The sequence below is a fragment of the Ornithorhynchus anatinus genome, chromosome 19, assembly GCF_004115215.2.
Source record: "Ornithorhynchus anatinus isolate Pmale09 chromosome 19, mOrnAna1.pri.v4, whole genome shotgun sequence".
Classification (NCBI taxonomy): domain Eukaryota; kingdom Metazoa; phylum Chordata; class Mammalia; order Monotremata; family Ornithorhynchidae; genus Ornithorhynchus; species Ornithorhynchus anatinus.
The window spans coordinates 6917862-7047914 of NC_041746.1; the positions used below are offsets into that span (position 1 = coordinate 6917862).

The 130053-nt window shown below is 42.8% G+C and overlaps 4 protein-coding genes across 12 annotated transcripts; 1 reads left to right on the forward strand and 3 right to left on the reverse strand.

Moving 5' to 3' along the window:
- Positions 1-15824: 15824 nt before the first annotated feature.
- On the reverse strand, positions 15825-19001 carry FAM177B (family with sequence similarity 177 member B). The gene is made up of 4 exons (XM_029047646.1): positions 18975-19001; positions 17972-18139; positions 17692-17758; positions 15825-15998 (listed from the first exon to the last, which is right to left on the reverse strand). The coding sequence occupies exons 1-4, from the start codon at positions 18999-19001 to the stop codon at positions 15850-15852; spliced, it is 411 nt and encodes a 136-aa protein (XP_028903479.1). The 3' UTR covers positions 15825-15849.
- Positions 19002-23876: 4875 nt separating this feature from the next.
- Positions 23877-45935, reverse strand: BROX (BRO1 domain and CAAX motif containing). Its single transcript, XM_029047337.2, has 13 exons — positions 45826-45935; positions 38602-38739; positions 37483-37589; positions 36957-37053; positions 35488-35583; positions 35229-35301; positions 33799-33904; positions 33227-33316; positions 32494-32579; positions 31109-31190; positions 28927-29077; positions 27206-27365; positions 23877-26101 (listed from the first exon to the last, which is right to left on the reverse strand). The coding sequence occupies exons 2-13, from the start codon at positions 38700-38702 to the stop codon at positions 26015-26017; spliced, it is 1236 nt and encodes a 411-aa protein (XP_028903170.1). The 5' UTR covers positions 38703-38739; positions 45826-45935; the 3' UTR covers positions 23877-26014.
- Positions 45936-46036: 101 nt separating this feature from the next.
- AIDA (axin interactor, dorsalization associated) lies at positions 46037-77201 on the forward strand. 7 transcript variants are annotated; one of them, XM_016228429.3, is made up of 12 exons: positions 46039-46279; positions 53928-53997; positions 59864-59917; positions 60252-60306; positions 62801-62864; positions 63056-63162; positions 65911-65922; positions 69694-69816; positions 71816-71938; positions 73803-73877; positions 74791-74908; positions 75155-77201. In XM_016228429.3, exons 1-12 carry the CDS (start codon positions 46170-46172, stop codon positions 75249-75251), a joined length of 1008 nt encoding a protein of 335 aa, XP_016083915.1. In that variant the 5' UTR covers positions 46039-46169; the 3' UTR covers positions 75252-77201. The 7 variants fall into 7 exon arrangements, 5 of the variants coding, with proteins under 5 accessions (XP_016083915.1, XP_007670574.1, XP_039770723.1 ...); XM_039914788.1 differs by lacking the exon at positions 46039-46279 and adding an exon at positions 51174-51289; XR_005661093.1 differs by lacking the exon at positions 75155-77201 and having other exon boundaries at positions 46037-46279; positions 73803-73970.
- Positions 77202-80238: 3037 nt separating this feature from the next.
- MIA3 (MIA SH3 domain ER export factor 3) lies at positions 80239-123038 on the reverse strand. 3 transcript variants are annotated; one of them, XM_007672383.3, is made up of 29 exons: positions 122715-123038; positions 118905-119038; positions 114090-114176; positions 109543-112555; positions 107587-107871; positions 105165-105301; positions 95845-95976; positions 95074-95095; positions 93397-93485; positions 93026-93103; positions 92835-92945; positions 91532-91603; positions 91271-91375; positions 89252-89374; positions 89036-89159; positions 87818-87873; positions 87633-87723; positions 87333-87471; positions 85839-85940; positions 85697-85757; positions 85537-85572; positions 85321-85388; positions 85081-85166; positions 84821-84958; positions 83099-83170; positions 82931-82983; positions 82718-82789; positions 81652-81817; positions 80239-81188 (listed from the first exon to the last, which is right to left on the reverse strand). In XM_007672383.3, the coding sequence occupies exons 1-29, from the start codon at positions 122881-122883 to the stop codon at positions 80875-80877; spliced, it is 6135 nt and encodes a 2044-aa protein (XP_007670573.2). In that variant the 5' UTR covers positions 122884-123038; the 3' UTR covers positions 80239-80874. The 3 variants fall into 3 exon arrangements, with proteins under 3 accessions (XP_007670573.2, XP_007670570.2, XP_007670571.2); XM_007672380.3 differs by having other exon boundaries at positions 84830-84958; positions 122715-123037; XM_007672381.3 differs by lacking the exon at positions 82718-82789 and having other exon boundaries at positions 122715-123037.
- Positions 123039-130053: the final 7015 nt, after the last annotated feature.

Consider the following 130053-nt stretch of genomic DNA (forward strand, 5'->3'; position numbering starts at 1 on the left):
GACCTGAGAAGAAGAAAAATGAAGAAGGCCTCCAGGAGGAGGTGGGATTTCGGAAGAACTTAAAAACTTTGAAGATGTCAGGAGGTGAGATGATGGATTTAAAGATGGAAGAGAGTTCCAAGCAGAAGGAAGGACGTGAGCCCGGGATTCAGATGGCGAAGAGTGAAGAACAAGGTACCATGATGTGAACTTGAAATGATGAGTGTGAGGTGGGGTGTAGTATGAGAAGGGAATGGATAGATAAGAGAGACAGATGGAATGCCTTAAAGCCGATGGCTAGAACTTCTGTCTGATGCAAAAAGGAAGGGATAACCATTGAAACTTTTCAAGAAGAGGCGAGACGTGCAGGGTAATGCTTAAGAATTTGATCCAACCAACAGGGTGAAATATAGACAGGATGGGGAGAGGTTGGAGGCTGGGAGACCAATGAGGAAGCTGTAAAAATACCAAAATATGATGAATGCTGAGAGTGGTGGCTGTTTAGGTGGGGAGGAAGGAGTGAATTCTGGTTAAGCAATTTTTTATTTTGAATGGTGACCCTCAGCCATATTATGATTTTGATTTGTGGTTCTTTGGTTCATAACACTTAGCCACCGGTCTAGTAGTGAATTGATATATAAAAAAGTATTACAGGGATTGTGCTTGCTGAGGTGAAGGTTAAGAGGGAATGACTTGGGGAGAAGAAAAATTAATCAGGGAATGTCTTCTAGAGGAGGTGGGATTTTCAGGAGGGCTTTGCATGTGGGGAGTTCTGTGGACTGGAAGATTTGAAGAGAGAAGAGTTTCAGGCAGGAGGAAAGGTGGGTAAAAGGGGAGGAGAGTTGAGAATGAGGCAGAGTGAGAACATGAACTTGGGAGGAAAATAGAGTGTGAGCTGGGTGTAGCAGAAGAAGAGAGTAGATAAGAGAGAGGGAACTGATGAAATGCCTCAAAACCAGTGGTAAGGAATTTCTGCTTAATGCTAGATTCACTCTCTACTCTAGGATATGTCACCATTTGAGATTTTCAGTCACTGGCTAGGATTCAGAAAATTAATGTTCCTGGACCATTTCATTTAATTTTCCACTGGAATTAGGGCTTTAAATCCTAGTCAAGCCAAAAGCAGTTGACAGTTCTGGGCCATTTGTGAGTCACATGAATGCATCTCATCTATAAAATGGGAGAGTTCCTAGACTCACCCTCCCTTGTGAGTTAAGACAGTTTTTCCTTTTGGAAAAGAGTTATTAGTATTCTCTTCCTCCAGAGAGTGTGTCTCCATGAAGTTGTAAAACATCCAAATTCTGATTTTTTTTTTTACCCTGAGTCATTCTAACCTATTTTAATTTTTAAAAATTCCAAAGTGAGAAGCAACGTGGTCTAGTGGATAGAGCACGGGCCTGGGAGTCAGGAGGTCTTGGATTCTAATTCTGGATCTGCCACTTGTCTGCTGTGTGACCTTGGGTGAATCACTTAACCCCCACTTTTACAGATGAAGTGGCTGAGGCACGGAGAAGTTAAGATTTTGAGCCCCATGTGGGACAGAGACTGTGTCCAACCTGATTAGCTTGTATCTGTCTTAGCGCTTAATACAGTGCCTGGCACTTAGTAAGCACTTAACCACCAAAAAAAAAAAGTGTTTTGTGGAGGAGTAGTGGACAAGAAAACTAAATAACTAAAAGGACTCCCTAATACTGAAATGGGCATCAATCTTTCAAGGTAAGAACAGTGATTAACGGTGACATTAGAGTCTTAATCTTAGTAAATCTGACCCAACATTGGGATGGAGGGAATGGGAGAAAGAGGAAAGGATTGTGAGAAGGAACAGATTAAATTTGTTTTGTTCTCTCCATTGATTTTACTGGTTCAGAGCAATTACTTATTTGCTCCACCTTATTGAAAAGCAGAGAACACTCTTCAACTAGGTCTTCTGGCTCCCAGAGCCGTGGTCTTTCCAAAAAAAGACAGGCCTGCTGTCTCTCAGTCGAAAAGGTTGTTCTTTTTTAGGCCAAAAATTGTCAGCCTTTTGGGGTTGACTATGACTTAAGGCCCTCTTGAATATCTATAATTTCTGATCCCTAATAGCTTGGTAGTGAATGCCAAGGAGAAATTGCCTGATTCCTGAGGATTTACAATAAGGCCCAGATATTCTAGGTCTCTGGGTGAAGCCAAGTGAAGACTTGAGAAAGTGATCCTAATACTTATTCACAAGAACCTGTTTTTTTGCCTTTCACCTGCCCAGATAATCCCTTCAATTCTCCACTTTGCTTCACCAGAAAATGCATGCTGGTCAGAAGTTTCTTAGGTCTGTTGGAGTAAAGAAAGGAACCGGGGAGAAAATTAGAGACCAGGCCCCTGGATTAGCCTTCAGCCAGTCCACCGAAGTTTGCAAGACAAAGATAGAGTGTTCTGATTGAAAGGATTCTCTGAAATGATTCATTTTTGGCCCTTCACCCACCAGAAACTCAGTGCTGAAGCACTGCCCAGTTTCTCTCAGATCTGTAGCAAGCACTGGGGTAGCTTATTTTATTTGGTAATAAATTGTAAATGAACATGTCTCTTTGGGAATAACTGTGAAATGAGGAAATAATAGTCCAGACTCTAAATATTACAAGACATTCTGGCAAAACAGGGCTTTTTATGGTGATTGCAGCCTCCATAATCAGAGTGCTTCAGATTATATCTTAAAGGAGACCCAAGGTCGGAGGGAAGAATAAATGAAAAACAAATGGGGATAAAAAAGTGAAGCTCAGAAAAAAGACACTATTTATATCCATATGTTACTGCTGATCCTAATGAGTCTTCTGTCTGCATGATAGTTTCTTATCACATTTGACATCTCCATTTTCAGACTGTGAAGATATCCGTCCTGTTTGTTTTTTTAATCCCACAAGAATGAGAAGCAGTATGTCCTAATGGAAAGAGTACAAGTCTGAGAGTCAGAGGACCTGGGTTCTAAACCCATCTCCACCACTTGTCTGCTGTGTGACCTTGGACAAGACACTTAACATCTCTATGCCTTGGTTAGCTCATCTGTAATATAACAATAAGTACTATTATTATTATTATTTAAGTGCTATTATGTGTCAAACACTGTTTTAGCTGTGGGGAAGATACAAGATAGTTTAGATACAGTCCCTGTCTGACACAGGGATTGCATTCTAAGTAGGAGGGAAAACAGCTATTGAATTCCCATTTTACCGAGGAGGGAACTGAGGCTACAGAGAAGATAAGTGACTTGTCCAAGGTCTCACAGCAGACGCACAAGAATTAGAACCTAGGTCCTTCTGACTCCCAGGCCCGTGCTCTATCCATTTTTGATCCACTGCTTCTCTGTGCAGAAAGGGGAGATGTGGATCTGAAGCTTCAGAACATGAAAATCTCAACACAGCGAAATTCAACCTGCAGAGGTTACCGAAAAGAGTTAAGAAACGGATAGAAATAAAGAGGACTATGGTACAAGACAGGGAGGGGTGCGGCTATGGATACAAAAGGAGTTGCCACAATCAGAGGCCCAGCTCAGCCTCTGAGACCTGTGAATGAGTGGGGGTGGAGTCCAGCAGCGAGATTGACTGCTGTACCCCAAGGCTGGGATTGAGCCCAAAGGAAAAGGGAAGTGCTTGGCCATACTATTCTCCTACTGGGAATAGCAAGTCCTTTCTAAGAAAAATGCCACTTGCCTCCCTTATTCATGATGCCTTGCCTGGAAAGTGCTTGCTCTCTCCATCCCAGTGCCAGCCCTGACTCTCATATGGGACCAGGCTAAATCCTGAGGGAAGAGAGGGTTGGTCAAAGGCTCTTCCTCTCTTGTCCACTCATTAGGAAGCTATTAGAATTCCCTATCTCACATTCAAACATGCACACGTGCACAAGCACACACACACACACACAGACACACTGAGGATGATGGCATCTCCCATCGAGAACCATGGATGAACCTCAGTTCTGATACTCTGAACTGAGATCCTGTCTGAACTTGTGCACTGGAAGGTTCTCTGTCAGATCCCTCCTGCCTGGTAATGTGAAATGAGAGGACAAGGGAGGAAGGAAAGTGTGAATCTGGCATTGTCTTTATATGTCAAACATTTCTCTCTGCCAAATTACATGGATTTAATTAACATCATTAAATAAAACAAACTGTAAATGATGTTCCTTGGCTTTTTTTTCTTCACAAATAGGCAGCAGACGACTACTGTGCGTATTCTTTTCTAAGCACTAGCTTGCTTTCATATAGCACCTCTCATCCTCACATTTCCAAGTTCTTGACCACCGTTACTATTAATCTTTCAAATGAAAACATCAAGTTAAAAGAGTTGTCCAAAGTCACTTCAGATTCTCTCTTCCTAGAGATTTGCACGCAGTTCCTGTTGCTAGCAGGGACTCACATTCTAAGTAATGCAAACAGTAAAGATCGATTCTTTTAGCCTTTCCGTCCTCCCCTTTTTACCTTGTTTTCTCTTGCTGTTGACCTCTGGATTTTTATCACTGAAAATTAATTTGCCCCTTTCTTCATGGTGCATCTGGGGCACATTAAATCTCCAAACCAAAGGCCTTCCTTCCTCCTAATGGTCCCAAATCCTTATTGCAGAGAAAATGAGAAAAGGCTAGACTTTTCTTCATAACCTGTGAAATAGCGGCATCTAGTGTCGCGCGTTACAAAGGATCCACGGAGTTTAAAACTTCTGGATAAGGAATTTGAGATGTGCCAGGGCAAACCGCAGCTGTGTCCATATACCCCCAAACCCCAGGGAGGACTAGATTGTTGAGGCCTTTCCTCTGCCTCCTCAGATTCCATCTTTGACTTTGACGCAGTGCTGCCCTCTATTTCTTCAGCCCCACCGCATAGCCAAGTGGGATGAAATCAATAGTATTTATTGAGTTCCTGTCGTTCTAAATGCTTCGGAGTGTACAGTCGGATTAGTAGATGTGGAGCTCAAAATCCGGGAAGTTATACCCCCAAATAAATTACGGATAAGTAGAGAAAGGAAAGGGAGATGTGTTCATGGGTTACTGCTTACTCCTAGGCAGGTAAAGTATATACAAGAGGACTACAAGGAGGTTGTCAGTACTTACGTGCTTTTATGGCACAGAAGTGCTGGAGAGGCAGTATGGGATTAAAAACAGGGGAGATTAAAATTAAGTGGAGAAGGCTTTCCGATGATGTGATTTCAAAAGGGCTTTGAAAATGAGGAAAACTGTGTCTGCGGTCTGTGGTCTGTGGTCTGTCTACTTTGAAGAAGGAAAGAGTTCCAGGCTGGAGGAGTGTGTGAGCAAGAGATCTGTGGCCAGAGAAACGAGAATGCGGCACAGTGAGTAGGTTAGCATGAGAGGAACGAAGTGGGAGAAGATATTGGTTGAGTAGGATAGACAGAGCTTATTGAGTGACGTAAAGCCAATCAAGGGTCCGGAATTTCTACTTTGATACAGAGATGAATGGGCACCTGTTGGAGATTTTTGAGTGAAGAAACACATAGAAAATATGCTGAGGAGATTAAGACAAGGATTCCCTCTTTGTTTTGTGATGGAATTATCTTCACTCTCCAAAGAAACTGTGGTGGCAGAGGCAAGACCATAGAATGTCTTTAGTGATGTATAGAAGATCTCGGTTTCATGGCAGTCTTGCCTAGCTAAGGATTTCTTCTGTCTTGGCAACCCAACTGACATGCATGTTCCTTAATTTGATTTACACGTTTCAACGCAGACTTCTGGAAGCCTCTTTCCTATTAACCTCATTTTATGGCTACAGAAACTGAGACACAAAGAGGATTGGCGACGCCCAAGATCACCCAACAAGCCAGTGATAGAGCTGGCATTAGAACCCAGGTCTCTTAACTCCTAGTCCGTGCTCTTCCCACCAGATCACACTGCCTCTCCAGTACCCTCTGTTCAGGTCCAGTTCTGCCATATTGACACACTATGTTACTCTTCAGCCAAGGGTGCCTCTTTTCTCTTTCTGACATCCACCACTGCCCCTGCAGATCAACTGCATCCCTTCCTTTTGCCTACGCCCCACATACTTTGTCCCAGCCTCTGACTCCTGGAAGCCTAGAAAAAACTAACACCAATGTTGGCGATTTCTTCAAGTGAAGCAACTCCATGAGTCTAGAATTTCCTCTTCTGGGTGGATGGGTGGTCAAAGCCTAAGTTTGGTTGTTTTTGAGGGAATAATGTAAGGCTAATCACCCAGTTTGCTTTCTGGGTTATTGCGTGGGTTTGATATTCTGCTATCAACCCCAAGTGGAAACCGTTCTAACATGATATTCTAAAATGCTGGAATGGCAGGTGTGACTCTCCTCATCGTGGACCATTTGCTAAATCTGCTACTTGTTAAATCCTAAATCTCAAATGGTGGGTACTGCTGGTTGTATGCTGCTTATAAGGGATGTAGCAATAATCAGTTCTTGGGAATAATCCTCTGTCAAACATGGTCATGCTTTTTAAAATCATTATTATTGTGTTGTTGCATTTGTAATGTGCTTACTGTATCCCAAGCACCAGGTTAGGTATCTCTGTGCCTCAGTTTTCTCATCTGTAAAATGGGGTTTCAATATCTGTTCTCCCCATCCCCTAAGCTGTGAGCCCCATGTGGGACAGGCTCACAGTTTAGGGGAGAAGGAGAACAGATATTGAGAGCCTATTTTACAATAAGGAAACTGAAACACAGAGAAGTTAGGTGACTTGCCCAAGGTCACATAGCAGGCAAGTGGTAGAGCCAGGATTAGAATCCAGATCCTCTGACTCCTGTGATCTTTCCACTAGGCCATGCTGCTTCTCACACTTGTGTAGTTTTAGTTACTTTTTTCTTGAAAGAATCCCAAAGGCTTTGAAAAACTTGTTTGGTGAGGTTTGTTTTGGCTTTCCCCCAGTTTCCACAAGAAAGAGGAGCAGCCTCCCCACCTCCCCCATTACTAAGTCACTAGTAATGGCCAATGACTCAAGTGATGAACATAACTACTGCTTTTGATATAGCAGAGATATTCTGTTCTGTGACCACTGACTGCACCTCATCTCCCTGTCATCTCACAGAGGGAGTGGGTGAGAGAGAGAGAGAGATGGCTCAGCCCAAAGCATCACCACTATTGCAGCATCCCTCTGCCCCCACCTTCAAAGCCTTATTAAAAGCACATCTTCTCCAAAAGGCCTTCCCCGACAAAGCTTTCATTTTTTCTGCTCCCTCTCCCTTCTCTGTTGCCCTTGTGCTAGGGTTTGCACCCTTTATTCACCCTTCCCTCAGATTTATGTTGGAAATGTATTTATTGATAGTCATGTCTGTCTCCCCCTCTAGGCTGTAAGTTTGTTGTGGGTAGGGGACAAGTCTACCAACTCTGTTATATTTATACTCTTCCAAGCGCTCAGTGTAGTGGTCTGAACAAAATAAATGATCAATAAATATTATTTATTGATTGACCTGTAGGTGGTAGGGCATATCTTTCCCCTGTTAATTGGGGTCTGAGTAGTGTTCACCCCAAGTGGCAAAGGGTCAGAAAAGGCACATTGCTGTATTTTCATGGGCATGGGGTGCTAGAGTCTCACCATGGTGCAGCAGCACCATCTTTGAGCCACAAGTCAATCCTTCTATTACAGTAAGTTTCATTTAGGGAAAGTTCCAGAGAGAAAGAAAGTGCTGGGAGAACTGACAGCAAGCAGCAAATTAAGTCTTCCAAATAAACTAGTTGTTTTGTAATAGAACATATGGTAATTGGACTGAATCCCCATAAAGACACATGACACGGGACTACGAGTTAATTAAAAACAGAATGCAAGCAGCGGAATGAAGAAAAATATTTAGACATGGAACCAGAGGGGCCAACTTTTCATTTTGAGTGAGGGGGGCCAAGAGTGGGATGGGGATTTTAGGAGGGGCTGAGGATTGGAATGGGATAGGAGTCATAGGACTAATAGGTCTGAAAGCCACCATTTTGGATCTTTTCAGTCCTGAGTAAAAGCTCTGAGAACTTGTCAGAGATTTGCGATGAGCTAGTCTGTGAGTCTAACCCAGAAGATCTTGGGGGTCAATGTCCCTGTCACCCCCATGGGATGGGCATCTGGATATGGAACACCTGAGAGCATCCAGTTAATTTCATTCTTTCATTCAATTGTATTTATTGAGCACTTACTGTGTGCAAAGCACTGTACTAAGCACTTAATTTAACATTGTGCGTATTCCTCATGTCTAGAAATCTTTCACTGAGGAGTTTGACATAATAATAACTTATTTTTATATTTGTTAAGTACTATATGTCAAGCACTGTTTTAAACACTGGTGTAGATACAAGTTAATCAGGTCAGACACCATCCCTGTTCCATATAGGGTTCACAGTCTAAGTAGAAGGGAGAACAGGCATTGAACCCCCATTTTACAGGTGAGGAAACTGAAGCACAGAAAAGTTAAGTGACTTACCCAAGGTCACAAAGCAGATTCTCTGAATCCCATGCTCTTTCCACTAGGCCATGCTACTCCTCATTCTTGAGAACAAGTGGACTAAATCTAAAACATGAGTATCAGGAGCTTGCAATAACCCTAACTAGAGAAGAAGAATATGCTTTAATTAGAGTCTAAATGGAGTGACCTTAATCTGGAAACCCAGAGACTGGGGGAAGATTGCTTATCAAAGGAAGAGACAGTTGCACTTTGTGATGTGAGATAGCAGATAGACATTAAACTTTTGCAACCGCTTATCGGTGTTAAACAATTTAAATCAAGTTGCAGTTTTGGAATTTGACAGATTCATTCATTAGCAGGGAAAAGGGACTGGAATAGAAAATATGGAAAAAAAATACTGGAACTGAAGGAACAGGATTTAAACAAAAGCATTAAAATGTGACAAGCAGCTGAAGCTAATTGGTAACGTGTCTAATTCTTGGGAAATAACTGACAAAGTTATATGACAGAATTTGGTCAAGATGGATCAAATAAGAAAACATGACAATACAGTGAGGATGGAAGTGACATTAAACTGCCAAAAAATGTGGTAGAAATCATCTACCATGAAGCTGTCCTGTATTTGGAAAAATCTGTCACTTACTGTAATGGATAGAATTATTTTGAATTTACAAGGTCTCTTAATTGGTTCCATAAAAATAGAGCACTAAGTGAAACAGCGCTAAGCAAAGGGGCTTTCTCCCCCCTACCCATACAGAGCCTTCTTTATACCTGCACTGAGTTGCCTAATAATAATAACTGTGGTATTTAAGTGCTTACTATGTGCCAAGCAATCAACCAATCAATCAATGGTATTTATTGAGTGTTTACTATGTGCAGAGAACCGTACTAAGCACTTGGAAGAGTACAATATAACTGAGTTGGTAGACCCATTCCTTCCCCACAATGAGCTTACACTACGCTAAGCACTGGGTTAGCAACACAGGCGGCCTGACATGTGGCTTATAATCTAAGGGGGAAGAAGAATAGGTATTTAATTCCAATTTTAAAAATGAGGAAACTGAGGCCTGGAGAAATTAAGTGACTTGCCCAAGCTCACACAGCAGGCAAGACGTGGGAGCCGGGATTAGAACCTAGGTCCCAACTCCCAGTCCGGTGCCCTTTCCATGAGGCCACGCTGCCAACTCCCTCAAGTCCTTGAGTAACTCACCAGCTCCCACTGTTGTCATGGCTACAACTGCTGCTTACATCTTCTGTCACTTTGGTCCCACCTACCAACTCACACCATTGCCATGGCTACAACCGCTGCTTACATCACTTTGATCCCACCCACCATTCCCCCCAAGATTGGCCCTCTCTCCAATCTGCACATTGGTGCTGGAAGCCAGATCACTGTATGAAGCACTGCCATTAAAATGTAAGAACGCTGCTGTGAAAGAACCTTACAAAAGGAAGCTATAGCAGGGGAGCTCTTTAGTTAGGAAAAGTGAAAGGAATACAGGACCAAAAAGAAACAGCATGTCCAATTAAAAATGTGAGTAGTATATTTGTCCAACTCACAATTAATAAGAAGGAAAATAGTAATTCATTTATGGTAGTAATAGTATAGAATAGTAATGCATTTCTATCACAGAAATGATAGAAAATAGAAAATGAATAGAAATGGTATAAACTGGAAATTGTAGCACATGTTATGTTTCTTCCCTTTCCAGATATTTTGGTTTTTTTGAAGTTGCCATAATGTGGGAAGCAGTGGGCCTAGTAAATATAGCTGAGGACTCGGGGCCAAGAGACTTGGGTTCTAGTCCCAACTCCACCACTTGCTTCCTGTGTGATCACAGGTAGTCACTTAACCAATCTGTGCTGCCATTTCATCACCTATAAAATGGGGATAAACTACCCTGTCCTCCCTTCCTCTTAGACTGTGGTATCCATGCTTAGAGAAGCAGCGTGGCTTAGTGGAAAGAGCCCGGGCTTGGGAGTCAGAGGTCATGGGTTCAAATCCCAGCTCTGCCACTTGTCAGCTGTGTGACTGTGGGCAAGTCACTTCTCTGTGCCTCAGTGGCCTCATCTGTAAAATGGGGATTAACTGTGAGCCTCACGAGGGACAACCTGATTACCTTGTATCTACTCCAGCGCTTAGAATAGTGCTCTGCACATAGTAAGCGCTTAACAAATACCAATATTATTATGTGGGACAAGGATTGTCTCTAATTTGGTTACCATATATGCATTATTCATTCATTCATTCAATCATATTTATTGAGCACTTACTGTATGCAGAGCACTGTACTAAGCTTATGGTTATTTTATATGTATGCTTATATGAAGCAGCGTGGCTTAATGGAAAGAGCACGGCCTTGGGAGTCAGAGGTTGTGGGTTCTAAACCCAGCTCTGCCACTTGTCAGCTGTGTGACTTTGGGCAAGTCACTTGACTTCTCTGTGCCTCAGTTCCCTCATCTGTAAAATGGGGGTTAAGACTGTACCCCAGTGCTTAGAACAGGGCTTGGCACATAGCGCTTAAGAAATACCATTATAATTATTATTATTATTTCAGTGCTAAGCATAGTGCTCGGTACATAGTAAGAATTTAAGGAAGGCAATACAATGCTCCCTTCACCTCCCCTGGCTATGCCATGGTGTGGGTACTTGAAGGAAAATTATGCATAGCAGGATGGTGATGCTAATGAAACACAGTTGGACCCACTTGATTCTGATATAACTCTGTAAGAGAGGAGGAGAAAGGGCAAGAAGAAAGAGAGGGAATAGAAAAAGAAAAAAGAGGTAGAGAGAAAGAACAGGAGATTTTGGCATAGGTTTAGAAAGGGAAATTTACCATCTTTATAAAGTAACAATTGAATTCCCATTAAAGGTCTTCATGTCATATGTTAAAAAATCTGCTCAAATGAGGCTCCACAGGTTAAAATATTGAAAAAAAATTCAAAGTCTGCTAGCTTTGGGCATTGTTACAAAGTTCTTGAATAGAATATACATAAGTGGTTTAGCCTGGTATTTGGGAAACCTAGAAAGACTCCCATTCAGCCAACTAATCAGTGAGATAAGAAAAGCTCTTTTTCATTTACACTTGCTTTACTGGGTGGATTCTTGGTTCACTTTACACATATTCATAATAATTTGTGACCAAAGGATTAAAATGTCAGAAGATTTTTAAAGTTGGCATGCCATTCTCTACCTCCCTTTGTCTAATGCCTGGATGAGTCAGATCACTCCACCCTGTGGCCCAGGGCTTTTCATATTTTCACCAGGTGAAGGAGAGTTTATTTTTCTCCTTCCTTGGACTTTTAGTTGTCACTTGCTGCAGATTTGCAAAATATAAATGGAGAGGAAGGGCCACTCCCATTCCCCAAGCTCCTCGGGGGCTCAGCCCTGGGAAAATAGCCTAGGCCTGCAATCCTTGGCATCCTTCCTTTAGTGTTTAGAGTTCAGAGCAGGGTCCATTCTACAAGCACTCCATTTAGAACTTGGAACTTCCCCAGGATTCTACTTCCTTCCTTCTTTTCTCATTCCATATCCTGTCTCTTATTCCACGGTTTGCTGCCACCCTCCGGGGCAACATGCAGCCCTTGGTCTTGACCCCTGAATTTTATTTGCCCTCAATTGAGAGGTGTTTTGAAACAACAGATCATTTTCCATGTCTCTCAAGACCCCGACATGGGGCATTAACTTTCTCCCTGCATTTTTTAGACACTTGGCCATGCTGTTAAACATCTGGCTGAAGGTGAAACAAAGTGGCATCGTGTGTACGGCCGTTGTTCAGAGTCACTCCTTAGCCCAAGAATATTTGTCATGTCTGTGGGGAATGGGACTAGGGGCACAATGGCCACATTTTATGGGAGGATTTGTGCTTTTTGTCAGCTGGCCCTCAATAAGTGGCTGTCAAGAACTGGCCAAAGGGCCCAGGGTGACCTTGTGACCTCACGAGGTTAAGGGGTCCTACTGCAGGGGGTGGGTCTGACTCCCAGGTGATGCACTATCACCATTACCAACCAGGATCCTCTATCTAGCCAATCAATCCTATTTATTGAGCACTTACTCTGTGCAGAGCACTATACTAGGCACTCGAGAGACTACGAGACAACAATAAACAGACATTCCCTGCCGCAAGGAACTTACAGTCTAGATGGGGAGATGGTCTAGAAGGGGGTGCCCAACCAGCCTGGAGGCCCTGCTGGAAGACTATGCTGGCCCAGGACAGCCTGCCCTATCCTGCCGTGCCCTTCCTGCTGCCATTTTACCCCCGCCCAGGGGAAACTCTCTCTTCCTATGGAAAGCCTTGCCCAAGCTGGGGTGGCACAAATCTGGGCTAAACCTGTGGAGGAGGCAGGAGCAGGGTGGGAGCAAAAGAGTTTATAAGGAAAAGCATTGTTCACCAGAATATAGAAACAATTGGTATATGTTTAAAACACCTCTACCTCATGCATTCCCGCAAAGCAATCTGAGGGAGAATTGAGCTCAATATCTGAAGTGTGTTTTGGCTCCAGGGAAGAAAGTTTACTATACTGTAATTAACTTTTTTTTTCTCCATTACTGGTGGTTTATTTACAAGAAGCATTTCTCCAAGTACCTGAAATACCAGTGCTTCAACTATTTTGATTGAGGGGCTTGTTTTGATAGGAAACAAGACAAAATGTTAAGTTGCTTTACTTCCAGTGGGAGTTTAATTTAATTAGAGCCTGATTTACAGCCTGCACTGTTGGCAGCTGTGTTTGTGGAGTATCTCTGGAAGCCAGAAATGATCATTCATTTAAATCGTCATCAAAACTTATTTATCACCCTGCTACATCTTTTCAGCTTACAGCAGTTGGGGCTTCTCCATGTTCACTGAGCATGGCGTAGTGAATAGAGCACGGGCCTGGGAGTCAGAAGGTCATGGGAACCCAATCCCGGCTCTATCACTTGTCTGCTGTGTGACCCTGGGCAAGTCACTTCACTTTTCTGTGCCTCAGTTACCTCTTCTGTAAAATGGGGATTGAGACTGTGAGCCCCATGGGGGACAGGAACTGTGTCCAACCTGATTTGCTTGTATCTACCTCAGTACTTAGTACAGTGCCTGGCACATGGTAAGTGCCTAACAAATGCCATTATTATATTATTATTATTATTATCATTATTTCACCTAGGTTAGAGCAAGTAACACTCTAGTGTGGATACCAAGGCACTCAGTGTTTTACGTGGGCATGTTACAGGGCCCGGTGAGACAAAGACCTCACCCCATCTTGGCAGGTTTGATCCAGAGTTAGGTGGCAGCCGGATTGACCTTTAAGAATGCGCCTCAAGGAAGGATGGAGGAAAAGATGCAGTAGAAAAGTGTTTTGCTCCATCTTATCTCACTGTGGACTGGGAATATATCTGCTAACTCTGTTGTCGTGTCCTTTTCTGAGCACTTAGTATAGTGCTCTGCATATTGTAAGCACTCAATCAATACCACTGATTGACTGTTATCACCGCCCTGCTAACAGATGCAGCTGTGGCTACTGCATCTGGTCCAGCACCTGAATGCTCCTATCCTGAAATTGTGCTGGTGATGGGTCACTGAGGCTACCTCCAGAGCGGGTCCAGGGTGACTCTAGAAGACCAGTGAAGGGCTTGAGTTTGCTTTAAAGTGTTCTTCCAGCATGAAGGGCTACGGATGTCTCAGCAAAGGCTAGGCAGTAGGCCCTCAGTAAATCCTACTGATTGATCGAAAACCCAAGAGCCAATTGGCATCCAAGAAAACTGGTTTTCACCTGCTCTTCGACTTAATCTCATCAGTGGAGAAAGGCACAAGCCTTTAGTATCAGGGGAAGGCATAATAATATATTATAATAATTGTGGTATTTTAAGGGCCTACTATGTTCCAAACACTTTATTAAACGCTAGGGTAGGTACAAGATAATCAGGTCAGATACAGCTTCTGTCCCATATGGGCTCCCACCTAAGTAAGAGGAAAAACAGGCATTTAATCTCCATTTTATAGGTTAAGAAAATGAAGTGACACCACCAGAGTCATAACAGCAGACAAGTGACAGAGCTAGGATTAGAACCCAGGTCCACTGCCTCTCAGACTCATGCACTTTCCACTAGGCCACACTACCTCCAGGTGACATGAAGGGTCCTAGTTCAACTCCCAGGGCTGCTCTTTTATCTTTCTCCCCTCGGTGAAGAGGGTAAGCTCAGATCCTCCTGTCATTTTCCGGCTATTCAGTAAAAGCCCTGAATGAGAGCTCAGTCACTCCCCCCCCCGCCCACCCTCTTTTGCTTAGTTAGGACAGTTCTTCAAGAGCAAGGATAAAGAGTTCTTCCAGTCTCTCCTCCTTCTTGGGGGTTAGAGGGACTCCTTCTGCTCAGGTTATTGCCAATAACCATTTGTGTGTTTGCAGATGGGATCGTTGGGTTGAAATGTTCTCAGAGGGTCGTCTTATGTTCCTGAGGCCTTGGCAACTGAACATAGAGCAAAATAGATGAGATGAAACTACAGCCACTATTTCCCGTTATAGAATGGAGACATTTGGCCCAGGTCTTGCCAAATCCTTCATCAACACTTAATGAAGGGCTACGATGAGAAGACTCTAGTGAGGCCTTCTATTCAATGGTGCCATATTCTTTGCCTTCCACTCCTAGGTACCATTTTTCATTTGAGGCATCAGGCTGCTGCACCTTTGGGTCATCTCCTTCACTCTCGCTATCTCTATCCTGGAGGAGAAGAAAGTGAAGAAAGTATTTCTTGTACAGATCACATGTCCCTCCATCGATGCTCTTGGGGCAGACCATATTGGGGATGATGACCAGTCAGGCACTCCCTTGGACAGAAAAGTGGAGCTCAGGGAGAGTAGGGTCTGTGGCGTACAAGAACACAGAACACAGTGGGTCTAGCACAGGACCCAAGGCAGAGACTGTCTCCCAGACTTCGAACTCTCTACTTATCTCAGCCAGGTAAAAACCCCAAAGGAATAGATTGGTCATATTTTGTTTCCTCCAGTCTGCCTCTAAATCAATACTTCCTGTAACTTGCCCACCATAAATCATAATTTGCCATGAGCAAGTGACTATTTACAAGGGGCACTAGCCCAGAAGTGAGGCATAGTGGACAGAGCTTAGGACTGGGAGACAGAAATCCAAGTTTGAGTCCCTGGTCTGCCACTGGACTACTCTTGTAACCTTGGGCTTAATCTCTTAACCTCTCTGAGCCTTTGAGTCCCATGTGGGGGACAGCCTGTGTTCAACCTCATAACTTTACAGTTACCCCAGTGCCTAGCACATAAGTATTTTTTTTAATGGTACTTGTTAAGCACTTATTATGTGCCAACCACTGTACTAAGCACTGGGGTAGATTCAAGACAGTCAGGTTGGACACAGTCCAAGTCCCACATGGGGCTCACAGTCTAAGTACCTAATGCATGATATCATTATTCATTACTATTTTACTATTTATCAGAGAATGAATGAGATTGAAATCATAACAACTGCAAGATGAAGAAGTTGAGTGACCTCAAACTGAAATTAACAGACAACCGAAAGAAATGTAAGAAATCTTCTGTACCTGATTTTGGGTCCTGTAGTATTCGTCTAATGCATACTGATATTTGGGTTCACTGAGTCCAAAGAAAGTGGCTAACCTCCCACCAAGAAATTCACAAGCTAGAAGGAAATGGAGAAGCAACACTTTGGTCACTGAAATTCTAATGTGAGCGTTTGGCCTTGAGAATTTTAAATTACCTGGAGGACTAATTCCTCAGGAACCGAAGCTTAATTTATGCTTCTTAAGGGAAAACTTTAACTAATTTTGTTGCCACTGGAGGGATCTCAAGAGATCATATAGCCCATCCTCTTCCTCTAGGCTAATTACATCTACTCTAGACAGATGGGTTCTATCCTACTTTTAAAGATTTCCAAGGAGGAGATGACACAACCTGCCTTGCAAATTTAACAGTTCTCACTGTTTCCCCTACATCCCTGCCTCACTGCCTTCCCTACAGCCTATGTTCTTCCCTATTTTCACAATTAAGCTCTGGCAGGTACTGAGAGATTAAGTAACTCTATTTTCTAGAGCTCACAGTGGGTCATGGTGGAGTCAGTGGTATAGGACAAGGAGAGAGAATCAATCAATAATTCAAGTAATGGCATTTATTGCCTAGTTTGTGAGCCTTGGGTGGGACAGGGACTTTGAGCTGATTGCATTGTAATAAATACCAATGATAAATTGATTATCTACCCAGTATTCATCCCAGTCCTTGGCACATTCAGCACTTCAGTAAGCAGCATAACTAACACATATTGAGCACCTACATATGTGCAGAGCACTATTTAAGAGCTAGAAAGAAAAAGTCAGGAAAGGGAGACAGAATGGAAACTGACACAGGCAGGCAGGGGTGGAAGGCAGATACACATACGATGAGCAAACAAACTCTAAAACCCAGAGACACACCTAGATGACATCTTCTGCTAAGAACAGCCTGTGTGGCCATAGCAGGTAAGAGCAGAGAGAGAGAGAAACAAAGGCAGTGAGAGAGAGAGCTCATAAAAGGGAGAGGCGGAAACACAGAGAGAAAGAGAGAGAGGAGCAGAGAGAGAGACATAGTCAGGACATTGGGATAGGTCTGGCCTCTCCTGCATGGAGGTTTTAAAAAATAGGATTCACATATGTATTCACACCTAAAAAGCCTTCATCCTGAATCACGCTCAGAAACATAGACTCACACAAAAAATGATACATACTGGGGGACACTCACAAACAATTGATGTTCATCTAGAACATAAAATCAAGAACATAAACTCTGAAGGAGCACAAATTCAAGGAGACAACCCAGCCTCCATTGTTAGAATAAGCCCATATTTCACTTTGTCTAATTACTGCTGACTACTGGCTAAACCAGCCCCTCTTGTGTGGTCGTTCAAATGGGGATGCTGTGGGTGGGGAGAGAGGGATGCAGAATTTTTTACATATGGGATTTACAGTCAAAAGACTAAATCAATTAATCAACGGTATTTATTGAGTGCTTACCATATGCACAGTACAATACAATAGAGTTGGTAGACATGTTCCCTGCCCACGAGGAACTCACAGTCTACTAGGTTAACTATCACCTTAGAAGAGAACATTTATTTTTTAAAGTTGCATTTTTTAATTTATTTTTCTACATTTTCCTAGGTTTTCTCTCTATGTACACACACACCGAGCTCTGCAGAAAATGACCAATTATATTTAGCAAATTGTTTCTGGGAGAGAATTCTAGGGAAAACTCAAGGATGGAGTGAGGCCTCAGAATACTGAATGGCAACTCAATTCACTCGAGAAGGGAAAAAACCTCTAAGAATAGGCTATGGTACTTACTGGAAAATGAGGTACTTGCAATTCGGATTGCCCAAAGCCAAAGGAAAGGTCCCCAGGAAAGTTGAGACTGAAGAGGCAAAGTCCAAATTATAGCAGAGTTTAACCACAGCACTTACATGCACGTAAAGGTTTCAAACTGCAGTACAGGGTATTCACTGTCCCAGTTTTTCCCCCCAGCAAAGCCGTGTCCCAAAAACAAGCCTCAGGACCCTGAAATCCCAGACTGTTTTACTGCTAACATCTTTCCATAGCTGAATCCCTCCTCCCCACAACCAAACACTGATCTTACAGTATCAAAGCTCTGATTCTTTTTCCATTCCTCTTCCTCCTCGTCCTCTGTGCTGTATTCTTCCATGGTGTCTCCATTTGCAAAGTGGATTATTCTTTTGGGGGGCTTTGTGTTGGTGAGTCCTTTATCTCCTGGCTCTGGCTGCTGGAAACTGTCCTCCTTTTTCCCAAGAATGCAAAACAACTGGTAAAGGGAATCTTTAACTCTGGGAGGAGTCTCTGTCCCAGGTTTTTCTAGTCCTTCAAACCCCCAGGAAGCTCAGAGGACCCTGAGAGTCACCAGTGGGAGATACAGAATGGGCACTGGGGTGGTGTATCACCCTCCATCTCCCCTGCAGCTCCTCAGCCCCCACGGGAGGGACTGAAGAACTGCAGACACTAAAGAGATTATTTAAATTCCTAGTTACCATAAATTCCCAGGTACTAATTTTATCCAGTTAACAATTAACAACTGCTAAACACCCAACCAAAAACATTCAGATTTGGCAAATATTTATTGAGAGTGTGCACAAGCCTCTCTCGAGAAAAATATGTAGAGTAAAAAGCTGGCTTTCCAAAGGGATTGAGATAGAGGCTAGTTCAAATCCAAAATTCAGCTACTTGAACCAAATTGAGTTTGGCGCTCTGGAGCAGAGGCAAGTCCAATTTTGTATGTTTGGCCGATCTTTTGTTCTGATTCTCCAAACAAGCTATAGTTCAGAAAACTTAGATCTCCAATTTAGTAGCGAAACTACATCAGGATGACTTTTTTTTTTTTTAAAAAAAAGGTATTTGTTAAACGCTTACTACGTGCCAAGCACTATACTGAACACTGGGGTAGATTCTATATAATCAGTTTGGACACTGTCCCTGTTTTACAAAGGGCTCACAGTCTTAATCCCCATTTCACAGATAAAGTAACGGAGGCACAGAGAAGTTAAGTATCTTGCCCAAGGCTTGTCTAACATACAGATGTGCAAGACACCCTGGGGGAAAAGTTGTCAGAAACAACTCACCTGCTGGATTGCCTTGGTATCCTCCATTGTTGCAGTGAGTTTGACAACCAAGGAGTTAGTAGGTTGCTGCCATGAAAACTAGACCCAGGAACTGCTCCCTTTTCTTCTAACTCGAGTCTAATCTTGAATCAGCACAGGTACACTGTACTTGTTAATCTTACGGGGGTTGGATCTGTTTGACTTGTGGGTAGGTCCATTCCATTTACCCATACAGCAGCTCGCAGATGGAATATGAGGAAAAACACTAAGGGAAAACTAGAGTGGAAAGACACATATAAAGCTATAGCTGTTGTGTAGTGTTCCAATCAATCAATCGATGGTATTTATTGAACACATACTATGTGCAGAGCACTGTACTAAGCACTTGGAAAAGTACAACACGACAGAATTAGACAGGATGCTTTTTCCAGTCACTATTTTACTTAAGGGTTCTCCACTTTCACCCTTCATTTTCCAGTTTCACTTTTTTGTCTAGTTGAAAGATAACTAATTGAAAGATAGGGAAAGCAGCGTGGCTCACTGGAAAAGAGCCTGGGCTTCGGAGTCAGAGGTCATGGGTTCGACTCCCAGCTCTGCCACTTGTCAGCTGTGTGACTGTGGGCAAGTCACTTCACTTCTCTGTACCTCAGTTACCTCATCTGTAAAATGGGGTTAACTGTGAGCCTCACATGGGACGACCTGATTACCCTGTATCTCCCCCAGCACTTAGAACAGTGCTCGGCACATAGTAAGTGCTTAACAAATATCAACATTATTATTATTATTATAAAGATGTTCATCTGAGGGTCAAGTCAAAGATTTAACACCACCTCAATCTGAGAATTTGCATGTGTTAAGCCTGCTTTGATTTTGCAAGCCTTTGTCACACATCCACCATTGATAATCAGTGCTTAGAAGAGTGCTTGGCACATAATAAGCGCTTAACAAATGGCATCATTATTGTTAAAAACAAGCAGTGGCTGGGACAATACACATCTGGCACATCCCGCTGTGCTGTGCAATAAAAATAGCTGATCCACCCACCACTCTGCTCTAAACCCCAAGGAGGGTGAATGTAAATTTAAGAAACCTTTTTGTTTATTGAACAGTGCTTGGCCCATAGTAAGCGCTTAACAAATACCATTATTATTATTATTATTATTATTGTTCTTAAGCACTAAAGTCAGACCTGACCCGTACTGAATCTGTGAAGGTTCTGCACCAACTAATGACTTCTTCGATTTGAATGGCCAAAGGAGGTGGTAAGTTAGAGGATAACAAAATATATTGGTTACATGCGAGATTCTCAGTAGGGCAAATGAATGTGCGTTTTCCGGAATTACTTCCTTGCCCTCTTTACTTATTTCCCGGTTACTCATTTGCAAAACCATTGAGTGTAGGAAATCGTTTTTCATTATTATTGTTTGCAGAGAGCCCTAGGGAGCATTTCATTGAAAAAGCCTATTCCAGGTTACAGCCACCCCACAATACAATCATCCTGGGGATACGAATCTGAATGGTTTCTTACCTTATTGCCTACATCCGCCCAACTTGTCTTGAGCTTCCGGCCTGTGCTAAAGATAAACAAATCCTCCTGGTCCCTCCCAATCTGGGCTGTGATTAAGAAATGAACAATGAATGGACCTTGGAGGAAGCTCTACCTACAATGTGTCAGATTTTGAAGGCGTTGGAGAGCCTCTCTGAGAACAAGGTCAGCTTTAGGCAGTTATGCCAGTGAAGCGACTGCCTCAGGTGCACTGGGGCAGGAGGGGGAAGGTGGGGTGCCAGAGGGGGGATGGCATGGGACATTGAAGTCGGAGGGGGCAGCAGCCTTGGCATGCCGCTGTGAAATATTAGAAAGCTCCTAGCTCAAGTTGGAAGTGGCATCTGGGTAAACAGGGACGAGGAGGGAGAGGGTGCTCTCGAGTAAGGGGGCAGGTCATGTGGCATTACTACTTTGTTCTTCTGCCTGTGTGTGCCGAGAAATGTAATTATGAGGGATGGAATTTATAGAATCAAATCACAGATATTTATGATAATAATAATAATGTTGGTATTTGTTAAGTGCTTACTATGTGCCGAGCACTGTCCTAAGCGCTGGGGTAGATACAGGGTAATCAGGTTGTCCCACGTGAGGCTCACAGTTAATCCCCATTTTACAGATGAGGTAACTGAGGCACAGAGAAGTGAAGTGGCTTGCCCACAGTCACACAGCTGACAAGTGGCAGAGCCAGGAATCGAACCCATGACCTCTGACCCCCAAGCCCGGGCTCTTTCCACTGAGCCATGCTGCTTCTCTTATGGAAAGCTTATTGCATGCAGAGCACTGTACTGAGCACTTGGGAGATTACAAGTTGGTTGAAAAGATCCCTGACCCCAAAGAGCTTATTTAGTCTAGAGGAGGAGACAAACATTAAAAGTGCAGTGGGGCTGGAGGTGGGGAGAGAAACCAAGGTTTTAAGGAGTACACATCCATGTGCATAGGTGACGCAGACTAGAGGACGCACAGAGGGGGAAAATGAGGGAAGGCTTCTTGGAGGAAATGGGATTTTAATAGAGCTTTGAAGATGGGAAAAGTGGTGGTCTGGATATGGAGAGGGAGGGAGTTCCAGGCCAGAGGGAGGATCTGGGCAAAGATTTGGCAGCAAAAAAGAGCAGCTTGAGTGGTCATATTTGTTAAGCACTTACTATGTGCCAGACACTGTACTAAGTGCAGGGGTGGATACAAGCAGATCCCTATCCAACATGGGGCTCACAGTCTCCATCCCCATTTTACAGATGAGGTAACTGAGGCACAGAGAAGTAAAGTGACTCACCTAAGGTCAGACAGGAGACAGTCGGCAGAGCTGGGATTAGAACCCATGACCTTCTCCCAGGCTCATGCACTACTCACTATACTATGCTGCTTCTATGAGTGAGTAGGTTGGTGTTAGAGGGGCTGTTTTAGCTGGGTGGTAGTAGGAGATGAGCGAAATAAAGTAAGGGGACAGCTGATTGAGTGCTTTCAAAGCAATGATAAGGGGTTTTGGTTTGATGCAGGGGTGGATGGGCGACCACTAGAAGCTTCTGATGAGTAGGGAGACATGGACTGAACGACTTTTTAGAAAAATGATCTGGACAGCAGCAGTGTTTAGTACGGACTGGAGGGAAGAAATGGGAGGCAGGGAAGTCAGTAAAGAGGCTAATGTAGTAGTCAAGGTGGGCTATAAGAGCTTGGATCAACATGGAGAGGAAGGGGGCAGATTCTAGAGATGCGAAGGGTGAACCAACATGATTTGGCGACTGCATATGTGGGTTGTATGAGAGAAATGAGTCAAGGCCAAATCAATTGCTTTTGGGAGAGTAGAGGATAACGGAGATGACAGACACATTCTCTGCTCACAAGGCGCTTACAGTCTACAGGGGTGATGGCTATGACCTGGTTGTCTTATATATGTCACTTTCTACTTCTTTCAGTGTCACTATCACGTCTCGCTAACTCTCCTCTGTTTGCGCCTGCTGCCCTTTTCATCATCTCTAGGACCCTTGGTCACTTTGTTATCTCTGATTGGGTTGTCTTTTTCTCTATGTACTTGTTGCCTTTATATCCACACAGGTGTTTTGTGTACTGACCTTTTCCAAGGTCCAAGTTCCAGTTTAACAGAGAGACCAGACTCACTGTGGCTTGTTGCCTTCTTTGAAGTCTACTCTCAATACTTCTATGTAACGGGGAGAGTTTATTTGCTTTTCTTGTTGCTCTGCTGGCAGGGCTTAGTTTTTTTTTAAAATACCTTGAAAATGCTCAATGAATACAAATATTTCCAGTCATCCTAAGGCGGTGGTTTAGAGGTTGGCTTTCAGGTTCCCCGTCTCTTGCTATTTTAGTAAAGCTGTCTCCAGAGGGAACCCAGCTGACAAGGGCAAGAGAGTGCAAGTAGCAATACCTAAATTACTATCATTATTAATTTTCAATCTCCAACTTCACTAGGTAATGCAGGGGAGAAAGATCAAAGAGGGGTATAGCACACTGACCTGGAGATGAGGAAAGTGCATAATTTTACTTTTCTACATATTTTTTTAAACCCCTTAATTTAGCAGGAAGACGACGTCAGTATCCGCTCCCCAAATTTACCAACATACTTTGTCACATTTATGTCTGATGGTTGGGAGCATCAGTAGATCGACGAGATCCAGTAATAGTACAGTGGGACACAGTTCAATTTTTTTTTACCTTCCGTAGACTGAATTGCAGCCATAATCAAATTTCTTATACACACTGGGTTTTTGGATGCATGCTAGTTCTATGGCTAGGTTATGGAAAACACATTCTTCCTAAACCTGAATAACTGCTCTAGGGAGAATAGATCCTTTGTTTAACAAGTTTTGTCTAGAATTACAGGACAAACAAGAGAGTTAAGAGGAACACAGAGATGTCTTAACTCTCCCCTTTATATTTTCTGGTCAGAGCTTTTTGGTTTTGGACAATTTCACTATACACCTGGTTCTGAAGTTTTCACTGCTGTAAAATTATAGAAACCAACAATTTTGTTCTGGTAAAGTAATGAGTTACAGCATATAAGCAGTGTAGTCTGTGGCAAGAGAACAATTTAATATATATAATTTTCATGCATTCTAAGCTCTCATTTGCCTAAATTTCCCCAACCTAAAGCCATTTATCATTATGAACTCATGATCTAGAATAAATATGCATCTTCAAGGATATTTTCACCTCATATCCATTTTGAAACCTGGCAAGCAACTATCTTCTATCTCCAAGAAAAGAGTTTTATCCAGAATTATTGTCAGGGTGTGTGTGGTGGGGAGATCAGGAAATGGCACATTCTGTTGCACTGCAAAATAGTTTTTTGTCTCTTTCGAAGAGTTCAGTAGACTCGGAGTGAGAAACCAAATCCTCTTCATACAAAGAAGAAATGAAAAAGCTTATCCAAAGTGACATTATCAGTTTATTTTATGCATAAACAGTGAAAAATAAATGAAGTATTTCCTATTAAAACTTACTAGTATCCTACTGCAATCAGAACAAAAAAGAAGGAATATTTACAGTCACTTTTACATAGCAATGGAAAACACAATATTAAGTTTGTAAAGTGCAAAGTTTTCTGCACACTGTTGTACAGTGATTTTTTTTGCTTATCATATGCACAGGCTATTGCATCATAACAGATAAGCTAAATAGTAACTTTAGATCCAGTCCAGGCCAAATGCTACCTGCATAGGAAGCCGGAAGCTAACTAAACAGTATTCAAAGGCAGAAATGGGCATTAAATATGTTAGAGTATTAAATAGGAGTTAAATGTATTTCATGAAATCTACAGCACTGAACATAATAAAATTAAAATGTGGACTTTTGAACAATTTTCTAGAAAGAATAAGGAGTTAAATAACTACACTGATTTCATAAGATTTACAGCATGGAACAAGTGACAAAATTAAAATGTATATGACTTTTAAATAATTTTCTAGGAGGAATCATGATTTTGTTTATTACTAGCTTATTAATATGAATAGTCATTATGAAATAGAAATCAAAGCTCTGGTAAGCATGACATTATCTGTGCTGTCTAATAAAAGATAATTACAGAAATGACAAAGCATAAATAATGTGACATTATAAATATTCTGACATTTTTAAAACTATATGTTCGATGCAGCGAACACTAAAAACAACCTATGTTGCTATCCTTTAAGAATATCTTCATGCAATCTCTTCACTTTTGTCAAAATTATGTCGAGACTACTTTCTATACGGGAATATTCTAGCTATAGTCGTCCATCACTTCTGAAGTTTGCCCAGATTACTAGTTCCATAATCTCAACAAAGATGGGCTACATAAAACAATGGATATATTCAAACCTATAATTCAGATAGGAGATGACAAAACATATTTAATAGTTGGGCTGAATTTTGTTCAGCACAGCAAAGAAAGGTATGTATGCAGAGAGTAGTCAATTTTAGAGTCGTGCTTGATTGTTAATGTCAATGGTACATGTGTGATTAATATTTAATAAATGACTTTACTACATTTCAGTCAAGCAAATGATTTTTTCAAGACTGGGAAATACATAAGATAGTCAAATTTGGATTTCAGCAAAAAAGCCCATTAAATTTGACAAAATATTTGCAAGATGGTCAGTCCAAAAAACAAAAGTCCTAAAGCTGAAGAGTTTCACTTAACAACTGCAACACGAAAGGTGATGATATAGCAATTTACAAAGAAAATTAGACAGCTGACTCTTAGCGGCTGTCCAAAGTAGGAATGCATTAGGGAGGTAATACTATGGTTCATCTGATGATTACAATTTAAGAGGACTTGAAAATCCTGGCATGAAAACACAACTCTGAAGCAAGCATAGCTTAATCTGATGGAGTTTCCACTCAGCAATATACTGGATGAGCCTCATTCCTGAAACTTCAATATTGAGACCCTGCCCAGAGGAATATCATACTAGTGGTTTGTGAAGTGCCACCTACACTCTCTTGTCCTTGTCAGTACTGTTCCCACTGGGGCATGGAGTGCAACAAACCTAAATCATAAAATAGAAGAATAGGACAGCTCCCTGGTTTTTTGTCAATAGTTGATACAGATTCTGAGTTAAATGTTGTTCAATTCTCAAATTTCGGTGCCAACAATGACCAAATTAAGAGTTTACACATGAATTCAGAGGAGGGCTTTTGATAGAGCCCTGGAAAATGGTGGCAATGAGAAACCCAACTATAAAATCTGTGAATTACTATTTAACAACAACAACAAAAAGATATTAACCTGAAACCTAGAACAATGACTTGGATTTGAAACAAACAAAAAACCCTAGAGGCACAATAAAGGCATTAAATCCTCCTCTGTTATTCTGATTAAACTCAAGAAAAGAGTAAGACAAGTTTTTTTTTCCCTTTCTAAAGAAATCCTAAATTTTCCCACTCGTTATCAACAGTCTGCAAAAGACTCCTGTTATTAGTGAAGGATTCTTTCGTCTCCAGAGGAATCTGAAAAAGAGCTAGGAATTAAAGCCCCAGAGTTTCCAAATCACACTTTGAAAGAATTAAAAGTATTTCAAGTGACTTAGGAGATGTGGCACCCACTGTCCTTTTGATGTTTGATATCTGGTTCTTTCACAGGTTTCACTTCTTCTTCTGGTTTGGGCTTGGCCTAAAGGCAAAGAACAAGGGCAGTTAAAACTGACTGAGGGTTCAGAGACTACAGTTTCTCAGAGCATAATCAGCCTACATCTTTCTAATGTTTAACTGGTGTTTTAGATTATTTTCCTTATTTATGTTCTCCAAAGATGGAGCAGTTAATTCCACAATAACCCATTAAAAACAAGATGACACCAAATGATCATGGTCTAGAGTCAGAATATTAAATATCTATTCTACTTAGGAGGTATTAAAAAAGCAAAACTGTTAAATGTTGCTGCTGCCTGATCTCGCCTTGACTGCCATTCCCACTCTTCCTGGGGGGATGAATCAGTGGGAGCAATGCCAAATAGCATTTTAGGCAAACCTCTTGGAAGAAGTTTAAGGCTGCACTTCCCAATTTTAAGCCTCAGATCAAGAAAATGGCAGGTGCATTCAACCTCTTCGATTCCCCTGTGGACCGTAGGATAGAGTCCCTCTTCGAGGCGGGTGAATACAGTAGCAGAAGAGGCTCACAGAAGCTGCAGGCCCCAGGTATATTGCAGCCTGAATACTGGAAGCTCCAAAAGTAAAGTGCAAACACCACGCCTGGGGAACGAGGCCTGCGGGGCTGGATGTTTTGTAGAACAGTAACAGCGGTTTCTAGGAAAAATGAGGTTAAAGTGGGGTGCGCTCCTGGTTGACCCCGTGAGAATCCCATTTCTAGGTCAATGGGAAGGGGCATTTTGCACCACGACGGAGAGGTTGAACATGGCTAGGGAGCAGCAAACACACTGTATTTTTTACATCCTAGCTTTGACTTTAAAAATTGGGAGGCCACTGACCATTGGAAGCAAAGACTTAGTACAGAGTTTGCTTAAGGGTGAAGAATAATAAGGCACAGAAGCAGTTTTTTACTTTATATGGGAGAGGGAAGGGGGGTACCAGTAACTGCATTACTCATCTAATCTGCAAAATATTGAAAAAACTACTTTAACATTTGCTACCCTCATGGATGCATTTTCCTGGAAAATGAGAGAAGAGAGTGATTTAAATATTAACCCCAAACTGCTAATCCTACATTTGAAAAAGTCAAATTAAAGAAGAAATAAAATATAAGAAAAATTCAATTTCATACACTATCATCCTTTGGTCTTTTGGTGAGATCGAAAGCAGCTAGTGTTTCTGGGGTCCAGTGTGCATTTACAGGAGGAAATTCGAAAGGTACAGGTTCTACAAGTCCATAGTTAGCTTTGAGTTCCAGCTGAGGAGCCTCTGCTGGGACCTTCTGAAAGTAACTGCAAAAGAAAATTTAATCATCAATTTTTATACCACACTTCTCTTTTCTAATGGGCACAAGTTTCTCCTCTTCATTTTTGCATATCAACTTAAAAATTCCATTGTTTTAAAGAGAAGAGTCAACTGCATCAGAAATAATAAAGGGATGAAGGTTGCTGAGATTTCACCTTCAGGTGCCACAGCAAATGGGTTGGACATTTAAGCAAAATAAACCGTTCACTGTTTTTGAATACATTTCTCCTCTCCCTGGGTATTCTACTCCTTTTAAGTGAATTCTTAGCACTTCCTGTGCCTGCTGAATTGGAACACTGGTGTAACTTTTTAAAATAAGACTGCAAGTGAAAAAAATAGAATAAAACAATCAAGGCCAGATGATTCCTAGATGAGGATTAGACTGTAAGCCCGTCAATGGGCAGGGACTGTTTCTGTTGCCGAATTGTACATTCCAAGCGCTTAGTACAGTGCTCTGCACATAGTAAGTGCTCAATAAATACTATTGAATGAATGAATGAATGAGGAGCAGTTGCACTTTAAAAGTCTGTAATTAAGCCTCACACAACTCCAGGGATGGAGTGGGTAAAATGGTCCTCACTTTTCAGTGAGGAAATCAGAGGGAAGCCAGTTAAAGACTCAAACTGGGAGTCAGTGACAGGGATCCATGGGTTTTATTAAAATCTTAAATCGAAACTGAACCCACTAGTCAACCTAAAATCTTGGGATAACTTTTGGGTTTTTCTTTGGGACATGAAGGGGGTTTTCCTTGGGATGTGAAAGAGAAAGTAGGTGAGTAGATGAAAGAGAGCAAGTACTCAAAATGAAGAGCCATGTAGGTAAGGGACAAAAAGTTGTTAGCTATCAAGAGTAGGATAAAATGGGTGGTTTTCAAAAGACTGACAAATTAAAACTTGGCTCCATTTTAGAGGGAAAAATGGGAGAGACAATAAAGGTATATTAAAACTACAAAGCACAACCAGAAGGATAAACTGGCTTTGGCAGAGACTTAGGAAGATGGGGTCAAAGGGCATCTCCCAAACCACCGCTCCAGTCAATGACATAAACGTACACATTTCCCTCCTTGCCATACCCACCATACACACTCCTCGGGGCAAGTCCTCCCAAACACCTACTTGGGGGCATTCACTGCCCCCGACATGATGATACTACTTGGCTAATTTCTATTCCTACTCGCTCCTGCTGCTCTTCCTTTACTTTTTGGGTTCCCCAGGTTTCTTGCCTTCCTGAGAAGCAGCTCAACAATAACTACCAGATGAGAAGAGGATTCCCAGACCCTGCTGTACTGTATGCCTTAGTTGGGATTTTCGAGGCTTGCACAATGTATGCTGGAGCGTTCATTCATTCGATCGTATTTACTCAGTGCTTAATGTGTGCAGAGCACTGTTCTAAGTGCTTGGGAGAGTACAGTATAACAATAAATACAAATATTCCCTGCACACAATGAGCAGAATGAGGAAAATGCCAGTCCCCTTCACTTTCGGATATACTGAAAAAATGAGAGTTGAGAAAGAAACTCTAAACAAGTTAATGTGTCTGGACACTCACATAAATCCATTTTCTCTCTGACATTTTTCAAGGGTGTTCTTCACCAGGCTTCCAAGTTTCCTAAAGAACAGGTGACCTGAAGGTTTGGCTGTGGTTCCAGGCCCTTTGGTTTCTCCGTACTCTTTACAAAGTGCTTCGGCCTTGGTGTAAACTGGCCAGGAAAGGAACAAGTGAGTTTTTAGAATAACAGTTACTCCAAACGTAACCCTTCCTCTTAAACTTCAGAATTTTAAATCTCAACAAAAATGCTCTCTAAAAGAGTATTCATAATAACTTAGCAAAATCAGAAGCTCTGGAATTTCCTTCCTTCCTACGACTGCCTGAGCTCAAGTTTAAGGACCTTCAGGGCGTGATGCGAATCCTCTCTCTTTTGCCTCATCTACCCAAATAAGAAAAATACATTTATCTCCTCAACAGTCATTTGTTTTCTTCCATCTGTATTCTTTGCAGTAAGAACACAAGAAGTACCAAACTGAATCAGACTTAGGATCCCAGGCCTACACTTCTGGATTTAGGGAACAACAATTCTGTGTTCACCCTCTCCACAGCCTTCCTGATTTTGTAAACTTCATAACACATCCCTACTCAGTCTTCATCCCTGTCCCTGAACAGCTCAAAGAATGCTAAGAGGATTAATGAGGTAACGTAGAGTAAATGGCTTACAGCAATTCCAAGGACAAGTGTTATTTAGCCTGCTACTCCTTTCACAAAAACTGCTTGAAGGCAAAGGTAAAATAAACCAATCCTTTCATGGCTTTCAGGTGATGTAATGGTCAGCTAAATGAGTCAACACCAGTATCAACAGATGTTTTTCAAGTGCTCAAAGAAGTCCCAGCACTCTACCAGGTGCCAGGTTAGTTTTTCCGCTGAGCCTCAGAGCAAAGCGTTACCACCATCAGTGGGGGTAGCAGAAGAGAACTGCTTCTCACTGCTATTTCCATTTGCTGCTGTCCACCCTAACGGTGGGCGGGAGAGGAAGGGAAGCCTTTCTGCTGTCCCCCATGTCCTGCAGGTCTCTACTGCCACCCCGACTGTGCAAGATGGTCTCTGCCTTACTGGCTATTTGAGGGGTGGACTACATAGAATCAGCTGGTGAAAATCCTGGGCCGCTAAGATCTTTCTCGATCACTAAATTTCAAACTGATTTCCAAATGTGAACGTGACTTCAAAAGTGCATTAAGCAATTTAAAATCCTCTCCCTAAGCATCCCGAGTGAATTTCGGGCACAGCTCTATTTCCTTTTCAAAAGGCCAGATGCTCTATATGAAGCACAGTTATTTTACTGATATTTATTATTAGAAACCCAGTGCTTTATATTTATTTTTAAAATTTAAAACTGCTGTAATATGGGTGACAAAATTGCAAGATGCAGGAAAAATCAAACAGAGATCCAATCACTGATGAATTTGTTGATTAAATATTATATATTATAATCAAATATTATAATGATAAAAGACTGAAAAGCACTGTTAGTAAAACAAAGTCTTACTGGCACTGTGCTAATAGAAATAGCACTACTAATAGTAATAGCATTTACTAAGTGCCATTTGGAGCAGAGCACTGTACTGGATGCTTAGGAAGCATAGAATAACTAACATGTTCCCTGGACTCAAGCAGTTTGCATCCTTGTTTGGGGCAGACAAATGTACAGGTATTTATCATTTGAGCAGTCAAAAACTAATACTGAGCAGACATATATACATGAGAATACACAGAGAAGTAGCATAGCCTGGTGGAAAGAGCATGGGCCTAGGAATCAGAGGAGTGGAGTTCTAATCCCAACTCTGCCTTTTGTCTGCTGTATGACCCTGGGCAAGTCACTTCACTTCTCTATGCCTCAGTTCCCTCATCTGCGAAATGGGGATTCAATACCTATTCTCCCTCCTACTTACACTCAGAGCCCCATGTGGGACCTGATTATCTTGTCTCTAACCCAGTGCTTGATATACGTTAAGACCTTAAATACCACAATTATCTTCATTATTATTATGAGTGCTAGGAAGAGTAATAATTAGTTCATAATAGAAACTGAAACAAGAATTCAGATTCTGTGACTGAAACTCACTGTTTCAGGGTTGCATTAGCTTTTTTCAACAATCACACATGATAGAATATACTTGTTCATCTTTCTTTTGAAGCCTAAAGTTGTCTCAGCTGGTAATGTTTGGGCAACCATACTTACATTTTTCTGATTCCTGAAGAGACCTGATCGCTTCACCACATTTATCACTTGCCAATAAAGTCTGACCGTGATAGCAGTATGCCTAGTAGAGAAAGAAACACTATTTTATACTTTGTCCAGAGGATGTTCAATAAATGGCATTTCTACTTTATCTTCATAATCACTTCACATGTGAGAGATGAATAAACGCTTTTGTCCATTATGTGGAATTCTGATATCGTCCTCTCAATGCTCTTTACAGAAGGCTTTTTTCCCCCACTGATTTAACTCCCAAAATGAAAATATCCCATGACCAGGCCCTTGAGTTCAAACAGCCAAAATCTCTAAAAGCAAGCATTCAATGTGAGAAGAGATCCAAGAGGTGCAGACACTGCTAGGAATGGGCTGGAAGACTCCCAGGCTGCTCTGCTGCAGCTTGTGGTACAATGACCTAGAGTCACTCTCCCGCAGTGACCGCGAGTGCTTCTATTGAAAGCTTCAGCCCTTGCGGCTCTGTATCTGTGAACAACCGGGGCTGTACCTTCCGACAGAAAAGTGCAGGATTCTGGGGCAGGAGGGCCCTGGCTGCCCCGCCATCAGCCACAATGGGACAGCCAAAGGGCCACACTACCGACTCCTGACTACTGACCTGGAGATTTAGTGAGTCATCATGTTTTAAATACTTTCCACACAGCACCGATCACAAGGACTGCCCCTCTCAAGGCTGTTTATAGTTTTCCATTTATCTTTCTATTCCCTTTGCTTTTGATTCTTGTTTTCTAAGTCCTCTTACTGTCTACCCCTTACCTATGATTTATTTCTCTTGCCTAACCGTCTGTCCTTCCACATTGACACTGGAAGCCTCTGTGGGATAAGGACCATGTCTGAATTAATTTATTTTGTATTCAGCCCACTGCTTAGTACAGTGCTCGGCACATAAGTACTCAAATCGACACTGTTACTTTCACTTGTCAGATGAAGACCTGATGGAGGCAAAGGGCTGTGCCTAATAATAACGTATTAAGAGTTCCTTCTAGCGCTGCTCTCCATCCCTTTCCAGAAGAGAATCAGCATGGTCTAGTGGACAGAGCATGGGCCTGGGAGTCAGAGGACCTGGGTTCTAATCCTAGCTCTGACCACTGTGTGCTGTGTGGCCTTGGGCATGTCAATTCATTTCTCTGTGCCTCCGTTCCCTCATCTGAAAAATGGGGGCCCATGCTGCCTCCTACTTAGATTGTGAGCCCCACAGAGGTATTTATCTTGTAACTTCCCCAGCACTTAGTACAGTGCTTGACATACAGTAAGAGCTTAACAAATACCACAGTTATTTCTGTACTTCTTTACTTTACGTTGACCAGTATGGAGAGACAGTTTAAGAGTGTACAATTGTAAAATTTAATACTCACATAAGCAGTGTAGAAACACATCTTCAAGTGAAGGTATTTCCTCCATTTAGCAGTGTACATAGGCTCCAAACTAGATAAAGTGTGATCTAAAATTACACCAGAAAGCCAAAAATAACTTTTTTCATCGATCCAAAATATTAGCTGGGATATGAAATTTTATGAGTTCAAAATGGAGCATCGTCTATTAGGTCTATCAATTTAGTGCCAAGATGAACTTTGACTTGAGTCCCTTGTTGCCATGACTTAGAAGGTGAAACAGCCAGGAGGCATGTCCAATCTGTTTTGTTTAGTAACGCTAGTGCTCATTCACTTAACAGGCTAATAACAGAATCTATTTTAAAACATAAAACAAATTATGGGTCAATCTTGATCATATCAACCCAGTCCTCTGGGCTGGATTTTTCTATTATAAATTCACTCTGGGATAAGAATTTAGTGCCTTCTTTTTGATCCCTATCATTAATAACAACACTAAATGCAAACAGCTATCACATATAAAAAGTTATCCTCTTTGAGGAAAATCAATTTCTGTACTAAGACTTTAATTTTCATCAGGTTAATGAAAAGAAGTAAATTTGGGGTGGGCACGATTACTACCATTTTACAGATGAGCACATTAAGTTACTGAGAGTAACTTGCCCAAAGCTTCTAATCGACCAAGGGAAGATGGAGGAAAAGGCTGAAGAAATCTAGGGGTGAAGGGATATATAAAACAAAGGAATCATTAACTTACCAGCTCTTTGATAGAAATTTGAGGTTTCGTAGGCTAACGCAGCAATTAGGCCAGAATTGTGCTTCAGTTCTATTGCTCGAGCAATTGTTACTATGGTTAAAAAAAAAGGAATAAGGTCAATTTTCTTAACTACAGACTTTCCCTGAATCCCTTTTGGCCACAATTACTATGGTAAAAGGAGAAATGCTCTTTAATCGATCACTGTTGGTTTTAAAAATTTGCCAAAGAATAGCTGAAATTTCAAATGTTTAAATCATGGAAAATGCACACATTGATGAGGAATGCTAAGCAGGTGCACTTTCCTTAAAATTGTGAATTTACACAAAAATTATCTAGCTAATTTTCTTAGAAAAGAAAAGAAATCCCCTGCTATGTACTTAGAATTCCTGTAAAACAACACACCAGAAAATGTTCAGTTCTTTGGAATCTTAATGAGGACAAACCAGTGCTAAGAAATCAATCAGATTAATTATGTCTATCCTTGAACTAGCCCTTTGCCCCTAGCTATCTTTAGACTATTAAGGAAATGAAGTCCATAACCTTGTACTGTGAAACTTTTGCAATAGTGATACCTTCTTGAGCTTCAGCTTGGCACTGGATGATGTAGGCATCAATCAGTCGAGCCTCTAAATCTCTTCCCTTTTCTGCAGGTGTAATGAGTTTGGGGATCTGGTTTTCCTAAGAGAGACCAAAAGAATCAGGTGTTAGGTGTGAAAAGCAGTGTGGCTTAGAGGATAGAGCCTGGGCTTAGGAGTCAGAAGGACCTGGGTTCTAATCCCAGATATACCACGTCTGCTGTGTGACCTTAGACAAGTCACTTTACTTCTCTGGGCCTCAGTTACCCCATCTGTAAAATGGGGGTTAAGAGTGTGAGCCCCATGTGTACTTGTTAGGTGCTTACTATTATCTTTATCTACACTCCAATTACTTATGGTTATTTTTTGAGGTTATATTAAGGAGATATAAGAAGTCAAGATTCCTGGGGAAAAGGCTGGGCCACTCATAATACAGCCTTGCAAGAAATAGCTTGTGCACAGTATATGTGGAACTGAAAGTCATACTATGGCTAGGGTAGCCAGTCTAGTTTTATTTTGGAAAGTCTGCTTTTCAGTTCATCTATTATGTGTATGATACTGGACGCTTTCCTGCCAGGTTTATTTTCAGCCCCTAGCATCCCTTTTCCCTGGCACTTTCACTAAGTCCCACAGCTTGAATGCAATACCTGAGTTCATACATGCCTGGGAGGGGACTGCAAAGGCTCTGGAGCAATGAGAAGATCAGGAGTCCCCCTGGGCAAAAGCTCTAAGATAGTACAAAAATCAGTGTACTTCCACAAAATGGCAGGTTATGTCGCCAAGTTACACTGTGTGTCCAATGTGACAAGTGAAGTCACCTGTAGCTCCTTATCTGGTATTGCAAAGTCCATCAGTGGCCACCTTCGCTACAGCGTAAATTTTCCTTAAAATGGGATTATATGAGAGGCAACCCTTGCCTTTTAGAAGTAACAAGCAATCAATGGTATTTATTAAGCACTTACTGCATGCAGACTAATATACTAATCGCTTGGGAGAGTAAAATTTGTTAGAGTTGGTAGACATGTTCCCTGGCCACAGTCTAGAGGGACTGGGTATTTCATCATTTTTATGTATACCCCATTCTGCTATAATGCAGGAGACGTGTTCTTGCAGAAACCCACAATAAGGAAAACTCCTGTTGGAGTACTCACTGCTACATGCAAGCGCACAAATTCACACTGTGCGGTATTCAAAAGGACACACATTGTCAAAAGAAAGTGTCCGTATTTTGACACTCTACCCAAAAATGGAGAGTGAAAGCACATACCTTCTGGCAGAATATGTATATAATTATATAACATCTGCAACTAGAGCATCTCAAAACAGCCCAATATAAACATTTCACTTTTTGCCAATTGTAAAGATTATTTCCAAATTGCTCATCCATTTGAAATCTAATGTGTATGGAAACCAATATATTTTCATACCTTTAAATGTTTAAAAATTCCAGCTGCAGTTTTCAGGCTTCTATGAACTTCTTTTGCTTCATCTTCTGTTATGCTACAAGACAATAACTAAATTAGGAAACATTCTTTATACTGACACAGTTAACTGCATGCTCAATAACCATAATGATCTATAATTACAGGTTATCTGCTGTATACCCAAGTGCTTAGGAAACTTGAAAGTGCATGACTGGCACTGGCATTTTACTTTAAACACACAACTTCACCACAATATACTTACTTTTCTTTTCCAGCCAATCGTGATGCATATTTGGTATACCATAATGCTACATTAAAACCCATGGAAATCAATTCAAAAACAGCATCTTGCTGGGCACTAAAAATAAGAACATGTTAATTAGCAAAATTCCTGAAGATTTATTTTGAACAGATAATCTAATCCAAGCCTGGTCCTCATCCCAATCGTAGTTTAAGGCACTGGATTCTACCTTCAGTGTCACTGTTCATCATAACAAACAAGTTTACCAACACGGTACACCACAGAACCTGAATTCACAATTCTTCAGGTGTACTTAGATAACAAAATCCACGGTTACAATTTGATGGTGCAAATAATATCAGTGTCTCTGAAATAAAGTAATCTCATTCTCTGTGACATTAAACTTTTTTCACTATGAAAAATGCTGCTGATTGATATGAAGTAATCCATTGCAATATTATATATTTATCACTCCCCTGAAACCTTAATAAATAACTCTAACATTATCACATTGGTGTCAATCAATACTATTTACTGAGTCCTTCAGTGTGCAGAACAAGTGATTGGAAGAGGACAACACCTTAGTAGAGACAATTCCTGCCCTCAAAGAGCTTAAAATTTAGTCGGGGAGCCAGACATTGCCTTCTAGAATTCCCGTCACTATCAACCATTTCCCACCAGTCTCACAATCATTGTATATGCATCATTGTACATGCATGGCTCATTTACAATTATGAAAGTAGAGGACTGGAAAAACAGTGGCAAAAAACAAAAGTGAGCGAAGAAACACAAGGTAAGAGAAAATTTTAAAAGAAAGAGAGAGGAAAAAAAAGAAACAAGGACAGAGGGAGAGAGAGGGTGCCGGAGATAACGTAGCAAATCCTGAGGAGCAAGACCATAAAAGAAGTATAATTCCCAACCTAGGGAAATGAAGGCCACCTAAAAACAAATCAATAAAAGAAACAAACAGAAAACAAAGACATCTACACTAGGTGACCTTTATAGGGAAGACCTCGATTACACAAGAGAAATCCACCCAGCAAGGCTGGAATGTTAAAAAACAAACCACAAAGCAAAACAGAAAAACAAAAGTGCTGTAGCAAAGTGTTAGACGTATAATCAAGTTCAAGATAAACAAAACATTCTCATCTGCAATCATGAGAAAATGCAACAGGATAAATCAGAAAAACTTCCAATACAAAGGGAAAGCAAAAAAGGAGTTGAGAGAAACAAAAAAATAATTCTTGAGTGATGCCTGAAAGTAAAACTTTAACGTGTGGGGGTTAAGTTCTTGAAGAACCCTTCAGTGAGGAAAACTCATGCTATAGCCTGCCTACCTTATCTGGCCCCAGCAACAACTACTTCGTTCAGGAGCATATCATGTTCTACCTCGATGGGAAACTTTCATTTGGCAACCTCCATCTAATTCACTAATAGAACCAGAGTAAAGTATATGTGCAAAGTAAAAGCACACATATAAGACCTCATACCTTGGAACATGTCCTTGTAATGTATCAGTCCACTTAAAGTTTTGAATATATCTTAACTTGCTTTCTTGAGTAGACTCATCCAATGAATTTATGAAGCCTGGAAAGGAAGCAATCCTTATTTATGTGCAAATATTTATCCATATTCTGTACCAATTTAGAGTTAAACAAATACAAGCTAAATTTTAGAGTACACACAAGGGGATAAGCAGTATCCTCAGCTGCTAAATTCCACAAAATCTGAGGCACAATTTCACAGCTATCTGCAATTTACATCAAGCGCATATTAAGTGTCAAGGTAATGTCTGAGATAGTAAGCGCTTAACAAATACCATCATCATCATCACTCTACGCCCCACCAAATTTTCAAAGTGAACTGCAAAACTGATTTTAAAAGAGTACAAGACTTGGATTGCTGGAATTGTAGGAATTCTTATTCTTGCATTTCAGCAAAAAGGCTATTGAAATATTAGCCTTTACCAGATGGAAAAACGATTCTTCACAGATCAGAATAGTAGAAGAGGCTCACCTTGTAAAAGTGAAAAATACGAATCTGTTGCATTCTTCATCATTTCTGAATTACAGGTTGAATCAACAAAAAGTTCAAGCAGCCGTGTCCTAGATGATCTGAGATCACTTAAAAAGGAATAGAAATAAAAATGAGAAGTGCTGAATAACTGTTGAAAAATGAAATCTATGGTAAAAGGGTCACTTAGCATGTTTTCAAATTTCAGTACACTGGCATATTCAGTGGAAAGGGGAGAGCTGCTCTATTTGTCCCAAACAAACATGATCCAAACATGCTATCGCCCCATCTCTTACACCGGGATCCTCATGTGGCTCATAGACTGTGTTTGAACTGATTATCTGAATCTAACCCAGCTCTTAGCCCAGTGCTTTAATTCAGCACTGAATTAAAAGCATAATTATAAACATTTTCTGTAACAGAACAAAAGAATCTGCTTCATTAAATCTAATAATAATTGTGGTATTTGTTAAGCGCTTACTACATGCCAGGCACTGTACTAAGCGTTAGGGTGGATACAAGCAAATCAGGTTGGACACAGTCCCTGCCCCACATGGGGCTCACAGTCTCAATCCCCATTTTACAGATGAAGTAACTGAAGCCCAGAGAAGTGAAGTAACTCGCCAAAGCAGGTGAGTGGCGGAGTTGGGATTAGAACCCATGACCTTCTGACTCCCAGGCCGGGGCACTATCCACTGTGCCAAGCTGCTTCCCAGAAAAAGAAATTAAATTCCTTAAGATATAATTGCAAGTATTAAATTTGCACTAAATATTCACTTTCCATTTAAATAACTTTATCTGACAAAGAAGCTTTGCATTCTAAAGTTGGGATTTTAGAAATTTACAGCAGATTTTGATTTTTTTAGCTGGCTACTAAATTTAAAGTATTCATGGAATTTGTTTCTGTATAACATCCTCCAGAAAGGGGAATATAGCACATCTACAAAGGGGACATTAAAAAAAATACCATTTGTGTCCATGACAGCATTTTTAATAGCACTGCTAAACTGAAAACTGGGATATAGCCACAATAGTGATTTTCCAAGAGAAGAACTCAAAATAATACAATTCTATTAAATGCTTATAAAACACCTGCCAACGTGTATCCCTATGGAAACTTACTTGCAAATCTTTGCAGCAGCAGGGCTTGAAGCTACTCCATAGTAGTTAAATGAGACCGGTGCAGTGGCCTTCAGTGGGTTCCGATGAAACCAGTGGGTCATTTTCCCCCACTCGTTTTCTTCAAACCTATTTTGGGAACTTCAAACAAGAGGGGAAAAAATGAGAGCTATGAAGAGTTCAAATGTTTTCTAAAAAAAATGGTGAATCTTGAAATATATTTTGTTTATCCAAATGAAAATGATCCAGAAAAATCTACATTATTGTTTTCTCCATTTCTACGATCTCTCGGTTTCGTCAATTTAGAGTAAAGAGCCCACAGAGCACCGAGCACCTGGCTGAAGCAGTTGCTGGTAGTTTCCCCTACCCCCTGGAGTCTCCAGGGAAGTATGAATGAAGGGTTGGCCAGACCTGATTGTAGAGGCAAGGGAACGAAGCCTGGAGTTTTCGGGGGTTTTGAATGGTATTTGTTAAGTGCTTACTATGTGCCAGGCACTGTACTAAACACTAGGGTAGGTACAAGTTAATCAGGTGAGACAAAGTCCCTGTCCCACATGGGGCTCACAGTCTTAATCCCCCTTTTACAGATGAAGTAACGGAGGCCCACAGAAGTTAAATGAATTGGCCAAGGTTACACTGCAGACAAGTGGCAGAGCCGGTATTAAAACCCAGGGCTTTCTGACTCTCAGGCCCATGCTCTATTCCCCTAGACCACACTGTCTCTGAGTTGCCAATTTTAAGAGGCTGGGCTTTTGGGGACTCTGACCCTTGCTACATGAGCAGGACCACTTATTTATTGACAAATTGGCCACTTGGTACTTGCAAGCCTCTGGAACCAAAGCCTCACGAGCACAATCTAAATCAGGGAAGGTTGGAGGTAGTTTTTTTTTTTAACTAGTCCCACTCCTTAACCCACTCACTGAGTCCAAAAGCCGTAGTCCCACTCTTTAACCCAAGCTTTGAATCAAAAGCTTGTCCTGGTTCCCTATAGCCCGGAGAGTTGATTGGGGAGACAAATGTCTCCAACAGACTCTGCATGCAAGGAAGTACGTAAGGCTGCAAGGAGCAGTTACACTGAAGCAGTTGCAGCAAAGCAGGGAGAGCAGCGAGGTGACGTAGGAGGGAGCAAGGTGACTGACGGTAAATCGATGGTAGGAGTTTCTGTTTGATGTGGAGGTGGATGGGCAACCACTAGAGGTTCCTGAGGAGTAGGAAAACATGGCCTGAACATTTTTGTAGAAAAATGATCTGGGCAGCAGAATGAAGAGAGGAGAGACAGGAGGCAGTGAAGGAGGCTGTTAATCAAGAGGCCGTAGGATAAATGATTGGATTAATGTGATTGCAGCTTGGATGGGGAGGAAAGAGCAGATTTTAGCCATGTTGTGAAGGTTAAACGGGACAGGATTTGTGTGTTCAATGTACGTGTTGAATGAGAGAGAGAGTCAAGGATAACGCCAAGGTTCCGGATCTGTGAGACAGGAAAGATGATGGTGCTGTCTACAGTGCTGGAAAGTCACGGGGAGGACAGGGTTTGAGTGGGAAGATAAGTTCTGTTTTGGACACGTTAAATTTGAGGTGACAGCAGGGCATCCAAGGAGAGATGTCTTGAAGGCAGGAGGAAATGCCTGATTCCAGGAAGTAGTGAACAGAAAAAATTCCAATGTCCATGACTCATTCACATGTTTACTTCAATTTAACTTACAATAAAATGTTTTGCCAACGTAGTTTTTTTCTAGTTTTTACTAATACCATTAATAGTATGAGTAGCACTCTTTAAGCCATGCATAGAAAGACAACGATTAACAGGAATGATTGAAAGATTTAAGCCAGATTTCAGAAACCAAAGTAAAGGAAAACTAATGAAGATCAATATAAACTATGTTTTCATTTTAGTTTGTTTCTAGCCGCTTAGCTTTGATTTTCGGGCATCACGAATGTGACCGATAATTTTATCTACTTGCATCCTTGGTCTACTCATTGTACCTCAGTCTCGCCTATCTCGTCCATAACAAATGGAATAACATTACTCTCACATCTTCTTTTCTTCTGTGTTTAACTAAGAAGATTCTCTCTCTGGAGTTAACCTAGTATCTTTCAAAAAAATGTATCACTGCTCATGAAAAAATGTAATGCACATTCCTTCAAAACATTTTTCCTCTTAGATACTTAATAGGGTAGTACATAAAGAAAAAATGTTTGGAAGTGGTGGGCAAATCCTACAGTGTATTTGACTTGTTGAAGACAAGACCAGTTTCAAGAAATTTGAAACACTTAATGAATTGGGATTTACTTCCTAGAACAAATTCAAGGAATTGATGTCAACCAACAAAACAATTTTGCCTTTGAACAGAAGCATTATTAACGTAATCATTGGTCCAATCAATACTTTGAAAAATATCCCCTGAAAACAGGGTGGAAGTGCCACTCTGCCAACATTAACCATTTTGGGAAATCTTATTTTGCAATTTGTGAATCGTATGCTTTTCTCCTCATGCCATATTTAACCAACATGCAGACAATAAAATCATTCTAGTGATTCTCTAAATGCATTTGCCTGACAATGCCTAAAGGGCAATTCTGGGAAATAAGTTGTGAGGACTACTTCCTATTTGGATGGAGTTCCACTTTTCACAAATAACTATCCATCTAAAAGGATAAATACCGCAGGCTCTCCCACCTGAGGTGGCAGGGAAGGAAGAAAAAAAGATCTGCAAGTTCCCTACCAATGCCAACTGGTGGGACAGATGGGCAGCCTCCCAGAGTGGCCCAAAGCCTTCCAAGGAACCCCAGAGACTTTTCAGATGGGGATAAGGGAGTGGAGATGGTCAGAGTCTCCCGATGGGGAGGGAGGGAGACGCTTTTCAAACAGGAGCCTAGGCCCTCATTTCTTCTTCTCCCACTCCCTTCTGCGCTGCCCTTGAACTTGGATGTGCACCCTTTATTAATTCATTCACTCAATCGCATTTATTAAGCACTTACTGTGTGCACAGCACTGTCTTAAGCGCTTGGGAAAGTACGCTACAGCAATAAGAGTGACAATCCCTGCTCAAAATGAGCTCACAGTCCAACCTCACCCCCACAGCACTTATGAATTTACTATAGTACTTATTTATATTAATGTCCATCTCCCTCTCTAGACTATAAGCTACTTTTGGGCAGGGCATGTGCCTCCCAACTCTATTATACCATACTCTCCCCAGCACTTATTACTGTTACTTTTATTAGTAGTACAGTTCTCTGCAAACAATAAGCGCTCAATAAATACATTTGATTAATTTGTAGGTGCTCATCTCCGTGTGTCATAATAATGGTGGTATTGGTTAAACACTTCCTATGTGCAAAGCACTGTTCTAAGCGCTGGGGAGATACAAGCTGATCAGATTGCCCCCTCGAGGGGCTCACAGTTTTAATTCGCATTTTACAGATGAGGTAACTGAGGCACAGAGAAGTTAAGTGACTTGCCCACAGTCACACAGCTGGCAAGCGGCGGAGTCAGGATTCAAACCCATGACCTCTGACTCTCAAGCCCGGGTTCTTTCCACTGAGCCACACTGCTTCTCTACATTCGATCTGATTTATTGAGTGCTGTGTGCAGAACATTGGTGAGTACAATTCAGCAACAAATAGAGACAATCCCGTTCTAATCCCCATTCCGCCACTTGTCACCTGTGTGACTTCGGGCAAGTCACTTCACTTGTCTGGGCCTCAGTGACCTCATCTGTCAAATGGGGATTAACTGTGAGCCCCACGTGGAACAACCTGATGACCCCGGATAATAATAATAATGTTGGTATTTGTTAAGTGCTTACTAGGTGCAGAGCACTGTTCTAAGCGCTGGGGTAGATACACGGTAATAATAATGTTGGTATTTAAGCACTTACCAGGTGCAGAGCACTGTTCTAAGCACTGGGGTAGATATAGGGTAATCAGGTGGTCCCACGTGAGGCTCACAGTTATCTAGCCCAACGCTTACAACAGTGCTCTGCACCTAGTAAGCGCTTAAATACCAACATTACTATTCATTCATTCATATTAAGCGCTTACTAGGTGCAGAGCACTGTTCTAAGCGCTGGGGTAGATACAGGGTAGTAATAATATTGGTATTTGTTAAGCGCTTACTAAGTGCAGAGGACTGTTCTAAGCACTGGGGTAGATACAGGGTAATCAGGTGGTCCCAGGTGAGGCTCACAGTTATCTACCCCAGCGCTTACAACAGTGTTCTGCACCTAGTAAGCGTTTAACAAATACCAACATTACTATTGATTTATATTAAGCGCTGTACTAAGCGCTTGGAATGAACATTTCGGCAACAGATAGGAAGCAGCGTGGCTCAGTGGAAAGTGCCTGGGCTTTGGAGTCAGAGGTCATGGGTTCGAATCCCGGCTCGGCCACTTGTCAGCTGTGTGACTTTGGGCAAGTCACTTCACTTCTCGGTGCCTCAGTTCCCTCATCTGGAAAATGGGGATTAAGACTGTGAGCCCCACGTGGGACAACCTGATTCCCCTGTGTCTACCCCAGCGCTTAGAACAGTGCTCGGCACATAGTAAGCGCTTAACAAATAGCAACATTATTAGATAGGGACCATCCCCGCCCAGACCCTCCACGACCCCCAGTGGCCTTTCCCCCTCCCCCTTAAAGCACCTACCTGAGCAGCCACTTCCGGTTGGCCACACGACCGACTTCCGGTTGGCTACATGACCTACTTCCGGCCCCGCCCTGTTGGCGCCTGCGTGATGAGGGCGGAGTCGCACGCGCCCCCTCTCCCCCTCCGGACCCAGGAAGGAGTGGGGAGGGAAAGTCATTCTCATCGAAAGCCGATAACATCGACCGCTCCCAGAGCCAGGCTGGGATGGGCCGAGAGCATCGCTCGCTGCTAGGCGGGGACCGGCCGAGTTTGGGGAGGGGGGAAGTTCTAGACGCCCCCCCCCATCTTCTAAATAATAATGTTGGTATTTCTTAAACGCTTACTACGTGCAGAGCAGTGTTCTAAGCGCAGGAGTGATACAGGGTAATCAGGTGGTCCCATGTGAGGCTCACAATCTTAATACCCATTTTACAGATGAGGGAATTGAGGCCCAGAGAAGTGAAGTGACTTGCCCACAGTCACACAGCTGACAAGAGGCAGAGCCGGGATTCGAACCCATGACCTATGACTCCCAAACCCGGGCTCTTTCCACTGAGCCACGCTGCTTCTCTAACCATAAACTTCTAATCCCGGCCCCGCCACTTGTCTGCTTGTGTCACCTTGGGCAAGTCACTTAGAGAGGCAGCGTGGCTCAGTGGAAAGAGCCCGGGCTGGGGAGGCAGAGGTCATGGGTTCGAATCCAGACTCTGCCACTTGGCAGCTGTGTGACTGTGGGCAAGTCACTTCACTGGGCCTCAGTTCCCTCATCTGTCAAATGGGGATTAAGACTGTGAGCCTCAAGTGGGACAACCTGATTACCCTGTATCTCCCCCAGCGCTTAGAACAGTGCTCTGCACATAGTAAGCGCTGAACAAATACCAACGTTATTATTATTACTTCATCTGTCAAAGGGGGATTAACTGTGAACCTCACGTGGGACAACCTGATTACTCTGTATCAACCCCAGCGCTTAGAACAGTGCTCTGCACATAGTAATCACTTAACAAATACCAACATTATTATTATTACTTCATCTGTCAAATGGGGATTAACTGTGAGCCTCACGTGGGACAACCTGATTACTCTGTATCAACCCCAGCACTTAGAACAGTGCTCTGCACATAGTAAGTGCTTAACAAATACCAACATTATCATTATTATTATTACTTCACTTCTCTGAGAAGCAGCGTGGCTCAGTGGAAAAGAGCCCGGGCTGGGGAGTCAGAGGTCGTGGGTTCTAATCCCCGCTCCGCCGCTTGTCAGCTGTGTGACTCTGGGCAAGTCACGACTTCTCGGTGCCTCAGTGTACTCATCTGTAAAATGGGGATGAAACCTGTGAGCCCCACGTGGGACAACCTGATCACCTTGTATCCCCCCAGCGCTTAGAACAGTGCTTGGCATGGAGTGCGCTTAACAAATACCATCATTATTCTCTGCGCGTCAGTGACCCTCATCTGTAAAATGGGGATGAAGACTGTGAGCCCACGGGAGACAACCTGATTACGCTGGATCTCCCCCCAGGGCTTAGAACTGGGCTTGGCACGTAGTAAGCGCTTAAAAAATACCAAAATTATAAGCCCAGTGTGGGCAGGGATTTTTCTCCATCTGTAGTTCCCAAGCGCTTAGAACAGTGCTTGGCACGTAGTAAGCGCTTAAGAAATACCAACATTTAAAGCCCAGTGTGGGCAGGGATTTTTTTCCATCTATACTTCCCAAGAGCTTAGAACAGTGCTTGGCATGTAGTAAGCGTTTAAGAAATAACATTATAAGCCCATGTGGGCAGGAATTTTTCTCCATCTGTACTTCCCAAGCTCTTAGAACAGTGCTTGGCACATAGTAAGAGCTTAAGAAATACCAACATTATAAGCCCAATGTGGGCAGGGATTTTTCTCCATCTGTAGTTTCCAAACGCTTAGAACAGTGCTTGGCACGTAGTAAGCGCTTAAGAAATACCAACATTATAAACCCAGTGTGGGCAGGGATTTTTCCTCCATCTGTACTTCCCAAGCGCTTACAACAGTGCTTGGCACGTAGTAAGCGCTTAAGAAATACCAACATTATAAGCCCAGTGTGGCCAGGGATTTTTCCTCCATCTGTAGTTCCAAGCGCTTAGTACAGTGCTCTGCACACACTAAGCGCTCCATAAAGACGAGTGAATGACTGAGTAGGGAGAAGGGTGGGATGACAGAGCCCCAAGTGCGACGGGGACCGCGTCCGACCCGACTTCCCTGTTTCCACCCCAGCGCTTAGCACGGTGCTTCGCGCGTAGTAAACACATCATTATTAGGATGAGTTCGGTCCGGGTCCCGCGCAGCGAGGGACGAGGGGGAGAAGGGCCGAGAACAAAAGACACTCGGCCTGCTCGGGGAGCTGGGCGGCAACCCGGGAAGGGAGAGGCGGGATGCAGATCTCTGGGGGAAAAGGGAGATTAGGAAAGGAGGGTCGGGGGGGGGGGGAAGGGGGGTTGAGAAGGGGGAAGAAAGGGAGTCGGGGGGTGGACGGTCCTTGCGGCCCTCGGGCCTGACGGTTTGGAGGCGGAAGTGGCTCTGAACCTGTAGCAGCACAACGCTCCGCTCCCTCCTCCTCCTCCTCCCCTTCCTCACCCTGTCCACCGGGCCGGGGCCGGGGCTGGGGCAGGGACTCCGATCCCCGGGTCGTCCGCTGTCCGGGCCGCCGGGTCCGCAGGAGACAGCGGCCCACAATGGCCGCGGCGGGCCCGGGGAGGGGCCGGGCCGGGCTGGGCCGGGCCGGGCCGGTCCTGACGCAACGGAGGTCGGGGCGGGGCGGGGCGGTTGCCGCAGCCATGCTTGGCCGTGGCGGCAAATGAGGCTGGGCGGCGGCCCCTGAGGCGGGCTCCGTCCCGGTGGCGCCGCCGGTCCCGTCGCCGTCCCCGTCCGGGGAGCATGGTGCCCTAGGGGCCGGGGGCGGCGGGAGGAGGGGCCGGGCCATGTCGAAGGTGACCCGGACCCTGCTGCAGCGCTGGGGCGCCAGCTTCAGGAGGGGCGCCGACTTCGACTCGTGGGGGCAGCTGGTGGAGGCCATAGACGAGTATCAGATGTGAGTGACGGGCCGGGGGCGCCGGGCTCCCGCTCCCCCTTCGGCCTTTCCTCTCCCTCAGCCTCGTCTCTCAGTCTCTCTTCTCCCTCGGCCTCTCCTTTATTCTTTCCTCTCCTTCAGTCTCTCCTTAAGCGCTTAGAACAGTGCTTTGCGCTTAAGAAATGCCATCATCATTATCATTATTATTATTAAGCCTCTCCCTCAGTCTTTCCTTCAGTCTCTCCTTAAGGGCTTAGAACAGTGCTTTGCACATAGTAAGCGCTTAAGAAATGCCATCATTATTATTATTATTAAGCCTCTCCCTCAGTCTTTCCTCTCCTTCAGTCTCTCCTTAAGGGCTTCGAACAATGTTTTGCACATAGTAAGTGCTTAACAAATGCCATCATCATCATTATTATTATTAAGCCTCTCCCTTGGCCTCGCCTTCAGTCTCGTCTCTCCCTCGGCCTCTCCCTCAGTCTTTCCTCTCCTTTAGTCTCTCCTTAAGCGCTTAGAACAGTGCTTTACACATAGTAAGGGCTTAACAAATGCCACCATCATTATTATTATTATTAAGCCTCTCCCTTGGCCTCTCCTTCAGTCTTGCCTCTCCCTCGGCCTCTCTCACAGTCTTTCCTCTCCCTCAGTCTGTCCTTAAGCGCTTAGAACAGTGCTTTGAACATAGTAAGTGCTTAACAAATGCCATTATTATAAGTAAGCCTCTCCCTTGGCCTCTCCCTCAGCCTTCCCCTCAGTCTTTCCTCTCCCTCAGTCTCTCCTTAAGCGCTTTGAACAGTGTTTTACACATAGTAAGCGTTTAACAAATGCCATCATCATCATTACTATTATTAAGCCTCTCCCTTAGTCTTTCCTCTCCCTCAACCTCGTCTTTCCCTCAGTCTCTCCTTAGGTCTCTCCCTTGGCGTTTCCCTCAGTCTTTCCTCTCCCTCAGTCCTTCCTTAAGTGCTTAGAATAGTGTTTTGCACATAGTAAGCGCTTAATAAATGCCATCATCATTATTATTAAGCCTCTCCCTCGGCCTCTCCCTCAGTCTTTCCTCTCCCTCAGTCTCTCCTTAAGCGCTTAGAACAGTGTTTTGCACATAGTAAGCGCTTAACAAATGCCATCATCATTATTATTATTAAGCCTCTCCCTCAGTCTTTCCTTTCCCTTAGTCTCTCTTTAAGTGCTTAGAACAGTGTTTTACATATAGTAAGCGCTTAATAAATGCCATCATCATCATTAGTAAGCCTCTCCCTCGGCCTCTCCCTCAGTCTCTCCTTAAGCGCTTAGAACATTGTTTTGCACATAGTAAGCGCTTAACAAATGCCTTCATCATTATTATTAAGTCTCTCCCTCAGCCTGCCCCTCAGTCTTTCCCTCAGTCTCTCCTTAAGCGCTTAGAACAGTGTTTTGCACATAGTAAGCGCTTAAATACCATCATTATCATTATTATTATTATTATTATTATTAAGCCTCTCCCTTGGCCTCTCCTTCATCCTCGTCTCTCCTTCGCCCTCCCCCTTAGTGTCCCCCCAGTGTGGAGTGCCCGGGCCGGGGCAAGGAGAGCCTGCCTTTCCCTCCTCTTCCTCCTCTCCCTTCTCTCCCCGCCGCGGCCTCCCCTGAGCCCGACAGGCCCAGCTAAGACCCTTTGTCCCCCGCGGGCTGCTGCTCCCCAGGTAGCCACACCGGTCACCCCCGGGAGCCCCGCCGCCCCCGCCCCACAAAGGCCCAGGCCGCCTTCGCACAACCGCGCCCTCCCTTTCCCTCCCCGATCTTGTTTTTCCTCCGCCGCCGCCTCCTCTCTCGGGTTCCCGCCCCTCCGTTTCTTTTTAAATCTCCGAAAGAGTCGCGGGCTCCTCTCCCACCTCCCGGGAGACCACCGACTCCCCCCAGACCCCGTCCCCAACTCGGGGCGGCTGGAAGGGGAGAGGAGAGGAGGAAGGAAAAGTTGGGGTGGTGGAGGTCGTCCCCTAATCGCCTCCCCCCACTTCGCAGCCCTTCCCCACCCCCGGGACCGGGTTTTCACAATCCACCCATCGCGCAGTTTCAGTTTCAGAGCATTATTTTGCAAGGCAAAGGATACACCCTCCCCCCCAAACCCATCCACCCCACCCTATTCCCCCCACCCACCCACACACCCCGTTTCAATTGCTTTGGGTGGAGCCGCGGCGCAGGATGTGAGCCGAAGAGAGCAAAATGAGAAAACGAACCCAGCAGAGGACCGGCCGCGGTCCTCCCCCACCCCGAAAAAACCCTTCTTCCTTTTCCTCTTTCTCATCGCTGGCCTCAGGGCACATGTGGGTACCAGTCCCTTCCCACCCTGCTACTACCATGTGCCCTGCCCTTCAGAAAAGTTGTAGGATTACTTTTCAATCAAAGCCTAGTTAGATTTTTTCTGTTTAAAAGCTGTAAGAGTTTTACGATCAGAGTAATAATAATAATGTTGGTATTTGTTAAGCGCTTACTAGGTGCAGAGCACTGTTCTAAGCGCTGGGGTAGATACAGGGTAATCAAGTTGTCCCACATGAGGCTCATAGTTAACCCCCATTTGACAGATGAGGTCACTGAGGCTCAGAGAAGTGAAGTGACTTGCCCACAGTCACACAGCTGACAAGTGGCAGATTCGGGATTCAAACCCATGACCTCTGACTCCCAAGTCTGGGCTCTTTCCACTGAGCCACTCTAGATGGTATTGTTTGGAAGCATTTGTGCTCAGCGACGGTTAGTAGAAGTGCAGTGTTCAGTCGATCGGTCTTATTTTTTGGACACTTACTGTTGCAGAGAACTGTACTGAGCATTTGGGAGAATTCAGTATTTCATGGTGTTGGTAGTCACCTTCCCTACCCGCAGTGAGTTTACAGTCTGGGTGTCTTGTGGATGAGCGGTGGTTTGCCCTCAATAAGCGGAGCATGGTCTACTACGAAGAGCACTGGATTAGGAGCAAGGAAGAACTGGATTTTCATCTCAAGCCCTGCCACTGCAATGATTATTTGTGCCTTTAGGCAATTTCATTCGTAAAGGGGGGGAAATAAACATGAAGATCGGTAAGGATTGTTAAGTGCTTGGAGTTTTGGTTTGGGTTTTTTTTTTTTGCATAATATAATGGAAATAGAAGTTCTCAAACTGGAACCGATGTGTGGCCTTGGGGAAAAACAGATCAAAAGAGCATAACTGTAGAATCTACTACCCCAAATCAAAATGACTCCAGATTTCAGATGAGCTCCCTGGTTCACATGCTTATGATGGGATGCTTACTTATGCTTATACATTATGTATTATACATTACTTATGCTTAAAATTCTTACTTATTCTGAAAGCCCCATGGGGGACCTGATTACTCTGTACGTGGCCCAGCACTTAGTACAGTGCTTGGCATATAGTAAAAGCTTAACAAATACCACAATGACAGAAAAATTATTAGAGGTAGCAGGTCATAGGCATCATTTTCAAATTACATATTTAACACACATTCAATCCCAATACTGGTTTCCTAATGAACACTACTAGAAGTGGTGTTCATTTTACAATACCCTTCCACACTCCCACTGGCACACCCACTCAAATTTATGAAGCTGGGTTTCTCTGCTTTCCCCTTCTGCCAAAGAGCAGCACCCTTCATTTGCACTTCAAAAGGACTCTGAGAGCAGCTGGAAGGAAGCCACCCCCCCACTTTGTCATTCAGAAATACACTCCCGGACAGACCTCTGATTCCTCTGTTCTGCTCCTTTTGCCGCACCAGCTCATATAGTTGCTTATACTTCAGGTGCCTTTGGAGGGGATAATGGCACCGAGGTCATTTCTAGAGGTTTCTGGCCATCCAAAGGGCTGAGATTATGACAAGAGGAAAGGGACTAGATTTTCTTAAGTCCCAGTGGACTTTGAGGACAGAACCAGGGTGTTAAGCCTTTAAGGAGAGATAATGGGGGGAGGATGGGGAGGAAGAGAGTGGGTGAGTGGCAGATAGGGGAGAACCCACTTGCGTACACATTCACTTCCTGCTGTGCAAAAGTTAATAGAAAGAAAGAGTGGGATAAGGCAGCTGTGCTGGCTCATTGAAATTCTCACCATGGTTGCTCAGAGTGGAGCCAGTGGCTCTTCAGGGACCAATTGGAAAGTGGTGGGAGAACCAAGGAGCTGGCTGCCACAGCAACTTTATAATTGACTACTTTGTGATAATCCTGCTCTGTGACTGTTATTGACAAAAACAAGTCTGTTGGGCCCAGAGGATCACGGGATCTCATGTGACACCATCCCACCCAATTGATGAATGGTTGGAAGAAACAATGGTCCATCTCAACATCCGAAAACTGTAACAGGATGCTTGGAGGATGAGAACCACTTAATATTCCAGACTTTCTGTCTACATGATTATCTTTCCCTCCTCATGTGAACATGTCTACCAACTCTGTTGTGTTGTCCCCTCCCAAGCATTTAGTACAGGGCACCGCACACAGTAAGTGCTCAGTAAATACACTGGTTATGGATTTTTCTCATGTGAATTTGTCCAAGCTCCTCCTGAGTGTGCTTCGTGACATTCATTATCATTTAGATTGCATTTCTTTTGCACAGAGATAGTAAGAAGTGGTCACGTTAAGTAAGGTAGTTTTGTGGGAGGTTGAAGTGGAGGACCATTGTGCCTTTGCAATTCTGGTCACCTCCCCTTGGAAAGGTCTTAGCTGGAGAAGAGACAGTGGAGGGGAACCTCGATGCTCGGAGTGGGTGCTTAGATTATGACTTGCATCTGGAAGGAAATATCCTGCGGTGGAGTTGATTGAAGTTTTTAAAATCATAAAAATCATGAAGGCTGCGGATATGATGGTCAGTTGAAAACAAGGAACACATCACAAAGCAGGTAGAAATATGGAATTCTTTATTCTGAGAAATTCTAAAGGGATTTGGGCAATGAATCGGGGAAATTTCATGGACAAGAGGTCCCTAATGTTTTACTAAAAGCAAAACTAAGGAAGGTTTAGGATTGATGACTTGGAGGGTAACAGGAATAATGACATCGCTGTTCATTAACCAAAGGTAGTGTACTGGATGGGCTTATTGGTCTGACATTATTAATAATGGTGGTATTCGATAAGCGCTTACTATGTGCAAAGCACTGTTCTAAGCGCTGGGGGGGGATACAGGGTGATCAGATTGTCCCACATGGGGCTTAGAGTTTTAATCCCCATTTTACAGATGAGGGATCTCAGGCTCAGAGAAGTTAAGTGACTTGCCCAAAGTCACACAGCTGACAAGTGGCAGAGCCGGGAGTCGAACCCATGACCTCTGACTCCGAAGCCCAGGCTCTTTCCACTGAGCTTTCTTATGTAATTCCTTAATTCTAAGGTGGACCATTAAGTACTAAAAATAGTGTAAAAATTTCATCATACTTTTGGAGTAATATAGTATGCCTCTTGTAGTTGGTATTGTAATGATTTAGAGGAATTTAACAATGTTCATGAACTATAATTTAACTTCAGAATTTAAAAAATTAAACCAAAATCATGAATGACATAATTCAGTCTGGTCTCGGGGGTGAACTAAAAGTGGTTTTCCAATCATTCAGCACAAGCGTACAAGGTCGTGAGTTCAAAGACAAAAATTCTCATCCTTGGAACGGATCCTGGGGGCGTTTAACACATGCAGAGAAATCTACCTGATGGAAGTTAGTGCTCAATGAGTTTGCAGATAATATCAAGCTGGAGGTTTGTGAGGATGAAGGTGAAAATTAGCCCCGGAATTCAGAATGATGCTAGTAAATTCGAGAAATGATCGGAAACGTTAGTGCAACAGAGACACCCCCTAAGGTCCTGGCTGCTGGAAAGAAAGGTGTCAGATGGTTCATAAGCCTCCATGAACTCAAAAGTAAACTGACACTGAATTGTGGGCCTTCCCAAGACAGCACTGAGGCCTATGTTGCCTCAATGTTTTCCAGGAAGTTCTATTTAAAGGCTGGATCACCTCTTGCTCTAGAGGAGTCCTCCATGGGACAGCTTGCATTTGATTGCCCCAATGAGTTGGTTCTAACTCTGTCCTTGAAGAGATTTTACTAAGTCCCCAGAGACAAGGGACTTTAACTTCTGATGTACTCTCTCAGGTGCTTAATAAAGTGTTTTGCACATAGGAAGCGCTCAAGTGCCATTGATGATGATGAGATGGAGGGGGGTAGGATCAATCTTCCCATTCGGGATAACCAAGATACCAGGGTTGAAATGGCCCTGGGGCAGACCACCTGGGGTGGCTTGGGAGCAGAATGGATGCCCTGGAACTACCTCAGGGCAGATTTCCTCCCTGCCATAGGGTGTAGATGGTGGCATTGACTGAATCCTTGAATCCTCCCTTTCCCTCTGCTCCTCCTCCCCTCCCCATTGCTCCTACTCCTTCCCTCTGCTCTACTCTCTTCCCCTCCCCACAGCACTTGTGTATATTTGTACATAGTTATTACTCTTTTATTAATGATGTGTATATATCTATGATTCTATTTATCTATTTTGATGGTATTGATGCCTGTCTACTTGTTTTGTTGTCTCTTTCTCCTTTCTAGACTGTGAGCCTATTGTTGGGTAGGGATTGTCTCTATCTGTTGCCAAATTGTACTTTCCAAGTGCTTAGTACAGTGCTCTGCACACAGTAAGCGCTCAATAAATCTGATTGAATGAATGAATGTCACTTTTGAAACTATTTTTGAAGCCAAACCCCTGATCGTACTTTCTCGAGACACTCATGATTAAAATTGTGGTATTTAAATGCTTACTAAATACCAAGCATTAAGTACTGGGATAAAAGATCATCCCCTTTCCTAGCTAAGCCCTCATTTCCTCTTCTCCCACTCCCTTCTGCATCACCCTTGCACTTGGATTTCAGTCTTTATTCTCCCTTCCCTCAGCCCCTCATCACTTATGTATGAATCCATAATTTATTTATGTTGATGTCTGGTTCCCTTTCTAGACTGTAAACTCACTGTGGGCAGGGAATGTGTCAACCTAATCTGTTGTGTTGCACACAGTAAGTGCTCAAATACAGTTGATTGATTGATTTATGGGGCCCACAGTCTAAGAAAGAGAGAGAATGGGAGAAGTTAAATAACTTGCCCAAGATCCCAGTGCCGGCAAGTGGTAGATTCTGGGTTAGAACCCAGATCCTCTGACTTTCAGACCTGAGATCTTCAAAGCTTTTTCCTTATAGATCAGCAGGCCAATTACTGAACCAATGAAGAAGTGTGAAGTGGCATGGTGGATTGAGCATGGGCCTAGGAGTCAGAAGGTCGTGCGTTTTAAACCTGGCTCCGCCACTTGTCTGCTGTGTCACCTTGGGCAAATCACTTCACTTCCCTGTGCCTCAGTTACCTCATCTGTAAAATGGGGATTGTGCGCCCCACATGGGACAAGGGACTGTATCCACCCCAATGCTTGTACAGTGCCTGTCACATAGTAAGGGCTTAAATAACAGCATAATTATTATTATTATTGTTATTATTTAGCCCTTAAGCTATTCATTTAGCGTGATTTTGATTAAAGCTGCTGTGATTTTGAAAGCATTATGAAACAGCTTATTGATGTGTGACTTCCCCTTCAAGTCTTTGAAAAGGCTAAAGCTATATTAAGTTATTGCACCTGGAACAATATATTCTCTCACCCTACAAAATAAAACATTCATGAATTTTTTTCTCTCACAGATTAGCAAGACATCTTCAGAAAGAGGCCCAGTCTCAGCATAATGATTCTGAATTTACTGAAGAACAAAAGGTACCTTTTAGAACTTGCTTAATGATATCTATTTTTCCATGAAGAAATCTGTATTCAGGGAGAATCTGTTGCAGAGCATTGAACTAAGCGCTTGAGAGAGTACAGTTGAACCTGAAGAAAATGGTTAATGCCTTTAGATTCTCTTTGTTTTATTTTCATAATATTGTTGACCTTTTAAATAAGGAGGACCTACTGATTTTGTAATTTCCTGCTATGTGCTTTCCACTATCACAAAAATATTCAGTGATTAAGAAGTCATGACTTATACTTTATCCTCCTGGGCCATGGATTCACCTTATTTTAATTATCTAAACCATGAAACAAAGCAAAACAAAACAAAAAACAGGCCATGCTGCTGCTTTGGGTGAGTAGTCTTTCACAGGAGATCATCCACAGCTTGAAGACAGTTGCCTGGCTCTGAAGACAGATCAAGCACTCTGCTTTTCTAGTTTCTAAAGCAGCCTAGGGAGTAGGGCACATTGGGGGCAATTGCTCATTACCCATAGCACACAGCTGGATCAAACCCAGTAATGTGAGATTAAAGTGGAAAACAAAAGAAGTACTCTGCATAGCAAATTTTATTTGGCCAATACTTGTGGTCCCCCATTTGTCCCCCTGCTTCATAGCACAAGGAGGCAAAAATGGGGGAGATACCAAAGACCAATGATCTCAAGGCAAGGAGACTTTCTCTTGTATCTTTTTCCCTGCACTCCTGAGTCATCTGCTGCCCCAACTCGGCCTTGCAGGTTGTGGTCCCAAAATTTCTCTCTCCCAAGCCGACTTAGCGATAATGTGAGAGCTGTGGACATCAAAAGATCATATTTAGCACTAGTTTAATTTTAAACTTTCAATCCCAACTGTAGTTTTTAATGGGAGGGTGGCATTTTTTTCCCCTCATTGTTTGGCTGATGGTTTGGTTTTTGTGGAGCCATCTGTGGAGTTGTAGAAATAGATTAAGCTTTGAGACTCTGCCCCTTTTACATGAGTGCTCTAATTGTCACGTGCTGTGATGTGCACCATTGGCTCGCACACCACAGCATATTTCATTTTGAATTACATTTGGAAAACAAGTTATTTAGCCTTAATGACTGAGCTACAGATTTTTGAAAGCTGTAGTCATACAGTGTCTACACCAATGTACTGTCAGGCTTAGTAACATGTTTAAAAATATTGAACTTAATAAGATACTTTGCCTTTTTCCTATTCAGCATTTCTGTGATATCAGCTCGGCTCTGAAAGCAAAATTTGTTGAAACCTCTTTATAAAGATTCTCTTTTCTCTTGTCAGGCAAAGTGCATAAATTAAAGTTGGTTAAAGTTCTATAATGTAAAAAATATGGAATTCTTAGAGTGCACATGGTGAGGTTGTATAATTCTCATATGTATTAAGTGGGATTTAGTTTATAAATGGTTTAAGAGCTTGCAGCATTCATTTAATGGATAAATAAACCCTGTAATATTTTTCCAATAAATACTTAGTAATCTTCTGCTGTACATTAATTTTTCCAGGAGACTGTGTATTTGCTTCCGGATTTTTGCTTTAAAAAATGTAAAAACAAATTGAAATATTGGCGGCTCACTAAATAATCGGCATGAGTAGAGAGGTTTTCATTGGTAGATTTTGTTGTATCTTCAGGAAGGAAGGGCGGCATTACTTCATTGGTTGTATGTGATTAGGTTTCGTCTTGTCCGAGGATCCTACTTTTTTTCCTTCTTAAATGAATTCCTTCACTCCACACCCTTCTCAGATCAGTTCATTGAAGAGCCTTTTCTTCTACCTCAACCAGATGACAAGATTACTGAGTGGCAGATTTGCCATCCTTACCCCCATGACCCAATCAGGAATAACAGGATTGCTGTGCTGGTAGGCAGCTCCCTCCCATTCAGATGAAATCATCTGGCCTGGGCTCTGAGCCCATTGTTGGGCAGGGATTGTCTCTATCTGTTGCCAAATTGTACATTCCAAGTGCTTAGTACAGTGCTCTGCACCCAGTAAATGCTCAATAAATATGATTGAATGAATGAACTGGATCAGGGTTGAGTAATAGGTCACTGGGTTCAGCGGTGGTCCCACACTTACCCAAACCCAGGAATATTTTGGAATGTATGACTGTCTGAATGTGAATCGCTTGACTACCGGGATATAAAGTTGGAAAACCATGAGGACAGTGACTCACTAGATTAGTTCTCTGCCTTCTTGGGTCAGAATCCCTTACTAAATTGTAAGATCTTTTAGGTCAGGGATTGTGTATACCAAATTTATTGTACTCTTCCAAGCACTTAGCACAGAACACTGAACGGATACCACTGATCGAGGCGTGCAACTTGGTGTACATTGTCCCCTAATATCTCTGCTCCCATGGGCTACTATCCCCAACATTTCAAATGAGAATTGGAAAAATATAGTCATGGCTGAAAAAAAAAGACCTATTTTCTAGCCCAATTTATTTTCACAACGGTGAGAGCATTAAAAAATGGCACAGTACCTGGCCCCGACTGAATGCCTGTTGAGATGTGTGGAAGGGGCACACATGGCTTAGTTACGTAACATTTTTCCTCAAAATATGGAATCCTGAGGTGACATCATTACATTCACCATCTTCAAGAAGAAAGGTGAGGCTGTGGCAACCATTGACTACCCTCCGTCACTAGAAGGTCTTAGCCAAAGTCCTTTAGGACTAGCTTTTGACAATTACCATTGCCCATACAAATTCATTTTCAGACCAGGGAGCACACCGGCATAGGGCCTTTCCAGCTCATCAGACACAAGCGAAACACAAAAAGCAGCACCAAGCCTTTTACACAATTTTCACAATTTTTGATTTAAGCTTTCCTGAGATGTTTAAGATTTTGAGACTACTTCACAAAGACATGGCTGGTCGGGCCAAACCCGGAATGTCTGTCAGATCCATTCCCCACTGCTAAGGGGGTAAGATAAGGATGCATAATAAACCTAGTCTTATTCAGTTCATTTTAATTAGCCATGCTGGAGGATGTAACAGGAGACTTGGATGCCAGTGTTAGAATACACTTCTAAATCCAACCCTGGCTATGAAAAAAATCTGTGAAGGTAGGGGTGACTCCAGTGTCGTCATATGCAACTTAACAAAATGCTGTCATATACTGCAAAGGGTTGGGGCGGTGGAGGGGAAGAATCCGCAAAATCCATTAGTCCGAGACCCAAATAGGGGTTAACACCCTTCTCCGTATTGCATGAGGGTTATGTTCTTCGGAGAACTCCGCATTAAGAAAAATATACCTTGTAATACTCAGCATGTCCGACTTATGCCCGTGCATAACTATTTCTTCTGACACGTCTGGTATCTGGGTAGGCTCACATTGAAGAGCACTCTCGAATCTTGCCATTGTGTTCGAGACAAAACATATAGTTGAAACATGCATAATAGCTGAATTGAGTTTAGGTAGCCGAGGTAGCCTTCACCTCAGGATATGATAGTGTTATCATTATGAGACATTCTGTTTAGTTACAGAAAAATGCTTAGTTGATTAGTTTCTCTGCTTTGACATAGTAGATTTTTTTTATATTGTAACTTTCTGGGCAAAATAATACTTTCTGCCCCATGATCCATAAAAACCTTTCCTTATTTTTTATCAGTTCACTGGTAATGAGATTTCCAGCACTGCGTGTTTATTCTGTAGTCATTTAAACCAGACAGTATTCTGGTTTAATAGGTCACTGTCTGCATGTATTTAAATCTAGCAGTTAAAGGAATATGTCTGACTTTTTATGATGATATCTGGCCGTCTGGGTTTTCAAATCCATTTTCCTTCTCATTAAACAAGAACATTTTAAATATTATTAGTTGATGCCTTTAGTCATTTTTGCATCCTTGGATGTAGATTTTGGTTTAAGCCTAATTAAGGCTCTAACTGCTTTAATCACTATTCTAGTTGGCAAATAAAAAATAATTATTTCAGAAAAAAATGACTTTTTTAGTTGTTAAATTTAATCTGAGTGAACTGTTTAAAACTTAAATCTCTCCAAACTTCACTTATGCTTTGTGTTTAGTACTTAATGTGCATTAGTTAGCAGTCATTACTCAGACTATGGCACAAATATCTTGCTTGGATTCATTTAGTCATTGTTGGAAGCATTTATTTACATGAAAAATAGTTTTAACTGCTGTAGTAAGCAGAATTTACAGTATTAATAGGTGAATTCAAAGTGTTTTGGTTATTTAAAAAAGCTGTAGCTGCAGCTGAAAATTACAGCAGTTGTTTAGCTGCATTTTTTTTACATTAGGATTGGGTGTGGTCCCTTAAAGTAGTTATGAATAATGCCTGCTGGTATTCTGCCATAATTCAGTAGATTCCATATAAAATGCTATTCCTGCCTTTTGTAGAAATTGGAGGGTTATAATAATCTATTAATACACTCAGAATTATTGAACTTCAATTAACTGCCATAGTTTTACCCTAAAAGTGGAAGAATTTCATCTGGCTTTGTCCCAGTTAGAGAGCAAATGAGTTAGGTAAAACTGTATTCCTAAAAACCTCACTGATATTTGTGTGGGAGAGGAGGAGTGAAGCGATGTTTATAATCCCTCTGCTTCTATAGTACTGGAAATTCTGAGTACCAAGTTCTCTGGCCAACTAGCTGTCTCCTAACTCATATATATGGAATCATATATAGGATTTTGTTCACCCCTTCTACTTTCAGGATATCCTCCTTCACACCAGCGTGTATATATATGATCCAAAGGAATTCTAATAAAAATTTAGTATCAGAAATTCTTGGGAGTTTATAGATTCTAGGTGACAGCACCATATATTCATTTTTCACTAACATTTTGTTGTCTACCATGAGGCCAAATGTTCATCCTTTTTAAACATGTTCATCCTTGCAGATAGAGCTGGGTGATTCTCTGTTAAAGAACTAGATACCTACAGGGCATTGGAAGTTTGGGGACCAAAAAAAAAGGTCTTTATTACTATTAAATTTTTGTTAAATGCTTACTTTGTGCCCAAGCACTGTTCTAAGCACTGGAGTAGATGCAAGATAATCTGGTTGGATCCACTCCCTGTCCCACATAAGGCTCACAGTCTAAGGGGAAGGAAAACAAGTATTTAATCTCCCTTGCCTTAGAGCCTTCCTCTCCTAAGAGTTAGGGGTAGACTCAAGATATTTTGCTCACACGCAGTTCCTGTCCCACTTGGGGCTCACAGTCTAAGAGCGAGGGAGAAGAGTGATTTGAATCCCCATTTTACAGATGAGGAGACAGAGGCAGAGATGTGTAAAATGAATTGCTCATGGTCACATAGCAGGCCAGTGATGGAGCTGGGACTAAAACTGAGTTCTAATTTTCGGTCCCATATTCTTTCCAGTAGGGGATGCTGCCTGTATTGTCCGGATAGAGGTCAAGATAAAAGTACTTCATGTATGGGCCAATTCGGATTGGGCCATGAAATGGTGGAGCCCAATCCAAGCTTGGAAATTGGACCAGGCATGGAAATTCCTGTACACTTTCTGGCAGTGTGAGCCCTAGCAGGCCCTGAGAATAGCTGAATATGCATGTATTACTCTACCTTGACCTGGAAGGGAAGCTACTTCTATCAGAATTGACTGGGATTTGGTGGCCAGCTCCAGAACCACAATTCTAGGGCTTGGCTTGGGCTGGTGGTGAGCTCCAAACTGTCTAACCTTGTAAAATAGCGATTTGGAGATCTAGGGAAAAAAGCTAGATTCATCTAGCCCTAATTGGACAGAAGAGACTTTTGTCCCTAGAAAATGAATTTAGAAGAATTGACACCATCTAGTTATTGCAGATTAACTTTCAGATTTTGAAGGCAAACAACTGTCAAATTACATTATTAGTCCTGTTCATATCTCTTTCCGTTTCTTACAGAAAACCTTAGGAAAAATTGCCACCTGCTTGGAATTGCGAAGTGCAGCTTTACAGGTTGGTAATCTTCTCCCTCCTTCTTTCCAAAGGAACAGAAGCAACACTCCTAGAAATCAACTAAGATTGCAGAAATAAAATTCTTTTTGAAAATGGTTTTTCTAGCAGAAGGATTGTAAATTTCTAAGCTTGATTAAAAATGAGCTAACATCCAAAAGCAGAAGTGAAAGATGTGAATTAATCTAGTTATCTTCTTTCTCCCTTCTCTTCTTTGTGCCCTCCCAACTGCTAGAAAAGTAAAAGTAACAAGTAATTATAATCTGTCTTGGAACAGAAAAATTGCTAGGAGTACAGAGAAGAAAAAGATGAGTAATATGTGATTATTTTAATCTAGTCCACACAGTCTCAAGAAGAATTTAAGCTGGAGGATCTGAAAAAACTAGAACCAAGTAAGTTGTATTCTACAGTTGTATTGTTTTCTTTTTCTGTGTTTTACAAAACATTCTCAGTTGCCCACAGCAATGAAAGGGGTGTTTTGGCACAGTTGTCCTGGAAGCTTTCTTGAACATTGGTACATGTAGTGAAGGCCAGGAAATTCAGAGTAGCCCAGCTGGTAACTGAAGATGAAGAGACAGGAGTGTGGGGCAGCATGAACATGATGGACAGTTGATGTGGCCCCAGACCCAGTTGGTTAATGGGGAAACTGTCCACAGGTAGTGAGTGAGAGGATGGCCAACAGGTTTTCCAAAACCCATGTGGGCGACTGACAATCATAGATATGTAATTGTGACTGCTGTGTAATGATAGTATCAGTATTTTAGCCTCATAGACTGGGATAAATTAATACCCTTCTGTTTAAAAGTACAAGTGCAAATGATCTCTACCTTCTCTTACAATACAGTTAGAGTAGATTTTGTACCTGGCATCTCTCTGGACTTCAATTTAGTCACCCTTAGTGGGATAATTTGCAGTTTGTCACAGATTGTATGTTGTCTAATTATTAGACTTTACATTAGGCTCGACTGGGATAAGTTATTTTGGTTTCTAATGCAAATTTTAGATACTTCTCCACCCTGAAACCATTCTTGGTTAGGCCAGACCTGATTTCATTCCTGAATCATACCCACTGAGGCCTTATGCTGGTGAATAGTTAGAATAATTGTGTTTGCACCTCCACTCATTCCTTACCTAGCCTTGGGAGGCAGTGCAGCCTAGTGGATAAAGTACAAGTCTGGGAGCCCGAGCACCTATGTTCTAATCCTGGCTCTGCTACTTGCCTGCTGTGTGACCATGGTCAAGTCACTTAACTTCTCTATGCCTCAGTTTCCTTGACTGTGAAATGGGGATTCAGTACCTGTTCTCCCTCCAATTTAGACTGTGAGTCCCTTCTGCGACAAGGATTGTGTCTAACCTGATCAACTAATGTCTACCCCAGCATTTAGAACAGTAAATGGCACATAGTAAGTGCTTAACAAATACCGTAAAAAAAAGCAAACCCTTATTTAGGGTAATTGTGGGTTAAAGGTAAAATCAGAATTGAATTTGCCTAAAGCAAATGATTTATGCTATGGCTCAATACAAACCTTCCCAACACTGATTTTGAATTCAACTTATCTTGTGAGAGTTCTAAATGATTATTTTATAAAAATATCAAATTTATTCCCATGGTTCTGTCAGGTGTACTTAGCAAAATACTCCACGTGGTACAGGGACTATATCCCACTTGATTAAGTTGTATCTACCCAGTGCTTAGAACAGTACTTGACACATAGTAAGTGCTTAACAGTACCATATAAAGTAAAAAATAATAATAATAAGTGTCTTCCTGTCTTCTTTTGCACAATTTTGACATTTCTGGGTGGTTATAATTTGTCAGTAATAGAAAAATGTCCCCCAGCATGACATATTATATACTAGGCACAGCTAATGTAAAATAAATATATTTTTAGCTGTACTGGTGCCTAGCTAATTGGATTTTGGGTTTTTTTATGGTATTTGTAAAGTGTTTACTATGTGCCCCAGTGTTTACTCTGTACTGGGAATTAGGAGAAGTAGATTCTAGTACCAGCCTGACAGGTATGGGAGTGGTTGTCAGCGACATGCCATTAATGCTTACCTAAGAGCCCCCTCGAGACTTATCCATTCTTTGTGACGGGAGAAACTTCCGGTTATTCTGTGAAGTCGGAACTACATTAAGATCTTTTTTCATGAAAACATAGAATGGGGTTCAAAACTGACCTGTTGAAACTCTAGCTACTTAACCATGCAATTCAGATTCCTCATGCCGAATAAGCCCATCTCAACACTCGCTGCATGATCGGAAAAGAGAAAGCATCATTTGCAGCTTTCCCTTTGGAAGTCAACTGGGTGTTTAGGTCTGCCCAGATTCAATTTGCATATAGGTATATTCATACACTTGCACCTTTATGATTTTTTTAAATTTGAAAGTTACGAAATTGTGTTTTGGGAAGTATGAGATTTCTCCTTAAATATTGGTGTAAGAAAGGGAAAGTTGTGAGATGGTAGTTTATAAAATATGTTCCTCAAGTCAGAGTGCTGAGACCAGCTGTCTCAATGCATCACCTGACTTGCCGTTATCAAAATTAGAAGCCAGCTTTCTGCAAAACCTACAAGGACTTGGAGTTCTGCATATGGTTTGGTATTTCTGGAACTTGCTTTTCTTGGAGGTCTGGCAGAATCTTGGGTTTGTTGGAGTTTGTTATGCAACTATGAGACATATCTCTTGCTAGTTTTTAACCGAAGCGTATAAAATAGTATGTAGGTTGTGGTTGAGATGGTTGATTTAGGGTTTTTTTCTTGTTTAAAGAAAGCATTGTAAAATATTTGTGACCATGTATTGCAGATCAGAAAGATTAAACATGAGTTGTAATGTACACTTTTCTGGTTCTGGTAAAACTCAAATTTCTTTTTTTTCTTTTACAGTCCTAAAGAATATTCTTACTTATAATAAAGAATTCCCCTTTGATGTTCAGCCTGTCCCACTAAGGTAAAAAAAAAAAACAAAAAAAAACCCCAAACTGCTACAAATATTTCTTTTCTAATTCAACAGTGAAAATTATCTGTGACTATTTTCATTCTACTCTGGCCTTTGTAGACTGAGAAATGAATGATTTAAAAACCAGATTGATGAGGTTTTCATCTGTATAACTGTGAACTTTGTGTCCTTTTTTTTTGCAGAAAAATTTTAGCACCTGGTGAAGAGGAGAATTTGGAATTTGAGGAAGATGAAGAAGAAGGTGGAGCTGGAGCAGGGTCTCCAGACTCCTTCCCTGCCAGAGTTCCAGGTAGGGGAGCCCCAGTTAAAAAAAATATTCATCTGAAGCTGTATCAAGAGGTACAAAGCTTGTTTTAGTAGGAGGGAGGTAAAAATCTTTTTCTGGAGACCTTGCCAATCTTGGCAAATTCTCATGGCCATGTTCTAAGTGGCAGCTGTCACATGGCTCTGAAAAGAATCTTGCTGGGATAAACATTTCTGGAATTAATCAGACCAGAGCCTAGTGAGACTCTTCCCCATTACTTCTACCTTTTTGGCTGGAAGAAAGACATTGACTGAACATCATATGACCATTGGTTTAGAAGGAGTAGTAATACCAAAAACCTCTTCATTCCTTCTAACCAGCCACATCCCTTTACTTTCCCAGAATATTTAGAGTGGCCCTGTATGATTTTTTTCCATCTCCTTTTGTATTTCTGATTAGCTGTGTAAATTCAGAGAAAGAAGTGTGGTGTGTTTGGTCAGAACCCAGGACAAATTGCCATTGGCCTGCTGTGTGACCTTGGGCAAGTCATTCAAATTCTCCATGCCTCAGTTTCCTCAACACTAAAATGGGGATTCAGTACCTTTTCTCTCTCTCATTTAGACTGTAAGCCTCAGTCTAAGACTGTAGCTGACCTGATTTTTTTGTATCTGCCCCACTGCTTAGAACAGTGGTTGACACATAATAAGCATTTAACAGAAACCGTAAAAAAATTGGTCAGTGCATACCCCCTGCAACTAATGCCATGCTCATTGGCTGTTCTGGTGACTTGTAGATGAACTTCTTATCGGGAAGAGCCCCAGGCCTACCCTGCTGCTTCCATTCTGAGCAATGCTGGTGATGATGTGTGTAAGCTCTGGTGCCAGTCTTTATAAAGCATTGCCTTTATTCACAATACCATAGGGTTGGCCCATGTTGGGACATATAAACTCATCCTGTGAAAAATAGACATCTTAGATTGTAATTTAATACAATTTTGGTAATGTCATTCACCCAAATGACCTCCTGTGTACGTTATAGATTCTTCTACTTCAAGATTTCTCTGATCCATCCCTTCTTCTCCACACCCAACTACCATCCTGTTTCAGTCTCATGTCATAGCACAATTAGATTACTATGTCAGCCTCTTTCCTAGCCTCCCAAACTCCAGCCTCTCCTTTAAGTCTAAACCACATTCTGCTACTCGGTGTGTCTTCCGGAACGTGTGTGTGCTTGACACGTTTCCCTACCCCTTAAAGACCTGCACTGGTTTCTTTCGGGATCGAGTGGAAACTCCTCTTTATTGGCCTCAGGACTTTCCACAAGCTCTCCTCTTACATTGTCATCCTTCATCTTGCGCACCACCTTGCACTCTTTGCTTTCCTAAAACTCAACTTTTAACTGAATCTCACTCTTGACTCTCCTGCCTCCTCTTTGTTGATGCTGTTGACACTCAGAAGCAGTATGGCCTAGAGGATAGAGCATAGTCCTATTTTTGTGGGATGAGGCAATTTTTTCATAGTTTTGTTGGCTAGATCATTTTCAGTCTCTTCTTAAATTGTTATAATTGTTATAATAAGTTCTAGAATTTCCATCCTGATTTTATTTTTTTTGCTTGTCTGCTGCAAAAAAAAAATGAGCAGCAATGAAATTTAGAGCATATGATATCATCCTGAATTCAGGGAATAAAATCTCTCTCTTCTGCACTTCACAATTCTGCATTAGTGACATACCACAGAACATTCAGACTCAGTGGACATTTGAGACTAAAGAGAGGTTATGCAGATTTCTGTATTTTGCTGTGATACTCCAATCTTTATTTTATTAAGCTCTTCTTTGCCTGTGGTCTTGTTCACTAGAAACAGGCCTCTAGTTACGAATGGGTACTCTAAATTAAGAACAAGTGTACAAATATAGGTCACCTGTAATTGATTTGGTTTGTCATCTCACCTGTTCCAGGTATATTATTTTTAAATTAGTTCATGAAGTCACATTCAGTGATAACATTAAGCTTTAACCTGTATATCAAGCTTATAGGCTGGGACCATGTCTACCAACTCTGTGATATTGTACTCTCCCAAGCACAGTGCTCTGCACACAGTAAGCACTGAATAAATATGATTTATGTTAAATTGCATTTCACTGTGAAATTGCCTGTGGCCAGTATCAGGGAAAGCTGGAGTAGAGAAACTCCTGACTATTAGCTTTAAATCGCTCCCTCATCTTTCTCCATGAACTTTTATCTCCATTATTGTGAAAACATTTATTTTTACATTGACTAAAAACTCTAAAATAAATTGGAGAAAAATCAAGTAAGAATAGCATTTTAGTACTGGTGCTTGCCACATTTAAAAACAGTACTATTCAATGCTTTAGGGACTTGAGATTCATGTTTAAAAAATCATGTGGAGACATTTGACAGTTATTCTGTTCCTATGTTTATAACATTTTTATATAATTCCATCTATTTACCTTGGAAAGAGTGTCTCTGTGTCCCTTTTCCTTTGATCTACTCATTGGATCAGTGGGGCAGATTTCTTTTTTCTAGATCCTTTTTGTAACTTTCAGTTAAAAGCAATTATGGCTGTTCCACTTTGTAAAATTAGTTATTCAAATAGTCAAGTATCCTTGAAGGTTTTTTTATATTGAGAAGTGCATTAAAATCCACTATTTAGAAACCTTGCTTTAGTGTCCATTGCCTTGCCCTGTTTCCCAATTGTCATATGGTCTTTATCTTCTTCTTGCATGGCTTCATTGCGTCGCTTTATCATATACTACCCTTCTCATCTAACCCAGGAGTCACTGAAGGTATGAAATTATCATTCTAGTATTTTCCCCTTCATTTTACATCTTTAGGTGGAGGTGGCATATTGTATCTTAGTTCCAAATATATGAACAGACTTATTTGTAGCTAGTTTAAAACCTTCTTCAAGCTAAATTTTGGATCTTCTCTTGGTCTGTGATCTTAATCACATTGTCAGCTATATTTATCTTCAATTAGTGGATTTACAGAGATTGGACTTTCACTTCCAATTGTAGCCCTATTTGGATTAAAGAGAAGCCTAGTCAATTTAATTATCTTCTTGCTGTTAACTGCCTCTTTGGAAATAGAAGCAGTGCTTTTGGTGAATCGCCTGAGAAAATAAATGACTCTTTAATACGGTCCTAGAATTCATGAACTCCAGATGTAAATCTGAATGTGAATTTAGAAAGGGAGAATCTTCCATAATGTTGAGTCCCAAAATTGGCAGGAAATGGACTCTGAACAAGACATGTACGTGGCCAAGTGGAGAGAGCATGGACCTGGGAATCAGAGGTCCTGGCTTCTAATCCTCACTCTGCCACTTGTCTGCTGTGCAACTTTGGGTAAATCACTGTTCTTCTCTGTGCCTCAGATACCTCATCTGTAAGATGGGGATTAAGGCTGTGAGCCCTATGTGGGACAAGGACTGTGTCCAACCCAATTACCTTGTATCTATCTCAGCACTTAGTACAGTGCCTGGCATATTGTAAGCACTTAACAAATTCCATTTAAAAGAAAAAAGATTTTCTTGGCAAGGAGGCTCTTTAAAAACTACAAAATCAAAATCACCCTCCATCCAATTTCTTTTTCTTGCCCACATCTTTGCTCTCCTGGGGCCCCTCCCCATTGTTGAGTAGTATTGATTACTTGCTGTGCTTATGCTTATCACCTTTTCCATTAATGGAATTACCAAAATAATGTTGGTATTTGTTAAGCGCTTACTATGTGCCAAGCACTGTTCTAAGCGCTGGGGTAGACACAGGGGAATCAGGTTGTCCCACGTGGGGCTCACAGTCTTAATCCCCATTTTACAGATGAGGTAACTGAGGCACCGAGAAGTTAAGTGACTTGCCCAAAGTCACACAGCTGACAAGTGGTAGAGCCGGGGTTCGAACCCATGACCTCTGACTCCAAAGCCCGTGCTCTTTCCAGTGAGCCACGCTGCTTCATAGCAATTGTGTCCTTTCCTAAAGGGAAATTGTCTTGGTATTTGCAGAGAAAGCTTGCTGCCTCATTGGAGAGTGTGGAGATAATGAATTGTGCTGACATGGGGAAAGATTTTCAGTGTATTTGTTTCCATAAACAGATCTGGGAGAGTGGCAGGCAAGAAAGTTGAACACTCCTAAACTACCCCTTTTTGATTTTCAAGTTTGTCCCACTTCCAGATGGGAAAGTCAAGCACCTCCCAAAACGGTAGTGAGGAGGACCACTGGCTTTCCTGTCCAGTGGTGCAGCTCTGTGGAGCTAACGTACACAAACAGTGATCCAGTGCTTTAAACAGTGCTTGGCCCATAGTAAGCACTTAGCAAATACCATCATCATCATACACACCTGCTTGTGAACTGCCTTCACTTCTGCCAGGACTCTGTATGCCTCTGAAATCAATTAAAGAACGGATAGGCGGGCTCCTTCAGGAAAGGGTGGAGGGATAGCCTAGCCCTTTGTTTACTGAAGATGAGTTTAAACACAGCAGTGTAGTCATGGGAAAAATCAAAGCAGCTTGGGGGATGGATGTGAGGTAGTAAAGCTCTTCCCAGGATGAAAAGTTACTCAACTTGTAATCAAGTAATTTTCTTTAGACCCTTATTTGGGTTCTCAACTTTCATTTCTCTAGTCTTCATTTGGTTTCAGTATGTCCTGGCAGCCTCATGCTGATATTATCAAATGCAGCTGATTCTTGGTTAGCTGCAGGAACAGGGGCTGGATAATTTAAACCCAAAGATAATACAAAAACACGGTTTCCTACTATTATTCACTAAACTACTGAGGGAGCTATTGTGAGTCAGAATTATTTTGAACAGTTTGCCCCTTTGTGGCAGCACTGAATATTAGAGCTTCTCCATGCCACCACCCAGCATCTGCATCTGTAGTGAAACAGCCAATAAGCAGGCAGCAGGAAGGAGAAGAAACAGAAGTCCTGGATCATTCCCAAACTGGATAACCGCCTCTAAATATCCAGGACAGGGTTGTACGTTTTTACAAATGATGGCGCCAGCCGTCTCGAGAACATCCCTGTGTTTTCTGCATTTTGAGAGAGGTTTTTTTTGTAAGTTTGTTTGGACAGGAGGGAACATTGTTCTAATAACTGTAATCTCTCTTCCCCCTCTCCACTCCTCCCTCACTCCCCAAATGTATACTGTTATCATTAAAGTGTGAAGGCATCTTTTAAAAAAAAGTCCTTGGTTATAGTCCAAAGTATGAGTGTTGGAATCTTAGCAAGACCTGGCATTTTGGATTATTTTGAGCAAGTGGATTAACTCATCCACCTTAAATTGGTGAAGCAGCATGGTCTAGTGGCTAGAGCATGGGCCTGGGAGTCAGAAGGACCTGGCCTCTAATTCTGGCTCCACCACTTGCCTGCTGTGTGACCTTGGGCAAGTCATTTCATTTCTCTATGCCTCAGTTACCTCATCTGTAAAATGGAGATTAAGACAGTGAGCCCCATGTGGAACATGGACTGTGTCCAGTGTGATTAGTTTGTATCTACCTAGCATTTAGTGCAGTGCCTGGTACCTAGTAAGTGCTTAACAAATATTAACGAAAAAAAAGATTCTTGTCAGTAGAATGGGGAAATCAACACTGTGTTATAGAAGTATCTAAACATCTTTTGAGGGTACCTTAATGTTTTGAAGGGAATATTTAATAAAGGTTAAATATTTTGAATAATGTAAATGATACTGTGATTGAAATGAATTATATGTTTGCCAAATAAAATGGAATAACTGACTAAAGCCATTTCGAGTCTAACACCGTCTCCCTTCATAAAAGATAGTAAATATGTACCTGTATGTTGAATACACTTGGAAGCTACAGTGTACCTTCAGTTGATGAGGTGAAGTTCTGCCTTCTGAACTCTTTAAAACTGTTAATTAAAATGGAGAAAATGTTCTCTTGTGGCTAATGAGGGGATTTCAGGTTGTGGTCTCAAATTGACAGTTGAAAGATTTCAGCGAATCTGGTTCTCTTCATTGCTTCCTCACTCTGACCTTTCACTAATCCTGTGGGAGCAAAGTTGATGGCAGAAGGCAGAGAAAAAGCTAAAAGTTGGAATGCCATTTTAAAATCCATTTTATTATACAAGACATTGTTTCTCAAAATAATGAATACTTAACCAGAATTGATATATCTTCCAAGAGATTTTTTTGTTAGGCACCGTCAGGGCGTTTAGTTGATACTTTCCAAGCAGGACATTAAAGCCTTGTTACTGAGCTTTACTCTACCTCTCCACTCTTGAATAGGAGTTAGTGGATTAGGAAACTTTTTCTAGTGTGAGTTCCATTTTGGTAAGTGTATCATTGTTTAGTGGTCTTGAAAATATGAATCAGTTCTGGGCAATGACACCAGACACCTGGATCCACACTTTCTAATGTAATTGACCTTAAAGGTCCATACCAGGGGAATAACAATTTGGGAGAGGGAAGTGGTCCCTGATCATTTGATCAGTTAATAGGGAATCCCTTTGAGAGCAGAGGATTTCTGTCTCCTCTGTGGTCTATAAAGTATCTAGCATGAAGTTATCAATGTTATAATGTTGTTTGCTGTTTCTCTGTTACCAGGTACTTTATTACCAAGGTTGCCATCTGAACCTGGAATGACGTTACTCACTATCAAAATTGAGAAAATTGGTCTGAAAGATGCTGGGCAATGCATCGATCCCTATATTACAGTTAGTGTAAAGGGTAAATAGTTCTCTTTTTCTCTTTTCCCTTTGGCAAATTATATATACTGTTCCTGCTTCTCGTGGTTAAGACACTGAAGTTTTTGTTACACATATGCAGCAAATTCATTTGCGGGCCACCCTGCAGGGAGCAGAATACCGGGGAATAGTTCTTCCCCCATCTCCAAGTAATTTTGAAGAACAAACCGAGTGCTCTTTCCTGTTTGTCTTGTGATGAATGATAGTGCTTTGGGGGTTTCCTTTCCTTTGGTCTTTTTACAGCTGATGGACATCTTCTTATCACTTGAAACTTCTGTCCTCAAGGAAATGGTTCCATAAAGTTAACCTGACCAATCCTGTCCATTAATCCTACCTATATAAAACCTAGTTCCATCCCACATCTTCCCTGATTTCTCCTGCCAATTTAAGAGGAAAGATCTGCAGAGGTGGATGAGAACCAGGCTCTTGAATCACCAGTGGAGACGGAAAAACATGGACACACCCACAAACATCCATATCCTGAATGTAATCCTGTGGGGCCCTAAAAAAGTGAAATGTTTGTTATCCTCGACCTAGGTTGCCATGGTTTTTAAACACGATTATTTTTAGGATTTTTTTTCTCACACTTCTCAGTTATTCTTTGTAAACAACTTTATTTTATTTCTGATCTTGATCTAGAAGTCCTGGATCCCACCCTCTCCTGGTTTTAGGACTTTACTTGCGCTTTTCTGTACAAGCTGCTTTTTGAACATTTGGGTAAAGTTTTCAGTTGTCTTTAACTATTAAGCAGTAGCAACTGAATAACAGTGGAGTCACCTAATTTTTAACATTCCCTACTTTTGATTGTTAGAGAATCAAAATTTAACCAGCTACTGAATTAAGTGGCGGTAGAGTACTTTTTCTCAGCCAGGCAGATGATCCCAAATTCACATAGTTCATGGTCTAATGGAAATAAGGTTGTCCCTAAAAGAAGTCAGACTAGAGGCCAGCATAGAGTAGAAATAGAATATATCACTCATGTAATTGGAATCATACTTGTACTAGCACCAGCTGCCTGAAAGGTTTGCATCTGCTTTTGAAAATATATAATACTACAGATTTCAGATATCATCTTACTCTTTTCTCTCTCACTCAAATTCTCATGAAAAAGCTTTTCATGAAAGTGAGCCTCAGTTCTGGGTCGTGGCAGGCAGATTGCTCTGTGACAGAACCTCTCTGAACATCTTTCTTTCTGTCTTGATCTGCAGTGTTCTGGCCCCAAGCCCTTGAGGAGCTCAAACTGCCAAACGTGCTAACATTTTGAAAAGGGTCAATGTGAGGCTACGCCCTCAGGGTTGGGACTGGCCTACGGGGATGTCAGGAGGATCTTGGTGGCCCAGGGCCCGTCCGGGCTGCTGCAAGCTACATCTAGTGCTAAATGGCTCCGTAGGTACTTGGTCGGTCCCTTGGAGTAAAGCAAGGCGGCCTTGGAGCCAGTTAAGAGCGGTGGACACAAGTAGAGAAACGCCTATTCCTCAACACTCTTCTCTGCTTCCCTTGGAATGATTTTGGAGCCAGTTCAGCCCTTTGCTGCTGAAAGGCATCTTGTCTCTAGAGAGCAGGAGCCACAGGCCATAAATAACCCATTGGACCCATCTATTTTTCATCCTTGCTTTTCACTTGGACCTCACCACTGAGGTCCCTATCCTCTGAAGCCTTCGAGAAATCGAATCATTCATTCAATAGTATTTATTCAATAGTATTTATTGAGCGGTTACTATGTGCAGAGCACTGTATTAAGCGCTTGGAATGTACAAATTGGTAACAGATAGACACAGTCCCTGCCCTTTGACAGGCTTAGTGTCTAGATGTTTCACAGAACAGCTTGTAACATCGAATATTGGTGTTCAAATTGTGAAAATGTATTGAAGGATGGTCAGTGTACTTGCTGGAAATGAAATCTCGATGAGAACCTAATTTAGATATTTTGGGTTGTGAATGTGAAGGTCCCTAAGAGTTGAAACCTTTTTCTTTTTCTGCAGATATGAATGGCGTAGATTTAACTCCTGTGCAAGATACTCCTCTGGCATCAAGGAAGGAGGATACGTATGTGCATTTTAATGTTGACATTGAACTCCAGAAGCATGTTGAAAAATTAACCAAAGGTTTGTAGTATTCAAAAAATGAAACCATTTCCAAGAAGCTCTTTTGAAATCCGGTTCTGTAATCGAAGGAATTCCACCTAATCAAACTCTGCCTTAGAGGGAAACGTGACAAAAGCCCGTAGTGAAATAGGATGAGCACATTTGTTCCAGGGCCTCAGTGGGCCTGTTGGGCTCCCACAATAACCAAACCTCTTGTAATGGTTTGGGCAGAGGAGGGGAGGGGCAGATTCCATTATCCCTTGTCAATGGTAGAGTGGACAGAGTATTGGGAAATTTCCTTAGTCCATTACATGATGTTTGGAAGTGGCTCTTTTTTTGTGACTGATTCTTACCTTATGTAGTCCTGGCTGTTTTGGAAGGAAGATGGCCTTTTTTTATCACTCAATCAATGGTATTTATTGACCACTTACTGTGTGTAGAGCACTTGTACTAAGCACTTGGTAGAATAAAATACAGTAGAGTTGACAGGCATATTCCCTGCCCACAAGGAAGTTAACCTCCACTCGCTTCTGACTCTCAGATTCAGATCTATTTTCGGGGTCTCAAATATTTTTTTCTTTGAAGGGGAAGTTGATAGAAGTGCAGGATAAATAAATAAAGTGTTTAGATAGAAACACTTAAGAGCTTAATTAAACAATGTGAGAAGCAGCCTAGACTAGTAGATAGAGCACAGGCCGGGGAGTCAGAAGGACCTGGGTTCTAATCCCAGCTCTGCCACTTGTCTGCTTTGTGACGTTGGGCAAGTCCTTTAACTTCTCTGTGCCTCAGATACCTCATCTGTAAAATGGGGATTAAGACTGAGCCCCACATGGGACGTGGACGGTGTCCAAACTGATTAGCTTGTCTGTAACCCAGTGCTTGGTACAGTATCTGGCATGTGGTAAACACTTAAATACCATTAAAAAAAAAAAACTGCCAGGAGCTCTAACTGGCAAATTTAACCCAGCCTCCAAGGTGTTCGACTTTTTCCTTCATCACTTGTACTGTGAGGAAACTGCTGCCGATACTGCCCGCATCAACACCAAAAAAGTGGCTGTCTGAGGACTGCTGGGTGAAGAACACTTCAGGTTGAAATGGGCCATAAAAATGCCAACTCGTATTCACAAATTGTTTAGTGGTTTCCTGTGTCCTGCCTCCCCTTTATAGACACACAGGGACAGAGATGGTGATGTAAGTGGGAGAGTGTCCATGTGTTAACCTTTCCGTTTTCACACACCTCTGTGACCTTGATGACTCGACTCACAAGATGCTAAAAGTCGAACTCTGTTCAGAGTTTTTAATTTCCATTGCACCCCCGGGGTAACCGACTTCATTTTTGAAGACTACAGCTGTCCAGACTGGCTTTGGTTCTGATGTGCACACCTGATGTACATTTGCAAGGATCCGTTGGCCGTTCTTGTGTTTACCAGCCTCCTTTTAGAGATCGCCCCTGAGGCTTAAGCTTACGCATAATAGCACCGGACCACGCACAGCTGGGCATTTCTGGAGATGCTAATAATTGAAGAGAAATTCCCACTGTGAAAAATTGTTCCTTCTGTAAATGGGGGAAAAAGGACTGACATCTCCCGTAGGATTTCCGTACATCACTCTCATGTCAGATCTCAGAGAGACCTAGAGGAGCCTAAGTCAAGAGATCCGCTCCCTTATTTGCTTATGGGAAAGTTCTGAAGTAGCGAGATGAGAGGGGAGTCATTTGATGGATTTGAGAGGTAGAGAGGTGCTTTGGGGAAGGGAGGTGACTAGCTGCCTAACTATTGTAATCCTATTGTGTGTGGAGGGAGAAGGCTGGCCGTGTGTGCCCATCTCTCCCCCACCCTGATCCTGTTGTCTCCTGAGCGATTGGTTTCTTTTTTCCCCCCGACAGGTGAGGCACTCCATTTGGACCCAAGTTCCAAGGCTGTGCACACGTTTCTGAACATTGTTAAACTTCTAGTAACTTGTGAGTTGTGTCATCAGTGAAAATAATAGATGTGTGTTGGTGGTCTTTAAAATCCAAGATTCAGCACAGCTCCGGTTAAGGCAGCATTTATAGGTAACCAGTTAAAATAAATTCCCCCAATTTTCATACCTACTTGTGAAATGAATTGCTCTTGCCTAGATCGGTGGGGTGTTTTTCTTTCTCTTCCCCCTTTGTAATTTTTACGTACTGGTTTCTGAAAACAGGCAAACAAACAAAAACATTTACCCCAAAGCTTAGTGGGGATTTGAAAAAAGGAAAAGCAGGTGATCACTATTTGTTAGTTGTGGAATGAGCCGGCCTTCTCTTCTACACTGGTGTGTCCTCATAGGTTCTTCTTAATGGCATCAGCCATTTCAAGAATCATTGGTGAATTGTGCTCCTGACTAGACCCATTTTTTTTTTTTTTTAGGACTTCGTATGATTCACATCACTAACTGAAAAACACCCAATGTTTGTTTTTGTGATAACGGAAGTATCTTCAGGAGGACTTATTTTAACATTCTATTCGCAGTTACCTAGTTGTAATCTCACTCTCAGTCATCTGGCAGTATGAGCGACTCACTGCATTTACACCTAATAACACTTTGTGAGCTCTCAAATTTCATTTCACAACTCAACCGTGAGTGATAGAGGAGTGGAAGTCGTTGGGAGTCAGTCTAGTTCAGCCAAGAAGAAATGGAGAAATTGTCACTCCACTTCAGATAAGTTAGTTTTTAGTGGGAGATGGTACATTTAAAGTGCAATAGCCCAGGGACCATACTTGAAGGTCACTGAGCTAAATAACTCTGATTGCTTCTTGCTAATGTGCTGCCCTCAAGCACACGAATTAAGAGCCACTAGAAAAAGGTGCTGTCTGTTGGTTGCTCATTTCAGGTTTTTTTTTTTTCCCTAGGTGCAGCTATTTTCTTTGAATTCAAACACTATAAGCCCAAGAAAAGGTTTACCAGCACCAAATGTTTTGCTTTCATGGAGATGGATGAAATTAAACCAGGGCCAATTGTAATAGAACTGTAAGTGTTGTGTACATAAAATTAGTACCTCTGTACTACTGGTTGGTCCTGTGGGCCAGACCTGCCTAGTATTTCCTGCTCAAACACAAAATTATCTGCTTGTGTTACTGCAGAGCAAGCCCAGGGTCCGGGGTGGGGACTGGGGAGAGTGAAGGGGAGCGGGCGGTAATTTCCTTTGCTGAATTTTAAATGTATTGGTCTTGAGTAGGTTGGGGCCTTTGAAATTTATTTCTGTTGTTCTGGCAGGTACAAGAAACCCACTGATTTTAAACGAAAGAAACTGCAGTTGTTGACCAAGAAACCACTTTATCTTCACCTCCATCAAACGTTGCACAAGGAATGATGCTGACATGATTCTCCTGAAATTTCTGTGAACTGAACCACTCACTATAAATCACGGTAGCTCTGTGTAGCACATTCTTCTTTTAACAGGCAGGAAAATAGCCACCCTCATGACCCTTGGTCACAATGATGCAGATCTGGACCTCACCGGTAGATGTCTCGCCCGTCACCCAAATATGAGATGCTTAGGCTTCCTTTGGACACAGATTTTACCACGTAATTTTTGAAATCTTTTGTGGCAGTAGTGTGATTTGTCGAGTCTAACTTTTGTAACTTACCACAGTTTCTGTCCTTCCATTCCCCCCTCAAAAAAAACCAAAACTATAACATGGGTGGGAAATGCCCTTTTCCCAACTTGAATCAGTAATAAGAATGTGCCATCTGCTTGTTTTTTGGCATCAGTGCATTTCCTTAAACATAGATTAATCGTCACCTCTTAATTAGCAGTGGGAGGAGCTTGGTAGGGGAGAGATTTTTCACGTAGATAGAGGCATCCACAACTGACAGAGGCTGCTGGTCAGAAATGGCTTTCCACCTGCCACCCCCAGGAATTTGTCCATCAGGGGCAGGCTAAAGAAAGGGAGACCACAGTGGAGCCTGGAACTTCTCGGTGTACATGAGTCCCGATTGGGGTTTTCCAAATTGCATCAACCATTTCTTTGTATTCTGAACACCCTAAATGCCTAGAACAGTACACTAGTGAAATTGAGAGATGTCACCTAGATTAGTATTCCCAATCATCATGCCATTGTTCTTCCTGGGCATGTGTGAATGGCTGATAGGAGAAGAGCCTGGAATTGTTGCAAAATCATTTCCATTTCTGTGAAAATGCTTATCAAAAAGTGGCCTAGGTGGCTTCTAAGATGCCTGGCCTAAAAACAATCCAACTCAGTTGCCTAGGATACCCCCTCCGGGTGGGGGGGGGGGTGGTCTGCAGTTTTACTGAAAACTGATTGTGAGTCTTTGAAAACTTGCATAGCTCTTACAGTTATTTTTATGCAAGGCTGGAAACTTTAAATTTCTTTTGTGATATAGATAGCTAGGATTAGTAGTTATTTTTTATTCAAATGTGTTGAGATTCGTCCATATGAAAAGATGCAGGTCATTAGCTTATTATAATTTGAATAATTACATTACTTTTGATTAATAATAAAGGGACATAAATAGAACCCAGACAGACCTTCCATATATTCATTAGATGGGATATTTAATACAGTACTTTAAGGTCTGTGTGAGCTTTATGTGGATTATATTTAGTACCCATGTACTTTCATATACATTTTTATATACTAGTAAGAAAATCCAGCAGCAGGGGATTGCAATGTCAGCTTCTTTTATACCCAACAGACCTACCATTCGTTTGCTTCGTGTATCATATAACACTAACCAGTGACATAATTTTTATAAGAGAGCTCAGTCAAAATTATTCATTCGGGCCTCATTTGGGAGATGTATGTTTTATTTACACTAGTTTGTTTAGAGCATTTCTACTAAGTGTTGGATAATAGTGTAATCAAACTGGGCAAGTCTCCCAATAGTTGGCAACTAAATTCGATCAAATGTCTCTTTTCCCATCTCTTGAAGTAGGTGGTGAAAAAATCCCTCATCTGCACAGTTACAAAGCTGAGCTGCCAAAATCCAGCCTCACTACTAGTGGATGAAGGATTTGCCACATAAAATCCAGAGTTGCCACTTTATAAGCTCCTGCTAACTGGTGGCTTGATAAATATGATTGATCGATTGGCTTTGAGAGCAGTCGTCGGACTCACAGACTGCAAACTCCTTGAGGGCGGAGATCGAATCTTCAGCAAATTATGTAAACTCCTTAGAGTACTTTGCACAGAACCATTCACCCTGGGGGTGCTCAATAAATATTAATGATGATGCATTTTTATAAGTACACCAAATCATCACAAAAATACCTTCTCAATTAAAATGTAACAACCTGTTACTTTTGTTTGTTCATTCTTTCTGGTCAATATACCTCAAGTGAAGAAATATTACTGTGGGCTCGCAGGAAGAGCTTGGGCCCTGGGAGTCAGTTCTGATCCCAGCTCCACCACGTGCCTGCTCTGCGACTGTGGGCAAGTTACTTCTCTGTGCCTCAGTTTCCTCATCTGTAAAATGGGGATTCAGTACCTTGTGAGCCCAGTGAGGGACAGGGACTACGCCCAACCCATCTTGTACCTATCCCAGCTCTTAGAACAGTGCTTGACACCCAGCAAGCGCTTGACAAATGTCACCGTTGCTTGAGATAAAATGGGAGTTTACCGTAAGGTTTTTCAGATTATTTTGTAAGTGTAGTTGAGGCAAACTAATGCAGTTTGAAGAGGTGTGAGAGATGTCATCTTAAACAGCTTGGCTTCAATTTTCTGATCTAAATACTTGTTGCCAAATAGGTGACTGTCTCCCAATAATAGTCCACACCGCCTCTCTTGTTCAAGGTGGTGAGTTCTGTATGTTAACTCATTTAACTGATCTTTTCTGTAGATAGGCCTGGAGCAGTGAGCAGAAACTACCTTTTGTTTGTTTTTCCAGGACATAAGAGTACTGATGCACAAACAAAATGACTATGCAAATGAAGAAAAGAGCCTGAGTAGGGAGCACAATACATCCTCTTCTGAGGGTGTAATTCAATGGTTTGCTGTGGGGCAGCACTATCTGAGGGTGCTCTAATTTATTTCTGAGAAGTGGTGTCATAGCAGGGTTGTATGTTGGAAGGTTTGGGATCTAATTTGAACCGGCTCGTATTAGTCAACTTCTCTAAATTTATGAAAACCTGAGATCCACGTATGCCACAAAGTTCCTTGTTTGGTGAAATGAACCCCTAGAAAAGAAAGTCCTGGTTTTGTGCAAATGATCAGGTTCATCTAGCTCTGATACTGTGATTTCCCTAACTGGAATTTGTACCCATCTGGTGTTTACTACTTTTAGAAACTATTTTTAAACTCCATGTTGGGCCTTATGTTATGGTGGGGCTAGTACAGGTTTAGAAAGCTTGTGTTTTGAGGCATGAATGATAAAATTAGTTACTTTTACTCATGTTGAATCCCTATTCCATGCTGTGAAATATGGAATATTTTTCCAAGGGTAAGTTTCTCCCACTCTTAACTTTAAGTGGCTTAAAGGAGACTGCTGAAGAGTCAACTTTATTCCTTTATACCAAAATGTTGCCCTTTATTGCAGGCCACAACTATCTCCTGCATGCTTGCAGTGGCCCCTGGTTCCAAAGGAAGAGAGAACTTCAGTTTCCTTAGTGAAACTTTCTGCACCTTTGTCAGCATTTTCTTTTACTGGGTCCAAAATGTAAATTGGGACCAAACTTTTCCACCTTATGTTTGTGTAGCATTCTTATGCCGAACACAATTTATACCTAAATATCAGGTACCAAAGGTGCTGTAAAATCAATACAGTGGAGTGAGTACAAGAACGGCAATTTTTTTGGGAAACATTGTTTTAGTGATGAAACAGCAATCCGTATCCTTGAGATGTTTCATTTGTGAGTTTTTGAATTTGAGGTTTACCTGCTTTGTAAGTCTGCATGTATGACATTTGAAAGTCAAAGATGAAGCTCAGTGTGATGGGTTAACTGGGACTGGATTAGCTGATTGTGTAGGATGGCATTTGAGTGACATGTTGCAATGGAAAATTATATATGTTTCAACAAGACTCCTGCTGTCTTCCATGGTTTGTTATTTTCCTGGTAGCTAACATTGTGGCTAGGGTTTAGCCACACTCGCACTAGGTTCTCAGATGTTTAACTCCTGTGAAGGCCACTTTGCATTCAAGCTACTTCAGCATTTCTGGTTCTCTTGGATCAGGGACTAGGTCTAAAAGAGAGGTACTCCATTCCCTATTACATTTGGGTGGAGGGGCCTTTTTATTCCCTGGAATTCTCAGTGCATTTGCTGAAGCAGGACTCTTTGAGAAACTTATCCCATCCCCTATGGTTACGAGAACAAACTTGGTTAAGCCTAAATGTGTGCTCTCTCTCATGGATTTTTATTTTTTTGAGTCTTCAACATGCCCACCCTGGGTCTACAAATAGTGTAGTGATGGGACTTCATCATTCCTTCAGTATGGGGTATGGGCCAAATTCATTTTCTGATGAAAAAGTTAGACATAGCAGGATGCAAGTTCTTGGGCCACTCTCCTACTTAATAACTGTGGTATTTGTTAAAGGCTTACTGTGTGTCAAACACTGTACTAAGTGCTGGGATGGATACAGGGAAACTGGGTTGGACACAGTCCTTATCCCATGTGGGGCTCACAGATGAGGAAACTGAGCTGCAGAGAACTCAAATGACTTGCCTAAGGTCATGCAGCAAACAACTGGCAGAACCAGGACTACAGTGCTACTTGGTGAGCAGGGTATAGGACTTGAAAAATTCATAAGTTTTATGGCCAAACAGTTAAAAGCATTTAGATGGAAACCCTGCAGCAAGGTCAGTTGACTAGACAGCTCCACAAAGCTAGCTGCTAGCTCAAGGTTTTTCCGTTTAGAAATAGCCCCTTCTCCCAAGGACAAAGTTAGACATATCTTGGTTTTCAAATTTACAGAAGGCATTCAAAGACTGCTGCAAGCCTAACAGATTTTAAGGTTTAAAATTCTTAAACCTATGTTAGTTTTGTGGCCTAGAGCAATAGCTTTCACAGAGAATGGTTTTGAATGTTATTTCATACATTACTCTGTTCATTTGTTCCATTTATAAAAGGTCGGGAGATGAACCCTTAAAACGTGTTCAATGACTTCAAAGAAATAGGGATAAATCTCACCGAAAGTGTGTTGACACATTTTCCTTTTCCTACCAGTCTAGGAAGTGCATTTACCCTCTACTTCTACCTCATCTCTCAAGTGTTTCTTAGTCCCTAGAAGTTCCTGAAAATGAAAGAACCTGACACAGCATTTGAATTTCTAGCTCCTTATATAGTAAGTTCTTTTTTCTTTAAAAGATAGTTGCCAAGGTATACTCCACGAACAGGCAGTCTTCAACAGGAGGTAAAGAATTTTACGGTCTTTATTAGTAAAATTTTCCAGAGTTACAGTATAATTTGTGCTTCTGGTCTTTGGGACCAGGTTTATTTTTTAAAAAATTAAGTTCATCCTCACAGTCCTGTAAACCAGTGGTTTACTCTAGCTGCAGGCTAATTAAAATGTGATGGGGGGCAGTAGAGGGAGCTGTTTCCTTAACAAAAAAAATATTTCCACAGGAAATGTTCTGATGACATTTTAAATCATTCACCCATTACATAAGCTATATTAACTAAAAACTGAAAACACAGGTACTTTTGTATTGCACATTTAAAGAGCTGCAGTGGCCTACAGCTTGTAGAAGCGGTCTTCAGCCCTGGCGCACCATTATCCCCCCACCCCCCGCAAAAAACTTCCTTCCATCCGAAATTATTAAGAGGACAAAGAGGTGTTTGGCTCACCAATTCACACTGCTATGGTGACTTGGGGGGGGGGGGCGGGGGAGAGGGGAGTCCTGCAAAAAATGGTAAAGTCAGAGGAAAACTTAAACAGATTTAAAATAATTTTCTGAAATTCTGAAGTCACTGAAATCCTTGAGGAGATGAAATGATCCTAGAGTCCGTTCTGCCGAGCTGAAGGCCAGAGGTTGAAGTTACGGGCTCTGTTCCGGAGCCTGCACGGAGTCCCGGGCCCCGTCGTGACTTGCCGGAGGTGGCGGGTTGTCTCTAGAACTCGAAGACTGTGAGTCTCTCACAAAGGGTGGAGGGGGATAGTCCCTTGGGCCGTGGGGTGGAGGTGGTAGGCGGGAGCTGGGTGGAAAGTACCCTCTGGGCCCAGGTGGGCCTACAGGTCCAAAAGGAGGGGGTCCACGTCTGTACTCCCTGGGATCAGGAGGCAGGTCCCTCATTCCTGGTGGCAGGCCAGGTAAATACTCTCTCAGGCCTGGGGGCGGTGGTCCGCCAGGTCCTGACAGAGAGAGAAACAAGTGTAAAAAGTCAGAAGGGCACTTCTTTGTCTTGTAAGGTCAACACACTTGGTGATGAAGACTTAAAAGAAAGCTTAGGCAGACTGGGGGCAAACAGGCTCGTCGGTGTTTAATGGCCTACACTTATGACACTTAAAAGAACCGGACCCCAAAATGATGCAGCTAGCATGGGAAAAGAGGCTGAAGCCAGTGTATTATGGCAGTGACAGGCAACAGCCCCTTTCCTGACATCAAGGCCAGCTCCAGCCAGAAAATGACGAGGTAGGCAGCCCTCGGTCTCACTTGAGGAACCAAGGTTAGCTCTTTGGGATATATATCTACTTTAGGAGTTGGTCCTTGCAACTACGGTTAAGAAAATACCCGTTCAACAGGGACCTAATAGGAGATGGGGGTAGACAGCTTGAGTTGGGCCGGCCAATTGGGACTTCATTTACTACACCATACCCAGAGGTGGATGAAGAGGCAGAGGCGGGTGAAGAGGCAAGGGCCCGTAATGGCCCCGGAGCTGAGGCGGCGGTCCAAATCGAACAGGCGAGGGTGGTGGTCCTCCTCCTGGTGAGATCATGCGTGGCATTCCTGAGAAAGGTGGGCCTTTTGGACCTGGATTTACCTGTTCGGCACAAGTAGATGGGAGTTTCAATGCCTTTGACTTACTCCTCCTAAAAAGCTCTTGCTCTCCATAAGAAGTTGGACCTATTGCCTAGTGATGCAGTTAAGGGGCATGTACCACCTGGGTACCTTCTCCCATCCCCAGGCCCCTTTAGAAAAGTAGAGCCATGGCACCCAGATCCCAACCCTGACCACCATTCCACCCAGCTCCACACTAGCTGGTCCCACTATTGGAAGGGAAGCTCATTTTCAAGTTCACAAGTGTTACTGCAAGAATCTGTAAGCAAAAGATAGAAACCAGGTTTTGGAACTAAACAACAAGAAATGCCCTTGGTGAGGTGAGTGAGGTGCAGGAAAATTCAGGGTTGTGGAGCACAGAAAAACACCACCAGACTGAAGAACCCCGGCCCTGGCTAATGGATTTTATCATCCCTCCCAGGACCAAGTGGAGAAGAATTTATAATTTTCCATCCCCAAAAAGTATTAAGTGTAGCTGAAGGGGTGGAGAGGGGGGAAGAATAGTAGAAGTAGTTGACTTCTAACAGAACTTCAGATGCAATAAAACATGACATGCTGCCAATTTACTAGGAGCAAAAGCATTCTCACACCGGGAGCACACCAGTTTCAGGAGCAAAGAAAAGCCACAAAGAAGTCTTCTCACAGTCTGCACCAAAGGCTGTTTTTTTAGTGCCCCCCAAAACAGATTAGTCAAACCCAAAAAGCTAAGAGAAGAACAAGTTTTCTGTCCCACAGCAGCCTTCCGCCACCCAGGTAGGTCTTGACATCAAATTAACACTGGCGAAGGGAAGTCGTTTGCCATGCAACTGGGGTAGTGTCATGCTCCTCTCTGACTCCCAAAAAGCAACAGGTGAGAATCCAGCCCAGGCCTCTGAATACTCACTGCCACTGGCTGGTCAGCAGAAGGTGGTGCGGCGGGTACCCGAGGGCCTTCGGACTCGCTAGGGAGGACTTTCTTTGGGGGTTTTTAAATAGACAATGAGACACGTGAGGACGGGGCTCAGAATGGTGATACGTGGCAAGTACACAGGGGGTTACTGACAGAAGAATGCTTGTCGAGACACCCGGCTGCAAAGGAAAAGGCCCAAGGGCTTACCATGCCGTCCACCGCTGCCGACGGGGAGGAGGTCCGGGGCCCGTGACCCAGGTCTGGTGAGAGGCCAGAAAAGCAAAGTTTGGTTATGTAATCCTGGCTGCTTGAAAGAGAGAGTGAGTCACTCGTGGCACTAGGGCCAGACGTTTTTCATAACCCCCAGTTCCTTACCAGGTGCAGACGTCCGTCCAGAAAGTTCTGGTGGTCTCCTAGAGCCAGGCCCCGGAGGGCCATCCCCAGGACCTTGAAGAGGAAGACAGCAAGACAGGTCATGGGTTAAGTTGCCCCCAGTAATGAAGCTCCACTTGGTCTTGGGATAATCAGCTCCGTTAAGGCTGCCTGGGCACCCACCCGCAAACACTGGGGTGCTCCCAATTTAGATTGGGGAAAAAAGAACAAAAACAAAAAATACCCTTGTCCCAACCCCCAGGATAAGCAGGGGTTCCCACATGCAGAGCCTAGAAGTGATGCTGAGAGTCAGTGGGAATTTTTTTAAAACGCAGAGCTCTGGCATCACATGTGGCCCAGGGGCCAAGCCTCATGGCCAGCGGATACACCCAGTGGCGAGCCCCCCCTGAAAACAAGGCTTTCAGGTCTGTGGTGTTTTTTGAGTCGTCACATTAGGACAAATGTGTGAATAGAAGTTGGCAGCCTGCACAAAACTGGAAAAACAGGAGCACAAGGTTATCTTCCAGAGGCATTAAATGTGTGGATTTTACTTTAGCCATCCCAGCGGCAGGTTCTGCTCTAGAATCACGAGCCCTTTGCTTAGCTCCCCTTTCCTTACCCTGGCTGGACCTGGCCTGGGACACCTGGAAACTAATTAGTTCACCTTGAGTTACTAACCATTTGTTAGGCAACACACAGTGCTTCCGTGTACTGTACACATATGTTCAAAGATTGCTCCCGATGATTCCCTTATCTACATCTCCAGCCCTGAGCTCTCCCTGTCTCGACAGCCTCGCATTTCCTCTTTCCTTCAAGACATCTCTATTTGGATGTCCCACTGACACCTCAAACTAAACGTGTCTAACACAGAACTCCTTATCTTACCACACACACCTTGCCCCCTCACTGTTTTTCCCATTTTTGTGGACAGCATGCCTTGATTACTGTATTAGTCTCCTTGCTGACCTCCCTGCCTCCCGTCTCTCCCGACTCCAGTCCACACTTCACTCTGCTGCCCCGATCACTTTTCTATAAAAACCATTGCAGGATGTTTCCCCACTCCTCAAGAACCTCCAGTGGCTGCCCAACCACTTCCACGTCAAACAGAAACTCCTTATTATCAGCTTTAAAGCGCTCAGTCACCTTGCCCCCTCCTACCTCACCTCACTCCTCTACCACAACCCAGCAGGCATACTTTGCTCCTCTAATGCCAACTTACTCTTTGTACTTTGATCTCATTTATCTTGCTGGTGACATCTCGCCCACGTCTTGCTCGGGCCTGGAATGCCCTCCCTCTTCATATCCAAAGACGACTCTCCTCACCTTCAAAGCTTATTGGAGACACATTCCCAAGAGGCCTTCCCTAACTCAGCTCTCATTTCCTCTTTTTCCATTCCCTTCTGCCTTGCCCTAATTTGCTCCCTTTATTCACCCCCCGCCTCAGTCCCACAGCAACTACCGTCTGTCCCCCCTCTAGACTGTAAGCTCGTTGTGGGTGAGGAACATGTCTACCAACTCTACTATACTGAACTCTCCCATGCACTTAGTACAGTGGTCTGCACACAGTAAGTGCTCAATAAATATGATTGATTGAAAATCCTTTTTAAACAATAACAAAACTACCACATGTGCTAAATTAGACCAAATGACTCCAACAGTTAACGATGTATACAATTTCAACCCTGCTGTGTGGTTGAGGGTGGAGTGGAAGCGGGGGTGGCTTGCCTAGTTCACCTCTTGGGCCGTCCCTTAGGTTATGAGTGGCCGAATGAGGTCTCCCAGGTGGATCCATCATCAGAGGTGGCGAAGGAGCTCCACTGCTCACAGGGGATGGGCCAAAAGACCCATCTCGACTCAGGGGACCTGCAGGAGACATGGCCTAGTCACTAGAGAGTTGGACCTCTCCCCCCGCCCTTGGGTGGCCCAGCCCCCAGACTCTGCAGCCAAAAGAGAGTTGTCTTCTGCTGTGCAAAACATTGTCCTACGTCTCTGGTGGTCAGGTCGTCCTGGGGTTGGCTTGACAATCACCGGTCTCTGAAGCAGTGCGATCTTTTGGTTGACTTCGACTAACCTTTAATTTAAAAACAGAATAAGACTTGATCAGGGATTAGAAACACCCTAACAAGAACCTTTTCTTAACATTAACACAGGACTATGCAACGGAGACCACATGAATGCACCCAAGAACTGGGGAGGTTGGGGAAAAACGTTCATCCCACACTTACTTCTGCCGCAGGTTGGCGGCTTCCCGCTTCTCCTCCGCCAGGGCCCTCTCTGCTGCGCGGGCAGTTAGCTGTCAGGACAGGAGTAGGCACATATCAAGCCAGATTCACGGGGTAAACAAGAAATTTAATCAAATCCCAAACCACTCTCAAGATGGCAGAAGTTTTCAATTGCTACAAACCACTGCTAAGTGCACACAAGAAGGATAAATCTCTTACCCAGTTGTCATGGGCTTTCTTCTCATGACTGGCAATCTAAAAGGGAGAAAGAAAAAAATGACATTTGATGTGCTGACTTTAATTTAATTGCAAAATGACCTGGGACAGATTTCACTGGCTACCCAAGAGCAGTAGAATTTGAGTATGGAGTGGCACTTACCTGATTTTTAAACGATCTCTCTGTTTTCTGAAATTCCTCCTCCATTTCTTGAATTCTTTGCCTATTAAAATGATGACATTGAAGCTAGAACTGCAAGAAGCGATTCCATTAGCCATCAGAAGATTTGAGGAATGATACTCACTTGTAGATTTTCACCTCTTCAGTGGCCAAGACAGCTTTGTCACCTGCAGCTGACAGCTTCTGCTCCTTCTCTTGCCGCTCGTATTCTTCTTGAGTCAGCCTCCTGAGATGAACAAGAAATGAGATTTAAGCGCTGCCCATAGAAGCAAAGTTTTACTTAGCTCTCAGAAGCCTGACTTCCTCACTTATGCCACAGTTAACTGCCCAACCTACTCCACACGGGCAGATATCTTAGCAGAACTATTAACTGGACCCCAAAACACTGACCACAGTGATGGGTCGTAAGTAGCCCGTCTATCATGTCACCCAGGGGCAGGGAAGAAGACAAGGGCTTCAATGTACACAAGAGCTTGACTCTGCCCAATACTTACTCCATCACTGTCTCATTTCTTTGCTAAGGCTGTGACCAATCAGGCAGATCCTTTATAGGGCTAGTCAAATAACTGAGTGCTGGAGGTGGCAGGTAGGCAGGGAGTCAAAGGACTGGACAGCATAGGATTCCCTCACTGATGGGCACCACTAGAGGTTAAACTCTTCAAGGAAGGGCCTGGCGTGTGACAGTGTGATTTACTCCAAAAAAAAGCTCTCCTGCACCCGAGTACCGTGCATACAGGGAGTGCTTACCAGATATGAACACACAAATAGGAAGGAATTGTTTTGGGCACATTATGGGCTACGGAAATGCTGAAAAAGTATCAAGAGAATGAATGTGCTTAGCATGCAAATTCTCCTTCAGATATTAGAAACAATGTGATAATAATGGCCAATTAGGCTACATAATCCTAGTTATGAGAAGTGTGTTCCAGACTGACTGTATTGTTCAGCTAAATAAAAAAGAACATAACATTAACAGTAGTGCGTTCCAGCAACTATGTGATGAGTAAAACAAAGATCTGAAAACCCCACTCTCTTTGCCAGATTATAATCTTCCAAGAAAAATCATGTAGATTATTGAATTTCATCCCGGGAGTTCCCGCTGACTTTCATCGTACCACCCACCCCAACAATAGCCTTAGAGAACTATCCTCGAAAGAATGATCTCGGCTGAATTCCCGTGAGTTACGTGGAACTAGCCCCAGAATTTTTTTTTAACTGCAATATGAAGCCCGGTGGGAGAAGGCAACAGCAGGTCGGTCCAGGAAGCTGGTGCCCATTTGTGGAGAGAAGCCAAAGGAGCAATGCTTAGAGCTCTGGAGCGGAGAGGAAGCCATCAAACCCCAACAGCCCTTTTTTCTTCTCCCCCAGCAGTGGCTGTCACCGCCACTGCCACCCCTTTAAGACTCTCACAAGGGGCACTAGGCCAACAGCTAGAAGAACAGAAAAAAAAGGCGGCGGGCAAGCTGCAGTGACTGAGGGATTGGGGAGAGCATTCACAGTCATTACTGAAGGTGGCCTCGTTTTCAAAAGAAGAAACGAGACCAGCTGGAGGGGGTGGAGGGGATAGAGGGGTTGTCAGCATCCCCAATCTCACCCCTTCACTACATGCCAGACTTACTTTTGCAGTGCTCTCTCTTTCTCCTGGTACAGTTCATTAAGGACTTCCACTTTCTGCTGCCAAGTTTGGCATTCATTTTCCTTTTGAGCTTTGGCTGACTGAAGAGCACTGAAGTCATTTTCTAGCTTCTTTATTTGTTCTTTAAGAGAGTAAAACAACACACCAAAATAACCTATGTGTTTGAAAGCATAAATAATGGGGGCAGGTGGGTGGTGGGCTAAGGGAAAGGGAAGGCTTCCTAGATTCCCTGGTCCAGGCCAATTTGGTCCCACTCGGCAAGAAACCTTCAGATGAACCTACCTTCCAGCTTGTGTCTAGCTGACACCTCATCAGTCAGTTTGGACTGCAAATGGTCTCTATCTTCTTTGACTACAGTTAAAGTCATTTTTACCTTTGAGGTAGAAGAGAAAAAAATGCTTAGAACCAAGGCAGAGAGGGAACTGCAAGAGCAACATTTGCTGTACTACAGGAAAATGGAGTAATACCCGTGAGACATCCATCATCTGTCTAATCTGACTCTTCGTCTTCTCATTCCGGGTATCTAAAAAATGAGAGATAGCACTTATGTACATATCCGTTAATTTACTTAATGTCTGTTTCCCCCTCTAGACCGTGGTCAGGGAATGTGCCTAATAATGACGGTACTTGTTGAGCGCTTACTCTGTGCCAGGCACTATACCAACTGATACAGTGTACTCTCCCAAGTGCACAGTAGTATACTAGTAAGCACTCAAATACGACTGATTAGTGGGGGGGGGGGTCCCTTTCTTTCTAAGCAATATTTCTTCCCCCACCTAAGAAAAGCTAAGAAGTCACAGGCAGGGCAGGATGGACTAATTAATGAACTCATTCCATAGTGACAAATTGTACCATTGCACAGCTCAAGCACTCAATTTAAGCAGAAAGGAAAAAAAAAAGGCCTGGATAATTGCCCCAAGAGATCACTTGGGCTAAGTGGATGGGGATGAGAGCAGCCATGCAGCGGTCCCCTAGAGTGAGGGAGGATGACTTCTCCAGCAGTGAGCAACAGAGCTGCAACTCCTCCTCCTCACCAACCCAGTGAAACCAAGAAATGTTGGCCTACAATAGGTGCACTGTAGGGCACTGGGGGCCTATCCAGGTAATTCATTCTCTGGATATTTTGCCCCAGAGATTGGCACGAATCACAATGAACACTATTTAACAGGAGGGACTGAACTCCCAATCACCCTGAAGGCATTCAAGTCTTAGTGAACGAATGGTTTTCTGGTCAGTCCTCTAGACTACCAGTTTATTGTGGGCAGAGACCGTGACTACCTACTCCGTTGTATTGTACTCTCCCAAGCACTTAGTTCAGTGCTCTGCACACAGTAAGAGCTCAATAAAAACTATTTATCGATTCTATAGTGGTGCCCAGGCCACATTTAGTCGGGGGGAACCTTCCTCTTTTTCCATCACCTGCCAGAAACAAGAAGAATGGAGGCGGGGATTACTACTACAAACTGGCTTGACAGAGGGAAGGTATTACTGATCTAGTACCTGATACATAATCAGTTCTTAATGGGATGCAAAGACAATTCTTGGTCACTTTCATTTCTGTTCATCCAGAGGGAGAGAGAGAGAAAGAAATACAAGGCAATGCCTCTTACAGAGAGCTCTGCCAGAACGTCAGGGGGCTGATCGGGGGAACAGTACGGCTAACAGCTGCTAGACATTGACTTTACCTGGCAGCTCCCCATTGGCCAAGTCATCCCCTTGATCCCATCCATTTCCTTCATCATCAGTTTTACCCTCTGAGTCGGGACCAAGATCAAGCTGCTTTAAGTGCATAATGCAATTCTTCAAAACCTAATGAACAAAAAAGGCATTAGAAAGAGAAAACCTCCCATTTCACCTGCTGAGTAGAACTTATAAAGAATTGCTGTTCAGTGAAAACTCACTTCAATTTCATTCTCCTTAAAGGCAAGTGATTCTTCTATATCCTTCTGAGATTTCTGATATAATTTGATTTGTTCGCTGAGTTCACTGTGTTGTTCGCTCCAGCTTGCAGCCTCCTTGAGCAGCTGCAAGAGCAACAAGTCCATATTATGAAAGAAATTTTACACCGCAACCATATGGAGGGGAGGGGTCAGAGAGGTGAAGGAGAAAGGAAGTCCTCACCAGGATGTGCCATGCTGGTCTCCACATGTCCATGGGGTTTGAGTTAATGTCCCATTCTCACTGTATTATGAAGGGGTTAGGCTCTTCAAGGGACAAAATTCCCTCTAACTAGTGTGTAGGAAAGGACTTTAAATCACTTTACCTTCTATCTACAGATGCTACAATGCTTAGCAACAGGTAGGCTGATATAGCAAAACACAGAAGAGTCAACCAAACTAATAGGCTAACAAATTTCTAGGTCCATAAACTGGGGCAAGCAGAGGCTTGATAAGAGAACAGACAAGGTACTAGAAAGAAAGTAGTAAAATATTACCTCAGGCAGCCAAGTATTAACACCGTAACTCAATGTTACTCATTTCAAAACAACAGAAGAAAAGAGAAAATGGTGGGTTCCCCTCACGATATTGAACCTCCACTCAACTCATTGTTAAACGAGTCAGACTCCATACCTGACTGCACACCACGGGGATGACACCCTGACCCAGACTGTCCCAAGGTCAGCTACAGCAGACAGTAACTAGGGCAGTGATTGGTTGAGCCCCAACCAAGGAGGTTTTACAATGACTGTGATGGGCCATTTGATTTTGATCCACTCCAGACACATTTCCTTTCAGCATCATGCCAAGAGGTTTAGGTGGCAGAGTGTGGGCAAAGCATAATCATTTCTTAACCCAAAACAAAGTTGCCATTTGTGCCAATTCCCAATTCCCACAGAGTGGAGAATTAAGAGTCAGAACTTATGTTATTTCGTTTCAGATAGGGCTTCTATGAGCAGTTCAGTGGAAACACCATCTATGCCTAGAGAGGTCAAAAGATAGGCACTTCTGTATTTTCATGGACAGTGTGTGCAAGGTTACATCAGATTCAACAACTTGTGGATACAATTTTCTTGTCATTATCGAACCAAACTAAAAAAACTCAGTATCAATTTAATGACATTAAATTTTAATAACAAAGTTCTGACAGCTAACTGCAGCAATGGTTGGTCTGTAGAAATTCATCAATTTCCCCAGGTCCTGACTGCAGGCGGGGGCTAGGGAAAGAAGAGGACAGGACCTCCTAACCCTCCCGGGTCATCCTCTGTCTGAGAGGGATCCTGGGATATGTCCTAAGGAGTGAGGACGTTCAGCGCTCTAGGTGGTCTCAAAGTCAGCTCTGGGACAGCAGATAAGGGGGTCCAGGAGGCCAAGAAACAGCTAACCAAACCAGGTAGCCAAATTCAACTGAACTTCAGGGTAGTTTTCCTGACAAATGGCAGCCATCCACTGGCTGCTCTCACTTGTCCTCACCACCTCCGAGCAGCGGCTTGGGTCAAATTGAGCAATAGGCACTAATACCGATGCCATTAGAGCAAGAAATTCCCTGAGATCACTTCAGCACACACTGCATCTTTGGTGTGGCATCTCTTTGTAAAAAGTGGATATCTACTTGACTTAAGATGGTACCCAGGACTCCATGACGGCTAACATGATATTACAACATAATATGTCTTTAATCCCACTCTAAGTGAAAGAAAAAAGGGTTACTTTAAGCAACCCAACAAAACTATGTGGAAAGATTCAAAACCTGGAAGGTTTAGGGATGTTGGAATTTAGAATACTACAAAAACCAAACATTTAGCTCTACTTCCTTGTAACTGCCAAGATTCCAGTTTTTTTGTTGTAAATTGAAAAAAATACAAGGATTGCTTAAAAGAAAAGGTGGGCCCAGAAGGTTATAATTCTGTTTTCCAGCAGATCTGGGTATCTGTTCAACACCTGGCTGGGACATTTTCAAGAAGCAGGTTCTCATTAACAAACCTTCTCCTTTGTTTCTTTGAGTTTAGCATTTTCTTCCTGCGTACGACGAAGGTCAGATTTCACCTTCTCTTCACTCATTTTGGCTTCATTGAGAGCTACCTGCACCTAAAGACAATACTGTCATTAGAAACATCTCTGTTCAATAAGCGGTGCTTTCACTTCATTAAAGCAAAAAGTCCACACTAATCTACGTATTATGAGCTCCCAAATTCTGGACCAGAAAGCACTGTGGCTCAGTTGCAGAAATGGCTAATACTTTACCTCCGAAAGTTCAATAGAATCCAGGGTAACAACTTCTTGTAATTTTTCTAAAGTCTTCTGGTTTTCCAAAATCTACACAAGGAAAACAAAAATGAAAAAAAAAAACCCACCAAAAAACATTCACTCCACATGTAAAATGACAATTTTAACTTTTGGAGTAGCCACTAAAACTTTGGGAATAAGTAACATTTACCAGGATCTGGTTCGAAGACAAAGAAGATTCAAGGACAATGCCAGGTTTTGGGGCTTGGGAGGTAAGAAGGATGGTGGTGTCAACAGTGACTGAAGTTAAGAGGAGGAGAGGATTTGGAAGAGGAGGTGAGGAGTAGCGGGGTGGTCCAATGTCAAAGGTTGCTGAGAGAACAAGGAGGAGTAGGACAGAGTAGAGACCATTTGATTTGGCAAGGAGAAAGGAGCTGGTGACTTTGGACTGACTTGTTTCAATGAGGCAGTGGGGGCCAAGTCGGACTGTCGAGGGTCAAGGAAGTTGGAAGTGAGGAAGTGGAGGTACCAGGTGTAAACAACCCAGAAAAGGAGTTTGACCCAGAATGGTAGGAGGGCGATAGCTGTATGGGATAGTGGAGTCCAAAGAGGGTATTTTAGAAAAGGAGACTTGTGGACATGTGTTTGAAACAGAGGGGAAGGAACCATCAGAAAGTGAATAATTGAAGGTGGCAGTCAGGGTTCGGTGGGGGTAGAGAAGGGGAAGAAGAGTGGACCCAAGTGTATTTATGAGGTGTGAGACACAGGTGAAGGAGGTAGATCTCTAAAGCAGGCAGAAGATCCAATCTTGAGAGACGGTCAGGAAGGTTGGGAGAGTGGATGGGAGGTTAGGAGGGATCTGGGGAGTAAGGGGAAAATTGAGGGGAGTTCTTGCTGGCTGGCTCCAGTTTTGTCAATCAACGGATAAATCAACGGTATTTACTGAGTGCCTACTGTTTGCAGAGCAATGTACTAAGTGCTTGGGAGAGTGCAATACAACAGAGTTGGTAGACACGTTTTCTGTCCCCAACGAGCTTGGAGAGGATGACTGCAAGGTGGTCAGGGCAAGGGATGGCGGAGGCAGGAACACTGGTTTTTCTCTGAAGAGCAAGTGAAGGGGAGCGTAAAAATGTGATGCGAACCAAACTCTACTGGGTCTCTAAATTAGATACCTGGGTTGGGCTCAAACTTTGGAAGAGGTTCAAGATGATAGACATCCCCCCACCCCAACTTCCACTTCCTTCCATTTCCACTGCTATAATGACAGAGTACCATAAAACCCAAAGCCACATTAGAAAAATCTTGAATGGCAAAATCTTACTATGTCCTGTTTCTTCAGGTTCTGTTCTCTCTCTGTTTCCAGCATGGCAAGCAGGTTATTCATTTTATCGTTTAGCTTCTGATTTGTTTCTTCAAGCTCTTTATTTGAATCCTAAAAGCATTCAAGATTAATAAGAAAGTAGTTTGCTTCTGTTTACAATGCCATACAGCTGAAAATAGATGGAATTATACCTTAAGACCAGCAGCTTCATCAGAGAGATTCACATTTTGTTTCTTGGTCTCCTTAACAGATTTCTTTGCTTCTTTGATCTACAGATATGAAAATCAAGGGCTATAGATTACAAGGAATGTGCCAGTAGTCACCATCTCTCTCTAATGGGCTGGGTTTTATACCATAAAATGGGTCAACAGAAGGCAGTATGCATTTACATTTCATTTGCCCATTCTGAGTGCAGATAGATGGCTTATAGAAAATAAATAATGGCTTTGAATAACTAAGTCAAAGCAACTAAAGTGTTTGGCTAACCAGAACAGAAAGTGGGTGAAAGAGAGACTAAAGTTGGGTATACGGAATACAGTTCTTTTCAAAGAGTCAAACCTACCTTCTGTTCATATTCAGATATCTTTCCTAAAATTTCAGATTTTTCTTGCAAGAGATTTCTAATCTTTTCAGCAAGTTGTTTTTCAGTCACTAGGGAAGAAGGGTGAGAACACTCTTTAAGATGAGACACAGATTTATCTTGAGACACCCTATTGTTAATGGAAAATTCAACAGCCTACATACATTATTTCTGCCTAATTACTACATTTTTACAGTCCCTAGTTCTGGGCATCCTGAAAACATTCAAAATGAACAAAAACTGTATTATACAGCACCCATTACAAATAACACATCAGGAAACAATTACCCTGCTGACATGTGCAGAGGTCCCACAGATGATTAAGCTCCATGGTTTCTAGTAGTGATTTATAAATACTGCTTCTTTTGAAGAGGGTAGAACAATTTATATGCAGTAGATCTCATTTTTCCTTAAGATTAAAGGAGTATGAGATAGACAGTATCAAACTGAAGCACAGGAAATTAGATGTTGGATGCCTGGCTCAAGGTCACTGAGTAAAGTCTGACTCTAGTTCCTTTGACTTCTAGTCCAGTGCTCTACTGATTGAAATACAAAGACCACAGCTTCAATTGGATCTTCCATTTCACTCTAGAGCTTTAAAGTAAACGAGAACCAGAAACGCTAAGTAATTTTAAACACTCAAATGTGGCTAACTTTCAGAATTTTAGTCTTCAGGGCATCACTGAAGGTTTTCTTTAACCCTGACACCCAGCATGACTGGAGTTCTTCTTTTGAACTCAACCCATTTTTTAAATTAGGAAGCACACCACTGATTTCCATTAAACTCAATCTGGTTTTGGATTTTGTACTAATAATTTGCTATTGAGTGGTAGATGCTGTCTACCCAATGCAGGAGACTACAATTCAGACATATCTCATGGGAAAGATGGGAATTCTGCTGCAAAGGCACTTCATGGAGACAGTGTCAGGGAAAAACCAAAAGGGCAGAGAAAACAATTTGTATTAAACCTCTCTTCTGCTCTGTGATAGGTACTGGGGGTGAGAGAACTGCTCAGAAAGCTCTGTAAAATAAGTCCAACAAAACCAGCTAAAAATACTCTATCTTGGTTAGGAAGATAAATTAAAAGTTCTATGATAAGATTTACATTTTCTGAAAAATTTCACGAATTGGGGGGCAAGGAATAACAGCAAGTACTTGAAGTAGTCAAGTAGAGCCTGGAAACAAATAAATCAAATCTGGGTTTCTGTGCATGTACAACAGGTATCTCTGCTATAACAGCACAGTTATTTCAAACTGGTAGTGGTCAGGAAACCACTATAAAAGTCAATTATGATGGATCTATTTAATTGATCTTGCTTCACCACAAATTAATTTTATAGCCCACACTTTCACAGACATGAATACTTGCTTATCAGTAATGGAGGGCCTCACTCCATAAGAACTTCCATTTGAAAAATTATCCTAGTATAACATGTTTAGAAGGAGACAGCTTTTAAGTGTAGTTACCAAATCATCTAAAAGTACCCTTTGCACAAAACAGAGGTTTGAGATTAAAATTTGAGATAAAAGACATTTAAAGTGAATTGTGGAGTTTGGTTTTATACAGATTTCTTCTAAGAGGAAAGAAACATGCACCAAATATTACTCGAGAGGAAGGGAATAGGAATGTTGAAAACAAAACAAAAAAACCCTCTTACCTTGATAAACTCTACTCTTTACCTAGAAGAAAGAAAAGGATCTATGATATGGTGGTTGGGCAATTTATTAACAGAATCCTTTGGATGTCCAATTAAACGTTTGCTAATGGACCAGAGTCAAATTCATTTAAATGAGCTACGTGTTTACATGTGTACCAACTGAAGGGGTGAATACCCCAAACGCCAAGTCCTGCCAATTATAAATCGTCAAACGATACTGCATAAAGAAGTCTAGAGGATTTCTAATTAAAGCTTATGGGTTACGGCCCTATTTTGGAGCCAAGATAAAAGTTTACTCACCTATTCGATGGACAGTGAAAACCCACTGAGTTTTAAAACGACCGAGAAGGGGTTTGACAGGATGACTAGTGCGGCGGAGGTGGATAGGGCAACTCCCACTCCATCCTTGGAGGCTGCTGCCTCAGTTTTAAGTGCTACATCGGGTGGGAGAAGATATATGCTATCCCTGTGGATGGGCATCCCTGAATGAGCACGAAGTTACTTGGGAACAGGACAGCTATTCTGCCACCCCCCTTGCCCAAATCCAAATAACACCCTGCTACACACCCTCTGAGGGTTCTTAGGGCCTGGAATCCCCAAGGTGGCTTTAGTCATCCTGACAAGGGTTCAGATGGCCCTTGGGAGCCTGGTGCAATAACCAAATCTTGGGCTGTTGCACAACCTTCCCCAATTCCAAGGGATGGCTGCTTTCCCAGGATCCACAACCTGCAACATAGGGATCAGCATAATCCCTAGCATAAATATACTCACCGAAAGGGCAGTTCTCCAGAAGAAAATGACAAAAGAACCAATCCCCATTAAGACTGTAATAATTACAGGCTCCCAGGGGACTCCAAAGAAATCGGGTCCGGGTCTAATATCATCAGGCAATTTGGCAACGAGCTGAAAAGGGAATAATGAAAACTGTGAGACAATCGAGGAAAAATTTCACATTGTGTTTACATTAAATACCAGGTCATCTTTGCCCCCATCTCATGTGACTAAATCAAGGCTTCTAAGTAGGGAGAGGAAAGAATTCAGAATTCTATCCACTTAGACAGAAGATATAACTGATCCAACCATAAAACAGCACAAAAATTCAGGAATTTAGACACCTTCATACTTCAACAGAATCTATGAAATACACCTAAGAATGTATAAGGGAAGCAGCGTGGCTGGGAAGCAGCGTGGCTCAGTGGAAAGAGCACGGGCTTTGGAGTCAGGGCTCATGAGTTCGAATCCCAGCTCTGCCACTTGTCAGCTATGTGACTGTGGGCAAGTCACTTAACTTCTCTGTGCCTCAGTTCCCTCATCTGTAAAATGGGGATTATGACTGTGAGCCCCACGTGGGACAACCTGATTCCCCTGTGTCTACCCCAGCGCTTAGAACAGTGCTCAGCACATAGTAAGCGCTTAACAAATACCAACATTATTATTATAAAGACATGGCCTGGAATAGTTGCCTAGAAGCTAGAGGCCTACTCCATATTCAGGATGTAGTGGTTGACGAAGTATCAGGATCCCACTGAAAGCAGGACAACATAACTCGGCTTCCTTATCAACGGTATTTCATTGGTTTCAAGTTTAGCATCAAGTACACAGTATACTAAAAATTACTTGTAAACTTGAAATCAAAAGGTAGCGGTTACAGAGCAAGTGATGATTGTTGAAGAGGCTTAGCATTTATTTAGCAGTGTCAAAACATCCCAAATGGAAGAGATTGTATTTATTTTAATGCTTAAAACAGGGCTTCTTTCTTAAGACCTCTTTTAGATCATTCAAAGGATGCCTTTACAAAGCATTTACTAACTTTTCTCAAGATTATTTTTCCTCATTGTGTTTACTTTGTGCTCAAAAAGAAAAAGTTATTCCCTTGTTACAAACTCCAAGATACTCTGGGATCATGGTATAAATGTAACAGAGTTTTAGACCAAGGTGATAACTCCTGATAGCATCATCACCAGACATTAAACCTGTCAGAGTAGAGGTGGTCAAGGGTAGAAACTCTGGTAATAGTTCGGGGCACTGCAGGGAATACAACCATCATGGCACATAATGGGAAAACCAAAGATTCAGGGTCTCGGGTCTTGAGACCTACAAGAGCCTTTATCTTTTATCACCCGCTCTGAATCTTGCTGGTCTCTAACTCTGCCAGAAAAACTGACTGACTCCATTGAGATTTTCAGTATGTGTTTGGAAAGACAAGATGATTTGTAGAAAGGGAGATGGGAGGGCAGTATGGAGGGGACCTGAGAGAAACTTCAAATGAAATCTTAAGACCTCTTGTGTGTTCAGTTCCCAAAATAAATTGAAAAATGCAGTTTTAGATAATTAATTAAATTCAAGGTCAATGCAGTCCTCACCACCTATTGGACAAATAGTCAATAGGAGAATCCAAAAAGTGGCAAATTCAAGCATGGAAAAAGTTGGGAAGGCTGGTTGCACAGGACAGATTTCTATTTGCTCCAAATCCAAAATGGAGAGGTAAGTATGAAATACATTAAGTGCTGACTACCTGCTAAGCACTGGCACACAAACAAGATTATGAGATCACAGTATTCTTTTGTTCCAAATCTGCCCAGGGCAGGCCTAATGCCGAACATCAACTAATATAAGCAGACCAATGCTTCTGAAACCACCTATTTGCTAGTTCTGCCTCCAAATCCATCCAAGGAACCTTAATAATTTCACACCCAAGTAACAGACTACATTTCAGACTTTCCAATATAGCTCTATTCTATTCATTCATTCCCCAACAATTTATTGCCTGGTATCATAATAGGTGCTTGGGAGAACATGATAAAAGTAAGAGATAAGAGTCTGGCTCTTGAGGAGTTCGGGGAGAGAGGGAGAAAGAGAGAGAGAGGGGTCAGAGTGGGAGTAAGAGGAAAATCACAGCTAACAGCTAAAGTATGGAGAAAAGGAAAGAGTTTCAAAATGACACAGCAAATGGAATAAGTTGATACAAAATTTGTAAGTGGGAGAGCTCTTAGCATGAGGAGATCTGAGAAGGTCAACCTGCTGCACTCACTCAGGCTAGTGGGAGGGTTGCGGGGGGGGGAGACAGTTGTCAGTATCCTTGGTCAGGAGCTATCAAATGCAGAGCTGTTCCTGGGCCAAAATAAGAGATATGCACAGGGACAATCTTAGAGAAAGAAAAAAAACTGCCTACGAAACATGGCAAGTGCATCTCAGTTCTTCCATGCCGAATTGCAACAAAAAGTAAGTGCATATCCCTATTTTTAGCTAGCAAGCAGGAATAATTAAAGCAAATGTGAATTCCACAGAAAAATTTTGCACTGCAAGTTAAACCCAAGCAGACCACTGATGGTCTAGTCTAAACAATAAGGTATTCACAGTAGTGAGATTAGACGAATAGGCACTTGGCATGATCCTTGACTCCTCTCTCTCTGCCAACCACTATTCTCCGTCTGCTGCCACAACTTTTCCAGGTTCCACCCCATCCTCTCCAAACAGCCATCATGCTGGTCTAGGCACTTGTCAGATCAATCATATTCATTTGGCGCTTACTGTGTGCACAGCACTGTACTAAGTGATTGGGAAAGTACAATATAAAAGCATTGGTAGGCACATTCCCGGTCCACAAGGAGCTTATAGTGTAGATCCTGACTAAACCTCTGGACCAGCCTCCTCTCTCATTTCCCTACCTCCAATCTGTACTCCAGTTTGATGCCTGGACCTTTCTTTAAAAAACAATGTTCTGCAAACATCTCCCCATAACTGAAAAACTTCCAACGGTTGCCCATTCTTTCTTGTAGCAGGTAGGAGCTCCTGGTCATTGGTTTTAAGGCACTAAATCAGCATTCTCCCCCCTATTTATCCCTTTTCCCACTCATCTTTGGTTTTCCTCCCACATTAAACATTCACTGTGCCTTGTCTGCATCCCTTCCCCAGCCAACTTTTGCTCAGGTCTTTCCCCCTTGCCAAAAACTTCCTCCCTGTTCAAATGCAATAGACTACAGGTCTCTCCATCTCCAAAGCCCTTCTGAAATTGCCACTTCAGCACTTCTGTGCCACCTAGCATTAAGTACATATTTTACTTACCTTTAAATATAAACTCATATAAATAACCCCCTTTTCTTTTCTTCCTGTTTTAGTTTGTCTCCTATTGCTAGAATGAAAACTTCTTGTATCCAGAGATCAAGTCCACTGATTCTACTGTACTCTGCATACAAATGGCATTCAAATACTATCAATTCATTGATTGAAGAAAAAGAGACATTCCAAGCCATTCTCTTTTACAAGAGATTTTTAGATTTACGATTTGTACAGCATTACCGGCAGAATCTATATCAGTAGAGCTATCTTTACTAGCTACAGCAGTAGCTACTGGCACCAGTCCCAAGCTAGTAATGATCTTGGGTCTTTAAAAGTCAGAAGCAAAATAATTCCCAATTTAGACCAATTCTCACATATTTTAATACAGTTTAAAAGGAGACTATGAATTTGGAATTTATAATTCTACCAAAGAATGACCTGTAGGTTTTTCTCTATTTTAAATAAGTCACATAGTAGGATGCATAAGTTGTATCCCTTCACATATGCGTATTCAAACATGAGATTTTCCACCTGTTACTGCGCTGCATACAGGGCAAACAACTTAACCCAAGTAGTAACTCCCTCTGCACAATTAACATTTTAACCACTCAGCCATTTAGGTTCTCGCTTAAAACTTGAAAATATTCGTATGTGATTTTTAAAGGGCGTAGAATGAGGAATTACACAAAAACAAAGAGACAGGATAAAAATTATGTCATAAGGCACGTTTTCACTACCCATCGTGGATAGGATGTGACCGTGGAATTAGGGAAAGTTCTTTTGACAACACACATCTGTGAGGAAAACGGGATTGCAATGAAGGAACGGTTGTGTGTAAGCTCGGTGTAGGCACGGCACATATTTTTCAATTCAGTTGTACTGTACTTTCCCAAGTGCTTAAAACAACGCTCTGCACATAATAAGCGCTCAATAAATACCATTTGATGATGCACCTGGTATTGGCCATGGCAGGAAAACTAAAATGCAAGCTTTCTTAATGCAGCCTTTTTAAACACACAAACACTGTGTTGATATTAAGAAGAAAAAGATAGCTCTACTGATAGACATTCTGCCGGTAATGCTGTACATATCTTAAGAAGTGGTATTTGTTAAGCACTATGTGCTTAGCACTGTACTAAGTGCTGGGATAGAAACTAGTTAATCAGGTTGGACACGGTACCCATCCCACATGGGTCTCGTGTTTTAGGTATAAAGGAGAATAAGTACTGAATTCCAAATCTACATTTGAGGAAACTGAGGTGCAGGTGGTGGAGCCAGGATTTGAACCCAGGTACTCCTGCCTCCCAACCCCATGCTCTTTCCACTAGGCCATGCTGTTAGAATAGAACTTATAATAATAAAACTCCTTATGCTATATACAGTAAACATAAGTGAACAAGCATCCATGTTATAAAATGCCAAAAAATGAAGTTGATGGGAATGGAAATGACAGAGTTTAGAGTCAGGGAGTTTTAAGTCCATAGGGTCCAAAATGGGTGACAAAGACTAAGTAGATTTGCTAGTCCATGACCTTTTTCTGATACATGACTTCCTAAAATTTGGGGACTACCTTTGTGGTCAACTTATTCAGCAAATTGTCTAGCTCACTTAAGTCCTAATTTAAGGACTAAAAAAATGAAAATGTTATTGGATATAGTACCAGTGAAAAGAACACAGAAGCAGCAATTAATAACCTTTGGTTCTGACTTCTTATGCATCAGTTTAAGCTAACATAATAATATATATAGTTCTCTTTATTTGCTATGACTTCCTTTTAAGATTTTACATAACCATTCTTGATAAGGCAAAATATTACCAGCCCCTACAGAAAGAGGATAAAACCATTTTAAATTACTCACTTGCAACGTCTCCAAGATTTTCCATACAAATCACTGACTTTTACTCAGATGACCGAGATCTTTACAAAGCTTTTGACTTGATGCAGCTTTTCTGCTTTATTACTTTTGATTAGTCATAGCAGTGTTCATTAAGATCATACAACTGGCCTCCAGGACCCTCAAATACATCAATCCCCATGATCTCTCACCTCAACCGGCCCTCCAATCATATTTAATTAGCACTACACTACGCGCTTGGGAGAATACAACACAATGAGCAGGCACAATCCCTTCTCCTCATCACACTTTACCTCTCTCTATCCTAGTGACTGGAGAAAGTGAGAAACGGGGGGAGGGGTAAGAATCTTAATATCAGGTCTGAGAGTTTCTCCCTCCCCATTCCTTCCGGTGGCCCCAAAGGAGATCCTTGAAGTGCAAAGTGAACTGCTAATAATGATGATGATGATGATGGTATGTGTTAACCATTTAATTTAATTTAATGTTGGTATTTGTTAAGCGCTTACTATGTGCAGAGCACTGTTCTAAGCGCTGGGGTAAACACAGGGGAATCAGGCTGTCCCACATGGGGCTCACAGTCTTAATCCCCATTTTACAGATGAGGGAACTGAGGCAGAGAGAAGTTAAGTGACTTGCCCACAGTCACACAGCTGACAAGTGGCAGAGCTGGGATTCGAACTCATGAGCCCTGACTCCAAAGCCCGTGCTCTTTCCACTGCACCACGCTGCTTCTCAACCGCTTACTATGTGCCAAGCACTGCTTTGTTTTGTTGTCTGTCTCCCGGTTTAGACTGCGTGAGCCTGTAGTTGGGCAGGGATGGTCTCTATCTGTTGCGGAATTGTCCATTCCAAGCGCTTAGTACAGTGCTCCGTGCTTAGTAAGTGCTTAATAAACACTACTGAATGACTGAATGACTGTGAGCCCCACATGGGGACATTCATTCATTCATTCATTCAATAGTATTTATTGAGCGCTTACTATGTGCAGAGCACTGTACTAAGCGCTTGGGATGAACAAGTCGGCAACAGATAGAGACAGTCCCTGCCGTTTGACGGGCTTACAGTCTAATCGGGGGAGACGGACAGACAAGAACAATGGCACTAAACAGCGTCAAGGGGAAGAACATCTCGTAAAAACAATGGCAACTAAATAGAATCAAGGCGATGTACAATTCATTAACAAAATAAATAGGGTAACGAAAATATATATAGTTGAGCGGACGGGTACAGTGCTGTGGGGATGGGAAGGGAGAGGTGGAGGAGCAGAGGGAAAAGGGGAAAATGAGGCTTTAGCTGCGGAGAGGTAAAGGGGGGATGGCAGAGGGAGTAGAGGGGGAAGAGGAGCTCAGTCTGGGAAGGCCTCTTGGAGGAGGTGATTTTTAAGTAAGGTTTTGAAGAGGGAAAGAGAATCAGTTTGGCGGAGGTGAGGAGGGAGGGCGTTCCAGGACCGCGGGAGGACCTGGCCCAGGGGTCGACGGCGGGATGGGCGAGACCGAGGGACGGTGAGGAGGTGGGCGGCAGAGGAGCGGAGTGGGCGGTAGAAAGAGAGAAGGGAGGAGAGGTAGGAAGGGGCAAGGTGATGGAGAGCCTTGAAGCCTAGAGTGAGGAGACATGATCACCTTGGATCCCCCTGGGCGCTTAGAAGAGTGCTTGGCACATAGTAAGCCCTTAACAAATACCACTATTACTATTAGAAGCCACGGCCTGAGTCCCACCATCATTATTAGAAGCCACGGCCTCTGAGTCCCACCATCATTACTATTAGAAGCTACAGCCTCTGAGTCCCACCATCATTATTATTAAAAGCCACGGCCTCTGAGTCCCACCATCATTATTATTAAAAGCCACGGCCTCTGAGTCCCACCATCATTATTATTAGAAGCCACGGCCTCTGAGTCCCCCCATCAATATTATTAGAAGCCACGGCCTCTGAGTCCCCCCATCAACATTATTAGAAGCCACGACCTCTGAGTCCCCTCACTATTATTAGAAACCACGACCTCTGAGTCCCCCCATCATTATTAGAAGCCACGACCTCTGAGTCCCCACCATCACCACTATTATTAGAAGCCACGGGCTCAGAGTCCCACCTTCATGATGATGATGATGGGGAGGCAGAACCTCCGGTGCGAAGGCCGGGGCGGCGCCGGGTTCCGCCCTTTCCCTTTGGCCGGGTCACCCCCGCACCCCGCAGGCCCCAACTCCCCCGATGAGACCGTGAGCCCGTCGCTGGGCAGGGACGGTCTCCGTTGGAAGGGTCCATTCCAAGCGCTCAGTCCAGTGCTCTGCCCCCAGTAAAGCGCTCGATAAATACGATTGAATGAAGTCCTGACATTCCCACCCCTGCCCCCTTCAGTGCAGGGCCGGGGCCCCCAAGGCTCCGGCTCCCCGAGGAGGGGTGGGCGGGACCGGACGGGACCGGACGGGACGGTCACCTCGAGCAGGCTGGCCGTGAGGGCGGCGTAGAGCAGGGACAGAGGGTCGAGGAGGTCGGAGACTCCGGGGGCCGGCGGCCCAGACGGGAGGGGCGGCGGGTCCATGCCAGGCGACGGGCCGGGGGCCGTGTGTCTATGTTGGGGGCAACCTCTGCCGGCCCCTCCGTCCGCCGCCGCTTCTTCCTCCTTCTCCTCAGGAGACCCGGCGGCGGGTGAACTTCGCCTCCCTCAACAACACGTCAACCGGTCCCGCGGGCGGCCGGCCCCACGTCAACACTCCGCGCCGCCACCCGAGCCATCGCCGCGTCATCACGCCGCGCCTAAGCCCGAGCCGGCCCCGCCTCGGGGAGGACCGAACCATTCCGAGCGGAAGAAACCAACTCGGCCCCGGGGGGGGGGGGTAGAAACCAAGCCTCCCTCCTTCCGGACCCAATAATAATAATGTTGGTATTTGTTAAGCGCTTACTAGGTGCAGAGCACTGTTCTAAGCGCTGGGATAGACACAGGGTAATCAGGTTGTCCCACGTGAGGCTCACAGTTAATCCCCATTTTACAGATGAGGTGGTAAGCACAGAGAGGTTGTTAACTGTATATATTTTCGTTACCCTATTTATTTTGTTAATGAATTGTACATCGCCTTGATTCTATTTAGTTGCCATTGTTTTTACGAGATGTTCTTCCCCTTGACGCTGTTTAGTGCCATCGTTCTTGTCTGTCCGTCTCCCCCGATTAGACTGTAAGCCCGTCAAACGGCAGGGACTGTCTCTATCTGTTGCCGACTTGTTCATCCCAAGCGCTTAGTACAGTGCTCTGCACATAGTAAGCGCTCAATAAATACTATTGAATGAATGAATGAAAGAGGTTAAGTGACTTGCCCACAGTCACGGAGCTGACAAGAGGCAGAGCAGGGATTCGAACCCATGACCTCTGACTCCCAAGGCCGTGCTCTTTCCACTGAGCCACAATGCTTCCCAGTAAACTACTGAATGAATCCCCATTTTGCAGATGAGGTCACTGAGGCCCAGAGAAGTGAAGTGACTCACCTAAAGTCACACAGCTGACAAGTGACGGGCCCAGGGTTAGAACCCATGACCTCTGACTCCCAAGCCTGGGCTCCTTCCACTGAGCTATGCTGCTTTTCCCCTTAGTACAGTGCCTGGCCCATAGTAAGCCTTAAATACCAAAGTTATTATTGTTATTATTATTATTATTATGAAGGCAGGGGAGAGGAGCTCTCTTGGGAGGGCCTTCTAACTAAACTGATAAACAGTAATAATTACTTAAGCGCTTTTACTGAATGCCAAACACTGTTCCCTTGACCTTCATATTTCTTAGAAAGGCTGTGCTATTTTACTGATCTGAACCTCATAACAAAAAATTCTTGATCTCATTAAAGCACATTCTTCATAAATCCCATAATGTTCATGGCCACCTCATTTGTTTACCAAAAAAGCTTTTTAAAATGATTAACAAATACCAGCAGAGGGAGCAAAATCCATTGAGAATAACCTGCCAATGCCACGAAAATTCACAGTGAGCAAGCTGAATTTCCACTCATACGTCTTTGAACTTGGGATTTTTTTTGTGTACCGAGGCCAAGCTTCAACAATTACTTGAATTTTTAGATAATGCAACACTAAAATTTTTGAAACTCCAAAATGCTCAAAAACTTTAACACACATTGAAGCAAATGCATCCCACTTTATGGACCACTTAAAATGACCTTAACAGTCTTACTTACAATTTCAGCATATGGTTTCATATTTTCTTTAGTTGAAAGTACCGCACTCTCCAAAGCTGCATAAACCTGTGACACTTCAGGAGGTGTTTCTAGTTGCCCTTCCAAGTCCGCAGTATCTTTTTCAGGGGTAGTTATCCCTAGGAACAAAAGAGAAGTCAGCTTGGTCTGTGACTGAATTTTAGAATTTGATTTCATCTCATCCACACCTTTGCAATAGCTTAAACATAACTAGCCTTATAATGAGTGACTTTCCTAGAGAATAGTATTATGTGGGAGAACTGACAAGAATAACATTGTTATTTCCTTACCTATACAGTAGCCAATGCAATACAGGCAGCAGCTCTTCTGACTGACAGGTGACTTCAGAATCAAACCCCAAAATTAAACAGCATCTTGACTATAGTCAGGGTTATTTTGATACTTCCTCAGCTTTAACAGATGGAAATGCCATTACCTACATAAATGTGGTAGTGAATGTACTGGGATTTTTGAAGAATGAATGGTGTGTCATCACGGAGTGCCATGCTATAAATTTTGTGATTTCTTTTTTCCCCACTGCATTCCTACAGCATGTAATGGGTCTAAAGTTAAAAAGAAGTTCCCTGAAAATTAAAAATGTATGCATCAATAAGTGAAATTACCTAATGTTCTTGTTCCACACTGAACAATAAACAGAAACAAAAATGATATATATCATCAGCAAATGTTGTGGTTTGGGACAGTTGGCCCCGCACCCCCAGCTCCACTGCCTGTCCACTGATTAGTAGCAGCCTCCAGCTTCATTCTTACCGGTCTCCACTGCAAACATACATAAGAGAGGCAGAGCCCCTAATAGACAGCCCCTTTGCTCAATCTCAGAATAAGAATGAACACTAGTAAAATATTTAGAGTCCTAAGTATAAGATTACTTGAGGCTACAATCACATCCCTCTTTTCTAGACTGCCCATTTCCCCAACACCATTCCTATCTGCTGACCAGAATTGCCAAAGAACTATTTTAAACACTCATCCTCATTATACCACTGAAGTCTTGGTATTAAAAAATTCAATATAAAAAGAATATGAGAATTTCGAAATTAGTTTTGTTCCTCTTATCCTTAAATAAATGTTTTGCTACTCCCTGCAAAGATTCCTAGGATGTGATGAGGAAGAATATGTGCACAAACAAGGGCCAAATTCATAGTGTCAACATTTTAATAAATGTCAAAACTACTAAATATACAGAGAGGCAAAGCCCCTACCCAGAGAACTATCATGGTCTAGTGGAATGAACAAAGGCTTAGGTGTCAGAGGACGAGTTCTTATCCTTGCTCTGCCAAGAGCCTGTAGTGTGGCCTTGGGCAAGTCACTTAACTTTTCTGTGCCTCAATTACCTCATCTGTAAAAATGGAAATTCAATACCTGTTCTCCCTCCTATTTAGACTGTGAACCCTGTGTGTGACCAGATTATCTATCTCCCCCAGCATTTAGAACAATGCTTGGACACCTAGTAAGTGCTTAATACCCCAGTTATTATTACTATCTGATGAACAGAATAATTCCAAAATAATAGTATACCTAGAAAACTCAGAAATTCAGAAATTCTTCTAATTGATTATAATGGCTTATATTTCTTAAAAGGTAATAAAACAAACTTGATTAAATCATAATACATCATGCCAACAAAACACAAGCAGATCCCACAACACACTGGGTGTGTGCCTCAAAAACACAGAGCCATCTTGAGGTTCATTTTTTCATAGGCTTACATGCAGTGTATTACATTTGGTCCCCAACTGGCCCCATCATAATGATCAGGCCCTACTGTCAACTAAAGATTATACTCTTAATGCCTCCATCTTTCATTTATTATCCTCCCTTGTTCCTAGGGGCTTTCCTGCCTTCTGGTCCTCAGAATCCAATTCCCCCTCATTTCCCCAGCTCCAGTATTGTAAACAACAAAACTTCAGTCATGGCCACAGCTAATACCAGTACAGCTGACTCTGTCATCACCCTAACCCTCTTCTCCTCCCCAACCTTCTCCTCCCTAACCCAGCCAGCAGTTAGGCAGGAAAAGAGGAAGAAGAGGTGTGGTGTTTCAGTACTGGCAATGTCTGATGGGCCCAAACTGCCCCTCTCTGTCCCTGTGTCCATTCCCACAGCTGGGGAGGAGAGGAAGGACTCCAAGTGGGACCTGTGGGGAGCCTATGTGACAGGAGTGGTCACAGTTAGGTTGTAAGTACAGTACCTGGCACAGAGGTGGGGGAAAGAGCGTTCCATCTGGCTGCACTCAAAAATGGCTTTCAGTAGCGGCAGGGTGGTCGTGACACGTATGCCTCGGGGCAGCGGCACACGTGACGCAAGGTAAATCGCCACCTCACGTAGGAAGGGCCCACATAATCTCAATTACCTGCAAAGCCTAGAGAAAACTGGAAAGCCTTACCTCCTGACAAATCATCAATACTTTTTACTGAAGAAGTTTGGTCTGAGAGTCCATCTTTTGAGTCACTGGCATCTCCAATTTCTCTTGCATCTAAACGGCCACTCTCATCCAAGATACTTAGATCCTCCTCGGGCATTTTCAATTCAAGAGTTCTAACTCCTTCTGCATTTTGAGATGGCTTCCTGGCTTCCTGTTTTGGACTCTTGTCTTCTTGGGGTGGGGACTTATCTTCATTCCCTTCGGCCACTGCTGAGCTCTGGTCCTGTTGCCTGTTGTGTTCAGTTTCTTGGTTTACAGGAGATGACAGAATTTACATGGTTAGGCTATTGTGATACACCATGGGTTAAAACTATTAGTAACTTGCAGGTCTTCAACAATCCATTACATGTAGTTATATGGCTCTTTTCTCCTTAAATAATTTTAGTCTAGTAGTTCTTCAATACAGCCACTGGGGTCTAAAATCAGGCTCAGAAGGGAGATAGGGAGGAAACGAGTGAGGCGATTTCACTGGTAATTATACCAGGCAAAACTGTTCTTACCACTAGGCCCAAGTCCCAAAACAGAATGGACCCAGCTGTTTCTGCACCTTAGGAGAGGTGGATCTATTAGGGGATGTGATAGGTTGAAATGGAGTCATCAAAGAGGAAGCTCTTTCTGGAGAGTCCTCCCCTTCGCCACCCCAACCACTTCCTGGTGGTGGGGAGAAATGCTGTGAGGAGGGTGGGTTGCAAAAGTTTGGTGGGGGGCAAAGGGGGTGAGTGCAGAACCTTCATTTTTGAAGCAGCATGGCATAGTGGATAGACCACAGCCCTGGGAGTCAGAGGTCATGGGTTCTAATCCTTGCTCTAGAGGCCCCTTGTCTGCTGTGTGACCTTGGGCAAGTCATTTAACTTCTCTGTGCCTCAGTTACCTCATCTGTAAAATGGGGATTAGGTCTGTGAGCCCCACATGGGACCAACTGATTACCTTGTATCTCCCTCAGCACTTAGAACAGGGCTTAGTATGTAGTAAGCACTTAAATATTATAATTATTATTATAAGGCCACAGGGAGACAGCTGGCAATTACATATGTGGCCACTAATGGAGGTGCTGACTCCCTTGATCCCTAGGGAGTCCAAAAACCCCTAGCCACAGGTGGAAAGAAAGTGAAGTATGAGTGGGCAAGCAGAGTGGAGGTGGGGCCTGAGAAAGGAAAATCATGGGAATCCTGTGGGGGTGGAGCTATTCTGGAGGGAGAGAAACCTGTTTTTAAAGAGGGGAAGTTATGAGATTGTGGGTGTGGCCAAATAGCAGCCCAGTAAAGTTATCTACGAGAATCTGTTTTAGTCCAATTAAGGTGACACACAGAAAGAGACGTTTGAAAGTAGCACAGATGTTTTTACAAAGTGAAAGGGCCTAGTGGTGTTAAAATATCAACAAAAGATGTGAGGAAGCTGAATCTTAAGGAATAAAAATTAATTTATTTTGGCTAAAAAGGACTGCTCTTCTGAATTTAAAATTTTCCTGCCTTTCTCCATTAAGAGCATATGTAGAAATGTGTATTTTTTGATTATGCATAAAAAAATATTTTCAGGTGTCAGAGCTTAGTTTAATCATTATTAATTTTTCAACTCCATTCCAGCAGAGTTAAGACCTGACTAGACAGCTTATTAAAATGCACAGGAAAATCTGCAGTGCTGAACATTTGATAGGACTTGATATGTATGGCACCAGAAAAAGCAGCTCCCCATGAGGTGAAAGGGACAGGCTCCTGGCTCCCTACAAAAGTGGGGAGGAGAACAGAGGAGAAGGGGGGAGGAACTGTAGTCTGGGACATGACTGCTTATGTATTTTTACAATATGAAACACTTTTTATTCCAGACTACACGCAAGAAAGGCTCATAACATTGACTTTAAAGAACTCCCTTCTGTTGATTTATCCTGGTCTAACCCCAGAGGAAAAGTTAGAATTTTACCTTTGACAAGTATTCTAGGACTTTCCTCTGGGGACTCCGGAGATGCCAGTGGGGTATTTTCACTCACTGAAGAGTGTTTGTATCTGATGAAATAGATCAAGTCCTGAATGTCATCGAGTAGGGCGGTCTCTTCATCAAACATGTCTAGGTTCTTCATTCCCAGTTCTTTGTTTTCCACTACTCTTGAGTCTAACATTTTCTCCACAACATCCAGGATGTTTGATTCGGAAGAGCGAAAGACTCCATCCAGTGCCTTTTCCACATCCTGGGCCAGGTTGTCTCTCTGAGCCAACTCCAGCTCCCATTCCATGTCATGAAACATGGACTCCAGCTGGAAGAGTTGCTGAGGCTTGAGATACTTTTTCAACCGATCTATCCGCTTTTCTTCTAGGAAGCCCCTGATTAGAGGCAGCTGTTTCACCGTGTCACTATATTCTGGATCCCCGGCTCTTTTCCGGATCAGGGTATCATCAAGCTCCGCAGAGTCTGAGTGTTGTTGTTCTTCACTTCCTTGATCAGTGAAGTTCTGCAAGACTTTCGTTTCTTCTTGGGAGGGATCCTGTGGCTCAGATTTTTCTGTGAGGTTGAAGCCTTCTTTGTTTTCCAATTCCAAATCCTCAGTTTGGAGGTAATCAGCACCAGGAGGCCCCGTCCCTTTATCAACACCCTGAACCTGAATTTTATCCTTGGCTAGAGCATCACCTGCAGCTGGGGGGCCAGCTGATTCTCTGATTTCAAGATGACTCCCCTCTTCTTTCGCCATATTCATGCCAGCTGGCTTGCTCATTTTAACATTCTGTCCTTGGAGCCCAGCCTCACTTGAACCTTGCAAGCTAGGTTTCTCAGGCTCCGAAGTCACATTTACTTCCTCTTTGGCTTCTTCTTCAAAAACAGGATTAAGAGCACCGAGAATAGCTCCCTGTGGCATTTGCACATCAACATTTAACTTGCCATCTTGGTCCCCAGCAGGGAGCTCTTTAGAGAGCTTGGCGCTGGCAGCATTTTCATCCTCCAACAGATCTTCCAACTGGGGAAAATCATCACCTTCAGACTGTGGCTCTTCCACCTGGCTATCTATTTCTTCTCTGTTAAGAGATTGATCTGTACCTTCCCCTTGAGGATAGCTGGTTCTCCCTTCTTCCTGAGAGGTCTCTTTGTCCTCAAGGAGCATGCTCTCTGGTGATTTGTAACTCTCAAGATTTTCATCCACTGCATTCCCTTGAATTTTGTCACCTCCATCTTTGAACACACGTTGGCTGACTTTTTCCTCTGAGTGTTCAACCTTTTCATCTAATTGCTCATAGTCTTCTACTGCCCCTTCTCTTTTGGGGGGTCGAGAAAGATCTCTTGCCAGGTTGGAGGCCTCTCCTTCTCCCTGCTCTCTTGGAAAAGTAGTTTGACCCATAGGAGAGAAGGCTGTTTGATTTGGGGTTTTGGGCACAGCTGCCTGTGTAAGTTCCTTTCCTTGGGTCTCCACTGCCACTGCTCCCTGCTCTCGTTCACTTTCAGGAGCCATTACTGCTTCCGTATCTCTTTTAGATGCATTTTGGAGTTTATCCCCTACAAGTGGTGAGACTCTCAGAGATTGCTGCTCATTGGCTAGTTTTTTCCCTTTTATTGCCTTCCACAGAGTTTTGTGTTGTGATTCAATCCCTAAGCTACTCTTCACATCCTGTTCTCTGAATTCTTCTCTTTGGAGCACTCCTTTTTTGGTGATTTCAAGGGGAGCACCTTTTGGATCTTCTTCAATGCGTGTTTTTAAACTTGTTCCCTTCTTCTCAACTGTTGAGGTAGATTTAGGAAAATTTCCATGAGAGGGGTCATTTAGAAGACTCTCTTTTAGTTCCTCATTTGGGAATCGTATCCCATCTTCTGACAGATCCTCCTCAAATCCCTGAATTTTTTCCGATATTTCTGGGCCCTCTTCAAGAATGTCCTCTGGATTGTGGTCATTATTTGTTGCAGACACTTCTATGTTCAGAGGAGTGTCGTCTCCACTTAGTTCTGCAATATGGTCTATTCGTGCTGCTGTCTTTTCCTTACCGGTTGGTAATATTTCTTCATCTTCGTCCTTTTCTTCCTCTGAATCAGTTCCATCTAGACCTGAGTCATCTCTTATTTCTTCCCCTCCCCTGACAATAGAAAAGATGGTGTCTCCGAAAGATGTCAATATATTTTTATCATCCTTCTTTTCACCTGCTCCAGGTTGAGTTAACTCTTTAGCAGCATCTTCATCTGACTGCAAATCAGAAGGCTTTTTGCTTGTTGCATACTTCTCAGACTCCACCTTTGTATTTTCTCTGTCCGCAAAAGTGAGCAATGGCAGCTTCTCAAAGGGTTCCAGATCCTCCTCCTCTTCGGCTCTGTGATAATCGACATCTAATTCCTCCTCAAAATCATCTTCCAGTGAAGTAACAAGTCTGGTCGTCTCATCGTCAGATACAAGAGCATCTGTGGTTGAGCCAAATTTTGTTTTGATGTCCAAAGACATTTCCTGCTTCAAAAGTTTATAGGCCTCAGTCTCCTCCCTCTCTTGAGAGGACTGAGAAACATTGCTATTTTTGGCGTTTTCATTTTCTGGCACCTTAAATTTATCTTGCAGCACTTCTTCTGAGGGGTCCAGTGAAGCCTGGTCTCCCTGAAGATAGTCAGTGTGACTATTCACAAGGAAGCGATCTCTCTGGGTCGCTGGGTCTTCCTCTACATTCTTAGTGTTTTCAGAAGGTAAGGTGCCTTTTCTTTCTGCTTTGGCATGAACATTGCTGTCTTCTGCTGGAGTAGGCTCCGAGTTCTTATCTTTAAACACTTCAAGAGGCACTTCGGGATCTATTTCCTCAACATCCTCTTTCTTCTTATTTTCTTCAAGGCTTTTCTCTGAAGCTCCCATTTTGGAACTGTCCAATTCTGATTCTCCTGAGCTACTTACTGTTTCTTTGGGGAGTTTTAAAATCTCTTCCACATTATAGTTATCAAAATCATCTGTTCCTCCATCAAAACAAACAAAATCCGTTTCCTGAAAAGGAAAAACAATGCTAGTCTGTCAAAGATGCCAAAAATATAAGTTCAGTTCAAAAAGGGTTTGGATGAATTCATGGTTAAGCCCATAAAAGGTAATGAGAAGGAAATCTATGGATGCAGAGGCGAAATGTTAGGGATATTAGGTGATTTATTTAAAGAAATGTCAAAGTGGACAGCCTAGAGAGGAAGAGGAGCCAAGGGGACCTGAGTTCTAATCCTCCCTAGTTCTGGCCAATTCAGGCTCAAAGGGGAATTCCTTTAGGGCAGACCCGAGCAAAACATGGCCTGTGAGCTACAGACTGGTTCCCTCTGGGCGAGCTGAATCTGGGCTGCCCAACTTATTGGTGTCGTGACCCCTACAATACCCAGGAACCTCTGGGACCAAATTAGGCAGGAGTTTCTGAGTGCACCTGCAAAAGGCTCAGAACTGGTTCAGGAGCCAGAGCTGGCAGAAGTATAGCCACTTCTATCTCTCTCTTCTTGAACTCCATAGCCACAAATTTGTGTGTGGCCCTCAATAGGTTAGTAGAAGTAACAAGTCTTCCAGCCCAAATTATCGCTTGCCCTGCTCTAGAACTTTCCTTAATTGCTACATTAGTTTTCCAAGATGATCGGGAGCATTGTCCCTGCATATAATTTACAGGCCTTTTGACTGAAGCATTTACTATACACAGTAGTCTGCTAAAAATGTTTCATTTAAAGGCCTTTTGTATTAAAGTTGGGTGCAGTCAGACAATTCTACTCCTTTGAATTGCATGATAGGCTGAAGCAGATCTATAAGCTCAATAACAAGTTGCTTGAGGTTGGAGTTCTCTGCATTTCAAAGGCTGTGAGAAGCCAGTTTCCGATTTGTTTTTAAAATGACTAAAGTTGTCAACTAGGAGTGCAGGACACCCTGGGGGCATTTCAAAGCACCGAAGAGGGTACTGCCATCTTAGGAGACAATAAAAATGGGAAGAAGCAGCTGCAGCAGGAGTGGGTGATGACAGCATCTTGCTTGGTGTCTTGGGCTTTGAATCATACAAAAGCTAGTTTGTGTGCCTAACTGCTCCAGCAACTCTACTGGAATGCTCCACTCTAACACTGGGGTGAAGGGGAGAGTGAAGCTGTGTGTTGGAGGCAAGAAGGAGAAAGAAAGAGGTACAGAAGATGAGAGGGACATTGAGGGAAAGAGGGGGTGGGGTTCATGTTGGGAAGGTTCATGATGGTGAAACTTTGAGACTGCAAGAATACAGTTTCTTAAAATGACTGAAAAAAATCTCTGGATTAAATAGATGACCATACATTTCCCCAGTTTCTTTCAGATCATAGCAATTAGTGATTTTTGAAATCCCACTTTAAGCTTCCCCTTTTCAAAGGAAAATGTGCTGGCATTCAAAGTGGGGAAAAAAACCCCAAAAACTGAAACCCAAACTGTTGGGGTTTTATCATCTACTGGTTGAAAAATAGTTTTCAAAGACTTTTAAAAATTAGCTAGCAAATAATAAAAGTCTCCATCCAAAATTTTAAAATCACAAACCAAAACTCACATCTGTCGGTAGCTCTAGCTCTTTGTCGGAATATTCATGATTTACTTCAATGAAATCCTTTGGAAAATACCCAAACACATTACCAACCTGTCAGTAAAGGAAAAAAAAGAAAAATATGAATAAAACTTCCACAAGATGTAGATTTAATTCAATTTTTAATGTCCACTTGTATACTCTTTCCCGTGCCCACAGTGAGCACTTAAAAAATATTATTACTAGTAGTAGGACTCATGTTAAATTGCATTTAAAACATTTGAGATCCTGCATAATAGCCATTTATTGAGAGCTTATGGTGTGCAGGGCACTGTACTATGTGCTTGGGAGAGTACAACACAACACTATACCAGACACATTGCCTGCCCACAATGAGCTTGCATCCCAGTGAATCACTGAATTTTTCCATCAAAGGCCCAGTAAATTTAAGTGCACTGCACAGGTTAATCAGGTCAGACACAGTCCCTGTCCCACATGGGATTCACAGTCAAAGCAGAGGGGTGAATAGGCATAATGCAAAATTTCAAAGGTCAACTGTTCTGTACTTAAAACATTTCATGCTGTTAACTACTGGATATTTGGTCTGCATGAGTGGGGTAAAAAAATATAATTTCCTTGAAATTCATGATTAACAAAACATCATATCAAAACCAACTAAAATTGCTAAGGAGAAAACCCCTGAACCTAAACACTGTAATTATCTCCTCTCACATGAGGGGTATTTAAAACATCCTCTCTGCCTACTTTTTTTTTTTATTGAGTATCTATTTTCATAACACTCCCTGAACAAATAAGGTCCTGCAAAGATCACTTGCAAAAAGACAAAGAAGAAAAAAGCTCTCATCACTTTCTACTTAAAGATCCTCAATAAAGATCTCATTTATAATCCTTATTAACAACTGTTAGAAACTCAGTATTAATAGTGTTAGACTGCTATAAAGATTAGATAAATCAAGTAGAAACTGGAAAACAGGCAGTAAAAGTTGCAGTTCCTCAAAAACAAAAAAGATGCTCTGGAAGAAAAAATAACAAAGGAATCAAGCCACAAAAGGAGAATGAATTTTCCAAAAGACCTGGATAGGTGCAATCATGAGAGGAAATGGCAGAGAAATGTATTTTCCTTGTCACAGTAATTTAGGCTTTCCTATAAAAAGAGGGAAATAAAAAGATTGCATCTTCTATCTCTCTTTTACTTTCCCAAACACTTAGTATAGTGTTCTTTATACAACAGTCACAAGAAAAACATTATTATTCGATGGCTTCAGGAAGGAAATAAAATTTTCTATTGTTTAATATTTACCACTGGAGCTCAGAATTCAGCAGTCTTAGAACCCATGTTGACATACCGGGTGGAGTGCCATTTCCCCTTAGCTCCAGTGGAGTTTGAGGGAGAAGTAATTGCTACAATAAAACCGATTGGCTTGATCTATCTAGAGGGCTACCTGAAAGGAATGAAGGGAAAAAACAGCTGGCCTACTGGGAAACCCGATGAATTTCTGTCACATACTAATATTTTTTCTCTCAAAGCTTCTTGTTTCACAAGCCAAAACTCCATTTCAAAATATGAATTGCTTCTAACACCAAAAGCCAAAGCCTCAGGGTACTTAGAATAGTTGCAATAACATTTAATATGTGGCCACTGGGTGCAATGCATTGGGCTAAGCACTTGGGAAATTCAAAACACTCAAATGAACATAACAACGGTAACGACGGTATTTATTAAGCGCTTACTAGGTGCCAAACACTGTGCTTCAGGATGGGGAAGATACCAGATAATCCAATAACATCCAGTCCCCTCCCTACAAGGAGCTTAACTCAGTGTGAAGAATGACACAGTATTAATGTTTATGACTGTCATGTCCATTAACATCCCATTTTCAGGCTATCTGCCAAATAAACACATTATCTCTCCTGACCAATATACAACTTGATGCTGTTCAATGTTGAATCACTAGCTCTTTGTATTGTTAAAAATGCAGAATGGAAAATGTGAACACTATTCAGAGGTGCTTGGCCACAAAAGAAATTACAAAACAGTGGGAGTGAATTGCATCAAAGATTAGCCTGGACCTATTCATTTGCAGATGTAAACGGGAATACCAGGGCTGAAAAAGCACAGTCATTGTTTAGCATTTATTTCTTAAATATCCTCAACAAAGGCATGAAAACCCATTAGATTATAAACTCCTTGAAACCTGGGATCATGCCTACAGACTCTATCATACTCTCTCTAGGGCTGAGTTCAAAGCTCTGCACACAGGGGGATGTTGGATTAATACTACAGATTCATTATTGAATAATTCCAAATATCTAATCACTCCTATACATTATGAAACAGAAGTAATAGTATTTGAGGGCCTCTGGGTACAACGCACTGTATAATACAATGGGCTTGGGAAAGTATGACACAGAGAAGTGACATGTTCTCTGCCCACAAGGAGCTTACCCTCTAACAGGAAGTGAAAAAAAATTTCTATTCAAGTTTGTCTAAAGCACCTATCACTCATAACATCCAAACTCTTTGAGAGATAAAGAAGATTACTGCAAGGTGAGATATAATCAAAACATGTCCTTCCTTTTATACAAGAAAATCTGATGGTGCTGATGATGAATTTCCCCATCGAACCTGACAAATGAGCCTCAGTCTCATCACTTCCAGACAATTTAGGGTCAGTGAGGCAGGCTCCCATTGGTTTGACTTAGAATAGGCCCGAGACAAGGGTGCTGGACTTGGTATCTCCTTAATATACTTAAAATACATTATTATTATTATCATTATTACTGCTAGCAGTGCTCTGCACTCCTGAATTCAGTCCATGAGACCTAATTTAAACTTGGGGCCAAAGTTCACTGGGGGTAAATGGTCAAAGGATGGACTCCTCTCATTTCCACCATGCTCATTTTCCATTAAAAAAACAAAGAAAACAGACACCTGGGCCCTACCTACTTCTTTTGGGGGCCTGTATAAGTGGAGGGAAGGTGAAGAAAAAGCCTCATTATCTAGCTCAATGCTTAGCACAATGCTTGGCCACTGGTAAGTGCTTAACATATACTATTATTATTATTGATGATGTTGTACTCTGGCAGCACTTGCAGCACTCCCAGCTAAGCAAGCTGGCAAAGAATCCTTGACCAGCATTGCAGTATATACTGGGTACCAAGATGACAAACAGAAAGTAGGGCTTGTGAGTCAAGAAAAGCTGGGCTTTAGCTCCAAGACTGACTACGGACTTACGTCAAGTTACTTTCCCCTCAGCCCACATGTTCCCCTTATTCATCAGAAATGCCTTTTTGGTTACAGTTTACTATCAAAAGTCGCTTCCCTAGATATTTAAGAGGAAGGAAAATTATGAGCTCCTCAAAAGAAGGAATTCTATCCAACCTGTATTTTACGATCTCCTAGCCATGCAACTCAAGAGCCCTCAATAGAAGCAGCATGGTGTAGTGGATAGAGCACAGGCCTGGGAGTCAGAAGGTCATGGGTTCTAACTCTGAGTCTGCCACTTGTCTGCTGTGTAGCCCTGGACAAATTATTTAACTTCTCTGTGTCTCAGTTACTTCATCCGTAAAATGGGGATTAAGATTGTGAGCCACTTGTAGGACAGGGACTGTACCAACCCAATTTGGTTGTATCTACCCCAGCGTTTAGTACATTGCCTGATACATAGTAAGTGCTTAATACCACAATTATCATTATTAGACCCCAAATTAATGAATGATGACAATGAAAAGATGAAGGAAAACATTCTTGAGAGGAAATGGGATTGATCATGAAGGATCTATGTTCATTTGAGAAAAGAATTCCTTAGAATGGAAGATTCTTTTCTGGAAATCCTTACTTATGAACATGGTAGAGTTCAAATGTCTGAGAAAATGACGGAGTGGAGCTCCCTGAAGACATGAGAACACACAGGTGTCTGCTCAAAGTTCCTTTCTAATTCTGTGAAAAACGAAAAGTACCAACCTTCTCCCCTCAAGTTCTTCACACTGGTTACAGTATAATCCTTGGAGTCGGAGATTGTTGCTTTCCCTGTGACTGGAACAGTGCTAAGGACACTGTCAGTCTGAATAGATGCTTAAAAACAACTGCCCCAGAACTCTTAGAGAAGCGGCACCCAGCCCTTGCTTCCTTTCCTGCCAAACTATCTCCCATTAATGACAGTAATCTGCATTTCCATTTGATCGCTAACCAAGACTAGAAGCAAAAGCCTGTGTTTGGCTCTCTTCAGCAGGGAGACACATGAGGAAGTAATGGGTAGTGTTGGAAGGGTTAATGGCAGCCTAATCCAATTAAAAGCACTTACAAGAAAGCAGAGCCCTGCAACACACAGTGAGAGTGCTAGAAGCTCTCCGGGGAACAGACTACAAATAGCACAGATAATTAGGTATCTGGCCAGTTCCAAGGGCTTCTAGAACTTTCACAAACAAATATTAACAACGTATTACATGGGACAAAAAAAATATAAATACATATATATTTGGACCATTTGGTTTAATTAAGCTTTTGTATGCTGAAGCATCACAGCCATCCTACTTTCTTCCTTGTGGTAACTTGTGTACTCTTGTCGTGAGAACACGAAATTTACAGAACTTTTTGGAGACAATAAAAAGGAAGTGTTTTAGGTGATTTTCATCATCACTACCAAAGAACATTAATTCATCACCCACAGCATGCAATACCTTGAACACAATGCTAAAGAAATCAACCCCAAGCCATCCATTTTAAAACATGCAAAAACGCATGAGACACATAGTATTAAGAGGTAACGGTCTAAAGACGGTTGGAAAAAAATCTTTAAAAATGTGTTAAGGACTACTTACACTTCCAGCCCAAAGCTCAGGTGATTTTCCTACTAATTTGTAATATACATATATTGCTTCCCCTTCTTTAAAATTTACAAAGCGACAATCTGGGCCGGTGAAATCTTGCAGCGCTTTGCCTCGATACATTAGCACTGTATAAAAGAAAAAAAATCAGTAATTAGTTCCTTCCATTTCCATTTTGTTCTTCAAGAATGGGAAAGCACTTTGCTAATCTTGTTTAAGACATTACATTGTTGGAAGCATCTTCGATTTCTTTGATATGTTTCTTTAAAACTCTGCAAGATATTTTCCTCTAAGGGACAGAAGGAGAAATTGCTTCCCCCTGAGAGTTAGGCAGGCAATAAAGAACCACTACTGCCTTTTCACATGTAGGTAAGGAAAGGTAAAGTTGCAAGGCAAGGGGACAGAGCTGGAAAATTGATGAAATAGACTCCAGAATTCCTAGTTCCTAATCTAAAAGCTCGAGCCACTAAATTAAATTGCTAGTCCTCATCCTAAATGATAAAAAAGGCCACTTCACAGGAGGTAAATTGAGATATAAAGTGATAGAAGCAGAGCTGGGAATGGAACTCAGGACTTTGATAATGCCCCTGTGCTTACCCCCAAACAATTCCCAGCAATAAAAACGAATGATTACATTTGAGGCAGACCTAGGCTCCTTATCGGAACCTGACTTAATTAACCAGAAAGTATGTTGCTTTATGGTGCCAAAAAATTGCCATGTGTTTTTATAGCTCTGATTATAAAATGAGACATTTAAGGCCAAGTTCCTTTCCATAAAGGTGGGCAGTTCCCTAAGTGGAGAAAAGGTGCTCTACTACGAGAATTTCTCATTTAAATTATCTAAGAAAGAAAAGGCTCAACTCATTTTCATTCTGGAGAGCAATAAGGGACACTGCAAATCTGAGACTACTAATGAAGAGAAAGTATTTCTGTGGGAAAGACAATCTGATATTTGTGAAAGGAAATCATTTCTCATTAATCTTCTGGAGTTCTTTGAAGGGACCAATAAAAATGTGGATAGAGGGTGACCAGTGCACAAAATATATTTAGATTTTCAAAAGGATTCTAACAAGGTCCCATATGAAAGTCTTTTTTGAAAAAAAAAAAGGCATGGAATTGGAAAGACTGGGATTTTGTCTGCTTACTTTATTATACTTTCTGAAATGCTTAGTACAGTCCTCAGCACATAATAAGAGCTCAATAATATCACTGATTGACTGAACACTCTGCACTGACTAAACAACTGGCTAAAGAATAGGAAATAAAGGGTGGGGTAAAACAAAGGTTTGTCCACATCTGGAATATTGACCATGCATGTAAATATCTGGAAAATGTGTATATATATAAATATATACACACACACATATATATATGTATATATACTGTCTCTAGGCTGTAAGCTTGTTGTGGGCAAGAAACGTGACTATTTTGTTATACTGTACTCTCCGAAGCGCTTAGTAGAGTGCTCTGCACACAGTAAGTGCGCAATAAATAGGATTGAATGAATACAGTAGGCAGTTCTGTTGTTACATATTAGAAAAGACTTAATTAAAGAGCTAGATCCCCCTTGATGACTGGGGAATGGAGAAATTTCCACATGAGAACTGTCTGAAAAACTTTTAAGACTTCAGCATGGGAAGAAGAAGACTGAGCGAGGCCCCGATGCTATGGAGGCTTCACTAGAAAATCATGGCAGAGGGAGAGGTGGACAAGGGCAAAAATGGAACTTTTGTTCACTAAATTCCCTAATGATAAGATGAGGGAGTATTGAGTTTGCAGGTGGTAGGTTCAAAACAAACAAAAGGAAACACATCCTCGCACAGCAGGGTAAACGCACAGAATTAATTATCACAGGAATACAGGCAAAAATACTACAAGGCTCAAGAAAGGTTTGGATAAACCTATGGCCTAATGGTCCAAAAAGGGTCACCAGAGGGAAAGTTTATAGGAGGGGCAGACAGTATCTTAAGCATTAGAATGGATGTCAAGGCGGGCAACCATCACATGGTCCCTTTTTGCTACTGGCCAGCACAGCGTGCTAGGATGGGTGGGTCATTATTCAGCCCGAGGAATGTCAGGTTTTATGTTCTTACTGAGAGACTGCCAACTCTGCAAAGCCCCAATCAGAAATTCGGAAACGTCTCAGAAGCTCACAGTTTCCTGCCAGAATGGAAGCTTAAGATTTAATGGCTCTTGCAGGATATTAGAACTTTCCCTTTTTACAGAATTATATTTTGCTGAATGTAAATAAAAAACACTAGAAAATAAATCTTTGGCTGGTAATTTGGGAAGAAGCTATGGCAACTTTTGAAAAAAATCCCCTAAAACATTACAGTTCTATGGAAGCTTATGGCTAGGCATTTACTGAAATGACAGCTCAACAATGGGCTCTCCCTGCACATGTTAAATAGCTAAATGCTTGCTCCATATAGAAAGTGGTTGGAAAGAATACACTATTTTCATTCCAAAACAACCTCTGGGACCTCGCTGACACCAGTTGAATACTCCTTGTTTTTTCTTCTCCTGTGAGGGATGCACTGATTCTGGTACTTCACATATTGAAATTTTGTTTTTAAAGGGGGACCTGACCATTAAGGGTATGATTTTTTCTTTTAAAAAAAAATGATTTGTGGACTTTTAAGAAGAAACCATATCTGGAATGAGGTCTTGAATTTTGAGGGGAAAAAAATGATACTTCTGCATTTGCTGTGATATCAGTCTACTGAAACATCATTTCTTTCAATAAGCGCGAGAGACCACAATAATCGACATTAGACAAAGGGCAACCAATTCCTCTACGGTGGACAGGAAGCTCCTAAATATTTTCGTGTTTTCAAATAATAAACTGTTGAGCCTTGGATTCTTCAGGTTTTAAGATCTCCTAAATATCTTTGTGTTTCCAAATAATAAACTGTTGGGCCTTGGATTCTTCGGGTTTTAGGATCTCCTAAATATCTTTGTATTTCCAAATAATAAACTGTTGGGCCTTGGATTCTTCGGGTTTTAGGATCTCCTAAATATCTTTGTTTCCAAATAATAAACTGTTGGGCCTTGGATTCTTCGGGTTTTGGTATCTCCTAAATATCTTTGTGTTTCCAAATAATAAACTGTTGGACCTTGGATTCTTCGGGTTTTAAGACCTCCCGTGTCTTCAAAGATTAACCTTCTTAACGTCTTACATCAACCCATCCTTCGGAAAAGACTTACCCCCTTACCCACCCTTTAACCATTCCGGTTTCCTTGCCCGGCCTACCCAAGGCCTCCGTCAGACTTCAGAAAACAGGGGCCAAATCTGACCTCCCTGTGTGGGCAGGGCCCGCGATGGGGCTTGGATGCCACAACTACAGGCCTCGCCAGCCCCAGGGAGGGCAATGCCTACATCATAATTGCCCCCAAGCGAGAGGGCCACATGGTGGGTGCCTGGGAATTGGGGCTGGTTACCTTTCTGGATCCAAACCCTTCCCAAAGGGTCGGTATTTCCAGGCGGTGAGCGGGTAAGAGGGGGCCGTGGGGGAGAGGGGATGTCAGCCTAGCAACCTATCAACACTCCAGAGGCAAGTCGGGGGTGGGAGGGCTGCGGGCAGCCTGGGGTTACCCCCGGGGCACCGCTACCCTCAACAAGTACCCCGAGGGAGGGGGCGGCGGCAGGACCTGACCTGGTGCCCAGTGCTGAGCACCAGCCGCCCTGACCCTGTGGGGTGGACTTCGCCAAGGCCGAAGCTCTTCCCTTCCCCCAGACATTGCGGCCGGGGCCCGGGAACCCCGTCCCCCTCCCCGTTTTCTTTCTCCGGAGGGTTCACTCACTGCTGCACTCCTCGTCCGAGCAGCGTTTCAGCTCCGCGAAGCGCCGGTCCTGATCCTGCGGTGCCCGACCCTGCTGGCATTCCCCTGGCAGGGCGGCCAGGGCCAGGGCCAGGGCCAGGAGGGGGTGGCCGGGGGGGTTGCGCCGGGGCAGGCGAGGAGCTGCAGCCATGTTGGCGGGGTTGGATGGTGGGGAGCAGGAGGAGGAGGAGGAGGGAGCGGGAGGAGGAAGGACAGGCAGGCCAGGGGGACGAGGGGAGGGGGAGACACGGGGGCAGGAGGGGGCGGCCCTGCAGGAGCACTGCGAGGCAGACACGTCAGCAAGGCCCGGGATGAAAGAGGAGGAGGAGGATGTCTAGGGGAAGAGGCGGGAATGCGGAGAGAGGGCGGAGAGCGATGCCAGCTGGTGGCCGCTGCCCGGGCCCGTCCCTGCCCGCCTCCAGGCAGACCCCACCCCCTTCCCCTCTGCCACCCCGTCGCTGCCCCCCAAACCTCCCCTGTCCCACTGCCTTCAGATCCCGGGTCCTAGCCGCCCATGCTCCCCTCCCCATCCTCCTCTCTCCACGGGCCCCCCTGCCATCCCAGCCCCGAGCCCGAGGCATCCACTACAGAGGACCCCGGGGTCGTTGGGGGTGGGAGGCTGGGTAGGGCCTTATTCACCTTCACCTCGGGAGCCTTTACGGCGATGCCACAAGTCACTGGAATCAGCCTCATCTCCGCCTGCACCACCATTCCCTTTAATAAAAATGATATGGTATTTGTTAAGCGCCTACTATGTGCCGAGCACTCTTCTAAGGGCTGGGGTAGATACTAGGTCATCAGGTTGTCCCACTTGGGGCGCACAGTCTTCATCCCCATTTTCATCAGGTTGTCCCATGCGAGGCTCACAGTCTTCATCCCCATTTTCATCAGGTTGTCCCATACGGGGCTCACAGTCTTCATCCCCATTTTACAGATGAGGACACGGAGGTACAGAGAAGTCAAGTGACTTTTCCAAAGTCACACAGCTCAAGTGGCAGAACCGGGATTAGAACCCACCACCTCTGAATTCCAAGCCCAGGACCTTTCCACTAAGCCACGCTGCTTCTCTTTAGAGGCCGGAGAATAAGCGGTCAATAAATGCTATTGGATTGAATGAATAAAGAAGGAACAAGTAAACTATGCATCTAGACGCCCATCGCAGGAGTCCGAGTAAACTGGACCTAATAATAGCCCCGGAGGGGGTGTCTAATTTATAGGGAACCCTCCTGTATTAGAAAGGAATGCGGCAGGAATGGATGACCCCAATCTGTAAATTCTCAAGTTGACAATGTGCAACAGACACTGGGCTGTACTATTATTATTATTGTGTTCCATAAATGAGTTAATCCATGTAAAGATATCCAAGGTCATTTACACAGTACCGGTAATGATCTAATCACCTTGTAAATATCTGTGTATTTGCCCATGTCATGTGTGCCAATGGCACCCCTGGCTGCCAAGTACATGTATATCATGAACCATTCTGGTAGTCCCCTGATTATCAAGCCCCTATGATTTTTAACAACTCTCAAATGGCAGTTTACCAAAGAGAACTACGGCTCCCTTTGTCGAGACCTGCTGCCCTGATTAAGTAATAGCCAACTTGGTGCTAATGACATCCCATTCATAAGGCACTGTTCATAGTAATTCTCCACTTCATAAAGGGGTCACTGAAACAAAATAAACAAGAGCATTGTGCCTATTCATCTTCTAGTCTCACCCCATCCTCTCCTATCTGAAGAACCAACATCCTAGTAGAAGTCCCCATCATCTCAAGGCTAGAGTACTGTTTCAACCTCCTTGCTGACCTCCCTTCTTTTAACTCCCCTGCCCCACCTCTATACTTCAAGCTGCTGGCAAGATCATCATACTGATGATCGCACATCTTTTCTCTCCTCAAAACCCTTCACTGGATTCTCATCTCCTGCATCAAGCAAAAACTTCCCCATCTTACATATTTGTTTTCTTCACCCTCAACTCCTCCCCTTGCTTTCTTCATTCCTCCCATATTCACCCTCTTACAACACCTCACTCTCAATTCTTTCACCTCCATCCCCTCACTCACACTATTCTCCTGCTCTAAAACTCCTTCCCTTCCCAAACTGACCAGACCACAGCCCTCCCCATATTCAAAACCCTCCTAAAACCCTGCTTCTTCCAACACTTCCACACTTAATCCTCCAAACCCCAAAACATACAGTCCCACCAGCCGTCTCTAACATATAAGCATTTTATTTGACCCATCCTCAGTACTTACATATATATTTATCCTATTTTACAATCATTAATTTATTTTTATTTCTCTAGTTGCAGATATTTTTGTGTCTGCCTCCTCCTTGGGAGTAGAGAACGCATCACTACTCTGTGTCGTATTTTTCCTTGTGCTTACTATAGTGTGGTTACCCTTCCTCTTCCACCCACCTCTGCCATCCCCATGGCCACACACTTTCACTCAGACCCCCCCCCCCACCTGATTCAGATGTCCACACTCTGACACCATTCATAGAGACTCACAAATGTATGAACCAAGTCCTTGGAAGAATGGAACAGCAACCGTGGCTAGAGAAGGAAAGAGAGCTAACAACCAGGTGCAGCTGCTGTTGCTATGGCCATGGCTCACTGTAACCTCCAGGCCAGCAACGGGAAGAGGTGGAGGGGACCAGGGCCATTAGTAGCCCCCATCCAGAATTGCCCCACTTATCTTTATCATCTCTATCCTCTGGAAAAGCACCAACTCTCTGGGAATGGGGAGCAAGGCAGTGTTAGATGGGGTGTCCTAACTTTTCCATCAACACCACCATCTTCCCCATCTCTCAAACTCGTCACAACCTTTGATTCCTCCCTCTCCTTCAACTCCCATATTCAGGCCTTGGTTGTTAGTTCTTCCTCTACCACATTTCCAGAATGCACCCCTACCTCTCCATTCAAATTGCCACCACAGTGGTCCAAGCTCTTGTTGGCTTGACTATCAATAAAAATGTTCAGTTCAGGTCTCCCCACTCCCAGAGAACCTCCAATGGCTGCCCATCCACCTTCACATCAAACAAAAACTCCTTATCAGTAGCTTTAAAGCACTCTTTCATCTTGTCTCACCCTACCTCACCTCACTAATCTCCTACTACAGCCCAGCCCACACACTCTGCTCCTCTAGCACCAGCTTAATCTCTATGCCCCTATCTTGATCTATTATCTCCCCTCCAACCCCTTTCCCACATCCTCTCCCTAGCCTGGAACTCCCTCCCCTTCCATATACGCCAGACCACCACTCTCTCCACCTTCAAAGCATTACTATGGTCATATCTCCTCCAAGAGGTCTTCCCTGATTAAGACCTCTTCTCCCCAGCTCGGTCTCCCTTCTGCGTCGTCTATACGCTTTAATTTGATATTTGCCCCACTCCCAACCTCACAGCACTTATGCACATATCTTTAAATTATATAAATTATTTATTCATATCAATTTCTGTCTCCCACTCTAGACTGTAAGCTCGTTAAGGGCAGGAAAACGTATCTGTTAATTCTGTTGACATGTACTCTCTCAAGCAATTAGCATGGTGCTGTGCACATAGTAAGCAATCAATAAATATGATTGATTGACAGCTGCATCAGCCTCCTAGTAAGCACTCAATAAATATGATTGAATGAATGAACAAATGAATTTTCGTGCCTCCAGTATCTCCCTTCTGCAGTTCATAGTTCTGTATGCTGCACAAATCATTCTTCAAAAACATCTTTTTGTGAACCCCACCCCACTCCTCAAAAACCTCCAAAGGTTGTCCATTCTTCTACACTTCTACACTGACCATTGACTTTGAGGCATTCAATCAGTTCTCTCCTCACTACTTATTCTTCTCCCACTACACCCCCACGTTGCATGCTTCATTTTTCTCAAGCGATCCTACTCACTGTGGCTCATTCTCATCTCTCCCACCACACTGACCTCTTGCTCACACCCTCCCTTCTCTGCCCGAAACTCCTCCCCAAGCTTCACAGCTGGCCGACCACTACTCTCCCCATCTTTAAACCCCTTCTGAAATCACATCTCCTCCAAGAGCCTTTCCCTGATTAATCTTTTAACTCCCCACCCTATTTCACACCCTCCTGCTACCCCAGTACTTACTTAAGTCACTTAAGCCCTGAGGTACCATGCCCTCCTCCTCCCTTAGTATATATGTACAGTTCTTTATACTCTATATATTGATCTTTATACTCTATTCCTTCCTCCTACTTGTCATTTATTTTAGTGACTGTCTTCCGTGCTAGATTGTAAACTCCTTGAGGGCAGAGATCATGTCTACTAATTCGTTTGTACTTTCCCAAATGCTTAATACAAATGCAAATACTGCATACTTATGCTGGTGCTTAATACTACTGATTGACTGATGGAAGCTTCCTCATCCATACTTGATTAGGGTCATAGTAGCACCTGAACTGACAGGCTTTGCTAACTCCGCAGGCCAGTTTGACCCACTTGTCCTTCCTGAAGCTCTCATCTAGACTTGCAAGTGTGCATTCTCCCCTCCTGTTGCTGCCAGGGCTCTTTTTAGCCCCAGGACAGGGGCTTTAATGAATGGGGAGAAGAAATGAGGGGAGGAGACTTGTGTTGTCTGGATGGCCTTTGTGACAGTGGCAGGCACTGCTGAGTGTAGTGGAGCCTGGGCTGCAGCTTATTTAGCTTGGCCCTGTCCCCATCTAGATTAAGCTCCATTATGATAATAGGGCTTGAAAGGAGTTCAATCAATCACTAGTATTCTTGAGCACCTAATGAGTGCTGAGCAGCTTAGTGGCCTAGTGGAAAGAGCACAGGCCTGGGAGTCGAAGGACCTGGGTTCTAACTCTCTGTGCTTCAATTCCCTTATTTGCAAAATGGGGATTCAGTATCTTGTTCTTCTTCCTACTTAGACTGTGAGGCCCACAGGGGACCTGATGATCTTGTATCTACCCCACTGCTTAGTAAAGTTCTTGGCACTTAGTAGGTACTTACCAAAAAAGACTATAATATAAATACTTGGGAAAGTACAAGAGGTAAAAGTCACAGTGCTTGCCCTCAAGGAGTTTACAATCTAATGGGGAGTTCAGAGAGAGAATACATTTCCCTTAGGAGGAAAAAGGGAATGGAAAGATAAATAAGTGCTTAGCTAGTACTCTCCCAAGTGCTTAGTACAGTGCTCTGCATAAAGTAAGTGCTCAAAAAATACGACTGAATGAATGAATAGTAAACTGATATTTACACAAGTGCTCTGGGTGGCTATGAGAATGGAAGTGCTGAGGTGCTAGTTTGGAGGATATGGGCTGGGGAGACAAAAAAATTAATCGGGGAATATTTCTGAGGAGTTGGAATTTCAGTGATGATTTTGAAGATGAGGAGAGCTATCTCTGGAGGATTTGAGTTTCATAGGACTTGGAAGTCTCTCTCAGCTGGACCAGAAGTGCCTTTGGATCTTCCGTCGACTGATTCTAAATCCCACACGGGTTATATTTTGGGCTTAATTTAAACTTCTTGTGGCTCAGCCTCATGGATCCTTGAAATCCATAAGGCTGGGAACTATGATGACCTTTTGCTGAGAGCCTTTCCTCTCTATAGATTGGAATTCTGAAGACACCTCAGAATTCAAGGGAAACACATTTCCAGCTATAAATGGTCCTCTCCTGCTAAGTCTTGCTGATTCATCCTACACAACATTTCCTACCTCTATCCATTCTGCTCTTACCAGAACTTAAAGTTAAAAAAAAAATCTAACTGGAATGCCAACGGGCCACACTGTTCTCGCTGCCCTGCTGGCAAGCAAGCAAGCTATCTGGGAGTCACGGTGGCGATGGGTAGGTGGCAAGTGCATGTGATTTTCCAGGAGCTGGGGCATAGAGGCCAGCCAGATGATGCCGGGACATGGCCAACAGCCTAGGAATGGAATTAAATAGGGAAGACAGGGTTGTAGCTACTGGCATCCAAAGGTAGAGTTGACAGCAAGGTTGGGGGGTGGAGGGCGAGACCAGGTAGCACAGCCTCTGCTTAACCTGGCTCCATGTAAGAAGAGACACCTCCCTGCACCACACTGCCCCAAAACAGCTGTTCTCAGAGTTTTTCTGATACCGGAATTAAGTTCCATCCTGTTCTGGCTCACTTCCCACACTGTCTCCACCATATTGGTTCAAGCTCTAGTCAAGAGTTATCTGCCTCTTGTTGATCTCCCTGCCCCCAGATTCTCCCTGATCTATTCTAAACCAGGAACTCCATAATTACTTGCTTGATTGACTGATTGCGATTTACATAGCCTTCCCAGACTGTGCCCCCCCTTTTCCTCTGCTCCTCTTTCCCTCCCCATTGCCCTACCCACTTCCCTGCTCCTCAGCACTTGTGTATATTTGTACATATTTATTATTCTATTTCTTTTATTAATGTGTACATATCTATAATTCTATTTATCTATTTTGATGCTATTGATGCCTGTCTACTTGTTTTGTTTTGTTGTCTGTCTCCTCCTTCTAGACTGTGAGCCCGCTGTTTAGAGATTTAGATAGATTGTCTCTATCTGTTGCTGAATTGTACTTTCCAAGCACTTAGGACAGTGCTCTGCATGCAGTAAGTGCTCAATAAATACGATTGAATGAATGAACAAACGTAGATATGATTTCTTTTAAATTTGCCTCTCGTATTTAAGAGCACTGGGGAATTATCTATAAAGTCAAATATGAATCTCTTCACTATTATTCTTGATAAAGCATTACATCCACATGTGCTAATTTTACATTTAGTCTTGACCAGATTACTTTAATATGAAAAAAAAAGTATCATGTGTTCTGTTTTATTTCCTCTCAATCCAGTCTGTTGCTATTGGTTTTGAAATAAGCATGGCATAGTGAATAGAACATGGGCCTGGGATTCAGAAGGTCATGAGTTCTAAGCCCAGCTCTGCCACTTGTCTGCTGTGTCACCTTGGGCAAGTCACTTCACTTCTCTGCATTTCAGTTCCCTCATCTGTAAAATGGGGTTTGAGACTGTGAGGCCCACATGGGACATGGACTGTGTTCAACCCAATTTGCTTCTATCCACCCCAGAGCTTAGTACAGTGCCTGGCACATAAGTGCTTAAAAATGACATTATTATCATTAGTAATAATAATAATGTTTAAAAAATTATCAATATTGCTGTATCTAATATAATAGGCAGTCATATATTGACAATGATTAATCGGTCTTTCCTGCTTGGCATTTGCCCCACTCTCAGGCCCATAGCACTTATGTACATATCTATAAATTATATATTATAAATGATTTACTTATATTAATGTCTGTATTCCCCTCTAGACTGTAAGCTCATTGTGAG

Excerpts from the sequence above, each read along its gene's own strand:
- AIDA (XM_016228429.3), top strand. The coding sequence starts at position 46,170 with ATGTCGAAGGTGACCCGGACCCTGCTGCAGCGCTGGGGCGCCAGCTTC. Across the intron at positions 59,918-60,251 it reads TGCGAAGTGCAGCTTTACAG|TCCACACAGTCTCAAGAAGA; the intron begins GTTGGTAATCTT and ends ATTTTAATCTAG. Across the intron at positions 60,307-62,800 it reads TCTGAAAAAACTAGAACCAA|TCCTAAAGAATATTCTTACT; the intron begins GTAAGTTGTATT and ends TTTCTTTTACAG.
- MIA3 (XM_007672383.3), bottom strand. The coding sequence starts at position 122,883 with ATGGCTGCAGCTCCTCGCCTGCCCCGGCGCAACCCCCCCGGCCACCCC. Across the intron at positions 85,758-85,838 it reads GAAGAGGTGAAAATCTACAA|GCAAAGAATTCAAGAAATGG; the intron begins GTGAGTATCATT and ends TCATTTTAATAG. Across the intron at positions 84,959-85,080 it reads ACGACCTGACCACCAGAGAC|GTCCCCTGAGTCGAGATGGG; the intron begins GTAGGACAATGT and ends TGTCTCCTGCAG.
- BROX (XM_029047337.2), bottom strand. The coding sequence starts at position 38,702 with ATGACCCACTGGTTTCATCGGAACCCACTGAAGGCCACTGCACCGGTC. Across the intron at positions 35,302-35,487 it reads CGATTGGCTGGAAAAGAAAA|CATAACAGAAGATGAAGCAA; the intron begins GTAAGTATATTG and ends ATTGTCTTGTAG. Across the intron at positions 26,102-27,205 it reads AAAGACCAAAGGATGATAGT|GCCAAGCCCAAACCAGAAGA; the intron begins GTATGAAATTGA and ends CTTTGCCTTTAG.
- FAM177B (XM_029047646.1), bottom strand. The coding sequence starts at position 19,001 with ATGGAGGATACCAAGGCAATCCAGCAG. Across the intron at positions 18,140-18,974 it reads ATACCAAGGCAATCCAGCAG|GAGGACAGTTTCCAGCAGCC; the intron begins GTGAGTTGTTTC and ends CTTGGGAAAAAG. Across the intron at positions 15,999-17,691 it reads TGCAAGTACCTCATTTTCCA|CTTGTGAATTTCTTGGTGGG; the intron begins GTAAGTACCATA and ends ATTTCCTTCTAG.